The 144,179-nt window shown below is 37.2% G+C and overlaps 4 protein-coding genes across 4 annotated transcripts; 1 reads left to right on the top strand and 3 right to left on the bottom strand.

Moving 5' to 3' along the window:
* The first annotated feature begins 36,690 nt into the window (after positions 1-36,690).
* LOC142352899 (uncharacterized) lies at positions 36,691-37,273 on the top strand. The gene is made up of 2 exons (XM_075405054.1): positions 36,691-36,886; positions 36,954-37,273. Exons 1-2 carry the CDS (start codon positions 36,691-36,693, stop codon positions 37,271-37,273), a joined length of 516 nt encoding a protein of 171 aa, XP_075261169.1.
* Positions 37,274-53,232: 15,959 nt separating this feature from the next.
* LOC142353324 (WD repeat, SAM and U-box domain-containing protein 1-like) lies at positions 53,233-136,946 on the bottom strand. Its single transcript, XM_075405557.1, has 8 exons — positions 136,930-136,946; positions 96,533-96,916; positions 77,705-77,919; positions 77,354-77,580; positions 68,892-69,053; positions 68,189-68,348; positions 59,371-59,514; positions 53,233-54,297 (listed from the first exon to the last, which is right to left on the bottom strand). Exons 2-8 carry the CDS (start codon positions 96,864-96,866, stop codon positions 54,148-54,150), a joined length of 1,392 nt encoding a protein of 463 aa, XP_075261672.1. The 5' UTR covers positions 96,867-96,916; positions 136,930-136,946; the 3' UTR covers positions 53,233-54,147.
* On the bottom strand, positions 102,906-137,384 carry LOC142353323 (uncharacterized). Its single transcript, XM_075405556.1, has 5 exons — positions 137,251-137,384; positions 120,662-120,904; positions 120,014-120,132; positions 105,045-105,149; positions 102,906-104,692 (listed from the first exon to the last, which is right to left on the bottom strand). Exons 1-5 carry the CDS (start codon positions 137,350-137,352, stop codon positions 103,162-103,164), a joined length of 2,100 nt encoding a protein of 699 aa, XP_075261671.1. The 5' UTR covers positions 137,353-137,384; the 3' UTR covers positions 102,906-103,161.
* Positions 137,385-137,464: 80 nt separating this feature from the next.
* LOC142353433 (uncharacterized) lies at positions 137,465-138,982 on the bottom strand. Its single transcript, XM_075405666.1, has one exon. The coding sequence runs from the start codon at positions 138,827-138,829 to the stop codon at positions 137,585-137,587; it is 1,245 nt and encodes a 414-aa protein (XP_075261781.1). The 5' UTR covers positions 138,830-138,982; the 3' UTR covers positions 137,465-137,584.
* Between the last annotated feature and the right edge of the window lie 5,197 nt (positions 138,983-144,179).

Raw genomic sequence — 144,179 nt, 5'->3', positions numbered from 1 at the left:
TTCGAACTCGGAAACACCATCGTAGATTACTGGCGCTAACTTCACGACTGGCCAGTTTAGCTCTCCATGTGCCATTTTGACTCTCGCTGATCTCTCAACACCGTCGTTGCCAGTGAAGATCTTAATGATTCGTCAGGCTTCGGTTTCCTTGTCGGCCAGGCTTCGGTTTCCAAGATTGCAATCATGACCTTCTTGCAACTTTGAGGAGCTCCGGGAGGATTGAATTTCCAAACAATCTTTTTCTGTGCTAAGTAACTCTCAATCTTTGCTTTGTCCCACTAGTTCATGAATGATTTCAGCTCATTGGCTTCTCCAACAAAATTTGTTCCGTTGTCACTGATGATGGTATTTGGGTAGCCACGTCTTGCAATGAATCTTGTCACTGCAGCTAGACATGACTCGGTGTCCAATGACTGTGCGACTTCGATGTGTACTGCTCTGGTTGGCAGGCAAGTGAAAAGGCAGCACCATCTCTTCAATGTACGTCGTAGGAACTTGACTTCGAAGGGTCCGAAGTAGTCGACTCCGGTATGAGTGAATGGGACCACATGTTCATCAAGACGTTCTCGGGGTAGATCTGCAATCGGGGGTAGATCTGCAATCGGGTAGATCTGTTCATCAAGACGTTCTCGGGGTGGATGAATCGGGTTGGTGTTTCTGTGTCTGCATTTGATACATCTCGACTTGATTTTCCTTAATGCATTCCTCAGTCCAATGATCCAGTATTCTTGTTGGAGCATGCTTCTCACGTATTCTGTGCCCTCATGTAGGTTGTCTCGATGCGCTCTTTCCAACAGAAGTTGTACAACTGGAAGTTTTGCTGTTAACAATATTGGATGTTTTGCATTGTAGTCAAGGTTTGAATGCTCCAGTCGGCCTTTCACTCTATTTGTTCCATCTTCCGCTATGAAGGGTGACAATTTGGCAATGTTTAAAGTTTTGTAGATTTCTCTGCTGTTTGCTATAGACTTCGAAACATTCGGGAAGCTTTCGTTTTGAACAAATCGAAAGTATTTGCCCTGCTCGATGAACTTTGTCTGCTTTGAGGGTACCCTTCTGCTTTGTCTTGACCCTCATGCAGTAGGCAATGAAGTTTCTAATTCGGTTGAAGGTACTGTATCGTCTCCAGTCAAATAATTGTTCTAGCTTTTTTTCTGTTGCTACAGTACTCGTAACTTGCTCAGGTTCGAGTTCGTTCACTTGGCACCACGGCTTTGGCCAATTTTATTCATCTGCCTGGAGCCATGCCGGCCCGTTTAGCCTTACGGACTGCTTGAGGCCTTCGATGGACATTCCTCGGGTTCCGATGTCGGCAGGGTTTTCGACACCTTTGACGTGTCTCCATTGATCCATGGATGAGTTTTCCAGTATTTCCGCTGCTCTGTTAGCAACGAACACTTGTTGTTTCTTGTATGCTGCCTGTAGCCACTGTAGCACTGTTGATGAGTCGGTCCAATGATAGATTTTGTCAATTCTGACATCATGTTTCTTGAGTATCTGCTTTCTGAGCTGAACTCCGTAGACTGCGGCTTGAAGTTCTAATTTCGGTATTGTCATATGTCTGATGGGCGCCACACGGCATTTCCCTACCACGTAGGTGAGTTTCAACGTCGCTATGTCTTGCAGATATGCCACGATGCACATCGCTTCCTCTGATGCATCTGTAAAGTTGTGAAGTCTCAGGTTTGTGCATCCGTTTTCAAAATAAAGTCGATTTATTGACATCGTTCTTATTTCTCTCAGCTCAGAGCACCAATTACTGAACAGTTTTGAGTGTTCTACTGACAAATCTTTGTCCCACGCTCGTCCCATTGCTGTCCAAATGCTTTTGAGTAGGAACCGCAGTCTTATCGTGAAGTGTGAACAGATCCCAAGTGGGTCGAACACTGCTGAGACAAAGGATAGGACAATTCTCTGTGTTATTTTTGCTGGAACTTCATGCTCAGTTCCACGACAGACTATGAGACTATCTGTGTCTACATTCCAGTTGAGTCCTAGGCTTGAAGAGGATTGTGGTTCTGCTTCGAAAGTTTTCACAACTTTCGTTGACCTGTCTGTCTCTGGGATCTGTGACTTGACTTCATCGTCACTTGTTATCCATTTCGTCAATTTGAATCCACCTTTGTTAAGGATCTCTCTGACTTTCTGGTAGATTTCAATCTCTTCTTGAGGGGTTCTGACTGAATTGAGGAAGTCGTCCATGTAGAAGTTTCGCTGAACCGCTTTGACAAGATTTTCGTCTTCTTTCGCGTTATCTTTCGCCACTTGGTGCAAAGCGTAATTTGCACAAGTAGGCGAGCTCTTCGCCCCAAAAACGTGTCTTGTGTACTCATAGACTTCTGTTCTCTGCTCTGGATCTTCTCGCCAGAGAAATCGTAAACATCGGCTGTCATCGCTCTGGACAGCAACTTGAAGAAACATTGCTTCTATGTCGGCTGATAAAGCTATTTGGTGTTTTCGGAAGCGAAAAATAATTCCGATCAGACTCTGCAGCAGGTTTGGCCCAGGTAGAGGTTTGTCATTTAGGGCTACACCCTGAAACTTTGCTGCTGCGTTGCACACTCTTCTGACTTTTTCGGGTTTGTGCGGGTTCATGAAGGGATGATGTGGTAAATACCATTGCAGTTTGTCTCTGGTTTCATTCAGTTCAGCTTGATCTACTTTCCGAACGTATCCAGCGTTGACATCCGTGTCAATGGTTTCCTGATAGCGCTTTCGTATCGTCTCGTCTTTCTGTAGGCGTCTCTCTAGGGACTTGAGCTGCCCCATTGCAGAGTAGAAGTTGTTCGGTAACTTCACTTCGTCCTCTCGCCACAGAAGTCCTACTTCATATCTTTCACCGTTGAATCGCGTTGTTTGCTCCAACGTCTTGATTGCTCGTTGCTCTTCCTTTGAATGTCCGCTGACATCGCAGTTTGAAGTGTAGGACTCGATATCCCACCACTTACTCAACTGGTTTGCTATTTTGTCATCTGCAACTGATGTTGCTGTTGTGGCAAGAGTTGCTGCCTGGTTCGCTGGTAGCGGACCACTTAAGGCCCAGCCATTTTTTGATTTCACTGCCCATGGTGCAGCTTTAACTTCTGACTTCTTGAATTCAAAATGGTGATGAATTTGGCAACAATCTTGTTCAAGAATCACTTGAACGTCGTTTAGATTGTAGCTCTGATTTGGCAAGTTCCTCGAATGTGGGTAGTGGTCTTTGCAGCTCTACGCTCTGGTCACCCAATTTCAGTTTTTCGTGCACATAGAATTGCACTGCTGTCAATGGTCGAGACTTCTCACACGCTGAAACAGCGATCGGCACTATTTTAGTCTTGACATCTTGTGAGCCGTGGATCCCTGCTACTGATAAAGATGCTTTTCGGCCTTGGAGTTGAAGATTAGACACCACAGATTTGTCTACAAATGAGATCGAGGATCCTGAATCACACATTGCTAGTACATTTAGGCTTAAGTCTCTGTTTGTCAGCTTGATTTGTACCACTGGAAGTCCTCCTTGGGTGATGTTAGTTGCTACTGCCGTTGTTGCATCTGAGACATTCTTTTTAGTTTCCTTCTTCGGTAAGTAGCTGTGCAAAAGTCTGTTGTGTCGCCTTCCACAGCTGGGTACACTACATGTCCTGCTTTTGCAGTCCTTCGACATGTGGCCTGGTTTCAAACAATTGAAAGACAGTTGGAACTTCTGGACCTGCTCTCGTCGTTCATTTACTTTGAGTGATTTAAAATTTTCAAACATCCAAATAGAATGTTGCCCGTCTTTGAAGGGACATTCGAAATTCTTGGGTTTGCTCGACTCTTCAGCGTTTGAAGCAAAGGTACTCGTCTTCGGTTTATCACGGCTCTAAAATATGTTTCTGTCAAACGACGAGTTTTTCTGTGTTAGTAAGTTCTCATAAATTACAGCTTTGGAGGCAAGCCACTCTTTGAAAACAGTCATGTTGCCTCTCAGCAGTCTACGATCTTGCATATACTGCAACCACTGTTCTCTCAGTTGCGGAGAAAGTTTTCTCGTTGTTGAACTTAGCCCTCCCTCTGTTACCACATTTGTAACCACATTTGCGAATTTGACGATGCTCGTAGAATCGTCATGCCGAACTGGAGGATGAGTATGTTTTTGCTTGAATTGCGCGTTGACTATGAAATCTGATCTGCCATACTTCTCACAGAGTATATCACAAGCATGATCGTATGATTGTGAGCTGAATCCCATTCCCGATATTGCTGCTTTTGCTTGACCCGTGAGACTGGTCTTGAGGTATTGCATCTTTTCTGTATCGCTGATTTGCTTTTGATGAACAACAACATCAAAGAGACCTGACCACTCTGGCCACTCCAGAGGATCTCCTGAAAACTCAGTCAGTTTTAATTTTGGCAAGCCACTGGCACCACTGCTTGGTACTGGTTGGTAGATGACTTGGGGAGTGGTGTGATTCATTGTGCTCCTGTTTCTGCTCTCGGCAGACCTGTTTCGAAGGTTGTTAACGGGACTCTGACTCCTGTTTCTGTCTTGAACTGCTGATGTTCCCTGCTGCTGAAATGTCGTCCTTGTCAACGGCGCTGCTGGTGGGTCCGTTACTCTAATTGGTTTACGAACTTCTGGTTTCTTGAGAAAGCTCGGCTCTGTCAGTTGCGTTGAGAAAAGTCTTTCGCCCGGTTGGAACAGTGGGGTAGTTTTCGGGTAGGTGCTGAAACGTTTGTCGGCTCTGTCCTTGGTGACATTCGCTGGAGGGTCGATAACAACATTTGGAGATAGTGGCGTCTATGGGCAGACTGTTGAGCCACTGATTCTACCCACCCTGCTGTTTTTTCGCGATTTCGTTTTGATCCAACACTTTCTATCTCATCTGCCACTGATCCAGATGCTCTTGAGCTTCCTTTGTTCAGCTCAAGTTTCATACTTCTTTCTTCTTCTTCTTCTTCTTCTTCTTCTTCTGCTTTCTTTCTTTCGTTTTCAAGTGCTCGCTCATGCTGTCGAAGACGCAGTTCATCTTTTTGTTGTTGCATCTTTAGACGTAACTCTTGTTCTTGTGTTTGTTGTTGCAACTCTTGTTCTCGCCGCTGTTGTTGTTGCTGTTGTAAACGTAACTCTTCTTGCTGGCGACGAAGTTCTGTTTCTTCACGCTCCTGCTCTAACTCCAGCTGGCGCTCTCGCAATCGTTGCTCTGTTTCTTTCTTTGCTCTTAGGTTTTCGAGCTCCATTTCTTCGATCTGTCGCCTTTTTGATGATCGCCAGTTGGCGATACTGGGTTGTTTTCTGCTTCCATGTGTAGCAGAATGCTTGGAAGAGACCTCGACGTTCTCATCAGCGTTTTCTATGGCTCCATTACCTGTATTAATTACAGTTTCGTCTTTTGGGTCTTTGTCACCAGTCGCTGTAGTTGACACTAACGATATTTTGTTTCCACAATCCTTGCTGAGCCTGTACTTGATAGTGACTCATAGCATTACTGAAATTCGTAAACCCATAGTGACAAGCTTCTGTCTTCAATATTCGAAGACATTCTGGGAAAATTTCATCTAACCTTTCTAATAATCGTTCCAACTGACCACACATTATCTGTTTTTCGGATCCGCTTAGAATTTCTGCTTTCAATTTCTTTTCTAGCTCTAACAATTCGTTCTCGATTGGAACAGAATCTTCCATTATTTTGTACCATCGTAATGTGTTTTTCCGTTAGTCGACTACTACTGCGCGACTACTGCGCGAATCTTCAATGTCTCGGACATCTGGTACTTTGTCAACTACCCATCGCAAAACTTTACTCTTTTCTTCTAACACACGCTTGGTGTCATTGTCAAAGCTTTCAAAATACTTTGGTTTTAATAGTAACCTCTGCTGTTGTGGGTTGTCTTCCAAGTTGTCGTACGTCTCGAAGAAACATCGATAAGCACCTTCGGCCGTCATTGTTTTGTTTTGTGTCAGGTAGCCTTCTAGCTCGTTGAGGTGTCTGGAGAAGGACTTGAGTAGGTCAGCTTGCTCTTTCTCTAATGTCTTGAGTTGACCACTCGCCTTCCAATCAGCTGTCTTCCAGTGTCTGTTAGGAGTTTTGCTGGCCATTGTTGCTGGTTGTGTTTTGGTCCACCAGGTTGAATCGAAGATTTGTTGCTGTTCGTGACACTGCTGTTGTTGTTGTCCGGGTCGGCGGACCAAATGTTGCGGCTGCTCAAGAATCTCAGCGGAACCGATATATCACAGCCTGGTGCTCGAGTTTTACGCCGGCCTGGTTCTTCACTGGGTTCGATTGACTAACGATCTCGCAGAAATAATTAGTCGCTCGGACGTATTTAAAGGACTGTAACTTTAATTTTTTTGATTGAAGTTAAGAAAATCCTTAGTGATAATCTATGTTCAATCTCGTGCTGAAGTTTGTAAGGCTTCAACCAGTGTTAGTAATGTTGCTAACTTCTCGTTAAGTAAGCTCAACTAACTTGGAATTCGCAAGATGTTAAGATTCAGCAAAACTTAGCAAAAAGACTAAAGCTGTTAAAGAATCAAATTTTAGTCAATCTGAGAGCCAACTGCTCTTGGTAACAGTTTCTAATGGTTCTAAATACAATACGGTTTCACTAATCAAACAATTGGGTTAAAGTTAATAATCAAGTATTTATCAGTTGTAACATCATTGATACTTATTTCTGATTGGTTAATCAAGAAAATGTTTTAGGTCATTGTTTACATAGTAAATGTCAAATTACTGCAATATTTACTTTTGTTGACATAAGCACGGATGATTATTACGTGGCTCTAAAGGCCTCGAATGTACGGTATTTCACCTTTAATGGTCATCTAAAGTATCATAATATCAACAACTTAAGAAATTTAACAAAAAATAACAAAATATCGAAAAATGCCAATTTTGCACCATATAAGTGATAATAGCCACATTTGTGGGTCTGATGCAATAACGTTCGTTGGGTTCATGAGTAGCTTAGAGGTAACCCTAACCGTCTGCCATAATCTTGGGTTGCTCGCGATTTGCCTTCCCAAAATCGGGGGGGGGGTGTACAGATTTTCGGTCCCAACTTGTAAAATTTTTCAGTTTTGACCATTTTTGAGATTTGACAAATTCTAATTTTTTTTCAGTTTCAAACGTTATTTGCTTTCTGATGGCATTTGTAGCTGATTTGAAGTGGTGCCAACACTCCAATAGTGAACCTAAAGATTCAAACGAAGGAAACGAACGACAACCTGAACTTTCCGAGCGCACCCAGAGCAATCAACATAACGAGCGCATTGGAACAAATTGGCATAATCAATTTACCGAACCATTTCAGTTTGTGAAATCCAACAAAAACAATCCGAACCCCCAAACAACATCAACAGTAAATAACTCAGCAAAATTTAAAAGCCATCAGCTTCTAGATAAACAACTCAGAAAATCAAAAGCGCTCATAGCACAAGAAGGTATTACCAATTCCCCTCAGAGGACAGCTGTGACAACATTAACAGTGACAGCGATGAAGGGACAAACCAACGAAACGATTCGCGTCCAAAGGTTTCTTCAAAGAATCAAGCATCCAAACTACAAATTATTGGGGGAAGCACAACTCACCAACAAAGAACACAACAGGACAATTGCCTAACAAATTCACGAACTCTTGCTTCGAATAAACAAAAACAAACAAGGGATAAGAACATTTTCTCACCCGAGAATCGAAATCAACCTGGTTACAATGAGAATACCATATTAACACAGACATCCTGCAGCCGTCCAACGGTATCAGTAGACACATCTGAAACGGAAATACAAACCAGGTCTTGCCGCAACCAGTCTCGTTCAATACACGAAATCAGAGAGAACAGTATGGAGAGATACGAAGACAGCTCCAATGTCAGACAACCAACAGTTCACTTCGAATCTGCTACACAACTACCTGAAAATCACACTAACAATTCAACCAACGAACATTTTAGCAATCTGCATTTTACACCAAATCAGAGAAACCCGCACATAAACATCAATTTGCCAAAGACACAAAGGAAGACATACAATGGAGAACCCCCTCAAATGGCACGAGTGATATTATTATTTCAAATCGACAATACATGATAATGTGTCCCTTTCGGACGCACAGAAAATCACCTATCTGCAAAACGCTCTCACTGATCGCGCAAAGGAAAGCGTTTTTGGATACTCATATAATGGAGAATTTTACCACGATGCAATAACCGAACTCAAGAGAAGATTTGGAAGACCACAAACTGTTATTGCAGCATACTTTGACAAATTGGAACGCTGGCCCAAGCCTTCTACAGACAACCCAGACAGCTTCATTTCATTTGCAGCTTTTCTCAGACAATTAGTGCAAACTTTTCTTCTTCACGAGTTTACGCCGGACCTGCAATTATCCGCCGTTCTCAGGGTAGCCAAAGAAAAACTATCTCTTGCAATGATAATATAGTGGAACAAAATGTCAGCCGCAAAGAACTTGTTAACCCAAATTTGATTCACTTCAAAGATTGGATAGACAAGTATGCCGAAGCGTGCGAAGAAAGCCACGCACTCATAATTCATTATATGAGAGAACACACCAACGTGGAAAATCTGAAAAAAAGGATCAACGCTAGAAAGATTTGTCTGCTTTGTTCACAAAGCCACATTTTAGGAAAATGTCAAAAATTTTTAAGTGAAAACGTGTACGACAGACAGTAGACAGTGCGACAACTGCACTTATGCCCTAATTGTCTTTCTGAACATCCAAAAGGACAATGCAACAGTAAATACAGATGCCAGATAGACAATTGTAACGGTTTTCATCACTCAACAATACACCGTAACAATTTCAATACAACACAGCCTAGTAATCAAGGACAAAAACAATCAGCATCTGAATATCGACACAATGGAGATAACTTGAACAGAAACCAGTTCAATATCACAAACAACAGTTCTTCGTGGAACAAAATTTTGAGCAGCGCTAACCCCAACTAAAATCACCAACTAGACAAAATGGTAACAGTAGTTACAACCGGCGACGCAGCAGAAGCCGATACAACAGCAGCAGCAACAACAACAACAACAACTACAACAACAACAGCATCAACAGCAACAGCAACAATAACAAAAATGGTAACTACAACAATAGTAACAGCTACAACAGACATAACCGGAATTTCTATTACGGTCAATCACATCAAGTGCCCAGTACATCCAATTTGCAGCAACAGCAGCCAACTTTGGGAAACTTTAACCAACAATATCAGCACTCAACAGACCAAAATTCGCAAAGTTTCTCAGGCAGCAATAGCCGACACCAGAACTACACTTGCAGTAATAATCAGCCGAGCAGTTGGATCCGCCCACATGTTCAGCTCCAGCTATACCGGTAACAGTGTTTTCGGAGACAGTCTCCATTGAAACTTACGCTCTTCTTGACAGTCCTTGACAGTCCGTGACAATACGCAAATTACCAGAACAATTGCAGATGCTTTAGGAATTAGTGATAGGAAATCTGTTACAATCCCCGTAGCATCACTATACCAAGAACACAGGATAGAAACAACAGAAATTTTTCTTGGAATCGGAGCCATCGACAGCAGTAGACCTATCATTAACTTACCAGTGTTTGCGACTTCTACCACAGACTTTCAAATGCCGACGGTGCCAATTCAGATGCTCAACAGCGTTTGTATGTAAGGATTTCGGTCTTTTAAGCGGTATCAATTTTCCTCAAATCAGAGACAACAGAATAGGTATTTTGATAGGAGCCGATGCTTTTACACCAATAGTTCCACTCAAGTACACAATCGGACCACCGGGAACACCGTACGGAGTTCTCACATAATTAGGATGGACAATAACAGGACCAGTCCCAAGCAAGTATGGACAACTTACAGAGAAGAACAAATGCAATCGTAATATAACCTTGTTCAATAGGGTTAAGTCATAAGAGACGATATTGAACGAAGACATGCTCCAATTATTTTGGACCTGTGAAGGAACAAGCACAACACAAGCTTCACCTAATACAATAAACCAGGAAGACCAGAAAGCCTTACAAATTTTGGAGGATACAGTAAAACATAACGGAGAGAGGTATGAGATTGGACTACCCTGTAAACAAAACATACAATTACCTAACAAATACTTTCTAGCAAAAGCCCAACTACGATCATTGCAAAAGCGCCTCAATGAAGACAGACAGTTAGCCGACACCTACAAGAGCTTAATTCAGAACGACATTGTAAAAGGTTACGTTGAGGAGAAGAACCGAGAACCTTCCCCAATATGCGACCAATTGTGGTATATTCCTCATCATCCAGTGCATCACAAACAGAAAAAAAATGTCGTGTAACAAACGCAGCATCTATTTACAAAGGACATTCATTGAATAAAGCGCATCTAACTGGACCAGATCTTCTCCGCAGTTTAGTTGGACTCCTACTACGCTTTTGACAGTTTTCCATAGCAGTTACCGGAGATATAGAAGCCATGTTTATGCAGAAGGCAGTAAGGAAGGAAGTTCAAGACGCATTAAGGTTTCTATGGTACAAAAACAACACCGAAACCATATAAAAATACAAGGACTCATATTTGGTGCAACTTGCTCGCCCTCGTGTGCTATCTATGTACTTCGAAAATGTGCCATCGATATTCACCACGTATCACCCGAAGCTAGTCAATCAATAATGAATTTTTACATGGACGACTTTTTACAGAGTTTCCAGACAACAGAAGAAGCAATCGAACAGACAACATGCATCAAAGAAACACTAAAAAGGGGGGAGGATTAAACTTAACGAAATTCTCCAGCAACGATTCGAGTTTTCCTTTAATTGACAACACTGAAAGAACTACAGAATTAACGCAACGAGTTTTGGGAAAGAAGTGGGATGTCAAAAACGAGACCTTCATTTTTAGGAAACCCATTTTAGACATCAAAATTGAACGATTACAACAAAGACAACTCTTGTCAATAGCAGCTTCGCTTTTTGATCCCTTGGGGATGATAACGCCTTTTGCGATAAGAATTCGAAGCCTTCTTCAAGCAGTCATTAAACAAGGCAAGAAATGGGACGAAGAAGTACCAGCCGAATTTCATAGTGACCTGCAGAAATGGTTTTGTGAATTCATTAGCATGCCAGATATTACAACAAAAAGATGCCTTGTAACATGACCAACGACCAGTCAACAACTTCATGTCTTCATGGATGCATCAAATATAGCAACTTCAGCGGTTATTTATATGAGATCTACAACTACTGAAGGGAATGTCATTGTGCACTATGTCATTAGCAAATCCCGAGTAGCCCCCATAAAGCACACAAGTATACCTAAACTAGAATTAGAGGCAGCCACAATGGGAGCCGAACTAGCTAGTTTTGTAGTCACAGAAATGACATTAAATTTTTCCTCAGTTCACATCTGGACGGATAGTACTGCAACATTAGGATGGATAAACTCAGACAGACGGCGAAAAGTTTTCGTAGCTAACCGTGTCAACAAAATTTTGGAACATTCTAAAGCGCAGAAATGAAACATACACCCGGAAAGTTCAATCCTGCCGATCATGGAACGAGAGGTTTGAAACCAACAGAGCTCGAAGAGAAGTGACTACAAGGACCAAAATTTCGCTTTCAAGACCCTGAACACTGGAACTTTGATCAAACAAAGTTTTAAACAACGACAAATTTAGTATTGCCTAAGTGTATGGACCCTTTCATAGAACCAACAAAGTTTTCAATTTAGAAACGATTGCTCAGACGGACAACAAAAGTGTACAAAGCAACAAACATTTTGCAGAAAAGAGATACACTAAACAGTCAGAATGAAGCTCAAAATTACCTGATAAAGATTTTACAACAAAACACTTTTAGAAAAACAATAAATAGAATGCAAGCTGGACAACAACTGGAACCAAGGGATGCAGTTCTTCAATTCAATCCATTTTTGGATGAAAATGGAGTTTTGCGAGCCAAAGGAAGGCTGAGACATGCGCCAATAGCTTGGAATCAAAAACACCCCATAATACTAGACATCAAAGAACATGTCACTCAGTTAATTGTTCATGACGCTCACACTAACAGCTGCCAACACATGGGACCGGAGTTTGTCAGAGTGCACCTGCAACAGACATTTTTAATCATTGGTCTTCGAAGGTTCCTAGGAAGACTCAGTCGGACATATGCCACCGATGGAGAGCTCAGAATATTACACCAATGATGTCCGATCTACCCCCTTTCGCTTTGCTGACGCCGAAAAACAATACCCATTCATAAATATAGGATTAGATTACTTTGGACATTTTTAGATTGCGGATAGTTCTCGCAAGCTTGAAAAACAGTACATCTGCATTTTCACGTGTTTAGTAACCCGTGCAGTACACGTGGAAGTTTGCCATAGTCTAGACACCGACAGTTGTTTACTTGCAATTAGACGCTTTGTATCAAGGAGAGGATATCCAGAGATAATAATCTCCGACAACGGAACAAATTTTACAGCATCGAAAAGGTAAAGAATTTGGATAATATCAGCATTAACAACTCCCATATTGCTCAACAATTATCGCAGCAAAACATAGTTTGGAAAATGAACCCACCACTTGCTCCACACTTCGGAGGTGTATGGGAAAGAATAATTCAATCAGCGAAGAGAACTCTTCTCATAATCTTAGGAAGTCAGCAACTGAAAGCGGAAACTTTCCAAACAATTGTGACAGAATTAGAAGGCATCCTAAACTCCCGCCCCATAACTTATGTTTCTTCTAATAACAACGACGAAGAAGCCCTAACACCCAACCACTTCATTCTTAGACGACCACATCTAGCCTCAGCCGCCCTCACAGCGAAATTGAAAACTTTCAGCAAGAAAGATTTCAACTATACTCAAACGCTTTCGGACCACTTCTGGAAAAGGCTTGAAAGAGAGTACACGTCAGACCTAATAAGCAGAGAAAAATGGAGACAACAGTCGAAACAACTCAAAACTGGCGATTTAGTCTGGATTCTGAACTAATTTACACCAAGAGGCATTTGGCCCCTCGGACGGATAACGAAATGCCATTACGGAGCCGGCGGAATACCAAGATCATTTGACATTCACACCGCAACAAGTACACTAACTCGCCCTGCAGTAAAACTGTCAAGAGTCATAGATGAAGAAGAACTGATCAACTCAAGGAGCGTAGCAACAAACCCAACATAATTCTAAACTTTATTAGCATTAAAACCAAATGTTTCACTTATTCATCTCCTGACAACCAGTCATCCAACATTCAATAATATTGTTAACCCTTTCTCTCGTTGTGTGGGAGGATTGTGCATTTTGTCAAAACATTCCAATTAACTTTTAGATGTCAAGCCACCGCGAGCGAGATGGCGAACTGAAACTCAGATCAACATTAGAAGCGAAATAGTTCAAACCGATCCATTGCAAATCAAGTAACCAGCAGCTCACAAGATTGCCTAACAAACAACGCAGCTTACAATGCAAAGAGAAGATCAACAACTAGGAAAGAGATTACAAGTCACAAACACAATGTGTTTTATAGTAGTTTTTTAAATTATTACCAGTATTCAGGTTTAGCCCTAATTTTAAAGCGCGCCCTCCTCTCATCGCGGAGTGTTGAAGCTCAAGCTTCAATATTTCAACATTTCTTAATTTAACTTTTGCATGGTTTGATTTCTAACTTTAGTTCATATGTTTCCATGCTAATTTACCGCTGAAACCAAAGTTTGTGAATTCACTATTGTCAAATCGATCTTATAAGCAAGTGGTCAACATAAGTCTTTGAATTTATTCTCAAGTAATAACTAAAAAAAATTAGGGCAGAAATTATAGAATCATTACATGCTCAAAATGGTTTTGTTTCCACACGCAAGACATATAGAAATTGGGTTTCGGACATTCGGTGTAAGTCTGCAACTGGTCTCATCACAAGCCGCATAAAGAAGCTAAAATCTGATCAAAATGCTTGGAGGTTGCACCGAAGTCTGACCGGAGACCTAACTCTGAACAATGGTCTGATCAAATGTCACACAAAAAGAGCAGATTTAGTTTTCCGCTCAAATTGTTACTTGTGAGCTTTAAAGTATCTTAAGCTGATTCATAACAAATAACACAAAAGATCAACAGATAAATCTTTGGTTCAAGAGCCCAAGTTAAATACTCTACCATAGTTGCGTATATTGTATGAGTTAAAAAAGCCTTGAAATTTTAAGACCCAACTCTGCAAATAATAGAAAAACTAATCAAATTTAATGAAATTTTCAAAAAATTAATTTACATGATTTTTAGGTTTTCATATTTTTGTTTTCAATTTCTTAAAAACTGCTAAGCCAGCTGTTGACGTTAGACAGGGTGATGGTAAACTACTGCTTTTACTCAAATGAAGTGGAGGATTCTAGAAGTCAAGAAACTGACGATAAAATTTATTCATGCTTAAAAATGCTCTCAATTCCAGCAAAAGTTTGAGTTATACTTTTTCCTTAAAAATTGAGTTAAGCTACATTTCAAAACTAAAAAATGTTTACAGCTGATTCATTGTGAAATTATGATCTCAAGGACATTCTGGTCTTTAAAATATTAGGTATAACTCAATCGAAAATTTGGTAAAGTTCATAATTTTTTTTTGGGATATTTAAGAAATTTTTGTGATATACGCTACTCTTAAACGAAGCTGTAGCAATTATATTAGTCCTCTGGTCTTTTCTTATGCAATTTTTTCGTTCGACCCTTTTGATTTTCCGTCCTCAAAAAAGGGTTAAACAGGTAACGCTCGGAGCGCGTCAAAAACTCAATGTAACTTGAAAAAATCAAGTCAAGCGCATGAAAAATTGACTCAAGTCCAAGAACAAGTTGAGAACTGTTACCCGCAAATATGTAATCATCGAGAAACTGTAACAAAAACCGTTACTCAATATAATTATTTGACTAGAGAGCTTGTTCCCATATGTATATATATATATATATATATATATATATATATATATATATATATATATATTATATATATATATATATATATATATATATATATATATATATATATATATATATATATAATATAATATATATATATATATATATATATATATATATATATATAAATATATATAATTATATATATATATATATATATATATATATATATATATATATATATTTGAAATATATATAGAACAAGTAATTGGTGACTCTCTTCGGACAGAAGCGTCCTTTACGGCCCTAAATGTCGGACTTGAGTCTCGACACAGTTCTACATTCTGTGCTGGGCACAACACAAGTGAGGCCCAGAGGACTATGCGACGCACGAAATACAGAACAGAAAAGACCAAAAGACTAAAGACAAAGGCCCTAAAGACAAAGACACTTTTGGAGCGAAATTTTTGGGTTACAGACGTTACCCAGAAGGAAGATTTTTTGGGGGGTGTCAAAAGTTACTCCTGGAGGATTTTTTTCTACGGTTTCAGACGTCACAGTCGCTGATCGACCGAGGTTTCAGACGTCACCTCTAGAAGTCCTGTTCCCCGGTGAGATCATCCAAAAATCAGTATTTTTTACAGGTCAGAAAAGAGAAAAAAAAAACAAAACCTGAAATTTTTCCTCTTTTATCATAATTACACTGCTTTTTTAGAAAAATTCCTTTGACGCCACTTGTCAAAATTGATTTGACGCAATGACAACATCTTTGTGCAAGAAACTGTTCCTTAAAACGAAATTTGACGAAAGAAAAAGTTTTTTAAAAACAGAAATTCACAAAACGTTCATCAAACTCCTGGCCTTTCATAGAAACTACTTTTAATAGTTCAACCTAATTTTTGAAATTATTGTTAACGAACCAGAAAGGTCATTAATTGGATATATTCAATTTGCTATTCAGAAACGAAATTTGTTGTCGAAAAAACGTTTTTGAAAACCGAAATTCAAAAAACGTTCATCAGATTCTTAGCCTGATACTCTCATAGAATCTATTTTTAATAGTTCAACCTCACTGTTGAACTTGTTGTTAATGAGCCAGAAAATTCATTAATTGGATAAACTCAATTAGCTATTCAGAAACGAAAATTGACGAAAAAAACGTTTTTGAAAATAGAAATTCAAAAAACGTTCATCAAATTCTTAGCCTGATATTCTCATAGAATCTAATTTTAATAGTTGAATCTCACTTTTGAACTTATTGTTAACGAACCAGAAAGTTCATTAATTGGATATATTCAATTAGCTATTCAGAAACGAAATTTGTCGAAAAAAAAAACAGAAATCCAAAAAACCTTCTTTATATTCTTGGTCTGATATTCTTATATAATCTTTACTTCAGAGTTCAAACTTTTTTTCGAGCTAGTTGTCACAGAACCAAGAAGGTCATTGCTTGAATAACATCCTTTAAATTTTCAAAAACAAAAATTGACGAGAAAAACGTTTTTGACCAGATAAAATCAAGAAGCGTTTTTTTAAACTGCCCGCTTCATATTATTATGGAAAGAAATTATCAGAATCTAAATTTGTCCCCTAAGTTATTCTGTGAGTTTTTATAAACAGAAATTAGCGAAAAAAAAACTTTATTCGTCAAAAATAACTGAAAAAAATCTTGCCGTCCCCACCAAAAGTCAGAACAGAGCAAAAATTGTTTTTGCAAAAACCTATTTTTTTTGCAGAAGTCCTCGGTCTCAGCCTTTGCCGTCTGCGAAGTCCCTTAGCCCTATGGTTTCAGACGTTACCATACTGAGAAGAAGAAAAATAACGGTTTCAGAAGTTACCGATATTTGATTTTTTTTCAACATCAAAACGTTTTCCTTTTCACAAAGAGATCTCAGACGTCATCTCAATCAATTCTTTGAAAATCCAGCCGTAAATGAAAAATCGGTCTAATGTCATGTATCTGGAGGGCACTAGAAGCACCACAAGGTAACTCAGATTAACAAAGAGTTGGAGAAAAGAAAATTTTTCAGAAAAGGAGAAAGTTATAATTTCTACAAAGCAAAGTTTTCAAGCTTCTTGTGGGTTATTAAAGTTCTTCGACTTTTTGTGTTCTTCTCGTAGCCTTTGTTGCCTACACGCATCGCATTTAAACAAGTTCTTAGGGTCTAGCCCGCAAAAAAGAGCTCCTGAAAAAGAAAAAAAAAGAAATTTGCTTCTTATAAATTTACGGAAAGTTCTGTCAGATTTTAATCGCTAAGGTTAGGGTTAGTGAAATAACAGAAAATTTTTGGTAGTTTTTAGGCTTGGTGGTAGATCATTCGCTATTTGTTGAGAAAATTTATCAGGTTTTAAAGTTTACATGGAAAAATTAGTTTAAAGTAACAAATATTTGAGTTCTGATCTAATATTGTTTCAACTGCATAATTGTAGCAAAGCACAAGTTTCCTGTCAATCAAAGTAGCCAAACACACTAGTTGAAACAGTCAAAGCCAGCTTTTAAAGCAAAATTGTGTTTGTTTTTCAACGAAAAACAAACAATTATTTAGGTCTGTAGAACAAAAGTCGACTAAAGCGCGCGAACGTTTGGAAAAGATTTCAAATTTGTTTTTAGTGCTAAAACAAAACACATCCTCGGACATTCGTTTTTGAGGAAAGTTGCGTCACTGGTCTTTTGAACAAGAAAAAACTCGGATCATTCGCTTTCAAACCTTACATAACGTTCACATCAAAATTTGCGTCGCTCCGATTCTTTAAGCCGTTTTTTACTTTCAAAAAAGAATTTCAACGTCACATCTATAACAGCGACAAAAGCCAAAAGAAGCAGAACAAGCAGCAAGATGTCTAAGCAGACCACTGCTGAATGCCAATTTGCCATCAACATGTTAAAAACGACAGAAACGGCCATGGGAAACCAGCTCGAACTTTTGGAGAAAACCATTCAGCAAAGAAAGAGTTTTCGATCCTTGTCTCTGCTGATTGAACGAACCAGAGCATACAAAAAGTAACTCAAGGAGATGTTGACGAACGCGACGAAGCAGCAGCCTCATCAAAATACAGCAACATCAATTCTCAGCAGTCAAACCAAGTTGATCAACCGTCTTAACGAACTACTGTTGCAAGTTGATCTTTTGGACGATGATGGTCAATTGAGCCAGTCCTCCCAACGGATCAGAGATGATGTCAATATGATTTCAAGCAGCGGAAACCGATCTCACCGATCTACGCCCGTCTCAATAGACATCAATGAAGACAAAAAGCTCCGATGTAACCTGGAACAACAAAAAAGCAGTACAGCCCACACAATTCAGCCTCCTGCTATCCCGCCTCGACCAGGAAGACCAACACTTTTTCTTCAACCGTCAACTGCTTCACAAATAAACGTCCAACGTGTTCTCGGCGCTCACCAAAGACCAACAGAAATCCAAAACTTGGAAATCAGTCAACAAGAACAGAATCTTGCAGGAACTGATAACCACGTTCACAATCCTTTCACACAAGCCCATGATACACATGTTTTCAATAGTGCAACTGATAACACTCTATATGCCACTATGAACTCTAATAACCAGTCCAGCTTGCCACCCTGCAGCCTCCACTCAGCCCCGATCACTCTTGACAACAGTGAATCAAACAAAAACAATTTGCTAATCCTTTTGCCGCCTATAACTAACCTGATCATTTCAAGCGACAGTAATACAGCTAAATCAGAATATTGTGCTCAAAATTTCCCTAAGGTCAGCATTACTGAGCATTTATTCTCAAAACCAGTGACTGAAAATAGATTCATATTCCAAACATCAAATCGAGCTTGTCATGATAACCAAAAGGAACAAATTGCTAGATATAACAAAGGCAAATCAAATCCTGTTATTCAACAGCCATCATTGTAAGCTTTTGCTCAAGAAATTGATTGCAGTTCAAGCAAGAACTTCAACTTGGACTCCAATTTCCAACAAATGCGAACAGTTGCCGGCAGCCAACAAAAAATCAATCAAGTGTTTTTGCGGAAAATATTCCATTAGAAAATCCGCAGTACATATATGCAACGAACGCTGAGCAAGTAACCCAACAAACAAAAGTTGCTCTTCCTTCTGACCAACAGAATTTTCAACTGTTTCAGCCGTTTAATAACAGTTTGTTTCCACAAAACTACAATCAGTTTCCTAATAAAACTGTTTTGCAATTTTCATCACTTCCTCCTCAGAGTTACACTCAGAAACAAACGAACAAACAACCTGTTGCTCACAACCAAAATTTTGCCTAACAGTCTGCAAAGTTATCAAAATCAAACCGCCCCTGACTTTCCAGCATCTTCAATGCCCTTCGGTGCAAATGTACCAAATTTCGTTGACTCACAGACACAAAGCAACGCAAAACAAAACCAATTTAGCCACCCAAATAATGAGCCAAGCCATTTAATTGCGAACAACTCACACGCCAGTGCATCAAATGCTAATTTCAACCCTGTTACACAATTGACATATCTTGATTATAAACATTCTATTAAATTACCTCCCCTAAAGTTACAAAATTTTAATGGAGATCCTCTCCATTTCCAGGAATGGATTAACAATTTCTACAGTATATTTCACCATAACACATCAATCACAGACACACACCGAGTAACGTATCTACAGAATTCTTTGTCAGGAAAAACCAAAGACTTGATACACGCGTATTCTTGCGACCCGTCGTATTACCAGACATCCTTAAACGAGCTGATAAATCACTTCGGTGACCGAACCATCGTGGTTAATGCCTATTTCAACCAGCTAGAAAATTGGCAACTCGATCACCAGAACACGCAAAGTTTTATTGCCTTTTCGTCTTTTTTGAAAAGACTTGTTCAGGCATTCCAATACCTTGGTTTTATTGCAGACCGTCAACCAACAACGCTATTGAAAAAGCCAAAGAAAAGGTTCCACACAACCTCATCCTTAAGTGGACCGAGCACTGTCTCACTGAGCTCCGCTCATACCCATCACTTAAAGAATTCCAACAGTGGTTAGAGCTTCAAGCTCAAGTTTATGATAAAGTTAACCGGGAAAATCCCATGAGAAACACATTCCCCAATTCGAAAAAGTTTGGAAGCTCAAACTTCAACGCTAGTACAGCTTACAGAAACTACACATCACAACCGTTAAGTTCTCTGTTGTATCAGGAAATGAACCAAAGGCATCAATTGCAACAGAGTCTGCAGCGGCAGTCAACCAATTCTTCTCCAAAGAGTTTCAACGCAAACAGATCTTGCGAAAAATGCAAAAATAATCACAGCCTTGCGGTTTGCTCTGAATGCCAATTTTGTCCTCCTAGTGAGAGATACAGCATTGTTAGCAAAAACAGTTTGGGTACAAATTGTCTTAACAATAAACACCACAGACATGACCGTCAACTAAACGATGCCAAGTATGCACTGGTTTCCATCATACAACATTGCATGACCCAGCAAAACAAATCAAACGTCCAACAGCAGCTTTTTCAACAGAAAACGCACAAAAACATCAGCCTACTGTTTCGTCAAACAACAAGTCAGCGATTGAAAATACGATCGACAATTCTCAGACAATAGGCCTGCAGTAAAAGAATTCAAACAGGCGCTACGAGCAATCCTTCAACGGTCAAAACCAAACCAACCCTCAAAGACAAAACCTAGATGGAAGCAGTACCGATCAGCATTACCCAGCACATTAACCCAATTTAGCATCAACCGGAGTCCTGACGCACCAAAAAACAGGTATAAGCAGCTTCAACTCATCTCCGTTTCATTTCTGAAAGGAAATAAAGCCTTCGACACATATGCCTTAATTGATCCTGACAGTCAATGTAGTTTTGTTCTGGTTGCCATTTCAGAATATCTTGAGCTTCCTTGCAAATCTCAACAATCAGTTCCTCTTCAGTTCATTAACACTGAAAATAACATGACTCTCTCTAAAATAAACGAACCAGTCACCATTACTCCTTACAAATCATCAGAGATTTCCATTGAACTCTCTCGAGCATACAGCACACCATCTTTAAATGTCAGTGTCGCAAATGTTTTCCAATTGAATCAAATTTACGATGCATTTAACAACCTACGCCATATTCACTTTCCTCATATTGCCGATGGTAAAATCGGCGCCCTCCTTCGTGTTAACGCCTTTGAATTCACCTATCCCACTCATGTCATTCAAGAAAATCAACATCAACCGTTTGGTGTCAACACTAAATTGGGCTGGACACTAGCCGGTGAATACGAAAATTGTTTCACAAACAACCATCCTAAATCCTCCAATCTGCCAAACAAAGCATTCTTCTTTCAAGTTTCAAGAAATCGAATGGACGAACCCGAGCTGGACGAACCCGAGCTGGACGAACCCGAGCCTGACGAACTAGTTCAACAGTTTTGGAGAATTCAATCCGAAGGAATTCAACCAGACAGCAGGCCTTCATCTGCAATTGCTCAAAAATTCATCTAGATAATGAAAGACTCAATTAATTTCAATGGAGAAAGAATTGAAATAAAATTGCCTTGGAAAGAAAACTCCAATTTGGAAAATAATTATTTTTCCACCCTCAGTCAAGTCAAAAGCTTAAATAGGCGAGTCGAGCGTAATCCTCAATTTCGTGATAACTATTAAAAAACGCTGCAAATTGACTCGGAAAAAAACTACGTTAAACCAGTTGAGATGCAAGATGCACCGCCGGATCGACTCTGGTATCTCCCACATCACCCAGTTGAGAGTCCTAACAAGTCCGACAAGGTTCGGCGCGTCAAAAACGCCGCCTCTAAATTTCGCGGACAATCACTAAACACCAACTTTTTAACAGGTCCTGACCTGCTTAGTAGCCTGCTTGGAGTCCTTATGCGCTTTCGTGAAAATCCAATTGCATACAGACAGCGAAAAGCATATAGATAGCTTGATACAGACAGCGAAAAGAACGCTGCTGATCATTCTAGGCTCAAAACGACTCTCACTTGACGTTTTGCAAACAATACTGGTAGAGAGCGAAGCCATCTTGAATTCAAGACCTCTCACAATTGTCTCTGATATTCCCGATAACGAGATGCCTCTCACACCTAACCACTTCCTGATTAGTCGTCCATTCAAATCTCTGCCACCAGGAAAATTTGACACCCAGATTCCAGCCAGCTTCAGGACATGGCGAAATGTGCAACAGATGGTGAACCACTTCTGGAAGCGTCTTGTCAAAGAATACCTATTGAGACTACACAAGAGATCAAAACGGAATGAGAACAATCAGTTGCCACTTAAAATTAATGATGTTGTCTGGATCCTGAAAGAAAATGACTTATCGTGGAGTTTGGCCTCTTGGGCGTGTGTTAGAGGTGTACCCTGGACGAGATGGACAACACCCTGTGGTGAAGGTAAAAACGGCTTACTGTACGTTCGTTCGCCCCGTTTCCGCACTCGCACGCATTTTGGCTGATTAGCCACGTTTTTTATAGTTTATTTCACGTAACGGTTTCTGTGCCACTTGGATTACTCTCTCTTCGACAACCTCGTCAAGGTGTTGCTGGCCCCCTGAGCATTATCCACTCTTCGACGACCTCTCCAAGTCTTCGGCCCCTTGTTCTTCCTGCAGCTTGTTGTGAAACAATCAAGTCAAGCGCATGAAAACTTGACTCAAGTCTTTGAACAAGTTGAAAACGGTTACCCGCAAATATGTAATCATCGAAACAACTGTAACAAAAACCTTTAGTCAATATAATATTTTGACTAGAGAACTTGTTCCCAAATATATAGAACACAATGTCAGCAATTCACCAAAAGTTTTTTGGAGACATAAATAGAGTTTGACACTCATCACTTCATCCGACCCCCCCCCCCCCACTGCACCCCTACCCCCGCATCAGCCTCTAATACCTGCACTGCACTTCGTTGCAGCCGTAATTCTGCGTGCTCGACCGGTTCCCTGTGAGCTCAGCCCACTTTCCTCTGTGTTAGCCCAGCGCGCCCCTTCAATTAAGCTAATGCTAACCTCCATAAACTGTAGCTAGCTATTGACGAGCAATTCGCCCTACTTCTTATTTTGATCTGCTTGGCTAAAAAGAGGATCATAAAACACAGAGAGTACTTCTCATAGGATTCAAAGCTATGTTGCAAATGTTGCAATCAAAATAGGCGCAAAACCTTTATTTGCAAGCTTTGGCGAGATTTTTTTTGATAGCAACCAATGAAACTCGTTCACAAGCTCGTTCATAAGAGACACAAGCTGACTAAAATTACAGAAAACTTTGACATTAAATTGTGCTATTCTTCAATCTGTTAGCCGGAATTTGTGAGTCCTTTTTGAAGAGTGACGCAACCAAAGTAGGCAAACATTGATTGTGCAATTGAATTTCATTTCAATTTGGGAATTGTATATAGGAAAATTAGGCAATGAAAATCGGACACCGCTGATTCTCGTCATTTAGAACATATTTATATAACTACTATTATGCGTTTCCCACCTCGTATTACAACTACACTGATCGGCAAAACACCAATCAAGTGTCTAATTTCGTCAAAAGTTGGTGCTCCAAAACAGCTATTCATAACAGACCTTGCAATACAATTACCGTTTGCTCGAAATACGACTTACAACTGACTTAACAAACAACACACAAACATCTCATACAGTGAAAAACAGAGAAATGGGAAGAGAAATGAAGGAACTTATCAAAATAAAAAAACTTTTTAGTAATTTTCAAAATTTTCAGCAAAAATTGAAATGCATTGCGACCTAACAATTACTATTAGAATAGCTTTAACTTCGATTCTGCTCAATAAATTAATAAAAGAATACTCGGCCATGACACACTAAGCAATAAAAAGTCCAAAATGTTGAAACAGAACTTATATAGATTCATAGCATTTGCTTCAGCAAAACTGCCCTGTGTCTTAATCATGTTTCATTCTTGGCACCAACATCCATGGGAGAACTCAACATTCAAGATCCCCAAAACCATCAGAACAAGGAACTTCAACAAAAACAGTTTTCTCTACTACATAAAATTTTAAAAATACAACACAAAAGTTGCTAAAAGCGTATAACAAAGCAAAATGACAAAACTATTTCATAAGTTTGGACATTGCATTTTGAAGTGTAATATTTGCTTCAGATGGCCAAAATGCGTCCATGTGTACACTTACTACATACTACTCTGATCTTAAAACTTGAATCTAAAACTAAAAACTGATTTGAAAAGCCGCATGTGAACAAAAACTTTTAATCGGTTAGAAACATTTTTTCACTCCAACTGTTCTCACAGTGATGTCGACAAAAAGCTCCCTTTTACTCTCTGCGTTTACTTTTTGTTCAACAAGTTGATTGGAACACTTGTTTCCACGTGCGCATTCACAGTTACATCTTGTTTCAGCTACTTCTTGTATCAGTGACACAACTAAATTCAGATACTCCTGCTATCCTTCGGGATGGTATCCATTAGAAAACCTAAATCAACATTGAACCTCCCCTAACTGGGGCAAAACCTAGATTTTTGGTTTGAATTCATTTTTACTATTATTATTATTACTTGACAGAATTTAAAAACAGAAGATCACCATCGCTCCTCTGTGAATCGTAAAAACAGACGTGGCCTCAATGCAATCCAATTCTTCTGAACTGTATGCTATCACAATAATAAACCAACAATGATCAGGCCCTATAGCTTTTGTGTCGAGTAACGTTTTGTTTGTTGGCATTTGAGACTAAAAATAAGACAATTAAAGCAATTTAATCCTAGGCGAATTATGTTTCGCAAGTATTACGGAAAACCCTGTTTAAAACTCTTTGCAAATCGAAAAACATTTAACTAGTTATAGTTTTTTTGAAAAAAAGGTCGCTAGTGTAAATACTCGTAAAGATTTTAATGAAGCTTTTACAATTTATGATTGTAAAATTATGTTGAGAAAAACACTCTCAGTTTTCAAGTTAGAACGATTAATTTGTAGCAGTTAAGTAGAAATTTTGATCATTATACAATTTAACCAATTAGATTTCAGTTTTCGTCAATATTGATGGATCGTTATGTCTCAGTTTTCTTTTTACTTTGCAGCTAATTTGTAGATTCCAACGCTTGCAGGGGAAAATCATTTCAATTTTTTATCTTGATAAACTCTGCTCTTTGGTCTATTTCTAATTTGTCTCTAATTTCACAAAAGTCCCCTACTATAATATTTTAAGTTCTCAAATCTTGGCATTCTAATTCCGTCATAATCTTATATAGAAAACATAGCAGGCACATCGACAGAAAAAAGCCGCAATAGCTTTGTATATCTGCAGTCTCAAAGAGATAGTAACAGAAACAGGCCGAGAAAAATTTTTTTTAATGCTGAGATTTTACAATTCAATTAGGAATCTGTTGAAACTACTGCTGTTTCGATCAGCTGCACTTGAGTTACCTCGAATTAGAGTGACATGCGCTCAAGTTACTTTATCTCTTTGAATTAAAGTAAAAAAAGTCAATTTGAGAGTCGGCGAATCATTTTTAGAGCGAGGTGACCAAAATTTTAATCAGGTGAAAGAACAAGTCGTACACAAACAGTATTGTGTACTTGAACTTGTAGTGCGAATCACAATTAAAATTTATCTTTCGTTTATTTGTGTGGCAAGTGCACTTAACACTGTCTTGTAAAAGAATTCGCTTAGCGAATCGTCTGCCTGACACTTGTCTGTTTTACTCAGATAGTAAAATACGGTTGACAAGAAGTATGATAATTTAGGCAAATGTTCCCGAGAGAGAGAATGAAAACTAAGAGAATGAAAAGTTATAACAGTTAGCAACTCAGAAGTCATAACTAAATGTGAACACATAATTCCCAGAGCGGGAATTTGGGCAGCAGATATAATGTGTGAATTAAAAGTGGTAGACACTGAACTTAAAATGACTTTATGATACGCCTTCAAGATTAGGTACAACATTAAAAAAGTACATCGTATAATAATTTTACTGCACCAAATAAAACGATTATGTACAACATTTCTCCCTTTTTAGTGAACATTAAAATTGCATAAGATGAAATTTTAATAACAATATTGTATATATTAATGCATATTCACCGGATAAATAGTTATCAACAATATATTTATTGGTTATCATTGCTACTCATAAGTAATAATTTATCGAGTTTTAAACAATCAGAGTTTTGTTTTCATATCCTCCTCATCAAGTATTCACTCATCTAGAAAACTTTGATCTGCTAGCCGAATGAGGGGGTCAGTAGGCGATACCTCTCCTATGGCTAGCGAGGGGAATGGATCTGGAATTGGCTCTACTCGAGTCGCAGTGTCCACAATCGTCTGTATCACTGAAGGCTGTACAGATGCTACGTCACCTGCACGGCGTTTCCTGCGGGGTTGTACAAAGTTCGATGGGCACGAATTGGTCGACTCACCAGATGAATCTTCATTATCATACCCGTAATATTTAGGGCTCTTTGGTGTCCTTTTTGTTGTACGTAGGGGAACTTGGCGCAATGCTTCTACTGGTGCCGAAGTAGAGGGTATAATTAATTCTGAACGTTGGCCTGTTGGGGGAGGTGCAATTATTACTTCAGAAGCAATATTTTGTTGATCGGGATTGATTTCTGGTTGCGATGTTGTCTCTGGCGGTACGAGGTTTGCAGGCACTTTTGGCATTCGTACTCGCATTGCGCGAGCAATATTTGATTTGTTCGATGAGACCCGGCTTCCCGTGTCACGTTGACGATGTTTCATCTTTCGATCACCTTTTTGAATTCGCGTGAATTCTTTCGTATGGCTCAGATTTTTGGCTTCCGTTGATTTTTGGTGTACACGTAGCCATTTACGATTTACATATTCCATCAATTGCGTTTTTTGCTCATCGCGGGTGCCGAATTTTGCGATATCACTATTCCTGACCGTGATTTCCAGCTTCCTAGGTTCACGAAACACGGATGTATACTGGTCAGTGTTTTGCACCACAGATCCTGGGGCTAACACTTCGTAAAGCCCATCGAGGTTCTTTTTCCAGCATCTATTGGGATGTTTCCTACGAGCGATATTGAGTTGCAATGTGTGTTCCTTGAAGGGTATAGGACGATGTGCTTTCGTTGTGTGCAGGAAACGTGAATCATTGTCACCTGCAAGTCGTTCACGGGAATAAGCGTCCTTCGTGGCTTTGCACATATTCTTTTTATATTCATCGTCAATACGATTATTCCCCCAATCTTCTGGTAACAACTTATTTGGTGTGACCGTCTCTTCGTCTAAATAATGATTTAAAATTTTTTCACAACTTAATTTAGAAGAAAGTGGTTTAGTACTTATGTTGCTAAGCGGAGTATTGACTTGTCGCCCAAAGTGTGATTCGAATGTTGAAAACTTAGTTGTTTCATGTTTACATATGCGGAGCTGGTAGATGATTGATTTTAATGCTGCTTTAATGGTGAACAAATTTAATTCGTTGATTGCTTCTTTTATACATGCCAAGCGTTGTTTAATTGTTCTAATTAATCGTTCTACTAAACCTATTGCACGATGATCGTTTGCAGGAGCTGGTATTAGAGCGATTTTATTTTTTGTACAAAAATTTTTTACTTGGTTCCCTATGAGGCCGCGAGCATGATCTATTCGTAATGAACGAGGAACTCCATGAATATGTATATAAATATAGAGATTGGAAGCATTTGCATTATCAAAAATTTCAGCAGAAGGATATTTGAAAAATCTATCAATACATGATAACATGTAAATTTCATGGTCTCTCTCATTATTTACAGGTCATGTAAAATCTATTTGTATCTCTTGGTTTGGGACTATACTCGGTTTATGAGCTTGGAACTGCTTTGCAGGAATTATAGATTTTAAATTTTTACCAATGGCAGTTAAAGATTTGCACTCTATTGCTCGGACCAAGATGTCGCGGTTAATGTATGGCCACCAGCAATGCTGGGCCATTTATACCATCCCCCAGCTACCTGGTGACTGGCGCGAACGTCTTCGATAAGCACATCCTTTAGGGCGTTGGGGATGGCCACCTTCTCGTCCATGCACACACAAACACTGCTTACGTGCAGGTCCCGCCAGTAGCTGTGCAGGTAGGGGTTTAATGCTTTTAAGCGTTCATTGTAAGAGCGGATGATGCGGTCCCTGAGTTCTTTGAGCACTGCATCTTTGCTCGTTAGGGATGCTATTAGTCCTTTATTAAAGAACTTGCCAACAATTTTGTCAAAGGAGAGAACTTGAGAGCTATCGGTGACGGGGTGCTGATATTTGAATGCGATGAGGATTGGCGAGGCGTGTTTTTGGGGTTGCATCGTCCGTGAAGAAAACGCGCGGCGAAGTTCGGCTTGAACGATTTGAGGTTGATTTGCCTTTCATTGCGGACACTTGTTGACTCATTTTCAATGAGATTGTTGAGTTTTCAATTAAATTAATTGACGAGGAGGAAGACAACTGAATTTCAGAGTGAGTTTGGGCAAAAAGCGAATTTTTACTGTTTACCAATTGGGCACGTGAAATATTTAAGGTATGTGACTTTTGAGTGCTAACTAAGGAAGAAATTTGAGGCCTATTTGTGTCCGACAAGTTAAAGTGGCTTAATTCAGTGAACTGATGCAGGTTTCGGTAAGCGACTGACGCCTTTCCTGTATTTTGAGTCTTAAATAGTGCTATTTGAGGCTCAATTTGTAGTGGAGCATTTATAGTAATTGTATTATGCGACGCGAGTTTGGATTTAATTTGGTGAATACTAGTGTGAGTTACACATAAGGCATTTGAGTTATGCGAAATATATGACTCGTTAAATAAGAGAGGATTATGCCCAGCGAGTGTCAATTTATTATGATTAAAGCGTACTCGCGGATCAAAATCGCAATCAGAAAAATTATGATTGGGAGTATTCGATTTCAAAGTATGAAATTCCTGGGCAGGTGCTAATTGATTTTGAGTTAAATGTACTCGCGTTGCGAGTGTGCTATCAAATTTTGTACAATTAATGTGGGTGGAATTTTGATTAGGCTTTTGCTTGGCGAGTGTTTAACTATTTTGAGTTAAGCGTACTTGCATTGCGTGTTCACTATCCGAATTAATAGTGTTAGGAGGGAGCAGGTTGGAATGATACATTCAATAACAAATAATAATTCAGCGAGTGCTGAATTATTATTTGTTAAGCGTACAAGAGTTGCGGGATCACTAATCAAATTAGGATAACGTTTCAAAGGCAATTTTGAACTAGGACTTTGCGGAGCGGGTGAAATATTGTCTTTCATTAACAATTTAGGCTTAGCGAAATTTATATTCAATACTTGTTTTGTATGCTGTGTGCTAGATTTTCGTATGTCAAATTTATTATCGTGATAAAATTTATTAAGTGTAAAAGCAGAAATATTTTTTCCTTGTTGAAGTAATTTTGCATCAGTGTGTATACGTGATAATGTTGCAACTGAAAAGTCTTCATCATTTTTAGAAATACTTTTTGCCGGTTGATAAGGGTTGTGGGATATATAATCAACAAGTTCCTTTTTTTCGCCTGGCAAATGCTCTATTTTAAATTGATAAGGTAAAAGTCGATCATGATAAACGACTGTTATACCTTTTGTTTGATCTGTGTTCATTTACAATTGAAAGAAGAGCTCGATGATCAGTTATGATAGAAAATTCTTTGGCATAAAGGTAATTTTTAAAACATTCTATGGACCAAACCGCTCCAAGGAGTTCAAGTTCAATAATGCTATAACGTTTTTCATTACTATTTAAAAATCTAGGTGCAAAAGAAATCGTTTTCCAAACATTGACTGTCAATTGTTCCAATGCTGCTCAAACTCCGGAGCAAGAAGCATCACATTTTATACGTGTTTTGAGTTGCGGATTATAGTGAACGTTTTCTGTGTGATTCGCGATTCGTGTTTTTTAGCATTAAAATGTATAGTGTGTTCTTCAGTCCAGATTATTTGTAGATTGTAGAAGAAGGGGTCTTAGAGGATGGCAAAGTTGAGCTAGTATTTTGTAGATTTACGAAGAAGGGGTCTTAGAGGATGGCAAAGTTGAGCTAGATTGGGAATGAATTTACTAATATAATGAACCGAACCGAGGAATGAGCGTAACTTTTTAAGTGTATTAGGTGGTTGCGATGAAAGGATTGCGGAAGTTTTAGTTTCTAGAGATGATGTCCCTGATTGGGTAATATTATATCCCAACCATGAAATTTCTTGCTTCGCGAAATGACATTTAGGAAGATTGATACGAAGGTTATCCGCGTCCTGTTTTTTTGAGACGATCTACTACAAGATTTAAATGATCTTCTTCTGAACCTTTACTTACAATCAATATGTCGTCCAAAAAACAAAATGTGTTTTTAAGACCGATTAACGTATAATCCGTCGCCTTCTGAAACTCGGCTGGCATGTCTGTAAGTCCATAAAACCCTGTTTTAGATCGGAATATAAGCCTGTCATATCGCCACTGACGATATTAAAATTACAATATTTGGCTGTCTCAGGGTGAAGATTCAGTTGGCTATACGCGTACTTAAGGTCTATAGTAGAGAAAAAGATTTTTTGCGCTGGTTCTGTTTTGTAATCTGTTAATATTTGTAATATGGAGTCCATAAGTGTTCCAATATTTGGCATTCGATACTTATTTTTATGTATGGATTTCTTAAGAATTTTAGAGTCCAAGGCTAATTTTTTTTGTTTGGTCTCTTTTAACTGTAATAACTATAGGAGAAATAAAATATTGATTAGAGCAATTATTACGTTTTTCTATGTGTCCTTCTTCAAGATGTTTTTTAATTTCACTATTAACTCGGTCTTGTAAATTAATGGGTACTCTTCTTCCCTTTTAATGTTTGGGTTTGAAATATTTGTGAAATTTAGATTTAACAATGTGAATTTTTGATCTGCCAATGCGTGAGATAAGTCGAGCAAATTGATTTGCTATGCGTGTTTTAAATGGGCATTGAGTTGTGATAGTGTTGACCGTAGTGACTTCATTTGAACAAAGAGTTTGAGTGATTGAAATTCAAAGGACTTCAAAAAAATCTCAGCCAATCAGTGGTTTCAGTCCGTCTTTAACAACCACAAATTCGGCGTCATCAATCCGCCACCCATTGCTTTCTATCGGCGCTTGCATCATTCCAATGACAGGTATTGGTTCATTAGCAAAGGCCTTGCGTTCCTGAGCAGGTGCTGTTGCCTGTTGTCAGCCATCGTGCAAGAGTAGAATGGTTGACTACTTCCGTATCAATAGATTCATTCAAAATGCTCCACACGCTGCCGGAGTCAATGAGGAGTCCTACTTTGGTGTTTCCAATCTGTAAAGTTGTATTTTTTGGTTCGATTTGAATTGTGTTACTAGCAATGCTAGCTACCACATTATCATCTGAACTATCATAGTCGGATTAACATTGAGGATTGTAATTTGCATTTTGGATTGCATTGACAGACTGTTCAGTTGTAGTTTCCTCAATTGAGTTAACATTAGAACGAGTGGGCTTAGTGGATGAAGATTTCGGCTTAGGGCATACTCGTGAAAAGTGTTTCTGTAAACCACAATTATTGCACGTCCTGCCCCTCGCAATACATTTATCCTTGTAATTTGCTGACCACAATTAGTAAGGCCACAATTACGGCATAGTTGGTTCGACTGTCGAATAGAAGTTGAGATATTTGGCCGTTGATTTGATTGGCGAGAAGGCCTTTGTGGATTTATAGCATTGACATGCAATGCGGGTTGTTTGTTCGAAATCTGTTACTGATTCCGTTGTCCGAGTTCCATGTTTAAGAACAAACGTAGGGCTTGGGGCTGTTCGAGAGTTTCTCTAAGTAATTCTCTTTGAATTTCCGGATCTTGCATATTTGCAATAAAAAGATCTCTGATCAGTGTATCTTTTTGATTTCCAAGATCGCAATTCTCGTACAATTTTTTCAATTTGCCAAAGAAATGTTCAATAGTTTCTCCCTTCGACTGTTTGATAGTGAGGAGCAAGTACCTATCAAAGGTAACGTTTCGCTGACGAATGAACGTAGATTCCAAGATATTCCAAAGCTCCACCGTTGTCAGTATGTCCATCTTGATAAGCGGGTTTCTGCTACATATGATGTGTCTTCCTTCGGTGCCCAAACCGAAATATAGCATTGATACTGTCTTGCTGTCCGCCTGTGTCCATAGCTTGTCTACACACATGATCCCATTCTCCGTCTGTTTATGACATCGATTTTCACATGTTCATTTTCAATTGCGCCTGTCTTGCTAGTCGTTCTCGTTCCGATTGAGCTGAGGAACCTGTTATTGCATTCTCGTAAATCGGTTCTAACGGTAGTTGAACGCTTTCGGGCTTTGGTTCAAGCAAAATTTTAATGCAATGTTCTCCTTCCCAAGAAGAGCTGGTTTTGTCTGCATCTGCCATTTCTCCCAATTCAACGGAGGGTCTGCACTCGGTTTTTCCCAGAAAGGCTCGATGCCGGGTAGGGTTCGTTTTTGCGTTGCTGGCTCCGCCACGTCGTACACAGACAATTTTGCGTTCTTGAACTTGCAGTGCGAATCACAATTAAAATTTATGTTTCGTTTATTTGTGTGGCAAGTGCACTTAAGACTGTCTTGTAAATGAATTCGCTTAGCGAATCGTCCGCGTGACACTTGTCTATTTTACTCAGATAGTAAAATACGGTTGACAAGAAATAAGATAATTTAGGCAACTATTCTCGAGATGCAAAACTAAGAGAATAAAAAGTTATAACAGTTAGCAACTCAGAAGTCATAACTAAATTTGAACACATAATTCCCAGAGCGGGAATTTATGCAACAGACATAATGTGTGAATTAAAAGTCGTAAATCCTGAACTTAAAATGACTCTATGATACGGCCTTCATGATTAGGTACAAAATTAAGTAAGTACATCGTATAATAATTTTACTGCACCAAATAAAAAGATTATGTACAACAGAACAAAAAATAACTCGCTCCAATAAGAGTGAAAAATGACGTCATCCACGTAATTCAGTTGGAAGTGCTTGAACGAATGAACGAAAAGCAGATCTGAAGTGATTGTGACTTCATTTGGTCGTAACAAGAATGTTGACGACAAAAAAATTTAAAAAAAAACAAGAGAAGGCTAGCACTCTGCAGCTTTTAAACCTAAATGTTTGAGTAGTTTTTGTAAACATTATCGGATTGTAAACACTAACGGCTTTTTGTGAACATTTATCGGAAATTTAGTGGATTCATTTTGACTTACAATACACAGCTGATAAAATAAATGTTAAGTTAAATTGTTTTAAGAGATCATTTTCAACAGAAAAAGTTCAAGTTACTAAATTAGCCCTCAATCTTGCATCAAAATGGGGAAAAATTATGGAGAATATCAAACCCTGACCCTGGCTGTCCTTTGATCAGATCGATATCTTGCTGCTTTATATAAGTTGCAAATCAGTCAACTCGAAAACATTACGCCATCATTGAAACAAATTATTACTTCAGTTAGCTTTTAAAATTTTTCCTGAAAAATGGTCAAAATTTGCAATCTTTGTTGAAGCTGCGCCTTTACAACATGCTTAGGAAAATACATCAGCTTAGAAACTAAGATAGGGCAAACACTTTTGTATTAGTTGTCTATTAGTCATCGTAATAGTCCCAGCTTTAGTTATAGTTACTAGTACAGTCATAGTCAGGTGATGTGGAGAAAAAGGGGGAATAACACAACAACACACAGCAAAAGCAGCCGCAGAAAACGGCTTTCTTCAAATAAATCAGCAAAATGTTGCAACAATAATTTGATTTGAGCAGAAAATAACTTGTTACCGTGTCTTGGGTGTGAAATTATTCTTGAGCAGTAAATTGTTACTGTGTCGTGTATTGAAAGTTAATCTTGAGCAGTATATTTTTTGTAACTTTGTCTTGTATCTACAAAATATTGGAACTGTAATTCAACTGTTACGAACCCCAGCATCTGGTATTTCAACTCGTGAGTACAAAAGCCAAAACCAACTTAAGTATAAGTTGAAATTTTTTTGCATAAAAAGGTCTTAGACATATATCTTTGTCTTCGATTGGTTTTCCTATCGGATTGAACTGGTATACAAAAAGAGATCCCGCATTGTGTGATCTGTAGCAAATCCAGTCCGATTCAATACTGAAAAAACTTAAGATTAGCAAAAAGTTACGAACTGAATTGTAATGCAACGGTAAGAACATAGCGGATATACAGTCACAAAAGCCAACTGCAAAAACAAAATATCCGGACAGATTTTGAACCACTCAGAATGAACTGTTCCATGTAAAACTTTCTCCGTCGCAACCGATAGGGAGAGCAGCCGTTACATTTGGTCCGCCCACACGGACAGTGGAATACAAACTGCTGTCAAGTTATTGAAGAGATTACAAAGTTAAATTCTTTGTTTCATTGAGATACAAGATGCTGCCTAAGATGATACAGAGACTTTCATTGAAGATACAAGATGCTGCCTAAGTTACGAAACAAAGTGACTCAATCACGGAGTCGCAGCAACCTGGATAAACAGATCAAGACCTGCTCAGAGCAGGTACGACAAAAAACACGAGAAGGTTACAATATTACAAAGAACAAAAACCGGCCCACCAAACTCAAAACAGTTTATCAAGAGATACAAGCGATCGACAACCAATTTCAGCAACTGATAGACAAACAGTGGTTCGAATTCGCATCGCACAGAACAACATAAATTCTTCAAAAGCTTAAATAACGATTTGTTAACAAATATTCACGGACAGAAAAGTATGTCAAATCAGCAAAGTCATTCAACTGTTTCCGCGTCTGAAGCTGAACCGCCAGTAATAATTTCATTGCCGACTGATGGAAATCGCTGTCTCTCAGAAGGAAATGACAACACGAGCCACAGGACACTGAAAACTGTTACACGAAACGGGTAATCAAACAATCAAGATAAAGAGAACGGTTCGGAAACACCCTCAGCGAAAAGAAGGATTGAGGAAGAAATGGGGGATTTAGAAAAAGAATTTGATACCAAATTGCAACTTGAAAGAATACAGTTTGAAAGAAAGAAACTTGAGCGGGAAATGCAGATGAAAAATTTAGAGATGCAGCGTCAGCTTCGGGAAAGGGAGCGAGAGCTCGAGCGCAAATTGCAAATCACAACGTTGGAGAAGGATGATATACTTTCTCAGTCAACGAAAGCTCGTGACAATTCGCCCTTCAATTGGATCTCAAAAAAGAGAGATGTCTCGGAGTGGGCCAATAAGTTGAGCGAAACACAAACACCAACTCGACCAAAAACCCGCTTTGATGTCAGCCTTGAACGGAGTGAAGATAGACATTATTCACGATATCTAAACTCTCGGGATCGCTCAGCAAGTGTTGAAGACAGAGATGTTTTGCACAGAGTATCTATGCGCACTAACATCGGACACTCCAGCGGTAGCAGTTTGCCAAAGTTGAAGCTGAATAAATCTGATGGAAACCCGCTAGAGTGGCCGGAATGTGGTCTAGCATGTTTATCGCAACAGTAGATAAACGCAGGATTCCCGATTCAGAGAAATTGAGCCACTTGAAGACGCTACTAACAAGCGAAGCAAAACCCGCAATCTCGGAATGGGATATTCTGGACAGTTTTACAGCGTTGCTTGGAGCATAGTAGAAAAAAAATTCGGAAGACCGGCATGCAATTATAGATGCGCAGATCGAGAGCCTACGGAAAGCAAATCAAGTGAAGCCTCATGACTCTGCAAGCCTGATTCAATTTTCTGTTGTTGTCTCTAACTTTGTGGACGCGCTCATAGAGTACAAACAAATTGGTGACCTGCAATCAAGTTCAACGTTGTATATGGTTGTTGATAAGCTACCACAGACCCTCAAAGAGAAATGTGGTTCTATGTTGATGGCAAGGACAAGGACTGGCCTAATCTAATTATGTTTGAAAAATGGCTATCAAGAATGGCATTCGTGCAGGAAGGATTCTCAGAGTTTAAAAGTGAGCGCAAAGCTGAAGACAAGCGCAATACAAAAGGAGATAAACATTCTCAAAGACGTCAAATTTCAGTGTCAGTTCCAACGTAAAAGAAATGAAGCCACCGCAAAGCGATCAATGTCAGCTAGCTGACGGCAGCCATCGTATTTGGAACCGCCCATTAATCAAAAAGATGAAAGTTATTGTTTGATATATAGCAGTGAGGAGGCAACGCTTAAGTTATGGATGTATCGGAAAAGAACATGCCATCAAGGATTCCAAAGTCAACCCGTGCGGTAAGAAAGGCAGTACCAAAAAGCACAACCGATTGCTACACTCGGAAAACCAAATGAACGAGGGCAATCATGAACTCAACGTAAGTGCTGCAACAATAAATTGAAGTTACAAGATTCCTTCAGATAGTTCCCGTCTCAACCCAGATTGGACACAATCGACTAAACACATGCTTTCCTCGATAGTGGTTTAACGGTATCATTCATCGATCGAAGCGTTCAAGGAAAGTTACGAGCCCCAGGCACCGAGATAACGCTTTATATAGCCAGCATACACGGAACGAAGGATTTGAAGACACAAAATGTTCCTGTCAAAATAGAGGGACTACATTCAAAGGTGCACTCGCTTGAGGCATCTGTACATCCGTCAATTCCATTGGGAAATACAAACTATGACTATAACAAACTCAAATCAAAGTTTCAGACACTTGAGTGTACTTCCAAACAGAAATTTCAAATTGATATAAGTTGGCATCATTCTCGTCCAAGACGCCTATGAACTACAAAAGGCATTAGACTAAAAGACAGGAACAAGAAGTGAACCTGTCGCTGTCCTGACGGAATTAAGGTGGGTAGTCAGTGGACATATTAAGGGTAAAAGATGACAAATTGTTTGTCAATTCACCAGCACAGAAGACGTGAAAATGGCGGAAAGCATAAAAATGGTGGGACATAAAACCTATCCTTCCAAAACAAACGTTGTAAGTCAATCAAAGAAGGAGCAACAAGCTCAGAAGTTCTTAGAGAACACGACTAAGGTTACAGGCGAGCAATACGAAGTGAGCATGCTCTGGAGTGAACCAGAACCCAATCTTTCAAATAACTATGGCTCAGCCATAGGTCAGCTCTACTCACTGGAAAGAAGATTCCCGCGAGACCCAACTGTAACAACAGTCAATTGTAACAGATATTGAAAAGGAGTTTGTGAAGATCCTGAACACATCGGAAGCCAAAGGCTTTTTTGGAAGAGAATGGTATTTGCCACACCATCCTGTACTAAACCCCATCAAACCGGGTAGAATTCGCCTTGTTTGCTACGCTGCAGCCAAATACAAAGAAGTATGCCTAAATGACAAGCTATTAGCCGCAGCCGATCCATTACACGGATTGATCGGAAAAATATTCAGATTTCGAGAGGGGCCAAAAGCCCTAACCGCAGATATTGAATCAGTGTTTCTGCAAGTGCAGGTTCTTGAACCAGATAAAAGCTGCTTGAGATTCCTGTAGCGACCAAAAGGAACAAACCTGTGCAGATTTACGAGTATCAACGTCATGTTTTTGGTGCAAAGAGTTTTCCAACTTTTGCAAATTACGCTCTGAAGCGATTAGCAATTGACAATGAGGATGAGTTTCCAATAGCAGCAAAATGTAATCCGAAACAACTTCTAAATGGACGATTTCATCAAATCAGTCGACACTCCTGATGAAGCAATCAATGATTTCAAGCAATTGCAACCTCTTCTGTCGAAACATGGACTTGAACTGAAAAATTGAATCACCAATAGCAATAAAGTGACCGAAGAAATCCCTGAGGATTTGAAGTCAATCAGCGACACAAAGCAAGTGGAAGTAGAACCTAGTAAGGTGAGTTCATCCGTGCTTGGACTTCAGTGGACTGTTACTGAAGATAGTTTACAGGTTTGCAGAGGTACTGGCAAAGAAGATGAAACCCAGAGGAAGATCTTATCTCTAGTTTCATCAGTGTTTGATCCTCTGGGGGCTGTTTGCACCATTCAGTGTTCAAATGAGACAACTCCTGAAATGCATCTGGACAAAAAATGGGCAAATTTGGGACAAATCATAAAAACTTAACGATGAAAATGAGTTTCTGATATGGAAAGACCAGCTTCGAGAGGTAGCAGAGACCAGCATCGACAGTAGATGCATCAGCACAGCCAAGGATAAATGGGACCTTCACGTTTTCGCAGAAGAATCTGAAGACACAATGTGCAAAGTAGCATACCTACGCTCAAAGCCCAAGGAATACTCAGCAGACTTAGAATTTTTCTTCGGAAAGTGCGACAACTTTCGATACCACGTCTGGAGTTCAAAGCGGCAGAAATGGCAGTGAGACTGAAAAAACGGATAGTTAAAGAACATGAATCAGAGATTTGAAGTTGTAATTTTTGGACAGACTCTACTACTGTTCTTCAATGGATACAAAGCTCTCACCGCAAGTAATAAGTGTTTGTAGCGAACCGAATTGCGGAGATATTAGATAAAACGGACGTTTTATGGAAATAGTCCCAAAGTTGGATACCGAGAGTTGTCTGAACGCAATTATGCGGTTTATAGCTCCGAGAGGCAAACAGTTAAAACTGATCAGTGACAATGAGACAAACTTCATTGGAGCAAACCGAGACTTTAAAAAGGTATGTCGCGGCATGGAAGAAAGGCGGAATTGAAGAACATTTGGTTCAACAAGGGATCAGCTGGAAATTCAATCCAACCGCAGCACCCCACTTTGGAGAAATGTAGGAGCGTCCTGTCAGAAGGTGCAATAAAGCATTGTATCCGGTGTTGGGGAACGGATCAATTACCGAAGATTTTCTCTCAACCACAATGTGTCTTGTGGAGCAAAAATTGAAAGCTAGACCATTGACGCCAGTTAGTTCTGACGTAAAGAATTTGGAAGCCATTAACCCAAATCACTTTCTGATTGGTAACAAAAACGTTTGTCTTCCATATTTACCATGCGGAGAGGAATTCATCGATCATCGAAAACTCTTTCGACAAACACAAGCTTACTCGAATCTCATCTGGGACAGATTCCGAGAGGAGTATCTGCCAACTTTGAACAATCGATACAAATGGAAATGCAAATCTGACAGAAACTTGAACCAAGCTGATTACGTTTGGTTGATCGAAGATAGTGACAAACGAGGGTTTCTGAAACTTGGCCGATTTACGGAAATCATAAAAAGTTCTGATGGAGCAATTCGATCAGCAATGATTTCAACGAAAGACGGAGTCTACAGGAGGCCTGTTGTGAAGCTCGCTCCAACACTACAAATTGAAGAAGATGTTTTCACGAAGGAAAACAGGGCCGTCGACGTTGAGGCTGCGCTGTCACAACACGCTTAGGAAAATACATCAGCATAAAAACTGAGATAGGGAAAACACTTTTGTATTGGTTGTCTATTAGTCATCGTAATAGTCCCAGCTTTAGTTATAGTTACTGGTACAGTCAGAATCACGTGATGTGGAGAAAAAGGGGGAAATTACAAAACAACACACAGCAATATCAGCCGCAGAAAACGGCTTTCTTCATATAACTCAGCAAAAAGTTGCTACAATAATTTGATTTGAGCAGTAAATAACTTGTTACCGTGTCGTGCGTTAAAATTGTTCTTGAGCAGTAAATTGTTACTGTGTCGTGTATTTATTGAAAGTTAATCTTGAGCAGTATGTTATTTGTTACTGTGTCTTGTATCTACGAATTATTGGAGCTGTAATTCAACTGTTACGAACCCCAGCTTCAGGTATTTCAACTCGTGAGTACAAAAGCCAAAACCAACATAAGTTTATTTGTGCATAGACAGGTCTGAGACATATATCTTTGTCTTCGATTTGTTTTTCTATCGGATTGAGCTGGTATACATGTGTCGTACTTTATTATTTTGCTGTGGTGATTCGCGTTGCGAGTATGCAGACAGAATGTTTATGAGTGATTCGCGGAGCGAGATCTACTTGAACTTTTGTTTCGCTTACTTGCGGAGCGGGAGAACAAGAGACAGTTTTGCAAACTGAATTGAGTTGCATAAATTAAGAGGAATGAATTAAACAGATTGGAGCCACTTGGGCACAACGTGAATACGTGATCAGACATGTCTGATCACGAAGCGGGAAACTATCAGACAACGGAATGAAATCATGAGGTAAACAAAATGAACAAATTAATGAAGGTGAAAGTAATTGAACTAATTTAAGGCATCAAATAAATTTTACTGCAATGATTAAATAAATTGAATAAATATACCATCAGGTATCACATACCCTTCTCAGCAAGAAGAAAAATTGTAATATACAATTTTTCAGATATAATTAATAATAACAATATTTACAAATTAATACAAGGTCCCCGGTTAAATAGATAATATCAATATATTTGCTGGTTATCATAACTAAAAATACGATGATTAATACAATATAAAATGTCTTTTCAGTTTTTTAGTTTTACAAGGTCCAATCTTCATTTTCGTAATCTTGTTCCTCTGCATCAAGAGCAGTCATAGATCTAGCCAATGTCGGGGTGTCCGTCTCTAGCAAAGGTACATTTCGTACCGCGGGAGGCGAGACAGAACCAATCTGAGGTGACACGTTTTGCTCTTCCGGTTGGATTTCCAAGATTTGTTGCACCGATTCGAAAACGGTGACAGGTGGTGCAAAATTTTCGACATCACCCGCTCGTTGGGGTCGTTTAGGCGGTGGTAGGATGTCTGATCCTGTAGATGACGTTTCAAAACCATAATATGACGGGCTTCGCCTATTACGGTCAGAAGATCGTTTTGAAGATGCTGTTGCGGGTGGATCAGTAGGCGCATTTGTAGTCGGTTCGCTGATCTCGAGTGGAGGTTGAGCGTTTCGGATTGCGGCGAAGTTTGGCAATTTTGGAACGCGCCACCGCATTGCGCGAGAAATGTTTGAGCGCTGTGAAGAGACTCCGCTGCCCGGCTCTCTCTTCCTATGTTTCATCTTTTTATCACCCTTTTGCTTTCGGGTGAACTCTTTAATGTGGCTGTGGATCAGCTCTTCAACGACTTTCTCCCCAGCACGTGGCCCTCGTCTGTCGGCATATACTTTTAATGGAGTCCGTCTCTCCTGATGGGTGCCGAATTTGGCAATATCGCTATTGCGGACGGTAACAATTTGTTTGCCCGGCTCCTTGATGGTCAATGTAGTCGGGCTTACTTTTAAGATGTGTGATCCTGGGGCGAGAACTTCATAAAGGCCTTCAAGTTTCTTCTTGGATCGTCTTTTGCCGTGGATTTTGCGAGCCAAGTTTAGCTCTACCGATCGTTCTTTTAGGGGAATGGGGCGGATTGCTTTTGTTTTTAGGAATCTGGATTCGCCATCCGTGCTCGCCCTCTCTCTTGCGCTCGCTTCCGTTGTGGCGCGTGTCAAGCCCTTTTCGACTTCAATGTCGCTTCTGTATCCACTTATCCATTTGTCATCAGGCAATATTTCCTCCGGCATCACTGTTTCTTCGTCTAAATAGTGATTTATGATACCCTTATACGACAAATTCATCAAATTCGGTTTAGTTGCAATCACGCTTAGCGGGGTATTAGGTTTTCTCCCAAAATGTGCTTCGAAGGGCGAGATCTCTGTTGTTCTTTGTTTACATATTCGCAATTGGTGAATGATTATCTTTAATGCATGCTTTACATGAAAGGCGTGTGCAGCTAATTTCTCTTCTTTGATACATGCGAGTCTATTCTTAATTGTTTGAATTAATCGTTCCACCAACCCAATAGCACGGTGATCATTTAAAGGCGCTTCAATAATTTCAATGTTGTTTTTATTGTAAAAAGTCTTTACTTGATGTCCAATTAAACATTTAGCTTGGTCTAAACGGATAGATCTTGGAATTCCGTGAGTTTCGATGTACATGTCCAAAAATTTTAGAACAATTGGTCCATTAGCTTTTTCATACATGTATGCAGTTGGATATTTAGAAAAACCATCAATTGCTGCCAAAAAATATACTTCATTGTTCTTTTCATCAAAAATTGGTCCCCCAAAATCGATTTGAATTTCCTGATTAGGTTCAACACATGGTATATGAGGAGTAAATTGCTTAGCGGGAATTACGGATTTTAGATTCTTACCAATTACTGTGCACGGTTTGCACTCAGTGGCCTTGACTATTAGCTCCCGATGCATGTAAGGCCACCAGCAATGTGTTGCCATACAAATCATGCCCCATGTACCTGGATGGCTGGCATGACTATCATCTGTGAGTGCTTCGCGAAGCACGTTGGGGATAGCTACCTTCTCGTCTATGCATACGCACCCGGAGCGCACGTGAAGGTCCCTCCAGTACGAATGTATGTACGGGTTGATGGCTTTAAATCGGGCTTCGTTATTTGTCAGTATGCAATCCCTGACTTCTTTTAAGACGGCATCTTTGCTAGTGAGAGAAGCGATGAGCGTTTTACTGAATATCTTTGATACTATATAATCAAACGTGGGGACGTGCGGGTTCGGAGTTAACGGGGTACTAGCATTTGAAGAATGGGTAGGGGATGTTGGGGTTATGTTGTGTGCCAAGCTTGTTGTCGGCGGAATACTAATGTTTTGCGGGCGTTGACTTGCTGTGCGGGGTGTAGATGTTGAATTAGATCGCGTACTCGCGGTGCGCGTGACGTTTTCACTGGTTGAGGATTGATCCGCTGCGCGGGATGTATCATTGAATCGCACTCTGGTTATTCTTTTCTTTGACGGCATACTGTTAGCTATTAAATTGATATCTTTAATTATGGATGATGTTTTAGTTGAGTTTTTGAGAGTAGAAGAATGCGACTGAATTCTAGATCGACAAGGGGCAAAAAGCACTGATTTGAATTCTGGGTGGTGACTTTTTGAGTTATTTTCGGAATGTGATTCGATTGGCGGGATTTGTAGTTGAGTAATTTGATGCTTGTGCTGCGCGTATGCCACTTTATTCCTAATTTGGATTAATTGATTGTTATTACTGGTGTTTTGCAGAGCGAGAGGAGTGCTAAGTGGATTTTGAGACGCGAGTGGTGCATATTTTAAATTGTTTAATTGGTAACTACTATTTGAGGTATGATTTCGCGGAGCGAGTGAATGACTAAATAGATGTTCGCATACTTGCATAGCGCGTGTGCTAATTGAATTTATTGAGCTATTAAGGGACTCAAATTTAGGTGTGAAATTGTGTGCGGAGATATGTGTCTCAATTTTAGGTGTGTTTTGTAGGTCGAGTGTATGATTTGTTAGTAACTGGTGTAAACGTGATGTGGGGTGTTAAGTTTTTAATTCTAATGTGTTAATTGATTTCGAGATTAGTTTCAACTTTGCGACTATAAATTCTTCATCGTATGTGGAGACCTTTTTAGCTTTTTGAGATGGATTGTGAGAAATATAATCTACCAAACCCATTTTTGCCCCAGGAAGGTGTTCAATATCAAATTGAAAAGGGAGAAGACGATCTACCCATCGGGTTAATCTACTGTTGTAGGATTTATTAGATCGGTGTTCTTTCATAATTGAGAGAAGTGCTCTGTGATCAGTAATTACTTTAAATTGTTTTCCATACAGATAATTTTTGAAATATTCTGTAGACCAGACTACACCCAAAAGTTCAAGTTCGTTTACGCTATAGCGCTCCTCACATGAGTTTAAAAATCTAGACGCGAACGCAATTGGTTTCCACCCATCTACAGTTAGTTGTTCGAGTGCCGCACCAAGACCTGACCGAGATGCGTCGCATTTCACGCGTGTTTCGAGTTGCGGGTTGTAGTGACCATTAGCAGTAGCGTTCGCTATGCGGGTTTTTATTTCTTGGAAACAGTTTTCATGTTCAGTCGTCCAAATGAATTTTGAAGACTTTCTCAGTAGCGGACGAAGGGGGTGGCTTATTTGGGCTAAATTTGGGATGAATTTCCCAATATAATGGACGGATCCCAAAAATGAACGGAGTTTCTTTAATGTTTTCGGTGCATCAAGAGCCAAAATTGCCGCAGTCTTAGATTCGAGAGGCGAGATACCCTCTTGTGATATATGATACCCAAGCCAGTCAATTTCTAGTTTTCCAAAGTGACATTTAGGTAAATTTATCCTAAGGTTTTCATCATCTAAACGTTGTAGGCACTTCATGACGTAATTTTTGTGATTATTCAAAGACCCTTTGCTAACAATTAAAATATCATCCAGAAAGCAATATGTATTTTCCAATCCAATTAAAGTATAATCCATAGCTTTTTGAAATTCTGCTGGCATGTCTGTAAGTCCGTAAAATCCTGTTTGAAATCTATACGTGCCAGTCATATCACCACTAATTATATTAAAGTTGCAATGATTAGCTGTATTAACATCTAAATTCAATTGACTGTAAGCGTATTTCAGATCGATCGTAGAAAAATAAGTTGTGTTTTGCGAGGCGGGAGCGCTTATTTGTTGAGAAATTGATTCAATGAGCGTATCAATATTCGGCATTTGATATTTGTTTTTGTGAATAGCTTTATTCAAAACTTTTGAATCCAATGCAAGCTTTATCGTTTGGTCTTTTTTAACAGTCACCACAATAGGTGAAATGAAATAATTATCTGGGCAGCTCGACAGTTTTATAATATGTTTTTCGGCTAATAATTTTAGAAGTTCTGTATTAACTTTGTCTTGGAGATTGATAGGAATTCGTCTACCTTTTTGGTGTCTAGCTTGGAAATTCTTGTGAAATTTAGATTTTGCTACATGACTTTTTGATCGTCCGATGCGTGATACCAAACCAGGGAATTTTGTGGCTATTTGCTCTTTAAATTCCGAGGATGCAATATTATTGACATAATTACTTTTTTGAAGTGTTGATTGCGTTACTGCAAGCCCAAGTTGGTCGAACAAATCACGACCAATTAAGGACTTTAAGCCGTCAGCAACAACAGTGAAGGTTGCTGTGTTGCATACCCATCCTTTGCTTGTGATCGGAGCTTGGATTTTTCCCAGTACCTGTATTGGTTCGTTAGAGAAATTTAGTAGTTGTGCTGGTGACGATTGGTGGATGCAGAAAGCGCGGGGGCTGTTCTGTACTACTTGCGACGCGAGTGAATGATGCAATATACTGCATGCACTCCCGGAGTCCACGAGCAGAGTTGTAATAACGTTTCCAATCTTGAGTGGCATATTGAGGGGTTCAACTTTCTCTACTGCGGAATCAATCATGGCAACTGTGTTGTCCTCTTCGCCGCTGCTGTAATCAGATTCATAGAGTTTTGGTGGTTGAACAAAGTTTACTGAGTCCTCTGGATGTGGATCTTCTTCCACTACCCGAACCATCTTTTTCTTGGGATCTTGTGGTTTTGGGTTGATGGTCTTTTGTTGTTTGCGGCAGACTTTCGCAAAGTGGTTTAACAATCCGCAATTGTTGCACGTGTTTCCTTTTGCGATGCATTTTTCGCGATGACTTGGGAGCCAAACTCCACCACAGTTGGAACAGTTGAGTGTTGATCTATTATTCTGTCTTGCAGCATTGTTATTGTTGTTCTGCCAATACGGTCTTCGTGGATTGTTGTTGAACTGTACGGCATTTACGTTCGCCGGGACAACAATTTTGTTATGTTGTTGAATTTGGTGTTGATTTCGCATTCCGAGTTCCATGTTGATTGCCAATTCCAATGCTTGACGCGGTTCCACAGTTTGTTTTAGTAGCTCTTTTTGAATCTCAGGGTCGCTCAGGTTTGTGATGAACACATCGCGTATCAGAGTTTCTTCTTTGTTCTCAAAGTCGCAGTTTTCTGCCAGTTCTTTTAATTTACCGTAGAAGTGTTCAACAGTTTCCCCAAGAGATGTTTTGTGATCAGAAAAACGTGTCTATCAAATGTTATGTTACGCGGGCGGATGAATGCTTCTTCTACGATTTTCCAGAAATTAAGAGTTGATAGTGTATCTATCATAATATGCGGGTTCTTACAATTCAAGATACGGCGTCCCTCTATTCCAATACTCAAGTAGAGAAGAGATACTGATTTTCGGTCCGCCAACGACCACGGTTTGTCACCACACATTATGCCTATCTCGATGAGTCTTTGGCATTTGTTTTGCCAATTCATTTTTGTTGCGCGTTGCGCGCGTTCCTTTCCCTCTCTGATTGTGCAGATGCACCCACAATCGTCTCTTCATAGATGGGTTCCAAGGGTAGCTCCACCATTTCAGGCTTCGGGCCGAGTAGCGTGTCCAAGATGATATTCTCTTTGGCTAAGAGCGCTAATTTGTATTGAACTCTCCACTTCTCCCAGCGAAGTGGTGGGTCCGGTGTCGGTTTGTCCCAGAAAGGGTCGATTCCAAGAGGTGTTCTTTTCGTTGCTGACTGCGCCATGTCGTACTTTATTATTTTGCTGTGGTGATTCGCGTTGCGAGTATGCAGACAGAATGTTTATGAGTGATTCGCCGAGCGAGATCTACTTTAACTTTTGTTTCGCTTACTTGCGGAGCGGGAGAACAAGAGACAGTTTTGCAAACTGAATTGAGTTGCATAAATTAAGAGGAATGAATTAAACAGATTGGAGCCACTTGGGCACAACGTGAATACGTGATCAGACATGTCTGATCACGAAGCGGGAAACTATCAGACAACGGAATGAAATCATAAGGTAAACAATTTGAACAAATTAATGAAGGTGAAAGTAATTGAACTAATTTAAGGCATCAAATAAATTTTACTGCAATGATTAAATAAATTGAATAAATATACCATCAGGTATTTCAACATGAATAGATCCCGTATTGTGTTATCTGTAGCAAATGGTGTCCGATTCGATACAGAAAAAAATTAAGACTAGCAAATAGTTACGAACTGAATCGTAATGTAACGGTAAGAACATAGCGGATATACAGTCACAAAAGCAAACTGCAAAAAAATATCAAGACAGATTTTGGACCACGCAGAACGAACTGGGTGGTGTAAAACTTTCCTCGTCGCAACAGATTTGGAGAGCAGCAGTTACAATCTTGTTTTTTTGTTTGTAAGCCCTTGTAATCATAGTTCACAAAACAAGAACCCTGCACAAACAATTGACGTTCTTTTTAAATGACCACTGAAAAGTACCTTTTTATGACACCGCATTACCTAAAAGACACAGCATAAGACTAATATAATTGCACAAACTTCGTTTGAGAGCAATTAATAATCAAAGTGGGGTAAAAGATTGCGGCGGTAACATATAACACTTAAACAGCTTGATCATTTTTCGCGGTTATAGCTATAAATTGACGGCTTCTCAAACTCAGGAAATTGAAGCTAGTGTTTCAGTAACTAAAAAAGAAAACTCAATTATAGCTAAGTACCTAAATTTTTTCAAAGAAAATAGTTATCGCATCTGCTACTTAACAAGCAAAAATTTTGTTTTTTCTGCGTTGTCTTGAAGAATTTTTATAAAACAAAAATTTTAGTGCTTATTCGGCTCCAGCGAGCACCTTACAAATCTTTCTTTTAAGAGGCTGCTTTCGGTGAATGCTTATGTTGCTGAAAAAGTGAATAAGTCAAAGCCTGAGTGTTTTTTCCTTGCGTACAAATTTACTCAAAAATGCAGCAGTGGATATTTAAATTGGACATGCCTTATATCGATTATTACATTCCAGATAGATTATCATTCTTTCAAAAGTGAGCTAAGTAAATATTAATTCCTAACACGCATAACAGAATTTTGGAAGATTTGAATATCATACTAGAACATGTTTGAATATCCAGCCCCATATCTCGGAAAGACTTGAACTTCGATTTGTCAAAGATAACATCCTTCGTTCTGCTGTCGTCATAAATAGGTTGAACTTTATAAGCACAGCCAATCAAAACTCGCGGATCCCGGCTATTGTTTAGGTAGTCTAAAGCTTTACAATGCACTTCTTTCGAGAAACCAGCAGTCAATTGAAGAAATTGGTTTTCAGTTAGACTCCGCTCACTTTGATCACAACTTAAAGCTTTCCGATTATCTCCAGGATATTTATAAAAAGCTGCATCACTTAACCAGGCTTTAATAGCTAAGTTAATAACAGGTTTTGATGAATCGCTGCTTGTGCAGGAGCTTGAGCTTTCGTTTTTCCAGCAGAAATATGACCCACGGTATCTTTGCCCTAAGTTACTCTGATTCAAAGGTCCATGGCAACTTCTAGGAAGCGTAAAAATAACCTGACTTGCAACTTTTTCCAAATTTTCGGAAGCATTTATACTCAGTTGTTGGGAAGTTGACCTAAGCTTGTTGATTTCTGGCACAATTTTGGAACTGAACTCATCAATTTCTGGGCAGTTTCTAACTTTTGTTTCGGGGTGGTTTTTGTTGAAGTTAAAAATATTTTGATAAGTGCTGATAACGTAACCAGTAACAGATTCGGGTTTAATTTGTTGAGTACTGAAAACGCACGAAACCCACATTTTACTCGAAACATACTCGGGATACAAACAGGCACAGTTAATGTCAAAAACCCGATTAGCAATCAGAACCACGAAAGGTAGAGCATTCCTTTTCCAAGAGTTGCAGGAAAAATTTTGGCATCCATTTCCCATAGCGACGTTTTCTCCAGGGTAAAAATAATGTTCGGATTGCCCAAGCCATTTTTGAAGCACGATACTTGCGACTTTCGTCACGTTAGCCAGTTCATAGTCAGAAACTTTCGGACATAAATTATGCACTCGATAATCGCCTTTCGGGCTTTCAAAATCAAAATCGCTGCAATTTTGTTCGTTTGGGTGTATTTTCTTAACCCAGTTTTTGGCTATTTTGTCTCGAATTCCGTCTTTTATTTCGTTTCCAGCTGCTCGAAAATTGTTGATTAATGGTATCATGTCTTTTCCACAGTAATGAATCGAGTATTTCTTATCTTTCGCATACATCTTTGAATAAAAAATGGAAATTAACACAAGAAAATATAAACGTCTCATTTTGACCGTGTAATTTAGTTCTAAGAATTGATCGTTGAAATCCTTGAAAACTGACGAGAAAACAATTACAAAGTTTTGAGGAATTAAAAGTCGATCAACTTTGCAAATTAGCATGATCAAATTGTGTTTTCACGCGAACTTGTTGGAAGTTATAATTTGTCTGCTTTGATAACAGGGAGATTGTTTTGCAAATAAAAGATTAGGAGTCGTGATGATTATTCACATTATTTGAACTATCATTAGATAATTATTACGAATTTTAAGTCATTCAGACATTAGTTTCCTCATTTGCTCAAATAGATAAATTAACTTCGTCAATAGGATTCATTCGAGCTTTACTTTGCTAACTGTGGCCCTCGTCACAGACATTGATTTTGGTAGAAGAATTGATCGTTAATGTCTGAGAACCGACAATCAATTCCATAACGAGAGATTTTGATAAGCTAACTAATGTGTAGGCAAACTTAAAGTAGTTTTCGACCAGTCGAGCCCGTTGAAGTAATCAAAACCTCCCTTTACCCCCCATACCCCCTCTGCGTTTTTAATCATCTAGTTATTAGCCCACAACTGGGCCTAGTTTGGTGCCAAATAACAAAAACGACGTCAATAATTACTAACCGTCTAATTCGGGCAATTATCATTACCTTTTCGCTTCAGTCGCATCGGTTTTAGTTAGAGAACCCAAGGGTTTAAACAGCCAGGCATTAATTTTGGATGCAACTCAACTTAGTCGATTAGTTTTTTAAATCGTTAAAACCTTTTCATATTGACGTGGAACATCGCCGTGAATTCAAAGACCAAAACATTTTAATGAAAATTTTTTGATCAATTTTGTTGAAAATTTTATTGCTTATGTTGATTATTTTTTAAAATATTGGATATTCTCCGTTTGTGAACCCCCACGCTTAGGGGGTGCAGTATTTTTACAACGATTTACTATGTAATGACTAATTTACTGTGTAACTATCATTGAAACACTTAAGTACAAGTTTCAAAATGACAGATCTTCGCAGTGCTCAAAATTTCTCCATGGTGCCCGATTTTAGAACTTCCGAACGTAATAAATACTGCAAGTATAGGTTCCGTGACTCTAATGAAGTCATTTGAAAAATCTGGCCTTTATCGAGAACTGCGGAGCGGTTTGAGATTGAATTTAGAGCTGTGAAGTGATTTCAACAGAGTCGCGTAACCTTGCACGGAAGAAGCACGTACAAGTTTTAAAATGCCGAAAATCTAAACGCTCAGACGTTAAAATGCCAAAAGTTCCTATATACGTGACTCTGCAGAAGTCACTTGGAAATTCAGACTGAACATCTTGAAGCACTTAACGCTCTCAGTAAATGTCAGAAGTTCTCAATGACTACAAACGGAATTCACGCAACTTAAGTTTTACGTAACTTAAACTTGGAATACTTACAACTTCAGAGTAGTCTGGAACTGTATAAAGGACAATCTTGCATTGTATAATCTTGTACTACAGAAATTGGGGGGTCTTTCCCATTATTTTATCACCCCATTAGGGTATAAATCCCATGGTTGCGGGGGGAGGGGCGATACGGTATTTGACCAACAATCTGGGGGACTGAAATGGTAAAGAACCGAAATTTTGCATTTTGAAATTGATCATTTCCGTTTGTGCTCCAGTACCTTATGCTCACCCAGTCGCAGAGCACGTGTCATTAGTAGTAGTAAATCATTACAAAAAAGTATGGCACGTGCGTTTGGGGGGTTCAAACAACATGAACCCACTAAGCTATGGCGGGGGGGGGGAAACGGAAAAGATTCAAACTTGCAGATAAATGTTTTCAACAATGTTAAGTGACTCCGCTAAAGTTACTTCGAAGTTCTGACTTCTTATAAATCGAATCTCTCCGTGGTCCTCGGCGAATGCAACTGAATTTTCTGTTCTGATATATATTAGGACGTGAATGAAAAATTGGAAGCAAATAGATATCAGGGATTATTTTCGTTTGTGCCCCCCAGCTTAGAGGGCGTATATTATTTGCACCCCCAGACGCACGTGTCATATTTTTACAAAATGATTAATTATGTAATGGCACGTGCTTTGTATCTGGAAGACGCATAACTTACTGGGGGGCACAAACGGAAATGATCCCGTTTACGATAAATTATAAACGATTCTTCTTTGGGTTTAAAGAATAAAAATAAGACCCTAATTTGGCGACTAATCAAACGCATCATTTTAGCTGAGCCAGCTCGATGATTTGCAAGTTATCTCTCTTTCTCAAAAAATCAAATGCTGTTCTTGTTTTTACACTTAATTTGACATTGTTTTTGAATACTGTAAGGTACAACGTCGTTTTTAAAAGCTGAGCAAAAACGGAGAAAATTTCCAAGACACCTGAACGTAAGCAAGCTTTTTGGCAAAATGTTTGGAAACACAATTATAAATTGATAGTTTATTTACAAACTTTTCTATATTTGTCTCTCAAGATCTGAACACACAAGTAGTCACAATAACAAACAAACAAACTGCATGAATGCTTCAATCAGGGACATTCCATTCCACACACAAAAATAAAGATGAAACGGTGCTGTTTTTCCATATTTCAGTTTTTCCACCTTTATATCGTCACAGGCCCCGAGAAGCATTGAAATTGGCGTTTCAATAACTTCAATTATTGCGACAACACCCTCAACTCCACAATGGTTAACTACAAGTCTTGGCTCACGCAAATTTTAGTTGACCAGTTATTGCTGTGCGAGAGCTCGTTTGTCACCCAATGAGTGGGGACAATCCCAATGTTCTCTGTTTTCAACCCGATTGTGTAGTTTCATGAGGACGAAATTTTGAGGACCCGATTGTGCTGGTTCATGAGAACAAAAAAAAAAAACAAAGACAGTTGCGTCGGTACCATGGTGATTTGTGGGTACAAACCTGATCGCGACAAAACTTTCTGAGAATCAACTAAACTTAGAACTGATGTAGTTCTGGGACCCTTCGCCAGCTGGCGCAAGAACTTTCTATTGTGAGTTCTAAATGTCTAGAGCTTCCCAGAATAATTTCTTAATACATACTTAGTCATTCTAGGTACTTGTCCACAGAACTCGCGCGCGAGCTCTTTCGTGTGAGGGAACAACTTCCGTCGTACCACTAAGATATGTTCAAACAGCATTTACTTAGACTACGGCTATCTAACTCACTGGGAAATTGAATTGAAGGCTGATCGAATCGATACTGATGATAGTCGAAAGAAGAAGTTAACGTCTTACCTGCTCAACAAAGTATTTGTTGTTGATGTAATTAAAGTATTTTAGATGTAATTAAATTCTAATAATATATTATTATTATTATTATCAAATTCTACTAACCAGTAATGCTATCCAATTACAGATATGAAATGAAATCTGACCTTAAAATTGCGTACACTCGTCAAATTAGATCACCGCTTTTCGATATTCGTTGTTAATGGTTTTAAACGGCCAATTGGCTTTGAATCAATTAATAACTAGATGCATCGAAAGTCAAGACACCCTAAATTATTATATGTACATAACTTAACGCGGTATTATTGGATAGTTTAATTATTGGAGTTGAGATTTGTGACTTTTTGTTGTGTATATCTGAAGGTTAAGTTAATTAGATTACTGCTTTTTGACACTCGTTATTAGTGGTTTCATTCTCACCCTTCGGCTTCATCGATCCATTACAAACTCGCCACGTCAAAAAAGAATATTCTAAGATACAATATTGTACAGTTGATATAATAGTCACTATTCAACTATTAACGTGCAGTTAGCTTAATAGGCTGTATTATAAGTTCATTCATTGGGTCTTCGTTTTTCATTTGGGTCTTCGTCAAAGAGGCATTGGCGAAACTTTCATGGCGTAAAATCTTCTAAACGGAGAGGGGTTCGTACCCGCGTCGTCTAGGACCAGAGTCGTGGACAGTAACAACTACGCTACACGGGTTATGCGCACCACCACCGCTCACAGTCTGCATAGAATTTGCATAAAAACATTCGTTTACAACATTGGTTCAAACTTCCTTCGAGACCAATTAATAAAAAACACTATCGCGGAAGCGAATTTCCCTTCAAACAAAATTTTTACTCAAAAATTAAAATGCGCAAACTGTTCTCAACAAAGTACTAATGTAATTGCTAAATTTGTTAGAGCAATAAAAAACGATAAGATAAAACGTTGATAGTACGCTTAAAAAAGACAATCAGGACTAATATAAATTCTAAACAAATTTCTTTTGAGAGCATTAATGACAATTCCGGCATGTGATCTTCCCCTGTCGCAGTAGTGCCAGCTGCAAAGCGAATTTCCAGTCAACCAACAAAATTTTCAGTCAAAAATCATTAAATGAGCAACCTGGTCTCAATAAAGTACTAATGTAATTGCAATTGACTTCGTTTGAGAGCAATTAAAAAATGGCAGAACGGAACAAAAGTGCAAAAATGGCCGAGTAAAAAATTTTGCATAAACAGACTTCGTTCGAGAGCAATTCAAAAGAAATGTTACTATTTCGAGTTTCGAGGACGTGCACTGATTTTTGAGTAGTTTGCTTTCGAGTTTGAGCCACTGAAACGCAAATTAAAACAATTGAGGAAAATTTTAATTTCCAGAATATGGCATAATCTAATAAATTAATATTAACAGTAAGGTAAAATCTATCGACAAAGGATTCACTGCATTACAAAAGCTATGTGATCAAAAATAGAAATTAAAAATCAAGGGTAAAAGAACTTACGCTAATACACAAAATACTTTACTTTTCTTCAAGATTGCTATACTTCATAAAATTTGGCAAATGAGTAAATCTAAATAGACAGTCCATATACGTGAATAGCACAGATTGATTAATCAACAGCCGGTAGATTGCAATATTTTGAAATCAGTTAAAAGAGATAAATTGATTAGGATGAATGGAAAGCCAGATCGATTCTGCATCATGGCCTGAGTGTACACATACGGATTAAACATCTACTAACGTGTCACACATAGGCCCATAATTTCATTGTAATTTAGGCTCATGAACAGATTGGCGGTGGTGGAGGAGGGGTTGGAGCAGTATAGATCCGAAAATATAATCAGCACTACATTTAATTACGATGTTCAGCTCGCTGCGTGGATAACTTCTATGGAACATGTTAAAGTAAATGAACTCAACATTGCTGTGTGATCAAAACTGCCAAGTTTTCCTGAATTCATGGGGCTAAAAGTTCAAATTGCGATTCTTTACCACAACATTCTTCGCATGAAAACATTAACACTTTCCTTGTCTATATAATGACAATTTTTGGGTTGCTGACTTACAAAGCTCAGCGCTTATAATGGAAAAAAAACATGAATAATCCCGTCTTCTATTGAATATGCACATTTAAATTTCAACGCGCTGTTTAAAACATTATCAGTGCAAAAAATAAGATGATCAGATTATTGACAACAAAAATACTCTGCAGGTAAAATGAAATATCTTGCATAAAAAATCAGGTAAAGTTTTCAGCTCACGAATTAATTAGTTCCCTTCTGTTGTTGTTGTTTCTCGAGGTGTGATTTGATGAGGCTTTTGAGGGTTCTGTTGGGAATGAGCTGCAAAGACGGAAGAGGCAAATTGGTGATTGGAGAAGTGTGGCTGCTCACGAACCACTTCTGCAGAGAAATCTGAAACAAAAAACAACCGTTCCCTGCAGAAGATCCGAACACTCTCTGAATTATCGATTGTTCCATACCAAAATCACAACGAGCGGGGACAATTTAAAAAAAACATGACCGACTAACGTCGGAAAAATTTCTCTCGAACGACTAGGGGGAGCTCCAATCAATTGCAGCCTGCTTCAGTCGGGAGTGGGGGGGGGGGGGGGGCTTGAATGGGACATGGGACTAAGAACTTCACTGGGGGCTTCAAATAACCTCATTAGAGGTTAATATATACCACTATTAAGTGAAGAAATGGCACCAGTACATAGAAATGGCACCAGTACACACTTATCATTTGACTTTTAGTATTAAACTGCCGCCAATTGAGTTCAGCTGCTTGAAATTGTGAACGAGAGGGAACTTTAGATCACGCAAAACGCAGAAAGTCAAGGCCGTAAAAGTCTCTCGAAAAGTCAAAACGATCAAGCACAAATTTTGCATAAAACCAGCCGGTAGAATACCGGAAACGACTCAAGCGTCGTGCAATGAATTAACCAATCTTACCTTACCTAAAATAAGAAATATCAACGAAAAGAAATAACGAAAGATTAATAGCCTAATGAAATTGTACACATGGCTATTTTAAAATTTTAAAAACTGGGACGCAGTTTTTAGTTAGGTGGTCTGGGTAGGCGGGGGTAGGTGGTGGGTGTCTGTAGTTTGAATAGGAGAAGAGATTGTTATGGGAAGAAAACTCCTCATAATGACATTTTCACCTTGAGTATTACCAGCCGTTCATAAATTCTATGTATTAGTAAGCTACTTTTAAAGTCCAATGTTCGCAAACAGAAGTCAAGAACTTGCGTCAGCTAAAAAAAGCCGTAAAATCTAAATACTCCTCTTCGAGTTGTAAGAATCCACATACGCTTACAAAAATTGCTTCTCTTCGAGAGCAATTAATGACCTCATTGTCGCCACAAAATCATAACGACAAACACGGCCTGTTCATTATTAAAAGTAGGTTAATAAAAATTCTCGTATTTCTCTCACAATAAAGAAATTTTGAATTTTGTTTAAAATGCCAAGGTTTCCAGATATTGAAAATCTTTGACCCTGTGCAAGCGGTGTTTTCCATACCAAGTTTGAAATTCTCGTCAAAAATTTCCGCTAATCGAACCCATCCAGATTGAAAAGATTTGTGATCAACTCCATTAAAAAATGGGTCACTTTTCCAAAAAAGTGAGAACATGTATAATTTTGGCGTTTCAGATCTAAAATAAATAGCTATTTGTTCCACTTAGTGAGTCGAAGAGCTATTAACAGCGTAATAATTTATAAAAGCGTAGAATTTTGCTTTGAAAAGAATAAAATTTTGATTTTGTCATTATCCATTTTCATCAACTCCGTTTCTCCTTCGCTGTTTTCAAATGCATGAAAATTCTTTTCCAAACTAATTTAACTATCCAGCAAAGTGATATCAACTGAATCTAAATTCCAAACAAGGCGGCTCGTTAATGTGCGTTCGCACATGATGTTCCGACCCGAGCTCATCTACATTTTTGACTAAAATGTCAACCAAATCAAGAGATAACAAAAATAGATGTTTGAGTTTAAAACAATCGTTACACATTCTATCTACTAATTGAATTACTAATGCCATGCTTCATTACAGCACCAACGTGACCTGACATTGAAGAGACTAGAAAAAAAATAGCACCAACAAAATTTTGGCGGCAAAAAATGAATATCTAAATTTAAAAGCACCTGGTAACAACGTCAAAATGCAGTCAGATAAAACCTTAACTACACAAGTTTACCTTTTACTAACTATACAGCAGATGAAAAGTTTTCTTAACGAGACTAGGTAACAAGCCGACAAAAAGAACGAACAGTGAGGCGAAACTTAAAAATTAATCAACATTTTTTGCACCAAGAAAATTCAAAAATCTTAAACATTGGTTTTTAATAAAAAAATCCTTGATAAATTACTAAAAAGTCATTACAAAACCAAAAGCACCCGTCTGTGGTCAGACTATGCCATAGAAACAAACTAAAGAGAAACTCAAAAAATTACAAACGATTTGCGAAAACACAAACCTTTGCTACCATTAAAATCAATAGCTATCATCTGAATATGTATTTTTAATTCAGTTGTTATTTCTGCTATTTCAGTTGAAGGATTTATACTGAAAGATTAAATAAGTTTACTTGGGCCACATTTAAAAACCATTGGGATCTGTTATTACGCGATTGTTCTGAAGGAAGAGAAAAAGAAACGCAAAAAATGGCCATTCAATAAACGTTCAGAAAAACGAAACAACAGTGGCACATAATATCAATATATATGTTATTTCTTGAAATACACGAAATTCGATGGGACATCTGATTGATGAATAGAAGTTAAATTTGACGAAAGGAACCTATTCGCTATATACTGAATGTTTCGAGCAACATCATTCATTCAGTCCTCAATTACAAGCCTATGAGATCTGTGAGCAATTTACGGCTACCTAAAGAACAAAAACAGCGAATTCAGGAAAAAAAATTGAGCGACAAAAGGGTCGAAGGCATTAAAAAAATGAACTTTTCACTAAACACTCTTCAATTTTAAATTAATTTTTCAGGAGCAATGGGAAAACCTTTTTTATCAATATAATTTCAAAAAATCAACAAATATAAACAAATACATTAGACGCACGAAAATTGCGGGAAAACACGTATTATCAACGCCATTAAATTCATTAGCCTTCAACGGAAGCCAGTATATACAATAAATGATGCCTCGAGGGGACAATAAGTTTTTTTGCCAATCGTATTTCATCAATAAGACCTTACAACAAGTTAATGACTATGAAAACAACAACAGAGAGAGGCAAAAACCACAAATTCAGTAGAAAAGTGCCTGAAGAAAATGTCGAAGCAACTCAAATCATAAGCTCTTCCCTGAAAACTTTATTTATGATCCGTTGAACTTCTTCCCTAAACCAATAGGGACTCTCAGCAGTAAGATGATGTGATAAGATTTCAAAAGGATCGAAAAACAAAATAAAGTACCCAAAAAAAATATGAATTCTCGTGGCATTGATGTTTTAAAACTAATAGGTAGAAGATAAAACCGCTAACCAGATTAATTTTGGCTATAGTAGAACGGAAATGGATTCTGTTAGAACCAACAATGACCAAGAGTATTCACGGAAAAAAATTAGGAATGGTTGAATTTCAAAAAAGTTTCGAAAAATTATTTTTAAACCCTTAACAGCCAGTAAACTCAATCTTTCATCGGAGCTCAATGACGATGCTCAGATATAACCCATAGGGAGGAAAATGATGTCTGTCATGCATAGACAGTTAAAAAGACATCACAATAAGTCTTATGACAGAAAACAATAACAAAAACAGCAAAAACTAAAATTCAGTAGAAAAATGCGAGAAGAAAGTGTCGAAGACAATTAAACCATTAGCTATTCTCTGAAAACTTTCTCTGTGATCCACTGAACGTCCTCTCTAAGCCAATTGGATTACAATAATCTTTGGATAATGTGATAAAGAGTTCAAAAGTGACCAATAATTCAAAAAATCCAAAAAAAAAAATTTAAAAAAATTGAAATCTTTGTCATTGAAGTCATATAACCAATAGCTAGAAGATAAAACAGCTAAACAGAATATTTTTAGTCGCAGTAAAAAGCAAGTGGGTCCAGTCAATACTGAAACTCACTAACAGTTCAAGAAAAATTTAGGAATTGTTATTGTTCAAATAAAATTTTCGAAAAATGATTTTTATTTTAACAGACATTAAATTCAATAGCTTTCAACGGAAGTCAATAAAAACGCTCAAAGATGCCCCGGTGGCAGTACATTTATGTTTGTCATGCATAGGTATTCATTATGAGATCACAGTAAGTATAATGACTATTAAAACAACAAAAAAAAACAGGAGAAAACCAAAAAATCAGTAGAAAAGTGCAAGAAGAACGTGTCGAAGCCATTTAAACCATAAATTTTTGTTTAAAATTTTTATTGGTCATCCACAGAACATCGTTTTTAAGCTAATGGGAACTGTCAATATTTGGATAATGTGATAAGATTTCAAAAGTAACCAATAATACGTAAAAATCCAAAAAAAATTTTAAAAAATTGAAATTTTTTGTCATTGAAGTCATATAACCAATAGATAGAAGATAAAACCGCTAACCAGTTTAATTTTGGTTGCAGTAGGAAGGAAGAGGGTGCTCTCACCCCTGGACTGACTTACAATTCACTATAATAAGATTATGATTCTTTAATATTCAAAAAAAAATTCGAAAAATTATTTTTTAAGTCTTAACAGCCATTAGCCGCCCCCTCAATGAAATAGACATGTTCACTTAATGCTCATTATGGAACATATTGCACTGTTAGTCAATGAATCCCTACCATAGGACTCCAAAAAAAATAGTAAAACTTCAAAAAGAAATTCAAAATTTCATTCAAAATTACGAAAACTCAGAATCGAAGCCAAAAAAAAAACATGAGCAATTCCTTGAAAACGACGTTTTTTGTTCATTGCGCTTCATTCGACTATAAAGGAGTTTTGTCATTAATAGAACGTCGATATAAAATGTGACTTGTCTCTAGGTGACTTAAAAAAGCAAAAAAGAGAAAAGTTTTATTAAAAAAAGGGCTCTCAATTAGAGTTCGATTTTTTTTTGATAGTGAACTTCCCTATGAGACCAGAACTAGTCTTTCTATCGCCTTGCATTCAACTTTTACGAACTCAAAATTTATTCTTTTTATAGAAATTTGAATTAATGTTTTCGTAAAAAAGATCTTAGTTTGAAGAAAATTGTACTAAAAGTGAACAATCATGCTAAAGATCCCATTGTTCACACAAAACTTCAATCCTCGATAACTCCTCGAAAAAAACGAAATTCAAAAAAATCTTTTTACTTTTGAATTCTACGCTGGACCAGCTTTTTAATGATACCACTCACATTTCTCTACGACGAATATATCGATCGGCCAAAATTCACTGAACAAAAAAAAAACCCATTTGAGTATATAGTTCCTTCCCCCACAAGTGGGGTCGGAACAAGAAAGGTGACCCTAAAGAGCTCTTACCCTCTCGTAACTGTACCCATCAGCAGCCACAACTGGGTCCTGCATCACTTCATGAGATATCGGACAGTACATTTCATCCGGGAAGTCACCTGCATCAATACTTCCACCACTAGTCAACACTCCATTGACAGAAGAGACCAACATCTAAACACTACTCTCTTCAGCCTGGTGATCAAAACGCTTAATTCATTTTTGTGGAAGCTAAAATTTAATAAACATAGCTGGCAGATTGCCAGAAAATAGCCGCAATAGATTCGTAGATCGGCAGTCTAAAACAGTAAAAAAGACAGACCAAAAAAATTCGTCATTTCATTGAAGGCTGATCTGTTATATTTTGATTAAAAATCTGTATGTTATTGCTGCCTCTATTAGCTGATCTCAAATAACCTTCATTTAGAGTGACACACACCCATTTGACCTTATCTCTTTGCATTAAAGTAAATAAAAGTAAATTTCAAATTGAGGAAGTCATTTTTGAGAGTGAGGTAAGTCAAGTGTGACCAAAAATTTAAACATAACCGACTAACGTCGGGCGAATTGCTCTCAAACGACCGGCGGGCGGTTGTCAGCACCTAGCCACTGTTTAGTGAGGTTAGCTTTCGCTTGATTGAAGAGGCGTGAGGCTAGGGTAATAGACGATATTATCACGCCACATAACAGCCGCTGAAGTCAACAAAAGAGTTAAGGAGAGAGAGAGAGAGAGAGAGAGTGCGAGGTAAAACGTGAGCGAGAAAGAAAAGGAAAGAAACGCCAACCAACACACACACAGAGAGAAAGAGAGAGAGCTAGAAATTTTTTCCGCGAGATTCTAGCCTTGTTAGTAACTAAATCATATAAAAACCTGAAAGTGCAAAATTCAGAAGAAAACTTTCCACATTTCGCAGTGACGAAAATGTTCAAAGAACATTTTTTGCCTCTGGATTTTTGTCATGTATCCCATCTGCAAGACTTAAAAAGCTTCGTTGGCCAGTATTAATCGTTAAACTCAAAAAAGGACTCAAAAACTGCAAATAAAATGACAAAAATTTCAAAAAAAAAAATTGAAAAAATCATAAGTTTTATTAAAAAATCAATAAACTTTGTGATATTAAAAAGTTCAAAACTATTCTATCGCAATAAAAATTGTTCAGTAACCTATTATCAAAGCCTATAGGAGGTTTCTTGGGGCTGGAAGAACTTAGATAATGACAAATTTTGAAAAATTTGAAAAAAAAATTCAAGTTTTATCCAACAATTGCTAAAAATCGTGATGTTCAAATGTTGAAAAACATTCTATTACCACTAGAAACTATGCAGCACCGTATTATCAAACCCTTCAGGAGGTTGTCTGAAGCCTGAGGCTGAAAAATCTTGAATAATGAAAAAATATGTCAAAAAATTTTAAAAATATAGCAATTTTTGTCAAAAAAATGCTAAAATTCGTGATGTTTAAATCTTGAAAATGATTCCATTACTTCTAGAAACTACATAGTAACCTATTATTAAACCCTCGAGGAAGTTCCTTGGCTCTTGAGGCTGGATAAACCTAAAAAACGACAAAAACTTTCAAAAACATTGAAAAAATTTGCAAAATTTATCAAAAAAATGCAAAAAATTCGCAGTGTTGAAATGTTGAAACCATTCTATTACCACTAGAAACTATTCAATAACCTATTATCAAATCCTAAAGTGGATTCCTTGACACCTAGGGCTGCTAGGACTGAAAAAACTTAAAAAACTGACAAAAATTTTCAAAAATCTTGAAAAAAATTGTGAAAATTAGTATAAATTTGCGTTTTTAGCTAGCGGCTGTTCGTCAGTAGCTAGCCACGGGTGGGGGGAGGGTGCACGGGGGTGCCGATGGGGGTGGCGACAGTCGGGTGGGGAGTGGGGGGCAACAGGGCGGTGGGGGGCAATAGTGGGGGGGGTGGGGGGGTCTTTAACCTCTAAGAACCGCTGTTCACACCATAAGTATAAGACTCCAAAACAGTTTGAGCTGAAACAGAGCTAAAAGGCTCTAAGAGCACTTAATGCCCGCTGGGCGCTACCTGTTTATCCCGTTTTTGAGGACGAAAAGTCAAAAGCGTCAGACGAAAAATTGGTCAAGCGAAAAATCGCATAAAAAAAAGACCGACAGGACTAATATAATTGCTACAAACTTCGTTTGAGAGCAATTAAAATCACGCGCATGAACAAAAAAACTCGCTCCACTAAGAGCGAAAAATGACGTCACACATGCAATTCAGTTGAAATTTTATGAACGAATGAACAAAAAGTGGCTGTGACGTCATACGGTCGTAACAAAAATCATGACGACGAAATAAAAAAACATAGCAGGACAAGTCCTGACGTACAATTCAAAGAATTTTCATTGACTAAACAGAAAACTAGACCTAGAACGGACTATGAATGGATTGGGAAAACCATTTAGAAAAAAATCCGATCCAAAAAATCGAAAAAACAATAAACATCAAAATTAAATTGCCGCATGTGAGCAAAAAACCACTAGCGAGAAAGCGAATTTTTGTTCAAACACCGTTTTCTGACTCTACTTTAAATTTAGAGCGAAAAAATTTCACGCCGCAAAACCACTCGCTTTTTCGCTCCACTTCCTGTTTCGGCGTGACCAAAATCACTACTCCAATTTCACTTCAAAAATCATGAAAATGTGTGAACAGATTATATAAAAAAGACAGCGCCCCAATACAATTCAAATTCTTTGAATTGTAAAAAACCAAGAGAAGGCCAATAATAGCCCCAGCTATCGCTGTGCGGCTATTAAAAAACTGAATATCATGACTGGTTTTAGCTACTAGTTTTAAAAAAGAGCCGGTTAAAGAACATAACCGACACAGCAATCAAATGGTCTAAAGACAACAAAATGGCCTTCAATGTTGCAAAATTTGAAGCTATTGGTTTCGAAGTGAAAAGAGAAGATAAAATAAATGTCAAACTTTTGCAAAAGATCGAAACTCCACTCAAACCATATTTTACAGACCTTATATTAATTCTTACAACATAAAACTGTTCAGATCATAGTAATCAACGAATCTCAAAGGCGCAGCAGAAACTTATATTCTTTGAAAGCAATGTTCCTTATTCCACCAACATTAAAACGAAAGTAAACTATATAGAAGTTATGTTTTGTCCATTCTCCCTCATGCCTATAATGTATGGTTTTTCGAAATGGCCAGATTGCAGGGAACTGAAGAAAACTCAACGACATGCACTGAAACGCGCGTTGAATAAAAAAACGTTTTCTGATGATCAATACGAAGAGAGTCTTATTCAGCACAATTCGTTACCAATTAGTATACATGTTCGAAATGACCTAATTATGTCAATAGAAGTTTCAACTCTAAGTGTGCGTTGAAACTTACAGATCATTGTTTCACAAACAAGTTTTTCAAAAACTGTATTCGAACTCGTTCTGCTGGAAAATGTTTCATAACAACAAACATCCAATAGTCTCAAAATGCAAATTGGGCAAATTTTTTGTAGAGAGTTTTGTAAAGTACGTAAATCCGATTAAGAGAAAATATAATGCGGACTTGGATTGGATATCCCCATTGCCATTATGCAAAAAACAGTTAAAATTCGTCTAAAAAATCAATCAATATCCGATGAATTTGTTATGTTTGAATCAGTGAACTAAGTTATTCCCGTAAATCGGGTACCTAGACAATTTAATAAACATTACCGACTAAAGGCGGTCGAATTGCTCTCAAGCGACCGGTGAGCGGTTGGCTTCGTCAGTAGCTAGCCACCGTTAAGTAAGCTAGGCTTGCATAAAAAACTGCTAAAAATTGTGATACGAAAAGTTGAAAACTAATCCATGGCCAAAAAACAATTATTAGTAACTTATTATCAAACCCTAACGGAGATTTTCTGTTAGGATGAAAAACCGGAATAATGACAATAAATGTTAACAAAATGAAATTGCAAGTGTTGTAAAAATATTTTTTTTCAGTAACTGATTATGAAACCCTTAAGGACGTCTTCTCGCCCCTGCGTCGGTGAAGTCGTAAATAATGAAAAATAAATGTCAAAAAAATTGAAGAAATTTGAACGTTTTGTCAAAAAAAGCTTAAAATCGTCATGTTAAAAGGTTGAAACCAATCCACTATCACTAGAAACTATGCAGTAACCTAATATAAAACGCTAGAAGAGGTTCCTTGACACCTAGGGCTGAAAAAACTCAAAAATGGCAAAAATTTTCAAAAATCTTGACAAAAATTGTGAAAATTAGTATAAAATTGTGTTTTTAGCGATCGGTTGTTCGAACGTAGTCACGGGGGGGGGGGGTTTTGGGGAGAGGGGGTGGGCAACAGTCGGGGTGTCTTCAACCTCTAAGAACCCCGCCCTTCACACCATAAGTATAGGTCTCCAAAACAGTAGAGCCGAAACAGCTGAAAAGCTCCAAGACCACTTAATGCCCGCTGGGCGCGACCTGTTTATCCCGTTTTTGAGGACGAAAAGTCAAAAGCTCCAGACAAAATATCGGTCAAGCGAAAAATCGCATAAAAAAGACCGACAGGACTAATATAATTGCTACAAACTTCGTTTGAGAGCAATTAATAAACATACCCGGCAGATTGCCGGAAAATAGCCGCCGTTGATTCCAATAAGCACGATTGGGATTGAAAGAATAGAAGATATTGAAAAAAAAAGATTTTTGTACAAAAACATTTTTTAAGTCCGATTTATTTTGATGGCATTTCGTAGTTGAAGATAACGTACTTCTGTTTCTTAGAGAGAGGCTACAGGGGCTACTATCAATACCAATAAGCATTAGAGATGGTAACTAAGACTTATAGTAACGACGTTCAAATAGCGGGCATCTAAAATTGGGCTTTATGGGTTTATCCCGTTTCTACTTCTGACTTCAATTTTTTATACTGACTCTGTTCATTTTGAATTGCTTTGCTGAGCAACTGATGTTCAAAATCACTTTTAGCAGAATGAGAGAAGAGAGAAACTAGTCTAGAGAAGTCAAAAAGATATCACGCAAAATGTTGAAAAAGCGGCAAAATGAGGTAAAGCGAAAAATTTTTTTATTCGACGAAGTAAAAAAAAAAATAGGAGCGCTATAATAGCCGGCTGAGAAGATGAGGCGGCTATTAATAATAATAATATCTTCGTGCTGAGTGATTTAGGTGGGGTTGGGGGTCAAACTTTAAAAGTGAAGAACTGCCCTTCACACCATGAAATTAAATTGTCTCTTCAAAACATCTTTTTTGAATCGCATACTTAGAGACTAGGTAAGGCGTAAGTCTCAAGAGCTGCTCAGCCAATTAATGCCCTCCGGGCGTTATCTGCTTGTCCCATTTTTGAGGACAAAAAGTCAAAAGGGTCAGACGAATTGCATAATAGACCACAGGACAAATATAATTGCTAACTTCGTTTGAGAGCAATTAATCACTGTTTTCACAACGAAGTTCTTGTTTCTCCTGTTCAAGGTCGTTTTGAAGAGTAACACAACCAACAAACATCGAACGAATAGCTCTCGTTCGAGTCTCGATTCTACTGTAGTGGGGGCAATGAACGCAGTAAACGAGAGAGTAAGATCACACACTGTATTTTAAGAGTCAATAAATTCAGTGAATGAGAAAGCAATTTAGATCACATCACGGCAAATTCAAGAAGTCAAAGGAAAACAAATCGAGAAGGCAAATAGGAAACTTTTTCAAAAAAGAAAAGTTGGTTCGAGCTTCGCTCAAGAGCAATAGATGAAACGATGCTAATGTGGATACAACTTTGCAGCCGTCAGATGGTCTGTAACGTCATAAATAAGTCAGGTTTTTTTAAAACACAACTAATAATGTTAATCGGGAGAGCATTTAAGATGCTATTGACAACGAAATCCAATGCCAGCCGCATGTTTGGCCAAAGTAAATGAAACCCATTTTTTCAAATAAATCTCGTGTTGTTCTCTTTGGCCGCTTTCAATTTGGCAATTTGGATTCCAGAATTAAGCAACGACTCTCATTATAAATCCGTTATAATTTCCTTCAAGTCAAAATATTAGACATTCCCGTTTTCTAAACACAAATTACGAGGCTACCAAAATACAGTTCTATCAAACAAATAAATAAGAGCATAGAAAGAGCACATAAGCATATTCGCTGAAATGGATGATTGGTTATTTATAATTCATGTTAGCAATTTATTGAATATATTTACTTAGTATGGGAAAGGTAAAGCATAGCGGCAGATTGCCGGAAAATAGCGGCCGTTGACGCGCTTGATGCACATCGGGATTGGAACAGAAAAAGAAAAAAGCAGAGGTAAATTGACCGAATTTCCTTTCTTTCTTTTTTCAGTGTCAAAAAGTGTTCAGTTGGATTCTAAAGCCATACTTAATTCAGGGTCTAAACTGAAAGCTAATATGCTTAATACCAATGTCAGCTGACAAGCTTTAACGAACTTTAATAACTTAATTCTCAATGACTTATTGACCGGGATTTACCGATTTATCTCGTCTCTTTTGATTTTGATCTTTTGATTTTGACAGTATTCACCACATTGCGTATTTGAATGCCGGAAGGAAATTAAAACCCATTCAGTTGAAACAGCGAGTGAAGTAAGTCAGAAGTCAAACGAGAAAATCGTGACTTATGTAAAACGAAAATAATTGCCATGAACTTCGTTCAAGAGCAATTTAACGTGATCAAAAAGTAAATCGAATTAAAAAAACAGCAGGACAAATCCCGACGTACAATTCGAAGAATTTTCATCGACTAAACAAAAACTAGACCTAGAACGCATTGTGAGTGAATTGCGAAAACCATTTCCAAAAAAACATAGCTGGCAGATTGACAGAAAATAGCCGCAATAGCTTTGTAGATCTGCAGTCTTAAAAAAACAGTAACAAAGACAGAACAAAAAATTCGTCTTTTCGTTGAACGCTGATATAATATATTTTGATCAAAAATCTGTATAAGTTTTTGCTGCCTCTATTGGCTGCTATCCAAAACCTTCATTCAGAGTAGCACACACCCATTTGACCTTATCTCTTTGAATTAAAGTAAATAAAAGTCACTTTCAAAGTGAAGAAGTCATTTTTGTGAGTGAGTTAAGTCAAGTGTGACCAAAAATTTAATCACGCGCATGAACAAAAAAACTCGCTCCACGAAGAGCGAAAAATGAAGTCACGCACGCACTTCAGTTGAAATTGCATGAACGAATGAACAAAAAGCATATTTAAAGTGGTTGTGACGTCATATGGTCGTAAAAATCGCGACGACGAAGTAAAAAAAAACATAGCAGGACAAGTCCTGACGTACAATTCAAAGAATTTTCATTGACTAAAAAAACTAGACCTAAAACACACTATGAAAGGATTGGAAAAACCATTTAGAAAAAAATCCGATCCAAAAAATCGAAAAAACTGTAAAAACCAAAGTGAAATTGCCGCATGTGAACAAAAAACCACTAGCGAGAAAGCGAATTTTTGTTCAAACACCGTTTTCTCGCTACTTTAAATTTAGAGCGAAAAAATTTCATGCCGCAAAACCACTCGCTTTTTCGCTCAACTTCCTGTTTCGGCGTGACCAAAATCACTACTTCAAATTGACTTCAGAAATCATGAAAATGTGTGAACAGATCTTGAAAGAAAGACAGCGCCCCAATACAATTCAAACTCTTTGAATTGTAAAAAACTGAAAGAAGGCCAATAATGGCCCCAGATATCGCTGTGCAGCTATTAATCAGATCAAAAGATTAAAAAAACTGCAAACCAATGTCAAAAAGCCGCATGTGAACAAAAACCACTAGCGAGAAAGAAATTTGGTTCCAACAAAAAACTAGGCCTAGAATGAACTAGGAATGGATTGGGAAAACCACTTATAAAAAAATTCAGTCCAAAAAATAGAAAAAACCAAGTAAAAATCAAAGTGTGCTGCATGTGAACAAAAAACCACTAGCGAGAGAGCGAATTTTTGTTCAACACCGTTTTCTCACTCTACTTTAAAATTAGAGCGAAAAAATTTCACACCGCAAAACCACTCGCTTTTTCGCTCAACTTCCTATTTCGGCGTGAGCAAAATCACTACTCCAATTTGACTTCAAAAATCATGAAAATGTGTGAACAGATCTTGAAAGAAAGACAGCGCCCCAATACAATTCAAACTCTTTGAATTGTAAAAAACTGAAAGAAGGCCAATAATGGCCCCAGATATCGCTGTGCAGCTATTAATCAGATCAAAAGATTAAAAAAACTGCAAACCAATGTCAAAAAGCCGCATGTGAACAAAAACCACTAGCGAGAAAGAAATTTGGTTCCAACAAAAAACTAGGCCTAGAATGAACTAGGAATGGATTGGGAAAACCACTTATAAAAAAATTCAGTCCAAAAAATAGAAAAAACCAAGTAAAAATCAAAGTGTGCTGCATGTGAACAAAAAACCACTAGCGAGAGAGCGAATTTTTGTTCAACACCGTTTTCTCACTCTACTTTAAAATTAGAGCGAAAAAATTTCACACCGCAAAACCACTCGCTTTTTCGCTCAACTTCCTGTTTCGGCGTGAGCAAAATCACTACTCCAATTTGACTTCAAAAATCATGAAACTGTGTGAACAGATTATATAAAAAAGACAGCGCCCCAATACAATTCAAATTTTTTGAATTGTAAAAAAAGGAGAGCGCCTAAATAATAGACGTTGAGAGGCTGACGGCGGCTATTAGTTTTTCATTTAATCTTGCGTGATCAGAGACTTAACCATTCAGTCCCGCAAAACACGGGCAAATTATAGAGTACCCTTGGCAGGTTATTAGCCAAATATCTGCATAAGCTTCACACATTCTATTGCTGGTCTCCGATAATTAGCCCCAACTTACGTTTTTGGCATTTGAGTCTGCGAGGTCGATGAGGTCAGACTCTCCTCTAATGTGGATGTTCCAAATGAACACACTCTTGTCATTGCCCCCTGTAGCTAACACCCTCGCATTCCTAGCTCCTCTGTTTGGGTAAGGACTCCAACTGCATGCCGATATGAATCTGACAAAACAAACTAATATTATGATCACTTCTGACTATGAAATAATTTCAGTCTCCGTTCCACGATTGTAAAAAGGGTGTAGCATCGTAACTTAATCAAGAAGACAGTGCAGCTTCAATATCTGATCGGTCATTTAATCAAATACATAGTCCCGGATGAAAATTCAAAAATAGTTGCAACGGCTTCTTGGATATCTATGAAAGATTTTAGACAATGACAGTAAACAGCCATCAAATACAACACAGAAGAGGTGAACACAGAGTTCAACCAATTGAAAAACTTCTATATTTTGCTAAACGAAATTTAAGCCTCAAAGAAGTCAGTTACGCAGTCGAGCCAATCCTTAAGTGATGCGTTGCAATTGGATAAAAAGACAAAAAATGGATCGGATAAAATTTGACAACTGCGGCCTATTATTGAATACAAGCATTTAATGCGAGCAACTTCACAGAAGCGATATAAGTAGGGGGTGAATGTTTTGATACCTTCGATGTTCTTTTTTTTTCAATGATACCTTGTGATATCTTTTGATGTTGTGATACCTTTGATGTTTGTCGAGGACTTGAAGGAGTTCTCCTGAGAATGCATTCCAGAGTATAACAGTCTTGTCAAGGGACACAGTGCACAGCAGACTGCCATCAGCCGAGAACTCGATGTCTGTCACCATGTACGTGTGGTACTCTAACTTAGCACGCAACTGAATCCTGAATCAGATAAATCGCCAATTTAAATTTTTTCTATCATGTGTCCGTTGCTTTTAGGGGTCATCTTCTATAATTCCGACTCAGGCTATTTGATAAAAACTGATCACCTTTCGATGTCTTGTTTAGAGAATATTTCCTGAACCTCGAGAGGATGAGTCGTTTTACAACACAACATTCAGAAACTCTCGATATCTCGTGATCAAACAATAAAGAGAAAAAGACAGATAATGTGGCATCTCTTATTGCTAGTATGCTGATGCTAGGTTGTCTATGTTACTGTAAGCAGGCTAACAGCAGAATCGGTGCACTTTATTCAAAATTTTGAAAGTTCTAGTCCGCGATTTTGAGGCATTTAATATCTAAAACATAGCCGGCAGATTGCCGGAATAGCTGCGAAAGAATAGACCTGCGTACCATATAATAGAGATAGAAACAAATGCAGATCTAAATTGAAAAAAAAAATCGACGCCGCTCAAAAAACTAGGTAAAAAACATTCAGCGATAAATTAATAAAGCTTGTTGAAATTCATTCCACAGAAGCCTCTTATTAGGGACCTTTACTGTACATGAGTTCCTTTGACCATAAACAAAATCAAAATTAAACTTGTTTTAAAGTGCAAACGTCATTTTATTGAGTGAGGTAAAGTCACGTATGATCAAAATCTAATCACGCAAATAACCTAAAAATTTTGCTAAAGCGAGTGAGAAATGACGTCACGCGCGCAAATGCCGTTAGTGGAGAAGTCATTCAGAAAATTTGACTTTCAGCTTTGCTGTGTGAACAAATGTAAAACGAAAAAAGAGCGTCAGACGACGAAACAAAAAACATAGCAGAGAAGTCCTGACGTACAATTCAAAGAATTTTAATTGACTAAACGGAAAACTAGACCTAGAATGGACTTTGAGTGAATTCAGAAAACCATTTTAAAAAAAATCAGAACAAAAAAATAAGAAAAAAAACAAAATATCAAAATGCCGCATGTGAACAAAAAAACCCCTAGCGAGAAATGAAAATTTAATTCAAACAAAAAACTAGGCCTAGAATGAGCTGTGAATGGATTGGGAAAACCAGTTAGAAAAAATCCGATCCAAAAATCGAAAAAACAGTATAAATCAGAGTGCAATTGCCGCATGTGAACAAAAAACCACTACCGAGAAACCGAATTTTTGTTCGAACACCGTTTTCTCCTTCTACATTAGAATTAGAGCGAAAAAATTTCACGCCGCAAATCCACTCGCTTTTTCGCTCCACTTCCTGTTTCGGCGTGACCAAAATCACGACTCCAATTTGACTTCAAAAATCATGAAAATGTGGAACAGATCTTAAAAAAAAACATAGCCGGAAGAATTCCGGAAACGACTCGAAGGAGCAAATTGCCCATACTTATGACTAAACAACTAGAACAAGTATTGTGAACCGTAAACCTCCACAAATGCCATAAAAAATTAAGGAAGAATAGAAACGGCGTTCAAAAACATTGAACAAAAAACTAACGAAAAAAAAGAACCAGAAAAACTTTAATAGTTCTTTTTTAACAGTACAAGGAAACATGAAACCGTATAAAGTTCCTTTGCAATTAGAGCAATAAAAAACTCGCAAAAATGGGCAAGTCATAAGAGGCTAAGGAACTTGTCAAGATTAAAAAAAGAAAAATTGCAAAAAAAAATAAGAAAAATGGTTTAAAATTTCTCAATTTTTCTGTCATTTTTCCTAAGAAAAAATGTTTTATACCTACAAAACTTTAATCAATTGGTATCTAAAAATACCTTGAGTAGTAAGTTTCTCTTCAAATCCCACTTAAAGCAGTAAAACAAAAAAACAGACAAAAAATTAAATTTCGACTAAAAATCAGCAAAAATGATCAAAAACCTCCAAATTAGCATTAAACTCAAATTAACTACTTGAAACCTTCAATTCCTATCAAAACAAGGGGCTAAAACTAATACAATACAATATTCAAACCTCATAACCATCAAAAGTTGCAAAAAACTGCTTTTAAAAGCCGCACGTGAACAAAATTTCGCTCGCTTAGAGAAAATTTTTTCACACATCAATTTCTCGCTCTCTCAAAAACAGAGGTATGAACAAAAACCACTCTCTTTTCGCTCCGCTCTTCACTTTTGTTCAGCTCCAAAATCACTCCAAATTTTTTCACGCGTTTCATTTCCCGCTTCAAAATCACTCCAATAAAATCGATTAAAAAAAGGACTTCTCCAATACTCCTCTTCGAGTCGTAAAAAGACAGCGCCCCAATACATTTCAAATTCTTTGAATTGTAAAAAACCAAGAGCACCGCAATTTAGCTACGCTCAGCTTACAGCTTCGCAGCTATAATCACTTTTCAGTGCTATTTGAATCAACTGGACAATGGAGTGGCAGCATTATCAACTAAATTTATAAATATTACTGCATGCATTATTTTTTATTTCTGTATTTCTCAACCAAACAAAAGCTGGAAGCTTGATACTGCGGCTCTTTTCAAAAAAGCGGAAGCAGGGAAGTTGTTTACTCGATTTTTTCCAGAATATTTGTTCGTTGAGTTTGCTTTGGGTGTAATTATTTTCTGTCCTTTGGGTTGGTCAGAGATTGGTTTTGTGCCCTTGTTGCGTCTTGTTGTGTTTCTCTGTTCCCATAAGTGGAATTTTCAAAATTCACTTTGTTTTGATCTTTCGCTATCCTGAAGGGGAACTTGGGAGGTAGCTTTGAATTGCTAGTACAAAAATTGGAGAATGATGCTCATGATTAAAATCCGAAAATTGACATTTTCCATGGTATGTAATATTTGAATCTCCTAAAAATCTGGTTTGAGCACTGAACCGCTCAAGTATTAGCTTCAAATCTTCTATTGAATGACTATTGAGTGTTCGGACCTCTGCCGTCAAGTAATTTAAACCCAGGCAGAGTTTGCGGTAGTGTTTGAGTTTCCAACCATGATGAGAAATTTAGTAGTTCATCCAGTGGTGGCAGCAGCTTGAATATGGTACTTATAAGATCAAGTAGTTGGAAGTCCAGCCGAATAGCTGGAACCAGTGTCATTCACATGCTGCTCAGTAGGTACGTTTGGTCCTCTTTGTTGTTTTCCGGTAGTATGCACACTCTCAATACTATCTATTGCGATGAGTTTATAGTCGTCATGTCACGAAGTTATCATCGTCCAATCCCTAGATTGCGCGCATTTTCATTCATCGAATCGACAGCCTTGCAATGCAGTTATCAGACAAGTTTGCTCGCAGTTGCTCATGTTATGGTAATCTTGTCTTAGAGTTACAAACTGCCTCTCTGCAAGTTTCCAGTTCTAGTTTGGTGCCTCGAAAATTTCATTTTCTACTTCCTTTGTTAATCTAGGCGAACCTAATACAATTAAATTTCTCGCTTTGCGGCACTGTGATCTCTTCGAGGCAGTCGGTAAAGTATTCGGGATAAATCATTGATCGTTTTATGTTCTCTCGGTTGCGTATCACTCGCTTGTCCCAAAACCCGAAGACTGGTTTAATAAAAGACTTTATCTGTTCTACTTGCTACTCCTAAAACGGGTGTCGGAGCAGCTGCAGCCCGAAGTTGCCGGTGTCAATTGGGCTGTTTATCCGAAAAAGTTCATTTCCAGTCGCAAGTTCCCCAGATCCTCTTGTGCTCGCGTATTTTTAAACACATTGTTGAACTATCCAGTGCAGTCCGGATGTCGCGTTTGCCCTGTTTGAAAACTTCAATGGACATCCATAATTTTATAAGTTGGGGCGTGTGTGTGGGAGGGGGGCTGGAGGAGTGGATGCTGTGCAAGTAGGTAGGGGGATAGATAGGTCAGGGAAATAGGTAGGTGGAGGACGGGCGTACGCGAGGAGGAACGTGAAGGCTACGTTGGGTCGGGCGAAGTAGTTGTATGCTGGGGGAGTAGGTAGGTGGTGGTGGGGTGTCGTATTTTGAAGGAGTAGGCTGGTGGAGGGTGGGCAGGTGGTTGGATAGGCATGTGTGCGGCTTTTCCGTAGTTTTCATTGGGAAGAAGGACTGTTATGGGATCAAAATGTCACAAAGTTACGTCTTGACGTTGGGTATTACCTAAAAATTTAGGTACTGTTAAAATGTTAGAAAAGTCGACGTTCTGAAACAAGTCAACATTGGAAAAGGAAGAAGACAAGGTTCAATTCATTTACAGAATTATTTCAGCTTAAAAAACAAAGCCGACAGTTGAGTGGTGTGGGCAGATGCGGGGAGGTAATGGGGGTCTTTGTTAGGAAGCACTAGGGGTAGGTGAGCAGAGGATAGGGATATTTGGGGTGGGGGGAAGCTGGGACGGTAGGTAGGCTCGGGGTTAGGTAGGCAGGCAGGTGGGGGGTTTCTGTAGTCTGAATAGCGACGAGGGACAGTAATGGGATGAAAACTACTCAAAATTACATTTTTACTTTCAATTAAACCAGAAGTTCTTAAATGTTGTACATTAAAAAATATGCCAGTGATAAATTCAGATGTCCGGAAACAAAAGACAACGTTCTAAGTGTTGGACAAGAAGCCAAATTTAATATCATTAACATACTTGCTTCAGCTTGTCCAATAATCTCTAAACTAACATTAACTAAATCAGAAACATCAAAGAAAAGGAGAAACACACAGTGGATTCCTCAATAAAACTACAAAATGCTTTAAAACTTGCAGAGCCCTAAATATTAGGGGCATAATGAGTAGGTGGGTTCTGGCGTGTGCTGGACTGGGGCAATGATTGGGTCACAGCGTATGGGCCGGGGTATGTAAGTGGGGGTTAAGTAGGATTGGGGGTAGGCTGTTGCGTGAGGGGTATCTAGGTGAAAGAGTGGAGGGATGGGCGACGGTTTTTTATATACAATAGCAAATTACTTCATATTCAAAACAAAGCTACTTTTCAAGACCAGTGTTTGCGAACATAACGACTAACGTCGGGCCAATTGCTCTCAAACGACCGGCGAGCGGTTGGCTTCGTCAGTAGCTAGCAACGGTTTAGAGAGGCTAGCTTTAGCTTGATTCGACTGTGCAACTTTTAGTTTTCTAGCCTTGTTAGTAAATAAATTAAAAAAACAATTTAAAAAATTTGCAAAATATTGCAAAATTTATCAAAATTTAAAAGAAAAGCTTCCAGATTTCGCAGTGAAAATGTTTAATTTTTTTGTCTCTTGAGTTATGTCAGGTAACTCATCTGTAAGACTTTAAAAGCTTCATTGGCCAGTAATGATCGTTAAACTCAGAACGGGACAAAAAAATCAAAAATTTTGAAAACAAGCGTAAATTTAACAAAATCTTGCTAAAATTCAAGATATTGAAATCTTCAAAACCATTTCATTATCCCAAAACACTATCCAGTATCCCTATTTCAAGCTTTAAATAGTTTCACTGGCTCAAAGATCCATGAACTTGGAACATGATAATAATTTTCCAAAAACTTGAAAATTTAAAATTTTCAAAAAATTGCTAAAACTGGAGTCATTAAAATATTGCTAAGCATTCCATTAACTCTATAAACTATGCGACAGCTTATCATCAAACCTTGGAGGAGGTCCCTAGGACTCTGGTGCCGGAAAAAATTCTAAGACTCTAAAAAACTTGAAAAAATTGCAAATATTTTTTTAAAAATTGCTGATACTAAAATCTTGAAAAACATTTCATTACATTTAGAATCTATGCAGTAACCTATACTCAAACCCTAGAGGAAGTAATGTGGCTCTTCAGGCTGGAGAAACCGAAAAAATGACAAAAAATTTCAAAAAACTTGATAAAAATTACAAGTTGCATTAAAAAAACTGCTAAAAATTGTGATAATAAAAATTGAAAACTAATTCATAGCAAAAAATTTTCCTATAACTTATTATCAAACCCTAACGGAGATTTTCTGTTCGGCTGACAAAACTGAAAAATGACATAAATTTCGAAAAAATGGCAAGTTTTGTAAAAAAAATGCTAAAACTCGTGTTGTTGAAAACATTCCATAACATTTAGAAACTATACAGTAACCTATTGTCAAACTTTAGAGGAGGTTCTCGGCTCTTGAGGCTGGGCAAATGTAAAAATTCGACAAAATTTTCAAAAAACTTGAAAAAACGCAAGTTTTATAAAAAATCGAAATATTTGTCCTATTAAAAAATTGATAGCTATTGCATGGCAAATAAAACTTTTTCAGTAACTTCTGGAGCGACAGTCTACACCGCCTCTAAATATTAATTTAGAGGAGGAGTAGTTAAGGAAAGATTTATGGGTGCAAAAAAAGCAGGCCGCAAAGGGGTTTGAACCTCCATTAACCCTGTCTGGTAAAACTTAACAGACAAAACTACAATTGCGTTGATTCTTTTTCGCTCAAAATCACCTTTAGATTAGCAAAACTTTATTTCTGAAAGAGATGATCTTGAGGTCAGTCATACATGAAGAGCTCAAGCGTGAAAAGTCACTCAGCAATTCAAAGAATGTTCTGCAGAAAACCGCAAAAACATTCAGTAAAGATTTGCACAATAAAAGACACACTTTTTACGTTAATTATTCGAAACTTCGTACGAGCAAGAACTTTTTCCATTTGGTTTTTTAATGTTTAAATCTACTCTTTCATCTAGTAGCAGCATGTCTATGGGGGTAATTCCTTAAAAATTGTTTTGTACTTTGCATGTAATATGTCATAGCTTATAACTGTTTTCTGATTACATTCTATTGTCTGAACTCCAGTTAAAATGAGTGACTTGAAAAATTGAAAGCTATTGCATGGCAAATAAAACTTTTTCAGTAACTTATTATCAAAACATCAAGGACGTTTTCTGGCCCCTGCGTCTGAAAAAAACGTGGATAATCAAAAACGTGAAAAAATTGAAAAAAATGCACGTTTTGTCAAAAAAATGCTAAAATTCGTGATGTTAAAATGTTGAAACCATTCCACTACCACTAGAAATTATGCAGCAGCCTATTATAAAACCCTAGAGGAGGTTCCTTGACACCTAGGGCTGAAAAAACTTAAAAAACGAATACAATTTCAAAAAACTTGAAAAAATTGTGAAAATTAGTATAAAATTGCGTGTTTTTGGCGATCGGTTGTCCGAACGTAGCCACGGGGGGTGCACCGGGGGGCTGATGGAGAGAAGGGGGCAACAGTGGGGTGGGGGGCAATAGTGGGGGGGGGTCAACAGTGGTGGTGTCTTCAACCTCTAAGTACCGCCCTTCACTCCATAGGTATAGTTCTCCAAAACAGAAGAGCCGAAACAGAGCTGAAAAGCTCTAAGAGCACGTAGTGCCCACTGGGCGCGACCTGTTTATCCCGTTTTTGAGGACGAAAAGTCAAAAGCGTCCGACAAAAAATCGGTCAAGCGAAAAATCGCATAAAAAAGACCGACAGGACTAACATAATTGCTACAAACTTCGCTTGAGAGCAATTAAACAAAAGTAGACATTTTAGAACAGAAGTCAATGTTTGAAAACAAAGAATTCAATTTTCAAGTCATGAACAATTTTTGCTCAAAAAAACGAGATAAAAAACGCAGTAGATTAACAATAATTCGGTTTGAGTCTGAAATACCAATAAATCTGTTTTGAGTCGTATAAACCTTTGAAATAACAATAATTCTCTTTGAGCCGTAAAAACCTGCAGAGTACCAATACTTCGCGTCGCTTCGTAAAAAGACCGCAGGACTAAATCAATTGCTGCAATTTTGTTTGCGAGGAACTAAAAATACTGGACATTTAGAACAGTTGATCCAGATGTCGCGATAAACTTTTATGAAAAATATACAAACTGTCTGCTAGACGTTAAAAAGCTAAAGGCTTAATCAATAGTGCTGAGAGAGCTAATTTGAACTCAATAGGTTTAATTATTGTTGTTTCTGGCGTTTTAAAAATCTTCCACTGTACGTACCTTTTCTTCTGGAGCGACAGTCTACACCCCCTCTAAATATTAATTTAGAGGGGGTGTAGTTAAGGAAAGATTTATGGGTGCAAAAAAAGCAGGCCGCAAAGGGGTTTGAACCTCCATTAACCCTGTCTGGTAAAACTTAACAGACAAAACTACAATTGCGTTGATTCTTTTTCGCTCAAAATCACCTTTAGATTAGCAAAACTTTATTTCTGAAAGAGATGATCTTGAGGTCAGTCATACATGAAGAGCTCAAGCGTGAAAAGTCACTCAGCAATTCAAGAATGTTCTGCAGAAAACCGCAAAAACATTCAGTAAAAACTTTGCACAATAAAAGACACACTTTTTACATTAATTATTTGAAACTTCGTACGAACTGTTTTCTGATTACATTCTATTGTCTGAACTGCAGTTAAAATGAGTGACTTGAATTATATATCAAAAATTCCCCACCTCATGTTCTCTTTGCCATTGGGCAGCACAGTCCACAGTTTTGCCAGGTTGTCCCCGCCCCCCGTTGCCACCAATAGCCCATTGGGGTGTGTACTGTCACCGCCCGAGAAGACTGGCGAGAAGTGGATGCAGTACACACCCATCTCGTGTGCAGCTGTGTCCACTTCGCGTGCGTGAGCTGAAGATACTTCCTGTAACTGTGAAGGCAGACGGGTAGTTGACCACAGCTAAAGGCATAGCAGAATAATCAACACATTGCAATTAGTGATGAACGGTATGTTATATAAACATTGAATAAACCGTATTTTGGGCTATAAAGGGACAGACCACAGAAAACTTTCTGACACTTACCCATAGATCTCCAGTGCCCATACCAGAAGACCCAGCGAGAAGCCACAAACCGTCTGGACTGAAAGCCAGCCCGGTAATCTGACCTTGGTGTCCCTTGAGTTTGTGTCTCACACATCTCTTCACCAGGTCATACAAGTGGACAAGTCCCTCTGTATCGCCGGCTGCCAGCAGAGGCACTTCCGGGTGGGGTGAGAAACGACAGCATTTGAACTGACCTGTAACGAGATATCTTGATAAAATACGGAAGTAGTATACTAAAATGCACGTATTGTCACGGGGGGACGTCCCCCCCCCCCCCACCCGTGACGAAACGTGCGGTACATTTTTTGAGGTCGAAAAATTTTGTCTCTCAATTTTGCCGGAGGGAAAAAAACTTGTAAAATTTTTCTCGATTTGTGCCGGGGACAAAAACTTGTAAAATTTTCTCAAATTTGTGGGGACAAAAACCTGTAAAAGTTTTGTCAATTTTGTGCGGTAAGAAAAACTTGTGAAATATTTGCCAAATTTGTTGTATGGGCAAAAACTTACGATATTTCCAGCTATTTTGTGCGGGCGATAAAAACTTGTTAAAAGTTCAGTTTTCTGGAATTATTGAAAAACTTGTAAAATTTTTGCAATTTTTTTGGGTCCATTAAGTTGATTTTAAAGTTTAAAAATTGTTAAACCCTTTTTTTAGTCAAAAAGACTATTCATGGGTTTTCGAAAGACATAAAATTGACTTACCTTTTCTTTATTTCAATCTCTTGATAAGTTTTATGTAATTTAACAAGATATAAGTAAAATGGAGTCAAATTTTGGTGGTTTTGATCCAACATCTGGTTTTAATTTGATAGTTTTATTGCCCATATGTTATCCCAGATTAGGGAGTGTGGGCAGATTAGAAAACCAATAAAAATTAAGTGCCAGGGCTCCAAATTGAGAATTATTGTGTTTGATAAGAAATTTGCAGCGTCAGAGGTGAAACGAGTGCAACTTTGCAGAGAATAAGGAAGAAATATGCGTATGAAATGGACAAAATAAATGCTCGAAACTATATGAAATGTTCCAAAAAAGTACTGAAAAAGTGTTTGAAAGTGTGCGGTAAAGCAATTCATCTACCATGATTAAAAGACGGGACAGTTAGAAATCGAGAAAATTGTGTAATTTTAGAAAAAAAATTGTTGTTTTTGGACAATTTTATGCAAAATACTTTCACAAAAAGCAATTCCATTATACACAAATTGTTTTGCATTGTGAATGACAACAAGTGCAGACCGGTAAATTGTGTAACACAAGGTGTTTGCGGGATAATGCAAATGTGATCACGTAATATGTTGTAAAACTCGGAAAATTCTAAAAAATGACGAAATTTTAACGGGAAAAACTGATGTCCGACTGAACCTTACAGCGTAACTTAGGCAAAATGATAGATTGAGCAGTCTATTTCTCTTATATACTTAAGAAAACTAACTTCTTTTTTGTGAAGGAAATTCTCTTTTTTTTTACTTTACTTTAATAAACAGTTTTTCTGTTCTTTTTTTGTTCTCCTGATGGTTTCATAGCACTAACAAAAACTATAGCTGTATGTCTATAATGTTCATCTATTTTCATCCAATCTGGACTTGTTTGGTCGAACTCTGATTTGTTGAAGGCTGACTAAGATTAATTTTAAACTTGTGCATATGACAAAATATGCTTTTGTTTTTTTTGTTTCGCAAGTTTTGGTCTCGGCGTTTGTGATTGGTTGGCCGAATTTTAGGTATTATTATGTCTACTACATGCGCCAACATGTGTTTTTCATTTCCATAAGCACTTCACTGTGGTCGTCTCGGCTTCTCTGAATGGTCAGTCGAGTTTAAGTTTTAATACCGTCTTGCACATGTTTGAACACGTGTTGTTTTATTATCAAAGACAAGGTGTGGTCTGTTTTTATTACCATAAACAGTTCAGTGTGGTCGTCTCCGACTCTCTTATTGGTCAGTCGGGTTTAAGCTTTATTACCGTCTTGCACATGTTTGAACACGTGTTGTTTTATTATCAAAGACAAGGAGTGGTCACAAGTTTGAGTTTGTGTTTAAAAAGAAAGTAGTATGTCGTCGTCTCAAGATTACTTTGATTTTTATCACGATATAGCGCGTTCTGAAAAACGATATGTTGTTGCCTGTGTGAAAACATATGATAACACTGGAACTTATAGATCGCTGAAACTTTTCAAAAAAGAAAACGGAGACAACGAATTTCGTTTCAACCAAAAACTCACCCTCTCTATGCAGGAATTGGAGCAAGTAGAAAATATTGATGCTATCAGAAGAATAACTCTCTCCAAGTTTGCGAACGAGCAGAGCAGTTCTGGCAAAAGGAAGTTACAGCCTGGTTTCAATTTAGAAACGAATGGTGAAAGTCGTAGCTGCAGATTCAAAAAATCAAAAAAGCCTCAGAGAGTGATAAAGAGAATTAAATAGCAAAAGAAAATGGTTGAAGCAATGTTTGAACGTACGCCTGATTATTTTCGACAATTCCAAACTTTTTCGATATTTTATTTGCAATACTGAGCCTCAATTTGATTCTAATCTTACAAAAAACTTCGCATACAGCCAGCACAAAAATGAAGATCATTGCAAAATACAACAATTTCATTACCATGTTATTGCTACTTTTGATCAATTACCGCAGTCCTTCAAGGATACCTCTTCTAAACCATATACAATACCATGTCTCTTCACTTGTTTTCAACGGCTCATTCGGGTGTCTTCTCACATAGTGCATTATGGCGAACTGATGGAAAAACTTCAAGAGGCAGTCAGTTATAACGACCAGCACAATCTAACTGTTTCAATTTCTAAGAAAAAATTACCAAATTTCAACATGATAATGACACAGGATGTTCAAACACAAACTGACTTTTTGCCTACTTGTACGATTGAAAGATTTTATAGTATTTATAATGGTGGTATGTACGGGGAGCTTTCAAAAATACTCGATATATTAAATAGTGGCAATGGTTGTTTGCAAGTTGATAGTTTGTTTTTGATAAATTTTAATATGGAATCGAAATCTTTTAATTAACAATTGTCTTGTTCTGTTGTCTTTGAAGAAAGAATTGAGCAACAAAAAGTTAATTAAAAAAATATTAAAGCATATGATTAGCAAAGCGTAACAAATCAATATCGTTCATATTCAACATCAAAGGATATTCGTAACCAAACATCACATGCGCAATATAAATGCAAAAAAGTCCACAGAGTTTTGAGTTTGAACTGGTTTAAGTTTGAGTACTTAAGTTACTTCATTGTAAAACTGTACCAGACGGGAATACAGTATTTGGTAGTTTTGTATCGGGAATCCAAGCGGGTCAGCCAAATAAACTTTGTTTTCGTGAAACAAAATAACCATCCAATGACTTCCTTCATATTGCGCTCGTGAAGCAATAACTACAACAAATCCTTTTCTTGTTAGCTTTGGAAAATTGTCCGCTGCAGAAACTCCATAAAAATAATATTTCAAATGAATACATTTTCCCAACAAACAGCGTATTTCATCACTATCCATCGGTGGGGTAGGTGATAATTGAGTTTTTTGTCACCTTTCGTTCCGAATTAACATAAAACGTTGAGCTTCTTTCGCCCAGAAATAAAAATTTCTACGTTGGCCGCCAATGCTCCGTCAAACGTAAGTGGAACTGAAAATGAGCAATTTGTAAGTTCTGGATGAATGAAATCATGAAAGGCCTCTTCGGTTGAAGTTAAACCAAAAGCTAGAATAAAGTGATTGGGATAATTGTCCAGAGTTATGCCATGCCCACCTTTATCAAGAAAATCCAAGGCTTCCAGACTATTGAAGTAAATGCGGTGGTTAAAAGTTGTTGAGACAGGACTTCCAACAATAGGTTGACCATTTCTATAGACAACAATCTGGCTCAAATTAAATTTCTGGTAGTGAAAAGGATTAGTGCGATTAGTTCCTAGGTATGCTTGATTTGTTGCCATTGCAATTATCATACGTCGTACAGGTTCTTTCGAGAAAATATCCTCATGGCTCCAACTTCTTATTCCAGTTGTAGCTAAAAAGTTCGTGGTAATACTTCTGTATAGCGATACACGGCAGGCGTTTTTAGTAGAGTTTTCTCAATTGCCATCGAAACATGATCCGCTACTGTCATTTTTCTAACGTAGAGATTAGCTTCAATTATTTTAACTTTGTAATGTTTGTTTGACTCTGAAATTACAGCAAAATCATTTGTAGACCTTCTAAATGAAATTCGCAGAGTAACACCACTAAGTAGGTATTTATCACAAGTTAAAATATCACTCGCCGGCTTTGCAATAAAATAGTTTTCCTGGGAATTAGCAACAAGAGCTTTTCTGGCCGCTACGTCGTCCGCGCGACCATCGGTGCCATCAATTTTAGCTGCTCATCCTCGTAATAATATCCCTGACAAACTAGCCATGTGTTTTTTGCAGTTTTTCCTGAAGAAAATTCCGTTTCGATGAATGCTTTATGCGCATAGTTTCCGTTTATGTTGGAAATTTTAACACCGTTAGCAGATACAGTGCATTCTGAAAATAAAGAATGTAATGCATTATTGATTAAGTATGGCGCGTCTGTATTTGTTGCATCAGTTCCTGTCCTTAAATCGCCGTCATTGTTCCGGGAGATTTTGAATTTTATGTCATGAAGTTTTTGTAAATCTATGAAATTGTTCCTGTCACCCAAAACTTCAAACTCAAGCATTGGACCATCCGGGGAATATGATGGTCCAACTTTTTGAGTAAAAGCATTGTCAAAAGTAATAAGCAGAGGCTGTTTTTCAAACAAATCAAGTGTGGTGTGTGTTGCCTCTGCGGGCAGTAAATTAGTAATCATTTTGAACTTTAGAAAAGAAATTTGACCGACTTCTCGTCAAAGGCTTTTTCTTACGAATGCCTTGATTGACTTTTCACGGTTGGTTTTTAATTTACGCATTCTTCCTGTTTTTGATCCGCCCACTTGTTTTCTTACAGTTTTTTGCACAGTCGACTTTATTGCTTGTTTTGGAGACTTTTTCTTTGTAACTAAATCTACCAGCTCAGGAGCTGCTTGAACAATTAATTCACGTCCAATCGTTTTGGCTACAGGCCAAAGAAACTTTCTTGCAATCGGTAATGCGGCTCTGCCAATACCTGCTGCTAAAGCCCCAAAACCACTTCCTCGTTGCCAATAGTGTCCTGAAAAGTATGGTGACACCGATTGCTGTTACCGATAGTAGGCTTCCATTTAGTCGAATTTTTTAAAATTTAATGTCAAAATAACTTTTCCTGTTCCAGCGAATGGAACTAAATGTCCGGTTTCTGTCCGCAATTGAATTTCAATTGATTGAAAATTTTTTGATAATAACTTTTTGTATTCCAAATTGCTGAAAACAATTCTGTGTGTTGGCTCCATTTCGCAGGGGCTACCGTTTTTCAGGCGTTGTTTTGAATCAATGACTCGAATAAGAGGAGCTTTAGTATCACCTACGTATTGATACTCAATTATGTTAACGTAAATAAAAATCAGTTGCTTCCCTGCAGACAAATCAAAATGATAATCACAAGCAAAAGTTTTCTTCGTCACCTGCCATGGTCAGATTTTCAAAAGTTTCCAACATCTTGTATCCAATATGATAACCAGACCCATCAAGGATACCGTTGAAACCTAGTATACTCGGAATTTCGTTATCCGGAAAAGTAATTCCTTCGTTTTTACCAAAAAATAGGAATAAAACTCCATTGATTTTGTTAAATTGATAGTCAAAATGAGGCAATCCAGTAGCTGTTTTCAAGGATCTCAAAAGATGGTCACGGTTTCCATAGGAACTAAGTCCAATGATAGCTCGTTCTCCTCCGTATGGTCTGGAGACAGCATCAAATGGAATACTTTTCTCATAAAACTTAAGACCTTCAGAAGAAAATATCTTCAAATCACTTTTAATCACTTGATTTATTTTGCCGGGAAGATAATTTCACTTAGTGCAACTCGCCAATCCCCCTCCAAATAAATTTCTTCATTGAAATATATTTTGAATGCGTACAACGTGTTTTGAGGAAAAATATTCATAGATGCTGATGAAACTAAGTGAACCGTGAATTCATTCATGTTTTGTTATTCACTATTATTGTCTCTAACTTTGACCAACTCATAGAATTTTCCTTTGGCTGGCTCTTGGGTTGCGTCAATGAGACTATAAGTAGGGGGATTGGTTGTAGGTATATCGTAAATCTCGAAAACTTCGTTGGTTAATGTTTGCTTGTTTGAAGATTCGCTTTTGATATTCGCACAAAGTCCCCAACGTAAAATTTTGGTCGACGAACTAGTTTTGCTGACGTTTTAAAAGTTAATGATAACAAGTAAGGAACGTCTTTCTTTGTCACTTTATTGGGCGCCAATTTCGTTACTCTGTTGACTCTAGAGTTAATGGTTTGTACAAAGCTCTGCAACTGATTAATATACGAGTATGTCCATTTGTCCTCTAAATACTTGTATATCAAATTCTTGAGCGATCGTATATTTCTTTCCGCAAATGCTGATTTTTTTTCGCTGAAAGTTTTATAAACTTCGATTTCATTTTTCTGACATAAAGTGCTGAAAGAGCACTTAAATTCTGTACCAGCATCTACCCACACTTTTTTAGGTCGCTTGTTCCTTATCATTTTCTTAAACACATCTGCTGTTGTTGTGGCGTACTTTGATTTTAAGGGTTCGACTCGTAGATAACGTGAGAGACAGTCCACCGCAACCAATAAATATTTTACATCTTTGTTCTCTTTTGCTAATTTATCCACATGAGCCAAGTCTAGCGACCAAATTTCGTTTATATCGTAGGCAATATATATCGTGTGTAGGCAATATATATATATATATATATATATATATATATAATGCCCACACAAAGCATAATATATATATATATATATATATTTTATGCTTTGTGTGGGCATATTTTTTGGTTTCAAGTTTGTGATTCTTTGTAGACTTTTTACGCTTACGTATGCTGCTGGACCTTTCGTATATTTTAACTCAAGCAATTTTTTCTCATTCGTCGAAAGACTCCCAATCCTTCTCCTCTTGCTGAGTTCTGTCTTCCTTCGAAGTTTCGAAACCACTTCCGGCGTCTGAGGATTCTTTAATTAATTGACTGGTTTCTTTGTGCTTGATTCCTTTTGGCGAAATAGTTTTCCTTTACTTTTTTGATTTGGCAGTTCTTTGAGTTCTTTTCCGGATCGCAATTTTAGCATTTCTGTTGATCACCAAGTCTTTTTTTATGTTTAAAACCTCAAGAATCTTAAAATAATCTGGATTACTTAGTTTTTTTAGTTGGTTGTTGCAAATCATAGAGAAAAATAGGGACATTTATTCCTTTTGCTCTTCCGTCAACAATGAAATTTTCATTTTCGTCTATAACAACCTCTTTTGACTCTTTAATGAGGCTAACTATTTTCTCCGTCCTGGTAAATTTCGCTGGCGCTAAAAAGTTAAGATTTTGAAGAATTTTGTTCAGTTTTTTTTGACAACTCAGTGGGATCAATTGTTTCCCTTGTATCTAAAATTTCCTGGTACTCTTTTTTAGTGTCTTCATTTGGTCGCATACGGTTCAAAAAGGAAATATGAGCACCGGTATGCTGAACGCTGGGATCATTTAGAATTTGTGAGGTATAAGGTTGCTCTTTCATAAACTGATTTTTGGGAATCAAAATAAATTCTTCAGCAGTTGACATGGTTTAACTCAAATGGATGAAACAAAATTTTATAATGAGTTCAATCAATTCGAAACCAGTTTTTGTTAGAAAAAGCGCTCGTCGTTTATCCATTGATGACTTTTTCTTGAGAACACTTTCAAATATGTGTGTATTTTTCTAAGTCTCTTACTTTCACTCTAACATGACCCAGCAAGACATTGTGAAGACATTCACATAGAACCAGTATAACATCACCATCACAATTGCGCAGGTATTTCCTTAACTGTTTTGGTTGCAAATGCAAAATTTGCTTCAGTATATATAATTTTTTCTCTTTCATTGTTTAGAGGGGTTGTTTCTGCTTTATCAGATGGAAGGTAGAACACTGTAGGACCTGGCTCAGTAATACTTGAACAGTATCGTAAACAATCAGAAGTTTTTGGATCAAGATCGATAAGCAAATGCCCAAATGGTTCTTTCGTTGCCAATTGATAGCAATGTTTTAAAAATTTAACAAGATTTAACTGCTTGCCTAAAAATGCGACTTGTTGAATATCGCGGGCTGATTTGAACAGAATGATGTGTGATGTGTTCAAGTCTATTGTACGAGACCACTTGCTCTGCTGATAAAGATTGTGCTTTATGTAAATAACATTAATCTTTTTGTGACGCCCTGCAGTGGCCAACTTAACAAATTATTTGTCGTTATAAATTTCTTCGCACGAGTCGTCGATTATCAAAAGACAGTTTTCAAGGTTATTCAAAAATTCTAAATTGGCATACTTTTTGAAAATTACTCCAATTTTCAGCTCCATTTTGATGTATATTTGTTGCATTTCTCGGTATAAAAATATAATGTGGTTAAATTTTGGGTAAAATGTGTTTCCACTCAACTTTTTGAAAATTAACTCTGTTTTGCCACAACCTGAGGGCCCTACAACGGCCATGAAGACTCTATCTTGCGTAGATATAATTTTATTCATAGTCTTGGATTTGGTAAAATGTATCCAACTAAACTTGACAATATGGAGATCTAAACAGAGGTTTCTTCACAATTTGGTTTTAACACGGTTAACTTCACAATACAAGGTGATATTAGCAGTAAAATAACACCATTTGCACAAAAAATACAACTTCCGAGCGTGGCAAAGTTGTTTGGTTACAAAATTTCCAACAAAATTTCCAAGACGATTTGCTGCTACTTTCTTTTTCAAAGTAATTTTCCTCTACAACAGCGTCAACTTCATCGACTGTTACTCCCTCCATCTCAACACAAAATAAAAACTTGTTAAAAAAGTATAAATTGGATATCAGTTTACATAAAACAACTCATAGCAATTAAACTCAGTTAGAAAGTCTTTCATATGAACCATAAAGCACTCAGAGAGTCTCTGTTTTGTTATAATGAACAATTTTGAGCACTCTTTCTTCCTCCACCAAGTGTGGAATCTCTTTTGGCAGTGAAGGATCGTTTTTGTCAATTTCGTCACCAACCGGGTGCTTCGACATCAGTAAGAGTTTCGGAGGACAGACTCTGGGTTGATTTTTTGACATTCTGCTTTCTCAACTGAAGAAAAGGTTCAATATAATACAAAAATTGACTGAATGAGCGAATTTCGTCCTCAGTCAGCAACAAATTAACTTTTCTCTGTAAAAACTGGTTTCCGGTTTTTATGGTTTTGTCTTTGGAAATTGAAAGGCTCAGATTCCCGTCCCCCGTAATCAAGGCACAAATTGTTGAACTCAGTGACAACGGTGCCTCCACTTTCGTCAATCCTCTCTCATTGGTTAACCAGTTGAAATAGAAAATGGCCTTTTCTTTTGCACAATGTTTGTTGAAAATGTTTTTGCCCTTTGAATGATTTTGACAATTTTGTGTAGAATAGTTCACAGATATTGGAGGACACTCAAGTGAATTGAGATCAATAACAGGACATTCAAGCAATTCTGACAAAAACTTAACCGCCCCTTAGCGTAGAATATTGCACCAGGATTCCGCAAGCGAACGCTTTGAATTATTTGTGTTAGATAAATATAGGGATAATTTCCTATGTCCCAATCAATACCGTGCCAAATTTCTACTTAACCAACTGAAAGATTGCTTTTGTTGAGTTGTTAACTCACTATAACTTGTTGGTGGTAAAAATGACACACAGTCAAGGTAGTCTTCAGTACCAATTCCAAACTCTTTAACAATAAATTTTTCTTTTCTGTGACGAAATCGTTCAACGTCTAACACATCCGTTTCACTGCTCAGCATTCCAATAAGTGAAAAATTGACGGATGAAAAATCTTTATATAAAGGCAAAATAATATTCCCGACAAATGCCCGCTAAAACAGTTGCTATTTTCCACGGAAGCATATAAGAATAACCAGGTCCTTGGTTATATATTTCGTATATGAAACCTCCTGCGTCGTGTAAAATAGCGTGCAAACGTAAAATTTTTGATAACTTTAGATATTTGTCGAGAGATGAATTGTCGATGCCAATTAGACCTCCAAATGGACGCAACTTTAGAGCAATATCATGATCAGAGGAGTCCAACTCACTAAAATATTCACTTGCTGCCAGGAAATAGTTAAATCTGACTGATTTTTCAGGATAAGATGTAGAAATGGATATGTATTTGTCGTGAATGTTTTCCAAACAGTTTCTACAAAGAACTGGTTGATCAAAACGCATGCCAAGTCTTTTTTTCACTTACCAAACTGCAACTCAACAAAGTTTTTAATGCTTTTCGCTGAAGAGTCTAAACCATTTATCATTAACAATCTTTAAACAAAGAGTGAATAAGATTTTGTCATTCTAGTAATAGCGACAGACTAACTTATCGGGTTTTAAATTTTATAGTTTGAAACACTAAGAACCAATAACCGCAATGCTAACTGCATGTTGTTTTTGTTTGTCCATGAATTCTCCAATTGGTTATGATAAGACGTTGAACAACGCATTCGTATACTGTCTGTAGTCACTCTATTTTCGCCTTACTAGAACTAAGGTTAAATTTCAAAATTTGCTGTATTTTGATTGGCTATGATAAAAACCAAATATATCCAACTATTAGGCTCTACGTGACAAGTATAGTTATTGCTGTTTTCTGATTGGCTAAGATAAAAACCAAATATATCAAACTATTATGCTCTACGTGACAGGTATGTTTTTGAGCTATTCTTAGAAGCAACACGCCTAAACATGAAGCAAAAACAATTGAACACAAATAATCATTTTCTTTCAATTCTTGCATACTGTTTGGTTGCTCACAAAATCCAAATCCTTGCTCTACAACAAACTGAAAATTGTTCGCAAACTCTTTTCACAGTCTTTCCTCATTTCTTTTTGTCTTTCTCCACTTTTGATAACAATCTAATTATTCTCGAAACAGGATTGATACAAAGTTCTAGAACAAATTGTTTTATCTTTTGATTATATAGAAAAGCTGACCAAAAGTTTTCACGACCTGACAAATTACCAAAACAAATCAATAATTGCAACATTGTCTTCAAAGTTTGAAGATGTCTCCGGTGACAATTATTCTTAAAGAAGAGGCAAATTCCCATTTGAGAACAATAGCATATGAAACTTACAAAAAAGAGAAAGTCGTTATTGTTAAACAAGAGTTGCGGGACAACGAGTGGATTACAATTAACCACATGGCGCTACCAATTGTAATTTTCGACTACATAAAATCATTCAGATTTGAAAAGGCGCTGATGAAAGGAGCACAGTACACGATCGAACATGTTACCGGCTACGTAAGAAAATTTGTTTTCAATCCAGAGACGATATATGAAAATGTTAGGAAAACTCTTTACGACTATGATATCAAAGAGATTCCTCTATACAAAAATCAGGAGGGCTATTGGAGGGACCTGGAAATTATCGATAGTTTCTGGCGGATTCCAAAAAGCCCCGAAAGTCCAGACATTACAACTCGGTCAAATTCTCCTCTACCCGACTCAACGCCAACTCCCTCAACTCCCAAGGTAGCGGAAGTTTCCATAATTGAAAGCAGCAGTATTGAGACGCCACCAGTGAGCCTTTGCTTTGCACCAAAGAAACGGAAGCTTGATATCAACTTCTAATTTAAAGACATTGTTTCTTCTTTTTCTCAGATCTAGTGTGAAAATTATTTTGTTAGTATTCTTTGTTCCGTGTTATATAGCCTAACATTTCTGTCTATTTTTTGTCTCAACGCACATTTTTCCACTTGAAATTAAATTTTTGCTTCCACTCCACTTTTATCTTATACACAGTAGACAGTATACACATTCTATTGAACATGTTATATCGTGATGAAAATCAAAGTAATCTTGAGACGACGACATACTATTTTCTTTTTAAACACAAACTCAAACTTGTGACCACACCTTGTCTTTGATAATAAAACAACACGTGTTCAAACATGTGCAAGACGGTAATAAAGCTTAAACTCGACTGACCAATCAGAGAGTCGGAGACGACCACACTGAATTGCTTATGGTAATAAAAACAGACCACACCTTCTCTTTGATAATAAAACAACACGTGTTCAAACATGTGCAAGAAGGTATTAAAGCTTAAACTCGACTGACCAATCAGAGAAGCCGAGACGACCACAGTGAAGTGCTTATGGAAATAAAAAACACATGTTGGCGCATGTAGTAGACATAATAATACCTAAAACTCGGCCAACCAATCACAAACGCCGAGACCAAAACTTGCGAAACAAAAAAAACAAAAGCATATTTTGTCATATGCACAAGTTTAAAATTAATCTTCAGTCAGCCTTCAACAAATCAGAGTTCGGCAAAAACAAGTCCAGATTGGATGAAAATAGATGAACATTATAGACATACAGCTATAGTTATTGTTAGTGCTATCAAACCATCAGGAGAACAAAAACAGAACAGGAAAACTGTTTATTAAAGTAAAGTAAAAAAAAGAGAATCTCCTTCACAAAAAGAGAAGTTAGTTTTCTTAAGTATATAAGGGAAATAGACTGCTCAATCTATCATTTTGCCTAAGTTACGCTGTAAGGTTCAGTCGGACATCAGTTTTTCCCGTTAAAATTTCGTCATTTTTTAGATTTTTCCAAGTTTTACAACATATTACGTGATCACATTTGCATTATCCCGCAAACACTTTGTGTTACACAATTTACCGGTCTGCACTTGTTGTCATTCACAATGCAAAACAATTTGTGCATAATGGAATTGCTTTTTGTGGAAGTATTTTGCATAAAATTGTCCAAAAACAACATTTTTTTTTCTAAAAATACACAATTTTTTTCTCGATTTCTAACTCTCCCGTCATTTAAACATGGTAGATGAATTGCTTTACCACACACTTTCAAACACTTCTTCAGTACTTTTTTGGAACATTTCATATAGTTTCGAGCATTTATTTTGTCCATTTCATACGCATATTTCTTCCTTATTCTCTGCAAAGTTGCACTCTTTTCACCTCTGACGCTGCAAATTTCTTATCAAACACAATAATTCTCAATTTGGAGCCCTGGCACTTAATTTTTATTGGTTTTCTAATCTGCCCACACTCCCTAATCTGGGATAACATATGGGCAATAAAACTATCAAATTAAAACCAGATGTTGGATCAAAACCACCAAAATTTGACTCCATTTTACTTATATCTTGTTAAATTACATAAAACTTATCAAGAGATTGAAATAAAGAAAAGGTAAGTCAATTTTATGTCTTTCGAAAACCCATGAATAGTCTTTTTGACTAAAAAAAGGGTTTAAGAATTTTTAAACTTTAAAATCAACTTAATGGACCCAAAAAAATTGCAAAAATTTTACAAGTTTTTCAATAATTCCAGAAAACTGTGAACTTTTAACAAGTTTTTATCGCCCGCACAAAATAGCTGGAAATATCGTAAGTTTTTGCCCACACAACAAATTGACAAAACTTTTACAGGTTTTTGTCCCCACAAATTTGAGAACATTTTACAAGTTTTTGTCCCCGGCACAAATCGAGAAAAATTTTACAAGTTTTTTTCCCTCCGGCAAAATTGAGAGACAAAATTTTTCGACCTCAAAAAATGTACCGCACGATTCGTCACGGGTGGGGACGTCCCCACCCGTGACAAAACGCTATGCACGATTTGTCACGGGGGGGACGTCCCCACCCGTGACAAAACGTTATGCACGATTTGTCACGGGGGGCGTCCCCCCGTGACAATACGTGCATTTTAGTATACTACTTACGGACCTTCAAGCTTGAAAATGCCGGAAATCTGCAGTACCAGAAGTTCTTATATTATATTAGCCAAAGCTAAAAAAAAACCTTAATCATTTGCCATTTTCAAAACCGCAAAGTTCTTGTTTTAAGCATGTTTGCGCAACAGACATATATTTAAATTACTGGAGTTGCTGATACAACAAATACCTCTTTAAAAAACTGAAAAATTCAAATTGGTAACTTAAATTATATCCCCACGCTCATTAACATTATTCAATATTCAGTAGTCATTTATAGGACTTTATAAAGTAAGTAACGTATAGTGCCCTTAGTAACGTTAAGGATTGATATAAGTCTATTAGGATAAAAAATTAGCAGTCACTTCAGATTCAAACCCACCGCCAATTAATCTATGACAAGATGTCAGGCACACAAAAACAGTAAAAGAGCAGTGAGAGAGCTACTTCAAAAGACCGACAAAAATAGTCTGAGTTTAGCGACGTAAAAATATTAAAACAAACGAGCGCCAGACGACGAAGCAAAATGTAGCCCAAAGAATTTCGAAGACCACTCAAAAAGAAAGCTCGCAACACTAACTGAAGTCACAATAACTTAAAAGTTATGAGCAGAAAATTAACTCGAATAAAGATTGAAAACAAAAGCAATAAAAAGCTGATTTTCCAAAAAATTACAAGTAGAATGTTAACTTTGCCCGTAGAGCATTCAACGATACCTCAAATTGAAGGACAAAACTTCTTTTCCGTTGAATAAATTTAACTCGCAAACTTGCATCGGCAATTGATCATGACTTTTCTGCCAAAATAATTTTTAAAAAGCCAGATAAAAACCGAGACCAAAAACTAAATAGTCAGCACTTAATGGCCAGCACACGACTGTTTGCACAGCAGTATTAATATAGATAGCATCAAAAAAGTGCACAGAAAATCAAAAAAGTGCACAGAGAAAAAAAACGAAATGGCTGGGAACCGAAAAACATAGCCGGCAGATTGCCGGAAAATAGCCGCCGTCAACGCGCTTGATGCACAACGGGATTGAAACACAAAAAGAAAAAAAACAAATTGACCGAACCTTTTTCTGTTTTTTTTTTCAGTGTCAAAAAAGTGTTCTAATTTGACGTGCAGCTTAATTCAGCTTCTAAGCTGAAATCTAATAAGCTTAATACCAATTTCAGGTAGCAAACATTCTAATGAACTCTGATAACCTAATTCTCAATGATTTAATGACCGGACTTTATCAGTTTATCCCGTCTTTTTTGATCTTTTGACTTTGACAGTATTCACCACATTGCGTAATTGAATGCGTGAAAGAATTTAAAATCCATTCAGTTGACACAGTGAGCGAAGTAAGTCAGAAATAAAACGTGACAATCGTTCCTTATGTAAAACGAAAAAGATGATCAAAAGGTAAAGCGAATTTTAAAAAAGGAGAGCGCCTAAAAAATAGCCGTTGAGAGGCTGACGGCGGCTTTTAATCAAAACGAAATTTATCTCAACCTTCTACAGAAAATATCCATTAGAAGCCAAAAAATCCGCTAAATTTTATTTTCAGTGAGCAGATAAATAAGTGAATCACATTCAGAACAGATTTTAACAACAGACTTTAAAAATTGACTTTACTTACAACCAAATTACTGAACACTTCTTCAGACATCCACAATTTCAGAAAAGAAGTAAAACAGGTCAAGTTTGCAACAAAGTTCTTATCAGCAACTAACCAGTAAGCAACCAAACATGACATGATGCTAAAAATGAGGAAATTTGAATTAAGAAAGGATGTCAAAATTAGTGCAAAATTCTCTGTCTTGGTTGTGAGATCATAGAAAAGGGAATCATCTTTCAAAAAATTCAAAATTAATAATTCTGGCAATTCAATCAAGCTTGGATAACGAAAACGGATATAAACTAAAAATTTGATCACAAGTTGCCCACTAGCCAAAAAAGTAAATAAGGCCTTCAAACCACCTAAAAAAAACTTGTATTGATGCCTAGTAGAACCCTTTCGGTGCAAAAAACAGCACTTAAAATGTCGCAAAAACCACTAAAAATGCTCTGAGGGAGCAAATAAATTAGATAGCTCAGCAAAAAATTTTCACAGCTACTTTTCTGGCTCTTTCAAAAGGCGTCATGAACAGAAAATTACTCTTTCTCCATCTGCGCTTCAATTTTGTTCAGAAGTTTGACATAAGGAAACTTCAATTTCACGTGTGGCATTTCCTGTTTCAAATACACACCTATAAAAATAATTACTGATCAGACGGTCCCCGAATACTTCTCTTTGCTTCGTAACAAACCTAGAGTCGCAGCATAGTTTCACTTAGCTTACAGCTACAAACAAATGTCAGTAAAATAGACAACCGATAAGGTATTATTCTTTTGAGTTGTGAATTGGCGGCAAAAAAAAATATGAACGCACTTTTTCGTTTGCACTCAGATTTATAATCTATCAAAGCGATGTGGAAAGATCACACGATCAGCTTATTGCGCTAACTAATAAATACCAAAACAAACAGTGTATATTTAGTGTGATTAGAAATCGAAAAATCTTCAGCTAGTATAGGTCGCTGAAAAACAAATATAATTGACCGATTGCCAAAAAAATAGATGCAACAGCTTTGTAGAACTTCAGTCACATAAAGATAATAAAAACAAATCTAAAAAGAGAAAAGTCCTTTTTTATTAATGGCTAGTGTTATCTTTTGATTAGGAATCTGCATAACTTTATTGCTGCTCTCAAATAACCTTCAATAATAAACAGAGACTCAGTTGACCTCATCTACTTGAATTGAAGTTAGAAAACTGATTTTGAAGTCAGGATAAAAAGTCATTTTTGAGAGGCATAAACTCCAATTCAAAGAATGTCCATTGACTAAAAAAACGACCAAGAAATGACAATTATCTAAATTTCCTTAAGATTATTATCATTTTCACAGCCAATTCAAACCACTGAACGGAAAAAAATTAAAGGAACAAAAAACTGATTGAAAAAGCAGTACGCGAAAAAAATTGGCCCGCTTAACAAAAAATTTTTTACAGAAAAATTTCTCGCTCTCTCGAAAACTTGTTAAACAAAAAAACCATTCCAATTTTTTCGCCAATTTCATTTCCTGCTTCACATTCACTCCAATAAAATTGATTTAAAAAGTTCTTCAATACTCCTCTTCGAATCATAATAAAAACAGCGCCGCAATACAACTCAAATTGCTGAAAAACGTTTAACAAATACTTTTGGCCTTATAATACCGAAAAAAAAACAATCACAGATTGCCAAAAAGCTGCGAAATAGACTTACATGCTACAGAGTATAGAAAACAACAGAGAATATTGAGTTGATGATGCAAAGTTTAAAATCTAATTGATGAAAACAATTGCTTTAAAAATCAAATTTGTACAATAATTTGGTCGCTATGCTTTCTTACACACAGTTTTCATTATATAGGAGACATTGAAAGGGTTTAGAGTAACTATGAAAAACCTTTATATTAGTGATAAGTGACTCTTAAGTCATTTAAGTACGTCATTAATTACGCAATTGGTCCTAAAAATCGGTTCTACTTCATTTCACCCCTATCATTTAACCCCGATTTATTCACCCCTCTATCATTTAACCCCTCAATCATTTCATCCCGCCAATTAGCAGTCGACATTGAAGGCATGTTTTGTCATAATTAAGTGGATAAATTAATCCCACGTTCGGTTGTGATAGTTTCATATCAAGTCCCACGGGCCGCTAAGGCATGGCCATGGCCCGCGAGGCATGGCCAAATGATTATATTGCTAATTTAATAATCCTTATTTTATAGGGATTAAAATCGGGGTGAAATGATAGTGGGGTTAAAAGATAGAGGGGTTAAATGATACAGGGGTGAATAATTCGGGGTTAAATGATAGGGGGTTAAATGAATAGGGGTGAAAAAGCGGGACACCCTAAAAATCACAGGCATTTAAATTAAGAGCATTGTTAGAGGCATCAAAAGTAGCTCTTTAGTAGATCAGTAAAGAAAATGGACTAGAAGTAGATCACAGAAGTAGATCAGTACAGAAACTAGACTAGAATGAATTTCCCTAACCATAAGTGATCTTGCCAAAAGAGAGCAGTATATGTCCAAGTCTTAATAGCATGTTGAAACGTTTTTGTACATCAAAGTACCAAGAGAAAACTTACACTAGAATCCATTCTACACTGCTATTTACTTTGAGCCATAAAAGAGCTTCATGTTTAAATTACTTCATTTGCTTTAGTAATGAAACGTTTATTTATGACAAAGAAGCAGCACCGAAGGTGTTCGAGAACACGTAATCAAAACCAGACCAATTGCAAAAATTCAGATTCTTATTTCAATAGACTTCTTTTCAAGTAAAATAGCCCAATAATTATCTAAATAGTTGGTAGATTGTCGAACAATAGTCGCCGAAACTACCGTTGAGACGACCAATTTATAATGACCACAGGCAGAAAAAAGCGATTAAAACAACGAGTTTGTGATTTTAAACTCTATGCTCAGTTTCAAATAAAATTTTACTCTTCTTTTTCTAGCATTATAGCCTCACATTTTTCAAGCTTGAGGTGACGTCTATTCAATTTCAATTTATATTTTACATTCCCTATTTAGATTTAATAAGTGAGAAAAAAAAGTATGCTCTAAACTTGCCACCGGCTTATAAATTTATTTTCATAGCAGATCAGATGTGCGAAACGCGAATAATAGAAACTGTTTCATCTTGTCTCCGTGAACAAAAAGTTTTGTTTTAAGGCCATGTCTGATTCATCTCATGCTTACATTAGCACTGAAAATGGTTTTTATAGCCTGATAAGCGGTAGGAATATCAATCAAATTTTATGCATACTATATAAAGATATAAGAACATCAATTATTGAGGATCACAATTTGCCAAAAGGGGGGCAACTCGATATATTCTGCTTCAGACAGAACCACGGTTTAAACCTATATCCAACCTGCTTGATATTTGCAGAATATGTTGGGCGCCGACACATCTAGCAGATCCCAGACAATCAAACTCCCGTCAATGCCACAAGTCGCAAGATGGGGAGTCAAACTGCTAAACGTGCAACACGATACTGCATATGAATGGTGCTCTGATTTCGCATTCAGGGGCGAAACGGGCAAATGCTCGAAGCCAGACCCGGTCGGGTTTGCACCCAAGAGGTGGATTTTTCGGTCACATGTACATACGGCCAAAAGCCCACCAGTTGGGTTGAAGGACAAAGAGTTCACATCGGAATTGCCAAATTTGATCTCGCAACCCACATCGTAAGATTCGACTACCATTGAAAACACATCAGAGAAGGACTATGCTACGAATTGTTACAGAAAAACCTGAAATTAAAACAGTAAAATAACTTCAAAACGTCTGCAGTTTTTAAGACCACAAAGAAACCACTTTCATTTAGCTCGTAACAAGCAATAAAAGGAACAGAAACATAGCTGGCAGATTGCCAGAAAATAGCCGCAATAGATTCGTAGATCGACAGTCTAAAAAAACAGTAAAAAAGACAGACCAAAAAAATTCGTCTTTTCATTGAAGGCTGATCTTTTATATTTTGATTAAAAATCTGTATAAGTTATTGCTGCCTCTATTAACTGATCTCAAATAACCTTCATTTAGAGTGATACACACCCATTTGACCTTATCTCTTTGAATTAAAGTAAATAAAAGTCAATTTCAAAGTGAGGAAGTCATTTTTGAGAGTGAGGTAAGTCAAGTGTGACCAAAAATTTAATCACGCGCATGAACAAAAAAACTCGCTCCACTAAGAGCGAAAAATGACGTCACACATGCAATTCAGTTGAAATTGCATGAACGAATGAACAAAAAATGGCTGTGACGTCATATGGTCGTAACAAAAAAAATGACGACGAAATAAAAAAAACATAGCAGGACAAGTCCTGACGTACAATTCAAAGAATTTTCATTAGTTAAACAGAAAAACTAGACCAAGAATGGACTATGAGTGACTTGAGAAAACCATTTTGAAAAAATCATATCGAAAAATAAGAAAAAAAACAGAAAATCAATGTCAAAATGCCGCATGTGAACAAAAAAAACCACTAGCGAGAAATGAAAATTCAATTCAAACAAAAAACTAGGCCTAGAATGAGCTGTGAATGGATTGGGAAAACCATTTAGAAAAAAATCCGATCCAAAAAATCGAAAAAACAGTAAAAATCAGAGTGAAATTGCCGCATGTGAACAAAAAACCACTCCCGAGAAACCGAATTTTTGATCAAACACCGTTTTCTCACAATACTTTAAAATTAGAGCGATAAAAATTCACGCCGCAAAACCACTCGCTTTTTCGCTCCATTTCCTGTTTCGGCGTGACCAAAATCACTACTCCAATTTGACTTCAAAAATCATGAAAATGTGTGAACAGATCTTAAAAAAAAAAAAAAAGACAGCGCCCCAATACAATTCAAATTCTTTGAATTGTAAAAAACCAAGAGAAGGCCAATAATAGCCTCAGCTATCGCTGTGCGGCTATTAATAAACGCAGAAAAAAATGCTTACTTCAAAAGCCGAAATAAATGAAAACAAAGAGGATCGGTAATATGCGTCCGCGCATTAAATTCCGACCCATATTACGTCATTTTTTAAATCAAGAGTAAACGCTGTTTAATCAGATAACATACATTTACCTATCTGAACTTTTACAAATGGACTGTTTTTTTATAATAAAGTAGTGTAAATGCTGCAAAAATGTTGTATCAAAGCTGAACTAGAAAAAAGTACCGTAACAATTTTTTAGAGTTCAATATTAATTACCATCCAGAAAGATTTTCTTGAGTTATTTTATTCGTGCAGCTAAAAACCCAAATTCTGTGATTAATTTTTAACTATTACAATATATGTTTCAGTAAAAAAGAATATGATTCTTTTTTCCAAAAAACCAAGTTAAAAATCAAGATATTAAATTCGAAATTAGGTTTCCGTTCCAACACTGACTAAAGAAGTTGATTAAATTCAATGGTGTCTAAGAAAAACAGCATCAATCACTTATTTGCAATAAATTGTTTATTAAAAACGCAATTTCATAAGTCCATTGTAAAAGGAAAAAATATCCAGAAGATTACTTTTTAAGAGCTTCATTTGAAAACTTCAGAGCTGACATGATGACTCTTTTTGAACATTATTCAGGGGTCACTATTGTTAACAGTGCTTTATTCAGATGTCTGTATAATAATTGTTGTTAAGGTCAACAAAAACATGTTAACGAAAACCATTTAATCAAAGCCTCCCCATTTTTCACGGTAAGGAATTTGTTATTCTGTCACTACGTGCATGAACTAGTATTCAATCACAAGTTCAAATTAAATTTACAAAACACAAAACATGAGTTAAAAAGCGCGTTCAATTACCTTGTTCAATTATAGTAGAACTAACCCAAAACTTTTTTCTCTATTTTTAGTGCAAAAGATGTGTTTTTTAACGCCACTTTTTTCTCACCATTTCTCTGTCAATTTATATTGCACCTGTGAGTGACAGTGAACATCGGCAAATGGTGTTCAGAACATAGCTATTGATTTACGTTGAAACAAATGGGAAATTTAAAGCTCGCTAAAAATATGCTTGAAGTTTTTATATTACATCCGAAAAATCAACTATTGACATTGCATCAAATACTCTTCTCACAAATCTCGTCATTTTAAATGTTCTTTTCAAACGGAAACGGTAACCACCTATTTGATCTTGATAAAAAGAAATTAAACGTGCATTCATTTTTGTATTATGTCTCGAGTCTTTGCTATGCAAACCAGGTGGTTACCGTTTCCAGCCTTGAAAAGAAGCCAACATACTGCAAATAATCTCTCGTTTTAATCACCCTTGTGCTAGTTCCCAAACAGTAGCGCACAAAGTTTATAAAATTAGCCAATTAAAACCAATTGATTTGATGAAACCGAAATAGGAAATTACAAGCGTCATCAAAAATCGCTAATTTTGATACCTAAAACGCGTATTTGAAACGTGAAAAGTGTGAGAAAAATGAACACTTTTGACAACTTCAAACCTGACTTGTTGCTCAAGAAACCATTATCATATAAAGTATCTCTTCAACGGTCAAAGCCTCTCTATTGGTACCACAATTTAATCTCGCTTGAAAAGATATCCGTTGGCCGAAATTAGACAAAATAAGGCTGCTATGAATTTCCAACACTAATTTCATGGAGGGTTGGTTCAATAAATCGTTCTTAAAACTTGTTTTTAAAAAATGCTCATTTGTGGAAAAGTCTTCTTAATTATGCGAAATCCTCAAAAAGCTGATCACACGCTTGAGAAAGTCACCTCAAGAACCCGCACCTTTGTTAAATACATGAAATCAAATTAAATGTCAACAAAATCGCAAAACTAACTCAAACATGGGGGGGGGGGGGGGGGGAATACATCTCGCCCAGCTTAGAAGCAATTTTTGCTGCTAATAAATTAACAACAGCGCCAATATGAAGAACTTCTTTGAAGTCACGATGTACAATCACAATGAATTATCTCCATTGTGCGTACACATTTATTAAATTTATTTTTCATGCAGCAGCAAAAATTCGTGAAAGTTCTAGTACGAAGCTTTTAGAAGCGAAAAAGTGCATTCACAGAATTTAGCAGAAGGCTGGATTCCAACCATTAAAAAATTCTACAATTTAACTGACAGATTGCCAGAAAACATCGTATGTAGACTTGATTATGCAGTTTTTTTTAATTGAAAACCCTTAATCTAAAAAGCAGAAAAATTTCAGGCGTTATTGCATCTCGCCTAATTTTACTGATTTAGACGCTAGAAGATTGCTGCTAATCAAAAGCAACGGTGCAGCTGAGCTACAGCACAAATAAATATAAAAAAATTCTTTTAAGTCAAGAAGCACGTTTTAATCAAGCTTTCCACACCTATTGGCACATGTTCAAAACATCAACTTACTTTTTGGTATTTGGTGTAAATCCAAAAAACAACATTCTTGAGAGAAATCTTTGGAGACTTGCGGCAAGTTTCTTGAAATGTTTCTTTCGAGTCAGAAGAGCGGAGTTTCTGGACAAGATAAAAAACCTTGTTGCAAGAAGCGAAGACAGGAATTTACGATACAGGTCTCCCAATTCAGAATCAACAACAAATTTTAAGAAATTAGAACAAAATTTTTATATCACACAGTATACTAACAACCATATTTAGGCACGACATAACCACAAAAGTTAGTGCACGAAATATTGATATCAGTCTTTTCTTGAGCCTAGGGCTTCGGCCTCAAAAAGAGTTTACTTATTAAAAAATGAATAAATTAAAAATGGACTTAAATCAGACGAATTACTCTCGAATGACAGGCTGGGCAAATTAATTCAGAGGGAATGTGGCCCAGAAGAAGTTTTATGGAAGCGAAAAGTTCTAACCATGGAGGGGTTTACACCCATGATCACCCGGATAACGGCCTGTGACACTGAATACTACGCTATAGAGGCTTTGCGGGGAGTGTGATATAAGGCGAAAGCTTAATTAGGCGAAGACAATTATTGTGGTCACTAATTGTTTGTAAAAAATGGGCAAAAACCAAATAAAACATTTGAAGATGCCACAAAGAACTGAAGTATCCTGAACGATTGCCGTAACATGATCATACCTTGGAAACACACAAAGGGTTTTTTAACATTGTAAATTTCCAGCAATTCTGTTTAGCTCTACCCCTGTTATGCCAACGTTTTTCGCGGAGCTACCCGCGCCACCTAGCTCTAAACAATTAAGAACAAAGCTTTTAAAAAATAAAATCCACTCTTTCTGCAGTAACTTTGAACAAAATTCTCATCTCGTATATTAGAGGGGTGCAAAAATGATGATGAAATGAAAAGAAGTACATTCTACATGCATTTTATTAAAACACTTTTACATTAGGAAAATGTTAGGGATACTTGAGTACTTTATAGCCTCATGGGGATATTGAAGTGCAGTCTTTAAGTGTTTTAATTATTTGGTTTTCGACTAGTTTCTACAACACTTAAGTAGAAATTTTGCCTGCTGGCTACCTAAATTAGCTTTGCCTAAAATCCTGCGCCCAAGGCATAGCAACGTCCTGGCTTTCAATAGCTTTTGTGCTAGCAAGACTTAATTTTGGCATGAAGGTGGTGCACAACTGAGCACATTTTGCCTTAATACCCTCTGGGCGCTATCTGTTTATCCCCTTTTGAGGACGAAAATTCAAATTGATCAGACAAAAAATTGGTCAAGTAAAAAAAAAACGCATAAAAAAGACCACAGGACTAATATTGCTACATTAACTTCGTGAGAGCAATTAAAAAGGAAAAAGACAATCGAAAAACTTACTTAGTCAAATGTTCTAAGAAGAGCAAAAACGGTCAAGTAAAAATTTTGCATAAAAAAGACACACACCTTTAAAACAATTGACTCTAACTTCGTTCGAGAGCAATGACAAGTGTAAACCCATATATACAAGGTCATATATCGGTAAACTTAAATTGACCATAGTGTTTTGCTCTGAGAATAATAACTCAAAACCATAGAGTTCTGCTTCCTCCCTCAGCTATATCCGTGAACCATATAATTAGAGCCGACAAAGTCTTTGAGGGAGATACAAGGAGACCTTATGCACTACACGAGACCTTGAGAGCAATTAAAGAGTGCAACGGCTTTAAACATAGCCGACTAACGTCGGGCGAATTGCTCTCAAACGACCGGCGAGTGATTGGCTTTGTCAGTAGCCATAACCGGTTTAGTGAGACTAGCTACAGCTTAATTGAAGAGGCGTGAGGTGAGCGCAGCGGGGGGGGGGGGGGGGGGTGCACCGGGGAGGCTGATGGGGTGGCAACAGGGGGGGCAACAGTTTGGAGTCAATCTCTAAAAAGCGCCCTTCGGACCATAAGTATAAGTCTCCAAAACAGATTCTGTAAATCGCATACTTGAAGACCATTGAGCTGAAAGGCTCTAAGAGCACCACCTAATGCCCGCTGGGCGCTACCTGTTTATCCCGTTTTTGAGGACGAAGTCAAATGCGTCAGACGAAAAATTGGACAATTGAAAAATCGATTGAAAATTGGTCAAACGAGGACTAATACAATTGTTACAAACTTCGTTTGAGAGCAATTAAACATCACATTGAGTCTGAAAAATGTTCTTTGGCAAAGGAAAAGATTGCGAATATTTCGTGGGCAACCGAAAGGTAAGCAGGGACCAATGAAGGGGAAGCTTGTTGCTTTGCACCAGAAGAAACCCTTTATATATTCAGAGGTTAAAAATGTTCTTCCTCCCAATTTACGAGACCGGAAGAAAAGCGCTAGAGTGCAATTTATTCGAAGATACTGATGTACTTGAAAACGAATAAAACACCATTAATAAATTATTTTTCCAAAAAACACCATGGAATATAAATTTTGTATGACAAATTAAATAGATATAAATTAAGAGTATAAATATCTCACTGCACATGATTATGCATCAGAAAATATTACTGCAGACTAGAACCGATCGAACAGTTTTAACATCCAAACCAGAACAGAGATAGACAGATAGAAACTTGGGATACAAAATTAAAGACAGGTATCAAAGATTATCGTCTAAGTTTTCTGATTAGTTTTTCACGACTTTGCAGCCTTCATACTTCTTTTCATATTGAGCAAACTGGACAATGTCGATTTGGAACTTAAACTCAGAAGGCGATTTGAGGATTTAGTCGGTGAGCAGCTGTTCGAACTGATTGACAATGGAAGATGAAAGTCGGACAATTTAGAGTTAGCTACTCGTGTTCTCTTTGATGATGCAGTTGGCAAGTCAAAGGGTTCTGACTGGTCAACCTTAGGAGATAACTCGTAAGTTTGCAGACATGAGGGGTTAGGCATAGCAGAATCGGACGAAGCAACGTATTCAATTGACTCCGCACCTTTAAAAGCTTTCGACCGTAAAGTATTTTTGTTTCCGGCTTTACACGATGCCGAAGTTTTGACCGATTCTTTCTCTTTTTTAACTGTCGATAAAATGGAATTCTTTTTAGCAAATCCTTTATTTACTGAAGATATTTTGTGAGAATGCGACCTCCCCAATCCTAACTTTGAAGGTTGCCTTTCCTTGGCTTCTGACATCACCTTTTGGTCACGCGTACCATTATCGTCACTGCAAGAAATGAACAGATCATATCCATTCGTTATATCACCAGACGAGCATTCAAGATCACATATTTCTTTGATAATACAGTCATCGTCAATTTCGATGCTTTCGTCAGTCACGTCAATTTGAAGGTTATCGTCTTCAGTTTCGACATCGCCAACCACCACCAGCTCATTTGACTCACAATTTTGACCACAATCTGGCTCCTGTTTTATTAGACGATCACTTTCTAATTTTACTTCATTTTTCGGCCGCCGTTTTTTCGTCTTTTCTGAAGAAGTTGAGAGAATATTGTCAACATCAGGTTTTTCCTCAACTGTCACAGCTAGAATTTTTTCGTATTTGCGTTTCCGTAAAATCGCTTGTTCCTTCTTTTGCTCTTTTGTCATTGAAGGTCGACCTGGTCTGCTATATCTACTAACCCTTACAACTCTCTCGCCATTTTCATTACGTCTTATAATTTTCCCATTAATGGTGTATCTGTTTCCTTCATCCCGAAAGCAGTAAAATTCCTTCTTTGTCGGATCAAACTTGTCAGACGTCGGTCGATTCATAAAATTTCCCGGTCCACCAACAATCTCTTGAATTTCATTAGAATTGCAATCTTTACCTTCAGCCAATTTCCCAGTTTGTCCAGATACTGTCATGCTCTGTTTCCTGCGGTTGCCTTTGACCACCTTAAGAGATCCGAGGTCTGGTTTCGAAATTGAATCTGGCGACACAAATCGCAAAGGACATTCGTATTTCTCGTGACATCGCCTTTCCGAACAGTCATGCACATTCGAATTGTGCCAGTCTGAGAACTGATATATAGGGCACGAATAATTGAACCCTTGGATTTCACGGCAGTCGGTAGAATTATTGAAACCAACACCAAACGCTTCGGTCGTTTTTTCAAAGCCTTCAGGATTGATTTCTGTCTTGACTTGAATACCTGATATATAATTGGCGCTGCTGATGATAGAATAGCAATGGTCTCTCAAATGGCTTGGCAGTGTTTGCTCACTGAAAAGAAACAAAGATTCTTTACATGATTGCAATACAAAACAAAACCCAGCATGTATTCTGTAGACGTCAAAGATTGAATATATTATAATTCACAGGGACTGGGTTCTAGTTTTAGAAAGAATGATGTAAAGAAAATTGAACAATAAACCACAAACCGTTTACAATTTGAGATTTTCAAGCTATTTGCTTGACCTGTTTTAGTTTTATAAAATCAAAGTTACTGAAAGCTATATAACTATTTTTTCGCCTTCTTTTTAAACAAATTTTTTACATTAATATTGCTTGAGTAGGCAAGCTCAGAATACTGCTTAAGCTACCACTGTAAAAGCAATAGAAAAAACAGTTTCACCTGTTGATTGATTCGCCGGCAGGTTCCAGATGGGCAAAAGAGAAGCCTTGATTGACATCGGACAGTGATTCAAACGGGGAGGCTGATTTAAACAGCTGCTGAATTCTAAAACAAAGTTAGAGACTGAAACCTTCATGATCTGGTAGTTAATATTTATTCTCAACCAAAGGTTCGATATTAGGACGCGTTTGCAGAGCCGATTTATACTATATCTTCAAGGGGAAACCTAGCTCAAAAAAGCTAAAGTTTAATATTAAAAATGTTAATTTTTAAAACATAGACGGCAGATTGCCGTAAAATAGCCGCGATAGATGCTTGTGGCCTTCCACGGAATTGAAACAACTAAAGAAATAAGATGGACAGGTTGACCACCAGTCCCTTAATATACCACTAGACTTTTTGGGTTAGATTCCCACTGTCAGTTTTATGAGACACATACGCTCTATAAGGAAAAAGTCCAAAGAGCTTTTTCAAATAAAATATTCCAAATCAATAACTTAAGACTCTATACTCAAGAATTAGGGCATTTACGTTCGGCACTACTTGAATGCACACCATTGATTGTTAACTAGTAAATTTTCATAAAAGTTAAAGTTCATTAAGTAATTTCAGAAGTCATTTTTTGAGTGAGTTAAGTAGAACAAATGTACAAAATATACAAATGAACAGTATTGACCTGGAAGCAGAACAAATGACGTCACGTACACAATGTTTAACTGCAAAGCATTAGAAGTCACAAAGTCAATTCCAAGAAGTCAGGTCTTAAGAATCATCGATGGAGACGACGAATTAAAAAAACAAAGGACAAGTCCTGATGTACAATTCAAAGAATTTTTATTGACTAAACAAAAAACTAGACCTAGAATGGATTATGAGTGAATCGGGAAAAACAGTTCTAAAAAAGCAGATTAAAAAACTTAGAAAAAACATAAATTCAATGTCAAAATGCCGCATGTGAACAAAAATCCACCAGCGGGAAACGGAAATTTGGTTTAAACAAAAAACTAGGCCTAGAATGAACTATGAATGAATTGGGAAACCATTTAGAAAAAATCCTATCCAAAAAACGGAAAAAAAACAGTAAATATCAATGTGAAATCGCAGCATGTGAACAGAAAAACTACAAGCGAGAAAGCGAATTTTTGTTTCAACGCCATTTTTTCACTCTACTTTAGAATTAGGGCGAAAAAAATCACTCGCTTTATTGCTCCACTTCCTTTTTCGGCGTGACCAAAATCACGACTCAAATTCAACTTCAAAAATCATGAACATGTGTGAACAGATCTTGAAAAAGAAAAGACAGCGACCCAATACAATTCAAATTCCTTGAACTGTACAAACCACGAAGTCCCCAAAAGCAACAGCTATCGCTTCGCTACTATCGAAAATACAAATAAGTCATATATATTTAACTGTGATCTGACACGGATTGCAGGAAAATAGCCGCAACAGACGCTTGTGGCCTTCCACGGAATTGAAATAACTAAAAAAAATAAGATGGACAGATTGACCATCAGTCCCTTAATAGACCACTAGACTTTTTGGGTTAGATTCCTACTGTCAGTTTTATGAGACACATACGCTCTATAAGGAAAGTCCTAAGAGCTTTTTCAAATAAAATATTATAAATCAAAAACGTAAGACTATACTCAAGAATTAGGGCATTTACGTTTGGCACTACCTGGATGCACACCATTGATCTTTAACTAGTAAATTTTCATAAAAGTTAAAGTTCATTAAGTGATTTCAGAAGTCATTTTTTAGTGAGGTAAGTAGAACAATTGTACAAAAAGTACAAAGGAACAGTATTGACCTGAAAGCAAAACAAATGACGTCACGTACACAATGTTTAACTGCAAAGCAGTAGAAGTCACTAAAAGTCAATTCTATAAAGTCAGGTCTTAAGAATCATCGACGGAGACAAATAAAAAAAACATAGCAGGACAAGTCCTGACGTACAATTCATAGAATTTTTATTAACTAAACAAAAAACTAGACCTAGAATGGACTGAGTGAATCGGGAAAAACACTTCTAAAAAAGCAGATTAAAAAACTTACAAAAAATAGCAATTCAATGTCATAAATCCGCATGTGAACAAAAAAACCACTAGCCAGAAACGGAAATTTGGTTCAAACAAAACACTAGGCCTAGAATGAACTATGAATGAATTGGGAAAACCATTTACAAAAAATCCGATCGAAAAAATGAAAGAAAACAGTAAATATCAAGTTGAAATCGCCGCATGTGAACAGAAAACTACAAGCGAGAAAGCGAATTTTTGTTTCAACGCCATTTTTTCACTCTACTTTAAAATTAGAGCGAAGAAAACCACTTCCTTTTTCGGCGTGACCAAAATCACCACTCAAATTCGATTCAAAAATCATGAAAATGTGTGAACAGATCTTGAAAAAGAAAAGACAGCGACCCAATACAATTCAAATTCCTTGAACTGTACAAACCACGAAGTCCTCAAAAGCAACAGCTATCGCTTCGCTACTATCGAAAATACAAAGAAGTCATATATATTTAACTGTGATCTGGAACGGATTGCAGGAAAATAGCCGCAATAGACGCTTGTGGCCTTCCACGGAATTGAATTAACTAGAAAAATAAGACGGACAGATTGACCATCAGTCCCTTAATAGACCACTAGACTTTTTGGGTTAGATTCCTACTGTCAGTTTTATGAGACACATACGCTCTATAAGGAAAAAGTCCTAAGGGCTTTTTCAAATAAAATATTATAAATCAAAAACGTGAGACTATACTCAAGAATTAGGGCATTTACGTTTGGCACTACTTGGATGCACACCATTGATCTTTAACTAGTAAATTTTCATAAAAGTTAAAGTTCATTAAGTGATTTCAGAAGTCATTTTTTAGTGAGGTAAGTAGAACAATTGTACAAAATGTACAAAGGAACAGTATTGACCTGAAAGCAAAACAAATGACGTCACGTACACAATGTTTAACTGCAAAGCAGTAGAAGTCACTAAAAGTCAATTCTATAAAGTCAGGTCTTAAGAATCATCGACGGAGACAAATAAAAAAAACATAGCAGGACAAGTCCTAACGTACAATTCAAAGAATTTTTATTGACTAAACAAAAAACTAGACCCAGAATGGACTATCAGTGAATCGGGAAAAACAGTTCTAAAAAAGCAGATTAAAAAACTTAGAAAAAACATAAATTCAATGTCAAAATGCCGCATGTGAACAAAAAAACCACTAGCCAGAAACGGAAATTTGGTTCAAACAAAACACTAGGCCTAGAATGAACTATGAATGAATTGGGAAAACCATTTACAAAAAATCCGATCGAAAAAATGAAAGAAAACAGTAAATATCAAGTTGAAATCGCCGCATGTGAACAGAAAACTACTAGCGAGAAAGCGAATTTTTGTTTCAACGCCGTTTTCTCACTCTACTTTAAAATTAGAGCGAAAAAAGTTCACGCCGCCAAACCACTTGCTTTATTGCTCCGCTTCCTGTTCCGGCGTGACCAAAATCACCACTCAAATTTGAAATCAAAAATCATGAAAATGTGTGAACAGATCTTGAAAAAGACAGCAACCCAATACAATTCAAATTCCTTGAACTGTAAAAAACCACGGAGTCACCAAAAACAGCCGCTATCGCTTCGCTGCCGTCAAAAATACAAAGAAGTCATATATTTAAAAGTGATCTGAAACCGATTACCGTAAAACAGCCACAAAAGACGCTTGTGGCCTTCAACGGAATTGAATGAAAAAAATAAGATGGACAGATTGACCACCAGTCCCTTAATAGCCAACTAGATTTTTTGGGTTCGATTCTCACTGTCAGTTTTATGAGACACATACGTTCTATAAGGAAAAAGTCCTCAGAGAAAATCAGAAACTTAGCCTCTATACTCAAGAATTAGGGCATTTACGTTTGACACTACTTGTAAGCACACTATTGATCTTTAACAAGTAAATTTTCATAAAAGTTAAACTTCATTAAGTGATTTCAGAAGCCATATTTTGAGTGAGGTAAGTAGCACAAATGTACAAAATGTACATATGAACAGTATTGACCGAAAAGCAGAACAGATGACGTCACATACACAATGTTCAACTGCAAAGCAGGAGAAGTCACTAAAAGTCAATTCTATAAAGTCAGGTCTTAAGAATCATCGACGGAGACAAATAAAAAAAACATAGCAGGACAAGTCCTGACGTACAATTCATAGAATTTTTATTAACTAAACAAAAAACTAGACCTAGAACGGACTGAGTGAATCGGGAAAAACACTTCTAAAGCAGATTAAAAAACTTACAAAAAATAGCAATTCAATGTCAAAAATCCGCATGTGAACAAAAAAACCACTAGCCAGAAACGGAAATTTGGTTCAAACAAAACACTAGGCCTAGAATGAACTATGAATCAATTGGGAAAATCATTTACAAAAAATCCGATCGAAAAAATGAAAGAAAACAGTAAATATCAAGTTGAAATCGCCGCATGTGAACAGAAAACTACTAGCGAGAAAGCGAATTTTTGTTTCAACGCCGTTTTCTCACTCTACTTTAAAATTAGAGCGAAAAAAGTTCACGCCGCCAAACCACTTGCTTTATTGCTCCGCTTCCTGTTTCGGCGTGACCAAAATCACCACTCAAATTTGAAATCAAAAATCATGAAAATGTGTGAACAGATCTTGAAAAAGACAGCGACCCAATACAATTCAAATTCCTTGAACTGTAAAAAACCACGGAGTCACCAAAAACAGCCGCTATCGCTTCGCTGCCGTCAAAAATACAAAGAAGTCATATATTTAAAAGTGATCTGACACCGATTACCGTAAAACAGCCGCAAAAGACGCTTGTGGCCTTCAACGGAATTGAATGAAAAAAATAAGATGGACAGTTTGACCACCAGTCCCTTAATAGCCAACTAGATTTTTTGGGTTCGATTCTCACTGTCAGTTTTATGAGACACATACGTTCTATAAGGAAAAAGTCCTCAGAGAAACTCAGAAACTTAGCCTCTATACTCAAGAATTAGGGCATTTACGTTTGACACTACTTGTATGCACACTATTGATCTTTAACAAGTAAACTTTCATAAAAGTTAAACTTCATTAAGTGATTTCAGAAGCCATATTTTGAGTGAGGTAAGTAGCACAAATGTACAAAATGTACATATGAACAGTATTGACCGAAAAGCAGAACAGATGACGTCACATACACAATGTTCAACTGCAAAGCAGGAGAAGTCACTAAAAGTAAATTCCAAGAAGCCAGGTCTTAAGACTCATCGATGGAGACGACGAATAAAAAACATAGCAGGACAAGTCCTGACGTACAATTCAAAGAATTTTTATTGACTAAACAAAAAACTAGACCCAGAATGGACTATCAGTGAATCGGGAAAAACAGTTCTAAAAAAGCAGATTAAAAAACTTAGAAAAAACATAAATTCAATGTCAAAATGCCGCATGTGAACAAAAATCCACCAGCGGGAAACGGAAATTTGGTTTAAACAAAAAACTAGGCCTAGAATGAACTATGAATGAATTGGGAAACTATTTAGAAAAAATCCTATCCAAAAAACGGAAAAAAACAGTAAATATCAATGTGAAATCGCAGCATGTGAACAGAAAAACTACAAGCGAGAAAGCGAATTTTTGTTTCAACGCCATTTTTTCACTCTACTTTAGAATTAGGGCGAAAAAAATCACTCGCTTTATTGCTCCACTTCCTTTTTCGGCGTGACCAAAATCACGACTCAAATTCAACTTCAAAAATCATGAACATATGTGAACAGATCTTGAAAAAGAAAAGACAGCGACCCAATACAATTCAAATTCCTTGAACTGTACAAACCACGAAGTCCCCAAAAGCAACAGCTATCGCTTCGCTACTATCGAAAATACAAATAAGTCATATATATTTAACTGTGATCTGACACGGATTGCAGGAAAATAGCCGCAACAGACGCTTGTGGCCTTCCACGGAATTGAAATAACTAAAAAAAATAAGATGGACAGATTGACCATCAGTCCCTTAATAGACCACTAGACTTTTTGGGTTAGATTCCTACTGTCAGTTTTATGAGACACATACGCTCTATAAGGAAAGTCCTAAGAGCTTTTTCAAATAAAATATTATAAATCAAAAACGTAAGACTATACTCAAGAATTAGGGCATTTACGTTTGGCACTACTTGGATGCACACCATTGATCTTTAACTAGTAAATTTTCATAAAAGTTAAAGTTCATTAAGTGATTTCAGAAGTCATTTTTTAGTGAGGTAAGTAGAACAATTGTACAAAAAGTACAAAGGAACAGTATTGACCTGAAAGCAAAACAAATGACGTCACGTACACAATGTTTAACTGCAAAGCAGTAGAAGTCACTAAAAGTCAATTCTATAAAGTCAGGTCTTAAGAATCATCGACGGAGACAAATAAAAAAAACATAGCAGGACAAGTCCTGACGTACAATTCATAGAATTTTTATTAACTAAACAAAAAACTAGACCTAGAATGGACTGAGTGAATCGGGAAAAACACTTCTAAAAAAGCAGATTAAAAAACTTACAAAAAATAGCAATTCAATGTCAAAAATCCGCATGTGAACAAAAAAACCACTAGCCAGAAACGGAAATTTGGTTCAAACAAAACACTAGGCCTAGAATGAACTATGAATGAATTGGGAAAACCATTTACAAAAAATCCGATCAAAAAAATGAAAGAAAACAGTAAATATCAAGTTGAAATCGCCGCATGTGAACAGAAAACTACTAGCGAGAAAGCGAATTTTGGTTTCAACGCCGTTTTCTCACTCTACTTTAAAATTAGAGCGAAAAAAGTTCACGCCGCAAAACCACTTGCTTTTTCGCTCCTTTTCTTGCTCCGGCGTGACCAAAATCACTACTCCAATTTGACTTCAAAAATTATGAAAATGTGTGAACAGATCTTAAAAAAAGAAGACAGCGCCCCAATACAATTCAAATCTTTGAATTGTAAAAAAAACGATGTCCCCAATAATAGCCGCTATCGCTTCGCGGCTATTAATAACAACCTCACTGAAACAATTGCTTGATATCTTAAGATTTCTGATTTCCGTGGGCACGAACATTTTCGTCGAAATGCGAGATTTCGTAAAAACTTGAGTACTGATTTCAAGACTAAATTCACGTCTCTCTCTGATTACAATGAATATACATTTTGTTACCGGATAATAACAGAACCGACTAAACGTCGGAAGAATTGCTCTAGTGGGAGCTCTAATCAATTGCAGCCTGCTTCAGTCGGGGGGGGGGGGGTAAATGGGACTAAGAAGTTCTAAAGTGGGCTTCAAATAACCACATTAGTGGTTAACATATACCACTATCAAGATTTAAAGTAAAAAATGACACGCGAAATGCAAAAAGTCAAGGGCGTAAAAGTAACTCGAAAAGTCAAAATTGTCAAGCGAAAATTTTGCAAAAAAAAGACACACACGTTTACAATAATTGCTATGAACTACGTTCAAGAGCAATTAATAACCTATAACAGCTAACCAAAAAACATATTGCATGGATTATTTAACCTTGAGACAAGTACACGTTTTTTGCAAACGTACTCAAAGGATTATAAATATGCTTTATATAAAATATCTGATATTGACCCCCAAATTTACGAATCAAAGTCAGGGTTAATGAACTTAATCAAAACCAGGGTCAATGAACTATATACTTAAGGTATAAAAGATTGAATTTACTTTTTAGGCCATCACACTAACAGGGTTGAAGAAAGTTTCGGGCGTGGAAAAATATAATAGACCAATATAAATTTTAGCATCTGTATAAAGGGATCAATAAAAAATTTTACAAGGTAACCATTTATACCAAAGCAATATAAACATTACATGTTATAGATACAATTACAGAAGATAAATAAACAAAATGAGAAGTCTTTCAGATATATTATTGAAAACAATTTTAGCATCATGAACTGCTTCCAACAATTGCTTGCTGGAGTCCTTCTGAAGTGTTGCGAAGATAAAATTTGCATCATTGACTCAAAAGGAGGGATCATGTGCTCAGTTTCTAGTTCGGATTTGTCCGACAACTGGTGATAAATCTGATGACCATATCAATTGGTGAAAGCTTGTTTTTATTCTTATCAGCAATGCTTATGCCAAACATAGCTGGGAAATTGTCTTAAAAAAGCCGGCGTTGACCCGCTTGAAGCACATTGGAATTTTGACAGAAAAAAAAACAGATAGAAATTTAGAAAATTTTTCCAAGTACTAATGCCAGCTAGCAATCGCTTCAATGAACTTTGATAAATTAATGCACTATGAATTAATGGCTGGGCTTTAGATGTTTCTCGCGTTTCTTTTGATTTTGCTCTTTCTACCGCATTCACTACAACGCAATTCACTGAGTGAAAGAATTTTAAATCAATTCAGTTGATACAGTGAGTGAAAACGTGAAAATCATGTCATGTAAAACGAAAAACGTAATCAAAAAGTAAAGCTAATTAAAAAGGAGACGCCTAAATAATAGCCGTTGAGAGGTTGACGACGGCTGTTGATGATTATTACTTATTCTTGTCTAACGAAGAAAAAGAACAGTCGATGTGGAAAAGAGAAGGTGCAGCATCAAATGTATAGTTCGGCAGTTTACGCAGGATAGGTGGCATATGTAACCCCTGAAGAAATAGACAAAAGCTGTTTAATTGAATTTGGTATAGTTAGAGTAAATCTCACAGAAAAAAGTTTCATCAAATGTCGAGCTGATAGATACGAGACGTAAACTGTTTTAAATTGCGAATTAAACATTTGAGTTTGAGTCTTATGAAAAAGGTCAGCTCTCATCTCATAAGTTAGACTGGCCAAATTTATCTCGTTCCTCAGCAATATTGTTGATACTCTGGGAGCAACATCGTTCCAAATGCTCGCGTCTCTCCTGATGTGTATTTCTTCATTGAGCTGCGAATAAAGGGTAGGTTTCGACTGTGCGTCCGAAAAAGGCCGCTAATTGTTCAAAACGTTAGTAGAAGTATAATGCAGTGGAAACTTAAGGAAGAGCAGAAAAAAGAAATCAAACTTATAACTGTAGCTGATCAAACGGTTAAGCTACTTTCAGCAAGTTTTCATTGGAGCCAACATCTGGTCCTTTCTACAGCTCTTTTCGCATTTCTCGCAAAACATCAATAGTAGCGCCACTTCTGATATTGAACGTTTTAAGTCATCAACCTCCGGGACAATACTAACGAGACGCTCAAGTGCATCCGGCAACTTAAATTGTATTTTCATTGCTGGAAATTGGTCAAACGTAAGATACGATCTAATTCTAATGAGGTCAAATTCTCTTTTTACCGCATTCCAATGACATTACACAAATGTTACAAACTGGATAAGTGATCCCCAATGACGTTGATGTTGCAATGGTGGTTTCTTTAAGTGTATAGACATCGCCTAGTAACGTTACTAAACAAACACCAAACCTGCAATTATCAACATGTTCGGTTGACGGTATAAGATATTCGTAGATGTCAGAGAGCTGGACTGCTTCTATGTTAGATTTGAAAAACAATCTAGCAATGCATAAAAAGCGGCCATGTTGCGTAGCAATGCATTCAAGGCAAAGTTGGCAACTCTCAATTCCTATACATTTTTCCAGCTGCTTCCATTAGATCATCTAAGACTGTCAGTTGAGGTGCTTCTATAGATCATTTAAGTCCCCCGGCTGAATCTTTCACAGGCATTGGCACCATTTTGTCCTCGTAAACAGTAAAGGCGGTTCGACGTCATGCCAGTGGTATGGCTAGTCGCATGAGAAGACCTTCATCTACTGTCAGCACATTTAATAGTTTAGCTTCGTTAATAGGAAAAAAATTCATGAGTCGGAATAGCTAGTGTGAGGCGGTCTTTTGTTTTAGCTAGTTAAGAAAGAACTTCTTACAAAATTGATAGCAAAGAGTTATGCGTAACAAGTGATAGAGGTAAAAGTCTATTGAAGAAACGAATAGCGTTAAGGATATGCTTTATAGGTATAAAGTGCAGAACGATAATAATAATAATAATAATAATAATAATTTTGGTTCCTGCGTAATCGCAGCGGAACAGCATTAGGCCTAGAGTAGCCTGTTCTCAGCTGCCCTTTTTCTTATAATTACCACATTTCAGACTATTCTTTCTATGAGCAGCATTGGTGACTATGGCCAGCAGCATTTTTTGGCGACTATGGCCAATTTTTTTTGCAACTGAAACTTTCACGTGGTACCATCATTGCAGCCAACATTGGTCAGGCTATGGTCAACCTGAAGCTATGGTTAAGTAAGAGCTTATCCTTACACAGACAGCTTCACGGAGGCAGGGGATTGAACTCTCAATCATTGGCGTGTGATTCACACACCTTAATAACTTCTAACATTGGTGGATAGTAAATTTCTTAAGGAAGAAAATGCATCGAAGTTGGAAATACTTTGCTGTCGAGAATGTATAAGTTCAGAACAATCACGGAATATATGGAAAATTCATTCGAAAGAAAAGCTGCTTATTGACTATTTTCCCAATTTTCGTTTAGAATTTCAACTAGTTCCTTCTGTACTCGGTTAAGCTCAGATAACTCTGACGAAAAAGTTAAATACTTGGATTGTCAATTTCGGATTAAAACTACACTACGTGATCCGCAATAACCGTAGCATAGTCACGAAACTAATTCATTTTAGCAGCATTTTCAGTTGATATTGACTGGAAGATAAAAAAATTCCTCCTACCAAAACCATCGTTTCCACCTATCATAACTCCCCTTCCAAACAAGCCAACTGACGCACGAGCAAAAGTTCTACCATTTCGTTGAGTTTGGACGATCTTATTATGGTTGTAAAAAAGAGGAAATTTCAGATTTTATTGAGATCGTTTCCGGCTAGTTGAATTTTACGTTCAACCTCTTGCAGTAGCCAGTCTGCATTAAAAGCACTTCCATTGGTTTGAAAGTTTGAGGAAAATTTTAAAGATATAGAACTATTATTGGGGCAAACATTCCTTATAAAGTAAAATAGTAAGTTCATGAAAAATTGAAATATTGAAACTTAAAAAAGGAATTTAAAAAAATCTATTATAGTAATCCTCTTTGTGAGCAAAACCTTAAAGTTTTATTGTATACGATATCTTTGTCCAAAACACCAGTATCCTCAGCACGCTGCTTGATGAACTGCGTAGACACCGCGAAAGAATATAGACTTGGTTCTAAAATAATTACAAAAACTTTACTGAGAGGGGACAAAGGAGCAAAAAACACGAGCAATGGGAAAGGGCTGGTGCTTCATAAGGTTAGAGCTTCGAGGGGGGGGGGGGGGGGGGGGGGGTGCTCGCTCGGCGAGCGTGCGGCGTTAACAGTTCTAAAAGAACTGCTCAGCGATTAAATTCACTCGGGTCTTAACCTGCTTGCCCTGTTTTGAAGACAAATAGTCAAATGGTCAGAAGAAAAGACTATCCAACGATAAATCTGAACTACAAAAAATGCATAAAAAATATCAGCAGGACTATGATAATTGACTATCTGTGAAGAAGTTAAGCCGAAGCGAGCAATTATTCGCAGAAAAAAATTAAAACGTCAACAAACTCACAAGACAATGAAATGTACTAAAACACTAACTTATACATAAAATCCGGCTCGCAGATCTCAAAATTTAGCCTTTCCGCCATGATTTTTTAAAATCAACCCCGCAATTTCACTAACTAAGTTCACAGATAGTTGTCTCAAGATTTTTTTTCCAACAAAAACTTCCCCTCTATGCCATGGTCCGGGATTTTTACGTCAATCATAGAGGACTGCATCTCATACCCTGACTGTGTTGATAACTGGAGGAAGTTTTTTGCAGTTAGCAAATGTGTTTTGCGTGCTTCCAACAGAGGGGGTAAAAAACATAAGCAGCAGCAGGAAAACTCAATGACGAATAGATCTGAGCGATGGAGATCGGGTGTATGCTGCCCTTTGGTACGAAGCGGCTTCAATGAAGCAAGCAAAAAATAAAGGTAACAGCACAATGGAAGCGCTTGCCTCCCGAGCAAAAACACTTTGTCTTCAAGGACAGTTTGGTCGTGCGGCAAATATTTTATCATCGGATGGAATAGCACCCGACAACAGAAAAACACTCATTGAACTCAAAAAGCTGCATCTAGAGGAAAACGAAATTCTTGAGCCGCTGGAAGACTATAGCTGCGAAGCTTATCAATTCGATGAGGGAAAGGTCCTTTTGCAGCTCCAGTCTTTTTCGAAATTCACAGCAGCTGGGCCGTCCAAAAAGTACCCAGAGCATCTTCTCCACGCAATCAATTGTTCAATTTCTGATCAATCCAAGCGGGCAATGAATTCCCTAACCAAATTAGTGAACTTGGCCAGCAGGGGCCAGCTCCCAAGTGTTGTGGCTCCAGCTTTTTGTAGTGCTACATTAACAACACTGAATAAAAAGAAAACCGGCATTAGACCTATTGCTGTGGGTGAAGTTATTCGGCGCCTTGTTGCCAAGTGCATTGCAAAAGAAGCAGCCATCGAGGCGGTTGAGTTGTTTGGTTCAAAGCAGTTGGGAGTTGCTGTCAAGGGTGGTGCCGAGAGCATAGTGCATGCCACAAAAATAACCTTCGAAAGAATGAAGAGTGTAAAAAGTGGTGGCATACTTCAAATTGATTTCAGAAACGCATTTAATTCAGTGAAGCGCAGTCATCTCGGCTCAACAAAAGTTTTGATGCCTAGTATAATTTCATTTGCATCCTTTTGTTACTCGAAACATAGTGATTTGTTCTTCAATGGCTCAATTGTTGACAGTCAGACAGGAGTGCAACAAGGTGATCCACTAGGTCCACTTTTGTTTTCATTGGCCATCTGGCCTCTTATTGACGAAATCGAAAGCAAAATACCGAATCTCTTGCAACATTGCTGGTATCTCGATGACGGCATTATTGCAGGAACTGAGATCGAACTTTGTAAAGCGTTAGAAATTCTCTCAGAATCAGGAGAAAAATTTGGTTTGGAACTCAGGAAGGATAAGTGCGAGCTATGGTCATTTGAAAGCATGACAAAAATTGACAGTTTGATCAAGAGGAACTGTGTAGATGGAATTGAAATTTTAGGAGCTGCTATAGGATCTGACGCTTTTGTTTCCTCTTGTTTACTCAAACGCGTTAAAAAATCAGAGGAACTTCTAGACAATTTAGCATATGTAGACGATCCTCAATGTGCTCTTGGTATTTTGCGTTTTTGCCTTGGTGCTCCCAAAATGGTCTACTCTTTGCGATGCAATTCTCCTTTGGACGAATCAAATAAAATCCTTCGAAAATTTGATTTGGTTCAGCGTGCAACCTTTGAAGGTATTCTTGGAGTTTTGTTGTCAGACACCTCTTGGGACCAAGCATGCCTTCCAATCAATAAAACCGGTTAAGGAATAAGACGATCAGCAGATCAAGTTCAAGCTGCATACGTCGGATCTGTTTTTCAATCCTCTGTTCTTGTAGAAAAATTAACAGGCCATAATCCAACTGAAGACATCTCATTTGTTAAAGCAGTTGAAGAATTGAGCGAAATTGCGACGACATATCCTTCAAAGAAAAATTCATGAGGAACTCGATAACTCAGCCTTTGACAACTTGATAGGAAAACAAAGTTCCATCAGGGAAAAAGCTCGCTTACAATCTCTTTCTCTACCGCAGTCTGGTGCCTGGTTATCCGCAGCCCCCATTCCAGCTCTGGGACTACACCTATCTTCCAATGAGTTCCGTGTTGCTCTCAAATATCGACTGGGTGTAAAATTGTACGAGAACGAGAGAAAATGTCCTTCTTGTAAATCTGGGACTCTAGATGTAATGGGCGACCATGCGGTGTCATGCCATGGTTGCGGTGATATGATCTCTCGTCATGATCGTATACGAGACAAAATTATATCAGCTTGCTCGGGAGCTCTTTTGTCACCCATCTCTGAACAGAAAAGTTTACTACCCGACAATAACTCCAGACCGGGCGATATCTTCTTACCTGTTTGGAATAATGGTCTACCAGCAGCTTTAGACGTTACCGTCACTTCTCCCTTGCAGTCAAGCCTCATTATAAATGCGTCGGAGAAGAGTGGTTTCGCTCTGTCAGCTGCTGAGGACAGGAAGTACGAACAGTACGCCCAGAATTGTAGTGAAGTCGGAATTCAATTCATTCCTTTGGCTTTCAAAACATTTGGAGGATTTTCAGAGACAGTTCGTAAGACCCTCAAACGAATCGCTACTCTGGGTGAAAACAGAAATTTGCAGCCGGCGGGGTTGTCGGTAGCCTTCAGTAGGTTATCTCAATCAGTCTCTGTTACAGCAATTCAGGGGTCTGCAATCATGCTCCTTGCAGGGGATGCAAGATTATAGACACATATGAAACGGGAGCAGATCTTTGAATCCTTGTTGCAGAAGTTAAGAGGCGAGTCGGCATTGAATAGTGTGTCATCCATGAGCGGGGACAATCGATAGTGATAAGTTTTTGACTCACCCAATGAGCGGGGAGTCCAAATTTAATGAATTATCATACTAGTTGTACTCAGTGGCGGGTGAAATGTGATTGTCCACAACAGGAAGTTTTACCTCAAACAATTTTTCCAAAAAGGAAACTATTTTGATTTCATGATTGATTTCATGGGTTGAACTGATAACAATGATCGTTGATCGTTAATGAACCAAGATTTTCTAATTTCGTGAATTAATTACCTCTATGAGGTGGTTACAGAGAAAAAATTGTAATTTATAAATATTGCATAGCAGGAACAATAACACGCCGTACCCGTATAAAAAAATTGCTCGACAACAGAAGCAAAACAATAAGTTTATATCAAATAATTTAAAGATTTAATCCCTGAGAACCAAAAACATCAATTTTTACGCAACATTATCAGATGATACCTATACCTTTTCTGCGAACTCTCCATTTCAAAAGCAATTCTTTTGAGAAAATAGATAAAACTGATGAGAACAACACTTACAGTGAGTTGAGGTTTGGCAGAAAATGTCTGAGATGAAAGAGTGTCTGATTGCCTCGTAGCATCTGCATAAAACAGCCCAGAAATACTTCATTGACAACCCACAGCTCTACTCCAGCACACTGAAACAAAGATTAACAGTGTTGTCTAGTCAACACAAAAACAATAAATCCAAGAGTTAGGGTTAAATTCTGGGAGCAATATTTGTAACAAACTCACAGGGATAGATACATTATAATCGTTGGCCTTGTCCATAATAGCCCCTCCCCCTCCCACTCAAAAATTGAGCTCTTGAATTATGGTATGTTTACCCAGTATGATAACTCTCCCCTTTTGCTTATTGTTTTATTTTTATACATTTCTATGTCGGCGCTGTGGTTATGAGTTACACCAATTAGAAAACTGAAGTTTTAGGTGCGTTTACCTTTTTAATAAATGCTTTTCAATGCGATTGTTGCTAAATGCTAAGCTTTATTGAAGCCACTGCGGTGCAGTCAGTAGGGATAAAAATTAAACATTATATACCAGAGACTTGCTATGAATAATTTTACAAAACCAATTTTCAGCCAATCAAAATGAAGTTTAGGTTTTGGTGACCGTCTATTTTCAGGGGATATGTTGATACTTTTTGAAATGGGACGTAATCAATACCTGAGATGCGTAAATAGGATGAAATCTGTGATCAGCCATGAGCTGTCCTTTGATAATTTTGGTCCATTTGCTCACATCAAAGTCAGTCTTGGCCGAACGACAGATGTTATCTTGCAACCAGCTCACAATACTGGACACACATCGTTTCTTGTCCTTATGCGTTTCAATAGCAAGGAAAATGATGACATCTAAGGGCAGAACTGTAGTCGATACGAGTGACACTGCTGATTTGAAGCTCAAGTCCTAGAAAACAAACGTTTGCGGTGGTTGACTGTACAGCCCATTGAAACCTGTACGTATTATGAACTTCAAAAAAGCTTTGTTCATCGTAACCTTGACGGTAATTTGAAGAACAAGAAAATGAGTTATGACAACTGTTCAAGAGCTTAAGACCTCAGATATTACCCCTGATGCCGGTTCGAATCTCAGAAATGCTTCATTTTTACAGTCAATGCACACATAGTGGAACCCCGAGCAATAACAATTCTGAAAATTAGTTTTCATGGTTACGCTGCTTCATATTTTTTATCTCGAGGAATAGAAATTAATTAAATGGTAACTAAATATATTAACAGAAACTAGTAACTGCTGAATGATTGTAAATATGACCAACGAAACCCATTTTTAATTTGGTTATACCTTCGGAATTAAACTCCATAACATAACCGACTATCGCGTCGGGCGAATTGCTCTTAAACGACCGGTTGGCTTCGTCAGTAGCTAGGCACGGTTTAGTAAGGCTAGCTTTAGCTTAATTGAATGCGCGTGAGAGAGCGCAGCGGGGGGGGGGGGGAGGGTGCTGATGGGGTGGCAACAGTGGGGGGGGGGGGGGGGGGAATCTCTAAGAACCGCCCTTCGCACCATAAGTATAAGTCTCCAAAACAGATTCTGTGACTCGCATACTTGAATACTAGGCTGAAAGGCTCTAAGAGCACTTAAAACACTCACGTGCACATTTTAAAATGCCGAAAGTCTGCAGTGCCAGAAGTTGCTACTTAGCCAGAAGTTGAATTTCGTTGACTTTCGTCATTTTAAAACGTGCGAGTTTCGTGTTTTAAGCATGGTTAGGTGACTGCAGAAGTCACTTCGAAATTCTGACTTAATATCTCGAACCACTTCGTGGTACTCGATAAACGCCAGAAGTTCTCAGTGACTTCAAGCAAAGTCTCTTAACCATTACTTACTGCGCGCTACATGTTTATCCCGTTTTTGAGGACGAAAAGTCAAATGCGTCAGACAAAAAATTAGTCGAGCGAAAAATCCAATTGAAAAAAGACCGACAGGACTAATATAATTGCTACAAACTTCGTTTGAGAGCAATTAATCACTTCTAAAAATAGAGTGAGGAAGCAGTGTTTGAAATTCGACCGGACTTCGTTTGTATGCGGCTATTGTAATGAAATTTTCACAAATATTTTGACTTGCCTTTTATAATTCCTTTTTCGAGTTCAGCTACGGATACCGAAGTCAAACAAAGATCCCGTAATACAAAGATGCAAAGAAAGGACTCCGTTCTTTCAGTCAAATTTAAATTTGAAACAACAGACTATCGTTGGGCGAAACCTTCTCAAACCACTGGCGAGATGCTAGATTAAGCGAAATTGAGGGCTGTATTAGAAAGATTGTGGGTGGCGGAAGAGAGGGGGAGCAAAGTGGGTGGGAGCTACGGGTGGATGAGCAGGACTACAATAATTGCTACAAACTTCGTTTGAGAATCAACAAATAAAGAGTGCTAGAAAAGAAATTGGTTTCCAATAGATACACAGGACTCGAGCGCTAAATTGAAGCAAATGACTACCGCTAAGTTAATTTACTAAAAAGGAACATACCCGGCAGATTGCCGGAAAATAGCCGCCGTTGATTCCAATAAGCATGCCTGGGATTGAAATAACAGAAGATATTGAAAAAAAAGTCCGATTTTTTTAAGTCCGATTTATTTTGAAGGCATTTCGTAGTTGAACATACTTCTGTTTCTTAGAGAGAGGCTACAGGGGCTACTATCAATAACAATCAGCATTAGAGAGAGGTAACTAATACTTATAGGACCGACGTTCAAATAGCGGGCATCTAAAATTGGGTTTTATGGGTTTATCCCGTTTCTATTTCTGACTTCAATTTTTTTATACTGACTGTTCATTTTGAATTGCTTTGCTGAGCAACTGATGTTCAAATTCACTTTTAGCAGAATGAGAGAAGAGAGAAACTAGCCTAGAGAAGTCAAAAAGATTTCACGCAAAATGTTGAAAAGGCGGCAAAATGAGGTAAAGCGAAACATTTTTTTATTCGACGAAGTAAAAAAAAAAAATAGGAGCGCTATAATAGCCGGCTGAGAAGATGAGGGCGGCTATTAAACACTATTTCTCCTAATATCGCAAAGTTTCAGACATAGCAAAATTTAAAGAGTTAGGCAGTGTAGATAACTAATTAATTATAAACAAAGAAAACAGTAATAATTAAGAATAGAGAAATTCCTGTATAAGAATAAAAATTACTGTTAATGGCGTGGAGGGAGAGCAGTATAATAAATTCAATACAATAAAGAATGAAAGTCAATTAAACTTAAATGATAGTTATAAGTTTCCAGTTAAAAGCAACGAATTGGGTTTTGTTCGGTTCCTTCCTGTATTCATTAAGAAAAACGCTGATTTTTCTTAGCAAGATTGTATAACATTAATAGAAAATTTTATAGTATATAATCAAGCAGCAGAACCCCTCTCATTAATACTTTTTATCATTCAAACTGCATGTTCGGGTAATTTTTTCTTAAAATTCGCTCGTGTATGTTAAACTTGTTGTTGGTAAGTTCAAAGCTGAACTTGAGAAAGCATACTTAATTTTTTCATTATGTTATGACAGTAAGTGGCGGCAAATCAATATTCATAAAGTAGCAAAATAGGTAGCATACAGAGGATGATCTTGAGATGTGGGGACGAGTCAAACTTTTAATTATGAAAACAAGCTTTGATGGCCCAATTCAATTGCTTATCTAATGTGTCTATGAGAGTTTGATTGATAGTTTTAAGCAGAGCAGAAGAAAAAAAGAACATAACAGAAAGAAAAGCGTTCAAATTGTTTTTTTTGCGTAGTCAGAAATATTTTCCTGAGTGCATACATGTATTCAATGCCCTGGACTATTTTTGACAAAAAACAATTTTAACCTGTTTTTTTTTAATATTAAAGCATTGTCAATATAAATAACATAATATTCAATTGCGGCCTTTGAACTAATCAAATGGTCTCCAACTTCCAATGTCGTTACGTCTGTAGGATTAGAACTATCAAAATCATTCAACTCAGTTTTGTTTTATTTGACTTAGGTGACGTAACAACACCGTATGCATATTTCTACGGCCTCATGCTCGTCTTTGAACTTGGAAAATTGATCATCTGAGCTTAGTAGGATCAAGCCATCTGCGTATTGTATTTTCTCACACGACATAAACTGCAGAGATCATTCAAATACAGATCGAATAAGAGGCCCCCTTGCAGAACTACTTGAGCTATTTCTATCCATTCTGAATATACATTATCAGTCTGTGTTCTGTTTGATCGATACCTAGTAACTAGTTTTGGCGCTGCTATCGAAAGTCCCAGAAGTAGACTATAGATGCAGTTACTGTCAACATAATTTGTTGGGATAATTAATTGAAGTTTTTTTTTCCTGTGAAGCTCCGGGTTTTTATATGTAAAAATTTTAAGTTATCTGAGTAATTATCGAAGTCATGAAAAATTTACAGCCTTCCATTAATTTAATTGGCTAAGAATTGTTTTCAAAATCGCCTGACCTCAAAAGAAATAGCCAGATACTCTTAATGAACCACCAAAGAAATATGATAACGATGACACCAAAATTCTATTAAAGCTTGCTTTTGCTCTTGGACCTGGCCGCTTATAAATTTTCAATCAGAATTACAGTCGAACTGCGTGACGAGGGGAAAAAGGAGCTCACTTGACATTATACTGAAAATAATAAACATATCTTGCAAGAAAACACTAAGCTTATCACATAGTCGAGAACACTCTTATTCAAGGCAAGAGAAAATAAATGATCCGGCAAACTAAAAACTTATCATTACTAATATGGTTGGTAACGATAATGATAATTCAATTTAAAATTTGTGTTTGCACTTTTATTAGCCCAGTACCTCTCTTGGAATTTCTGAAACAAATTATTCAATTTATAGTTCGGGTGGCTAAACTTGTTAGTATCACAAATCCCAATAGATGTTTGAGATTAATGCAAAGAATTAAGTTCAAACGCACATTGTCAAGACAGAGAAAGTTAAAATGATCGACTTTTCGGCTGAATGAAGGAATTGAATGTATGAATTCATTGAGCTTACCTTTACATTTATTAATAAGGCTAGCTATGTCATCTAATATCGCATTGCAGTTTTTTTGTAATTCCGAAACAGTATTAGATCCGTACTGCAGAACTAAAGTTTTTGCTCTGATATTATTCAACGGCTTTTATTTTTACTCTCGTGCTTGAACTACGGTATGCATGAATAGCTGTGTGCAGTTGTATTGTTACATCAGTTTCTAGTTTACCGACGATGCTGCTACCTGAACCAAATATGATTGCGATTGTTTGAGGGTGATTGAATCAAAATCTGACTTGGTTTTTTTTCGAGATTTTTATCCATTGTTGGTTGTGCCCTCCCCTTCAATAGATTACTGTTCAATCCTTTCTCCTGCATTCGTCATTTATAAGTAACAAGGACATTTTCAATATAGTTTTCTTTTTTCCGTCTAGTAAATCTAGCTAATTTAAGCCCTGTAAGATAAAACAATCTGATCAACCATAAGTGAGGGAAAAATCCACAAAGCTGCAAAAACTTAAGAACCGAAGTTGAAAAAAGGCGCAGCTGCTCTTTAAGGTGCGTTGAGGGTTGGCTCCTCTCGATTTTCAAGTCGTTGAAAAGGGGGGTTGCAAAAAAACGTTGCTAATATTTCTATTCACTACAGACAGGATGTCAACGTGAATTGATAACAATTGTTTTTTATCCATTTACTTCAAAGGAAAAGGGTGAACTAAAAGCGACCACTTTCGAATTTAACACATAAGGGATGGCGCGGTGGTGAAGTGGTTGGTCGTGATTGTGAGGGTAGAGAAGGTATGGGGTTCTGACTCGGCCCTTAAGAACGACCCTTCACAGAAATTTGATTTCGCAAACAGTTAAAGTCAACCTCATGCTTAGAGACTAACAAGCCACAAGACGCTAAGAGCACTTCATGCCGTCCGAGCCTTACCTGTATCTTAATTTTCGGGCCAAAAAAATTAAATCATTAGACAAAGAAAAAATTGATGAAAAGTCGGTAGTACAAAACACTGTAAAAAAAAAGAAATCACTAAACCAATTAAACAAAAAAAATAGCATAGGAGAGTTTAGCAGTAGCGAAATATGTATCGCAGTCCCTGCGTATGAGAAGATATCCCCGGTCCAGCTGCTCTTAATATAGCTTTTTATTTAATTCGTGATATTTTTAGGCGTTAGAATCGATTTTTGCAACTTTTTGCATGGGATTTGATATTTTCACATTAGAGGTTTTAAAATCTTTGAAAATCTGTTATCACAAAGTCCGTTTACTTTAATGTCTAGCCCCGAATCATGTTTAGTTGTTGTATTCTATTTTGCAAACTTTACACCCTGCAAATCTGAACATTTGATCATCTTATACGCCGTCGCAAACTCCATGGCGGAAGATGGCAAAAGATTCAAGAATGACATGTCTCCACTGAGTCAAACCAACGTTTGGGTGATGTAGAGCACGAGAAACATTGAACAACCAACAATACACTCCACAACTCAAGAAAAAAAGAAAAACACTAAGAACAATAAGAAAACTGGAAATAGAGGGCAGAATGTTTAAGTGTAACACAGTGAAACAAACCATAAAAGACACTAAGAAAAGTAAGGCAATGGGCCCAGATAGAATAGCGCCAATCCACTTACACAACCTAGGCCCTATAGCACTGAGCTGTCTCACTGACACCATAAACCTTTCTGTAAACAGTGCAAAAATTCCGAACATCTGGAAAGTTGGCCGGGTCCTACCCCTGCACAAGCCGGGAAAACCCATAGACGAATCTAAAAGCTTCGGACCAATTGCACTCCTCTGCCCCAATGCAAAACTGACAGAAAAACTCCTAATGAGTTACTTTATAGTACATCCACTAACTTTTTAAAAAATGATGCTGTAATTTTTGTTATTATTCAACTAAAAGCAATACAAGATCATCATGTTTTCAAAAAAAAGTCCTTGAAAAATGTAACAAAGAGGAACTCATTGCGAAACTTCTAGAAACCAGTGAAAAAATAAATGAGAAGGATAGAATCATAAAATCTCTGGAAAACAATTTGGCAGAGTACGAATTGCAGAAAGACAGTTACTTACCAGAAAGAGACAATAAATCGCCTGGAGAAAGATGTTGAATACTTCAAAGAACAGACGTCCAAAGTCATTGATAATTTGCAAGAAAAGCAGGATAATTCGCGTTTACTAAAAAATATTGAAACGCCAGATAAAAAATATAATCCGAAAGTGATACCGCGCTTTGCAAAGAAGCTCTTAATATCAGATTGCACATACCGCAAAATCAATCAACAAGACATCTCGCAGCAAACGGCAATACATTCATCTTCTTCAGCAACAATTAAAGATATTGGAAATGTTGTTGAAACATATTCTCCTGGGGCTAAGACGGAAACTTTAGTACTACACGCTGGACATAATTCAAATGATAAAGGTTGATCTGGGCAAGATGCTGCAATGCAAATGAAAGATACAGTTGATAAGTGCATGAAAAAGTTGAAACCACAACGTGTAGCTGTCTGCAAAATTTCACCTGTCAAGGACGGCTGATTTGGTTGAAATAGTAATAATGAGGCAATTACAAAGTTTAATGAGCAACTTGAAATGATATGTCTGGAACTGGATGGTCTGTATCCGTGGTCAAAAGTTGAATGTCTTGACAATGCTCTGACAGATAATGATATTTCTTATGACGGGGTTCACTCAAACATAAATGGAATCAAAAACCTTGTGAATAATATTCGTCACTATAATGTCTTGAACAATCTACCTGCAGAACAGAATGTGATCCAACCTCGAAAAATTCCAAATTATCGCAATAATGCTTGAGTTGAATAATGTGAAAGATATGAGAATTTGTTTTTTAATATTAGTAGTACTTTTTTTCTGAAACATTTTCACAAAAATCACTTCATAGTCAGTAGGAGCAGTTTAACTCAAGCGAAACATTCGTTATACAATATTGTGTACATATTGATGGTCAGCTGGATTGAAAAAATTTAGCACCTCAAAGCTGTTCGTTTTCTTTGCAATTTGGTTTTGAGAAAAACATTACTCCTTTGTGGAGATGTTGAAAAAAATCCTGGACCCTTAAATACATCGAAGTTGTCGACTTTTGATAAAGCGCTAGATCCATCCCAAAAGTGTTTGAAATTTTGTCTCATAAATGCGCGTAGCATACAAAATAAGTATGAAGACCTTTCGAACTTGCTTGAACAACTAGATTCGCAAACTATACTTATAGTAACCGAAATATTGATTTCCAAGCAACAGGACACTAATTTCAATATTAGTAATGAACATTTTTTCTTACAAAAAGCTCGATCAAAACAAACGGGAGTCCAGCGAGAGGGGGTGTTGGAGTTTGGATGCCCAGACACTTCAATGTTAAACTTAAGACAGAATTTGAGATAGCTAATGCAAATTTTTTTGAATCAATGTGGCTCGAAATTAATGAACCTCTGAAAGACAAATGTTTGGTGAGTATTTCGTACAGTCTGAGTAAAAATCTTTCCAAATTTTTTCTTGAACGAGTTGAGTGCTGAAGTATCTAATGCATATTCCTTAACAGACAATCTTCTTCTATTTGGAGACTAATTGACCAATTCAATAAAAAATAGAAAGAAATACTTGACAACTTTACATCTGGTCTGTTACTTAACCCAACAAATGTGGACACTCCCACACGCATCAGCAAAACTAATCAGTCCCTTATCGATCACTGCTTCATGGCAAAAAACCAAATTGTAGAATGAAAAGTGTGTTTGCCGCCCATTGAGGTTGATCACAATATCATATTTTATCAGAGTAATTTAGAAATGATAGGGAGGAACGAAGTTACATATTTCTTTAGAAGGACCATGAAATTTTTCTCGGGGGAGAAATTCAACAGGGACTTGGCTTTTGCGGACTGGCGACCTATGTATGATCAAGAGGAAAATTGTGATAAAATGTTTACAAATTTAAAGAAATTTTTCAAAGTATACTTGATCAACATGCACCTATAAAGATCTGTGATTCTTCAATAAAACAAAACAAAAAAGTGATAAACCATGGATATCCAAGGAAGTCAAAAAATTAATAGCAGAAAAACATCATTTGTACAATCAAAACAAATTCTCTCAAAACTAAGATGTTTTTGACGAGTTCAAAAAATGCTGTAACCTAGTGAACCGAAAACTATGAGATGCACATCACAAATATTCTGTTAATTTTTTTAAGCAATATGAAACATCGAAGCAGAAATGGAATTTAATCAATAAAAAATTAGGAAACCACAAACAAGGTATTAATGTGTCTGAAATTGAAATAGACGGAGCCAAGACCGTTGACAAAAAAGCAATCTGCAATGCATTTAATAATTCTTTTGCGGAAATGGGCAAATATTCTGGTGATTTCGTTCCTCTGAATATCCATAGGTTGGACCACTGTTCTGAAAAATTCAATTTGAGTATTGACTTTAAAAGAAATCTACAAAACCATTGATAGTTTAGAAAACAGTAAATCACCGGGTCCAGGATTTGTCCATGCATGGGCTTTAAAGGCGGCGAAGAACGGAATTGGTACTCATCTGCAATTTATTTTTCATGAATGTATTCAAAACAGTGTCTTTCCAACTGTTCTAAAACATGCATATGTCACACCAATTCACAAAAAAGGATCAACAACAAGTGTGCAACTATTGACCAATTTCGGTCACACCAACTTTTGCTAAGCTTTTTGAGAAGCTTCTCCTTTTCCAAATGATGGATCACATTAATAAAAACAACCTATTGAATAAAGAACGATTTGGATTCCAAAACAAAAAAATCTTCAACAGATGCAGTACTGTTTTTCACTGAGACAGTAGAAAACCATGAAAATGGGCGAAACACTGCAGCAGTTTTCTTAGACCTTGCAAAAGCATTCAATTCAATTTCCAACAAAATATTTCGCACAAAAAAGCAGAGTGCTTCAACTTCTCTGAGCCTGCAGTTAATTTATAGAGATCTGTTCTCGAAGAAAGATCACAATGCGTCAAAATAGGCACCGCGGTCTCAGAACACATTTTCGTTAATCACGGAGTACCGCAAGGCACAGTATTAGGACCCCTAATTTTTCTTTTATACGTTAACGATTTTTCAGAAAAAATCAAAGGTGACTTTGAACTTGTTCAATTTGCAGACGATACTAGTATTTTATGTCGATATGAACCAGGAGAAACAATTGCAACAAAAATTGAAAATATTTTACTGAAGACGGACAGTTACTTGAAAAATCAACTCATTTTGAATGCTGATAAGACAGAACTACTTTATTTTTCTACCAGGGAAGAATTAGAATCAAAAGTTACTTTTAACGGAAATTTAATAAAATCTGCTGAGAGTTGTCGTTATCTAGGAATACACCTTGACTCAAAATTGACTTTCGAAGCACATCTAAATGTAGTTTTAACGAAAATGGCGGCCGCCATTCGCTCACTCTATCAAGTAAGAAACCATATACCTTTGGAAGTAAGGTTGCAAGTTTTCAAATCCTTAGTCCTGTCTCATTTGTCATTCAGAGGAGTTTATTTACAAACATTCTCAGCAAAAAATGTACAGCCTATAAATCGACAGATTAATTGGGGCATAAAGGTGTGTTATATGCGTCGTAAATTCGATCATAGTCGTGATGTCCTCAAATCGCATGTCCTACCAGCTGAATTAATTATTTCAAAGTTTAGTATATTGAATCTCCACACAGACTTGAACCAGAGGATAGTATCAGAAACATTAAAAAAATGTGCAAAACGTCTACAGTTAAAACAGAAAAAACTGACAAAACAGCTGATAATAAGAACGCAAAAGTATACTAAGCAGAGTAAAAGATCTTTGATTTTGAAGAGCATATAAAAATGGAATAAGTTACCCTCTAACGTAAGAGCGACGGAGAACAAAATTCTTTTCAAAAGAAATTTAACAGAGTTTTTGCAACGTCAGCATGAAAGTTTTCCAATAGATAGACAGTTAGGATCATTCGTGTCTTATTTTTTTATATAGTAGAACGAACAGCTTAATGGGTAACATCAATTGATAACCAGAAGTTTGATGTATAACTTGATTATTTCAATAAATATTCGTGATTATTCTGAAGGCATGTAATCTTTAACCTTTCGGTTATATTATTAATTTACATGTTTGGAAAAAAAACAAAGTGTCAGTTGTTAGATACTTTTGTGCGGTCTTCATCTTTGAAGATTGAGGATACAATGCCTACTTTCCAATCAGTTGGGAATTTCCGCGTTCTTTTAATGTTGCTGAATAGGTTTTCTAGTGATGCGGAGATAACATCACAAGTTTCCTTGAACAAGATCGGCGGAACTGTGTCGCAGCCACGACTTTTGTTTGGAATGCGTTTCTTTAATTCCGACGTTATTTCGGCTTCACTGGTCAAGCTCAATTTTTCCGTACAGCTGCCTCCGGGTTGTTCAAAAATGTTCTTAAAAAACCACTTCACTCCGAGATGCTTTGTAGCTTTCTCTCTTTCGTTTAAAATGCTATAAGAAAGAAAGAGAATTAATTTCTTCATGTATGAATGAACATTTCAAATTTAAATTAGCTCAGAAATTTAGAGACTTTAAAACGAAATTAGATAGATAAGAAGGACTGACTGGCACTATAGAAATTCTAACACAAAGAGGACAGATAACAAGACCAGATGGTCTACAATGATCTGTACAGGAATGATGAATAGAAAACATCACATTTGAATCAATTGAAATCAAAAGTTAAATTGTAGCCGTAACAAACAAACAAAAAGATTACAAAAAAAGTGATGAGACTGTAGAAAAACTGCTTTCTGTCATCGATCATGGATTGCTACATGTTAACAGAAAGCAATCTTGTGCCCTACATACATTAATTTAGTCTAAAGCTTAATTTTTGAATTTGAAAATCTTTAAAAAATCGGAACTTAAATACTAGGCCTGCGAGACCTTACGATTGATCCCCTACTTACTCCCTTAGCGAGTTTGCCTCTACTGATGGTGGAATGAGCCTCTGGATTCAACTAGTGAAGCCAACCGGTCATGGACAATCTGATTGAGCACAAGCAGCAAGGTCAGGAGTAAGTAGAAGTCAGGAAAAAAAATACCCGCAGCTCAAACACTAATAACATACCGTACTAACTCAAAAACATTAACGAGGAAAGTGGTTTTGAATGTATAAAAATCATCCACTTCCTTATATGAGCAACCGATCAAGTCAGGCATCATATCAACTTTTTCTAACCGATCATACAAAATAGTTGATCGAAATTGAATAGATGAACGTTGAATTTTTGTTTTAGAAACTCATCTGAATGGAAGTTGTTGATAGATTTTAAGAAAAATTTTAACAATTCATAAATATCTAGTTCATACACAGAGAGAATTTTATTATCAGCGAATATATCTTCACTACTTTTGGTTCGTTTTCGGAAGTAGATGAATTCAAGAACTTTCTTTTGAATTAGGAACAAAGGTGTAAGTGAGCTATAGCTGAAGCACCCGCTAATTAGTACTCCATACAGTAAAACAGGATTAATATTGCTACGATAAAATCTTAGAAGTAGTTTTCTCGGGGAGCAATGCCTAAGCTCCGATATAATGCCACAATGCCTGGATAACTTTTCGATAAGTTTTGTAATATGGTTCTGAAAGCAGAGCTTTGTATCAATAAAAATACCAAGATACTTACACGATTAATTATTTTTAACAATAATATTATTAAACGTAAACATAGCACTGGAATTGGAAGCACTTTTACCAAAAGTCAATTGAACTGTTTTCAAACAAGTAGATTTCAGAGCTGTTACAAATATATGGAAGGTCATTTAATATATATATATATATATATATATATATATATATATATAGGGAAGAAAAAGGTACCTAAAACTGAGCCCTGCGTTACGCCACACTTGATTGGAAGCCATGTTGATGACAAGCCACAAACATCCAGCCGTTGTTTTCTCTCACTAAGACATTTAACAGAATGTAACAGAATGTAAGACATGTAACTTACGTAACAGAATTTCATGGTCTACCGTATCAAAGGCTTTTTCAAGATCAAGAAACAAAGTAACTACTTCTCGTTTATAGTTGATCTAAATCTTTCGGTAATGCAAGCTACCGCGTTAATCGTACCGTGCTTTGCTCTAAATCCATACTGTTTTTAATGAAAAAAATCCAAACTTTTCAAAATAATTGTACATTCTTTTATACATTGCCTTCTCAAAATTTTTACTGAAAACTTTCAATAGCGATATGGGTCGACAAGTGTTGATATCTGATTTACAGCCGTTTTTAAACAACGGAAAAACTTTTGCACGCGATAAATGTGAAGGAAATTTACCTTGTTCGAAGGATTAGTTAACAAGAGCAGCAAGGAGAGGTGATAGTTCACGGTTAAACGTCTTTACTATTACATTGCTTATAAAATCATCGCCTGAGCTATTTTTGTTATAAATTGAATGAGATCAGAAATTTCTTCTTCTGTGACTTCAATTAAAAACATGGTCTGACTTTAAGACGCAAATGTTTTCAATTCACTATTTTTAACGCTTTTTTGTTGAATCTCACAGCCGACATTCGTAAAGTGCATGTTGAACTTTTCAACAATTTTACTGCTGGTAGTTCAGTGTCGTTTGAGTCTATCAACTCAGGAACTATTTCAGATTTATTACTGATACCTCTTATATCGTTTAATATTTTACACACTTGTCTTGATTCTCCAATACTTTGATTAAATTTATCTCTATAATAATTCCGCTTGGTCTTAGAAATAAGGGCATTTAAATTTGCCTTAAGATATTTAGAAGTATTCAAGTCTGCTTCAAGTAGGGATGACTTCCACTGCCGATGTGCTTTGTTTCTTTTTATTTTCAAGTTCTTGATACTGTTTGATAACCAAAGAATTTGATTAGTTTGTTTAACATTGCCACTTCTGATTGGTGCAAATTTTTTAAGATTGTCGGTAAAGTATTTTCAAAAAATTCATAGGATGATTCGATGTCACCGTTTATTAACTCCCACAATGTTTGTATCTCCGTAGAGAATTGATGGGAAATTTCTTGAATTCTTGTGTTGCATTTCAAAAAACTTGTGTCTCTATTCCTTTGTTAGTTTATGATTCACCGATCCGTAGTACCATTTAAGATGAATCGGATAATGATCTGTAAAATTATTGTTATCCAACACGAAAAATTCAGGTTGCTTAATATGTTGGAAAATGAAATGATCAAGACAAGTTGAAGACTTGTCAACAACTCTAGTGGGTAGCGCTTCATTTATTACAAACCCATTACTTGCAATACAGCCTTTGTAATTCTTTGGGAATTTATTTTCCTTAGGGATGTCAATATACACTAGTCTTGATTCACCAATACTTTGATTAAATTTATCTCTGTAATAAATCCGCTTGGTCTTAGAAATAAGTGCATTTAATTTTGCCCATAGATATTTAGAAGTATTCAAGTCTGCTTCAAGTAGGGATAACTTCCACTGCCGATGTGCTTTGTTTCTTTTTATTTTCAAGTTCTTGATACTGTTTGATAACCAAAGAATTTGATTAGTTTGTTTAACATTGCCACTTCTGATTGGTGCAAATTTTTTAAGATTGTCGGTAAAGTATTTTCGAAAAATTCATAGGATGATTCGATGTCACCGTTTATTAACTCCCACAATGTTTGTATCTCCGTACAGAATTGATGGGAAAATTCTTGAATTTTTGTGTTGCATTTCAAAAAAACTTGTGTCTCTATTCCTTTGTTAGTTTATGATTCACCGATCCGTAGTACCATTTAAGATGAATCGGATAATGATCTGTAAAATTATTGTTATCCAACACGAAAAATTCAAGTTGCTTAATATGTTGGAAAATGAAATGATCAAGACAATTTGAAGACTTGTCAGCAACTCTAGTGGGTATTCCTTCATTTATTACAAACCCATTACTTGCAATACAGCCTTTGTAATTCTTTGGGAATTTATTTTCCTTAAGGATGTCAATATACACTTGTCTTGATTCACCAATACTTTGATTAAATTTATCTCTTTAATAAATCCGCTTGGTCTTAGAAATAAGGGCATTTAATTTTGCCCATAGATATTTAGAAGTATTCAAGTCTGCTTCAAGTAGGGATAACTTCCACTGCCGATGTGCATTGTTTCTTTTTATTTTCAAGTTCTTGATACTGTTTGATAACCAAAGAATTTGATTAGTTTGTTTAACATTGCCACTTCTGATTGGTGCAAATTTTTTAAGATTGTCGGTAAAGTATTTTAAAAAAATTCATAGGATGATTCGATGTCACCGTTTATTAACTCCCACAATGTTTGTATCTCCGTACAGAATTGATGGGAAATTTCTTGAATTTTTGTGTTGCATTTCAAGAAACTTGTCTCTATATTCCTTTGTTAGTTTATGATTCACCGATCCGTAGTACCATTTAAGATGAATCGGATAATGATCCGTAAAATTATTGTTATCCAACACGAAAAATTCAGGTTGCTTAATATGTTGGAAAATGAAATGATCAAGACAAGTTGAAGACTTGTCAACAACTCTAGTGGGTATTGCTTCATTTATTACAAACCCATTACTTGCAATACAGTCTTTGTAATTCTTTGGGAATTTATTTTCCTTAAGGATGTCAATATTTATCACCACAAATTACAAAGGGATCATTAGATTCAGTAAATGATTCCAGAAAAACATCCAACGTTTCAACAAACTCAAGTTTGTTGACTCTGGGAGCAACATAAATAGCGAGTAATTTGATTTTATAACTGTTGATTTCAACTTCAAAAAACAATGCTTCTATAAAATTTGTTGGCATTTCTTTTAGTATTGTCAAATTGTCCCGCAGCTGGATCATAACACCGCCACCAGTGTATGCGCGGTTTTTTACGCTGTATTCTTTATATCCACAAACAAGATAGTTTTCATATTCTTCAGAGTCGGAGAGCCATGTTCTTGTAAGACACAAAATTTCGGGTGGAGACAAGACTTGTTACAAGTGCTTCCAATTGCCGGTAATTTTTCTTTAGGGAGCGCACATTCACATGGAGGACAGACAAATGCTTTACCGTAGTATCAAAATTTCTTTTAATTACTTTGGGTTCATTTAGTTTTAATTTAGTGGGGTAAAAAAGCAGCTCACTCGCCGAAGCAGCTTTTAACATCATTCATAGAGTACTGTAAATCAATAGCACCTTGAAATAGCCCATTTATCTTATATATATGATTCTCTTTCCAGACGTAATAAATAGTGCCTTCTTTGGTCCAGCAAGAATCGATACGTTGATCTTGTCGCATCATTTGAAGGAAATTGAGTCTTGCTTTTGTTATGTCTTCAGATATCGAAAGATGGCTCAGCTCGGGAATAGACTTTAGTTCCTTCTTCCTTCTCAGCAGCTCTATTTCTGCAACACGCCTCGAAAAACGTAAATTATTGGTTTCGCCGAGCTACTAAATCTGGATGGCAGGCGATGAGCTATTGAGATGTCATTCGGCTGCAATCCTGCTTCTAAACAAGTCGCTATCTCAAGAACAGTTCTCATTGTTATTTCAGTTCGCTCCGGAATCACCTTGCCATCGTGTGTAGTGATAGTTTTTCAGCTACTCCAGTAATTCTGACATGTTCTCGTCGATTGTAAGATTCTAGCAGTTGTTTCAGATAGAACCTTAACATTGAGCTTCTCAACTTCATCGCTAAACTCCCGTCGAACTGTTTGCAAAATTTCATCTTCTATCTTAGACACTGCTTGACAATTCTTCGATGGTGCCTTTCAATCTGACAGATACGACTTTCACCACGTCAGGAATACTATTTTAGTGCGTCCGCGATGCTTGATTGCACTAATTTGAGAAAATTTCCTGCATCGCTCTCTGGGTTTACTTCGGTGCACGGTCTTTTTTATCTGGGCGATAATGTTCTACTCTGGAACTATTTAATAAGTTTATCACAACAATTAGGCTAAAAGTATCTGCCAGCTTCTATAGGCTATCGAATGCTACTTGTGTTGCAATTCCATTAAAATTTTACAGGGTTCTTGAGAAAATACCTTCAGCTAATAAGTTTTTTGAAGTTATAGTTTTCGGGGACAGTCACGCAATTTCGCGTTGACACAAAATCGATCACAAGAACCAATTTAACAAACTACTTTATTAATTTAAGTACAGTAAACTAGGCCTCAAATTAGTTGGGTTGTACTCTAATTTAGTTGAAAGCCAGTTCTACAGCACAAAAAAGTGTCAACAGTATCTCACCTCTGTATCATCGTCCTTAAGTCCGAGACGTTCGTGATCTTTACGTCTCTGCAAAATCGATGCCTTGGAAACTCGTTCTTGATGACAGGCGAGAAAACTCATTCATACGTAATATAAACAAACACAAATAATCTGAAATAGACAAGATTAACGGTGATACTTTAAAAACTTCAAGTTTATTCCGTAGAAGTGTATTTCTCCTCTGAAGCAAAAATAAGTAACAAACAAATTGAATTTATAACCGACTGATAACACATTTATACTACGTTTTCAAATTATAAGTTCATTTCCTAGTCCTGAACAAAGAACCCACTAACTTTTGCTCAAACTTAATTCATTTCAACCACGAAATATCGACAGAAGTATTTCCCGACTCTCCCTTGGCTTTGAGCAAGTTCCTCCTTGCGTCCAACAAGTTAAATAAAACGTCTACATTCTGAGGGTTGCCTTTAATAGTATATAAAGTAAGACCGCTTTGATCGTCATTTAGAGAGCTTAACTTGATTGCCTTTTCTGAAGCCTTCTCGATAATCTGCCCATCAAAAATTTTAATGTTCAAAATAAGTTGAAAAGTGGCATTCGTTCTCATAACAATTCGAACGGCTTCGCGACAGATTTCTCCGTCTTTCGATTCTTCATTGACCTTTAAAACACCTTGACCTCTCTCTTTCCAGTTCTTAATTTCGGAGTCATATTGAAACAACCTTGCGTTCATCTGGAACACAGTTTTCTCATTTTCTTCTCCAGTTTTGCATTGTGTCGGCATATTCAATTTTGAGCTCGCTTCTCCATTGCTATATCCATTTTGAGCACCGAACAACAGGGCTGGTTTTGCGCTATCAGTCGCAGTTTTAACAGCAGTGTCACTGCTTCCATTTGCAGATTTTTCAGGAGACTCTTGCGTCTCATTGCCATTGGACGTCTGCTGTGCGTCATCTGTACTGGTAGCAACCCTGTGCTGCAAATTCTGACCAAAAGTAAACGTTGAGGTAGCTGAAAATTGGCCAAATACAGGTTTCTCATTGCCTGTTTCCTCTTGGTTTTTGTCACTAGAGCAACCGGAATTTTCGGGCACCTTTTCATCTTGTGCAGAAAGAGAGACTGTCTCCTTGCCATTACTTTGTTTATCTTCGTTATCATTCGAACTTGTTGCAGCGGCATTTAGCAATTGGTCATTCTTGCCAGAACAATCAGATTTATTTGAGGCAATAGTTGCAGTCCTGGTCAAAGAAAGAAACTTTTCGGATGGATTTGAGTTGTTGTCAAGTTGCGATGCATCATTATTATTCTGCTGGACCGAGAGGAAAACACTGGATGCACTAGTATCTAATTTGGAGGGTTTTAGAAAACTGTTTGATTTCTGCGTCGTTCCTTTCGCATCAGAATCAGTACATGTCTCATCGTTAAATAAAGTGTCGAAGCGGTTGGACAATTTGCTTTTCTTCAGTATTGGCTGAGATGAAGACTGCTCATTATTGGTTCCCGGTAGAGTGGGTTGAGATTCACCGTCTCCACTCCCACCAATGACAAGACTACTTCGCTTGAGAATACTGTTTCCCTGTGGTCTATTTAAAGCCATCGATCTAGAACGTGGTAAAAAAAAAACAAGTTATAGTATCAAATGATGTTGAGAATTGATGGTATAATTCATGTTGAGAAAGCAACGTTTTGTCCACATTTTCACATGCACTGGTGGAGCTGAACCATCAGCTTCAGACGCGCTGAAAAAACTCGCATCGAAGCTCTCTGTGCCAGTAGAGGACAGCTACACTGACGTCATTTACAAGGACAGAAATCGGGCCCTCTAATTATACCCCCTTATGATACTATGCTTGGGGGGGGGGGGCTATAGGTTATCCGCCCCACTAAGGTGCGGGAAGAGGGGCTATAATGGGGAAGACCCCAAAAATCAGCATCACTCTCCTAAGGCGCTCCATCCTCTGCTATCGCGGTTCTAGGACACTTCGACCACGGGGAAATTGATGACGCTTTAATGGTTGTTAGGGCTTTTGAGTCACCGGCTCAAGGGTGTTGAGACTCATTCTGAATATAGCTCATCAAGTTTATAGATAACTTTTAGTTTGCCATTGGATGAAGTTTTATTCTAATTTTGCAGTTATTGCAGATTCAGCACTTGCAAATGATTCGCCAGGTGTATTTCTTATCGTAGTTGTAATTATTGGCTAAGACACATTTACAGCAAAAACCATTGTAATATAAAACTTACAGCAATTCGCTAGGCTCTAGCAGCCGCTTTCAAAGTTTGATATTCCTATACTAATTGAATCTCTAGCCGCCCATCCAACACAATGTTAAATTTTATCAATCTCAGCTACACGTTTAGTACCACGGCAGCCTCTGAGACAGATAATTCCCATAACCAGATAACTATGTTACTGCCTGCAAGCATGGGTTGTCTTTTTATTCAGAGAATATTGTTGCTAGTTGCTAGAGCGTGTTGAGGACACTGCTCCTCCCACACAGGAAAACACGAGAAACAAAACTACTTCTTCTGTAATACAAAATTCGTCGTTGATATTTTAGATTTTTAATTGCGTCGTAGTAATTGAATGCTTCCTTAGCTTGGCCTCACTTGGACAACGGATTAAAAACTTTAATGTAAAAGAAACCAATTTGTCAAGTTAAAATTACTTCCGTTATTTAAAACAAACGTTTTCGAACTGTACGTTCATCGTCAGGTTAAAACTTTTTCACAAATTGTTAAGGATAAAAAGAATATGTATTTACATTTGTCTGAGTCCACAATTAAAACAGTTCTAGGAACTATTCTAAAACATTCAATCAAAAATTTTTTCCTAATAAAAAATTTAGCCTATTTACAACTCATATTTACATCTGTTATCAATTTCTTTATAAACATTCCTATTCCGGATTACTCGATTTCGGCAATGTTTTTGTATTTTTAGGGGTATTCCGGAATTAGCCTAATCATAAGCATCACTATTGTGGAGCTTTTGCATATTTCATTTTCTCATGCGGAAAATGTTTTTGCCCTATGTATTCTTATCCAGTCAAAATTATGATTTGAACTAAAATTTTAGCATTAAACTTTTTCTGATTTGAGCTAAGATTTATTAAAACTTTCTTGGCGTTGAAAACTTTAAAGCCAAAGAAAGTTCTAATAAATCTGAGACCTATCCATTTGATCTGATGTTAAAACAAACAATGCTATAATTGCTAGAGGGCTTGTTGTAAAATCTTGCGCCTGCTCATTATTGGTTCCCGATAGAGTGAGTTGAGATTCACTGTCTCCACTCCCACCAATGACAAGACTACTTCGCTTGAGAATACTGTTTCCCTGTGGTCTATTTAAAGCCATCGATCCAGAACGTGGTAAAAAAAAACAAGTTATAGTATCAAATGATGTTGAGAACTGATGGTATAATTGATGTTGAGAAAGCAACGTTTTGCCGACATCTTCGCATGAACTTGTGCAGCTGAACCATCAGCTTCATACGCGCTGAAAAAAGTCTTATCGAAGCTCTCTGTGCCAGTAGAGGACAGCTACACTGACGTCATTTACAAGGACAGAAAACGGGCCCTCTAATTATACCCCCCCATTATGATACTATGCTTGGGGGGGGGGGGTATAGGTTATCCGCACCACTAAGGTGCGCGAAGGGGGCTATAATGGGGAAGACCCCAAAAATCAGCATCACTCTCCTAAGGCGCTCGTTCCTCTGCAATCGCGGTTCTAGGACACTTCGACCACGGGGAAATTGATGACGCTTTAATGGTTGTTAGGGCTTTTGAGTCACCGGCTCAAGGGTGTTGAGACTCATTCTGAATATAGCTCATCAAGTTTATAGATAACTTTTAGTTTGCCATTGGATGAAGTTTCATTCTAATTTTGCAGTTATTGCAGATTCAGCACTTGCAAATGATTCGCCAGATGTATTTCTTATCGTAGTTGTAATTATTGGCTAAGACACATTTACAGCAAAAACCATTGTAATATAAAACTTACAGCAATTCGCTAGGCTCTAGCAGCCGCTTTCAATGTTTGATATTCCTATACTAATTGAATCTCTAGCCGCCCATCCAACACAATGTTAAATTTTATCAATCTCAGCTACACGTTTAGTACCACGGCAGCCTCTGAGACAGATAATTCCCATAACCAGATAACTATGTTACTGCCTGCAAGCATGGGTTGTCTTTTTATTCAGAGAATATTGTTGCTAGTTGCTAGAGCGTGTTGAGGACACTGCTCCTCCCACACAGGAAAACACGAGAAACAAAACTACTTCTTCTGTAATACAAAATTCGTCGTTGATATTTTAGATTTTTAATTGCGTCGTAGTAATTGAATGCTTCCTTAGCTTGGCCTCACTTGGACAACGGATTAAAAACTTTAATGTAAAAGAAACCAATTTGTCAAGTTAAAATTACTTCCGTTATTTAAAACAAACGTTTTCGAACTGTACGTTCATCGTCAGGTTAAAACTTTTTCACAAATTGTTAAGGATAAAAAGAATATGTATTTACATTTGTCTGAGTCCACAATTAAAACAGTTCTAGGAACTATTCTAAAACATTCAATCAAAAATTTTTTCCTAATAAAAAACTTAGCCTATTTACAACTCATATTTACATCTGTTATCAATTTCTTTATAAACATTCCTATTCCGGATTACTCGATTTCGGCCATGTTTTTTGTATTTTTAGGAGTATTCCGAATTTAGCCTAATTCTAATTATCACTCTTGTGGAGGTTTTGCATATTTCGTTTTGGCATGCACAAGATGATTTTTGCCCTATGCATCCTTATCTAGTCAAAATTTTGGTTTGAACTAATATTTTAGCGTCAGTCCCCGCCCCCTATATTCAACACGTGTGTTTAGTTCCGACTTCAGCTTGCTGATGTATATAGCTTCGATAGTCTTTAGTTTTTCAACTGTCCAAAAGGCGTCCAGAATTTTCCATTCAATGTCATTCGTGGCGCCACAACAATCAAACAGATGTTGAATCCTTCCTTTGATGTTCTGTTATCCTTGTGGTAACATGCCAGCATTTTGCCCATTTTAGATGGATGCGCATCGATTACAATATATCTCATATACCACGTGGGACTTCAGGTCTCTATCGAAAGATGATTTTAGGGTGGGGAGGCATGATTTTATTTTCCGCGTTATAAAAACCACTTGCAATAAGCATAGTTTCTTCAATTTGCTTGCAAAATTTTGATTAAGGTTGCCTCTGTATTGTAGAAAAATTATTGGCTTATCAGGAGATCTAGTCTTGCTTTTTTGATGCTCTTTTGGTGTTGATTCTCAATTGGTCTTTACCGCCACTTATTATATTTTCTAGAGTCTGGTTCACTGTCTTTGAAGACCATTCCTCTGAATACTGATTTTTGGTCCAGCAGGTTTTGTTCTTATCAAGAGCCTGATCGAAGGCCAACCAATTAGAGATTGCATTAAAAACCGTGTGAACCGTCCCTTGAGTCACATTTTTATGCTGAAGCGGTGCACAGCTTCGAAAATTCAGTATTATTCCGGTGTCAGTTGGTTTTTGTTACCAATGACAGTTGATAGTGCTTTTGCTGCTCACATTTATGTTAGTGTCAAGAAAAGGCAAATCGCCTTCCATGTCAACTTTTTCTAAGGTAAATTGCAGGTTGTTGTGTAATGTTTAAGTACTCGTCCCGGTCATCTTGAACAGTGCAGATGATATCATCCACATACCCTTTAATTAATTTCATCTCCTCATACTGCCTCACTGTCTGTTGATTGCTGCAATAAGTACAAATCCAAACAACATCCTGCATGTTGGCGTATTCCTCAATCGTTATGTTTTGGCATTTTGCATGAAACCAGTTTTCAATGATTCACTTTCTACTCTTCTTCCTCGGAAAGTCAATCTTCAGTTACAGTCTTTCCACTTCCCCTTTCGGTCGGATCTGGAGATACTTTCACTCAGCTCTGGTCTTTGCAGTGATGCTTCAAACGATTTCATCCACACGTTTGCTAGCAGTACAGCCAATGATGCACCTATAGCCAGACCATCTGATTGTACATACCAGATCCCATTACCTTTAAAATGAACATTTATCAGTGCAAGTTTTAACAAATTTTTCATGGCGGACCTTGGGATATCCGGAGCTAGGTTGCTTGAATATAGTTCTCTTAGAGCAATTTCTATAGCCTGTCCAACCAAAAAGTTGGTGTACAAACTTTTTACGTCAAGAGATACTATCTGCTCGTCGTCTTCAAGAATGAAAGACTCTAAGGCCTTTCTAAAATATTGCGTGTTGGTTTCAACGGTGATTTCTGGAAATATGGTGTCGGAAAATATGGGATATCCGGAGCTAGGTTGCTTGAATATAGTTCTCTTAGAGCAATTTCTATAGCCTCTCCAACCGAAAAGTTGGTGTACAAACTTTTTACGTCAAGAGATACTATCTGCTCGTCGTCTTCAAGAATGAAAGACTCTAAGGCCTTTCTAAAATATTGCGTGTTGGTTTCAACGGTGATTTCTGGAAATATGGTGTCGGAAAACTGTTTAAATTTTTGTAACTGCTACCAGGTATTGAAAAAACAAGTTGAAGAGGTGTATCTTCTCCATATACCTTTGGCAAGTGATTGTGAGCCTGTTGATCTGAGTCTTCGATAAATTTTATATTTTGCAGTTAACCCTTCTTTAGGCCCTGTTTTCAAAACATTTGACAAAGTAAATAATGTAAAAGATAATTTGTCAAATTGAAATTACTTCCGTTATTTAAAACAAACGTTTTCGAACTTCACGTTCACCGTAAGGTTAAAATTGTTTCACAAATTGCTAAAAAATTAAAACAATTCTAGGAACTATTCTAAAAAACTCAATCGAAAATTTTTTCCTTATAAGAAATTTAGCCTATTTACAACTCATATTTACATCTGTTATCAATTTCTTTATATACATTCCTAT

The sequence above is a fragment of the Convolutriloba macropyga genome, chromosome 14 (assembly GCF_964194025.1).
Source record: "Convolutriloba macropyga chromosome 14, txConMacr16.3, whole genome shotgun sequence".
In the NCBI taxonomy this organism is placed as follows: domain Eukaryota; kingdom Metazoa; phylum Xenacoelomorpha; order Acoela; family Convolutidae; genus Convolutriloba; species Convolutriloba macropyga.
The sequence above is the reverse complement of the archived record's forward strand: the minus strand, read 5'-3'. Positions and strand labels throughout refer to the sequence as shown.

Excerpts from the sequence above, each read along its gene's own strand:
- LOC142353433 (XM_075405666.1), bottom strand. The coding sequence starts at position 138,829 with ATGGCTTTAAATAGACCACAGGGAAACAGTATTCTCAAGCGAAGTAGT.
- LOC142353324 (XM_075405557.1), bottom strand. The coding sequence starts at position 96,866 with ATGGTAGTCGAATCTTACGATGTGGGTTGCGAGATCAAATTTGGCAAT. Across the intron at positions 77,581-77,704 it reads TGGGCACTGGAGATCTATGG|CTGTGGTCAACTACCCGTCT; the intron begins GTAAGTGTCAGA and ends CTATGCCTTTAG. Across the intron at positions 59,515-68,188 it reads CAGACTCAAATGCCAAAAAC|ATGTTGGTCTCTTCTGTCAA; the intron begins GTAAGTTGGGGC and ends AGTAGTGTTTAG.
- LOC142352899 (XM_075405054.1), top strand. The coding sequence starts at position 36,691 with ATGGCGGAAAGCATAAAAATGGTGGGACATAAAACCTATCCTTCCAAA. Across the intron at positions 36,887-36,953 it reads TAACTATGGCTCAGCCATAG|ATATTGAAAAGGAGTTTGTG; the intron begins GTCAGCTCTACT and ends CAATTGTAACAG.
- LOC142353323 (XM_075405556.1), bottom strand. The coding sequence starts at position 137,352 with ATGAGTTTTCTCGCCTGTCATCAAGAACGAGTTTCCAAGGCATCGATT. Across the intron at positions 120,905-137,250 it reads TTAAGGACGATGATACAGAG|GACTTGAGCTTCAAATCAGC; the intron begins GTGAGATACTGT and ends TTTGTTTTCTAG. Across the intron at positions 105,150-120,013 it reads CTGCCAAACCTCAACTCACT|AATTCAGCAGCTGTTTAAAT; the intron begins GTAAGTGTTGTT and ends ACTTTGTTTTAG.